Raw genomic sequence first — 112,934 nt, 5'->3', positions numbered from 1 at the left:
CCCTGTAAGCTGCCACAGGGCCCTCCCTTAATTGGGGAGTACCTTGCTGCCGCAGTCGTCCATGATTAATAAAGAAATAGAAGTGAAGCATCCCACATACATGATTGCAGACCCATTAGAAGCCAAAGGACAAATTTCCTGTTCCCAGCCGGCTGAATTAAGATGCCCCATCGGTCACGGGGGAATCGCGGTGCGGGCATCCACTTCTCACTGGGTGGAATCTTGGGGGAAGTCCCACTGCCCAGAGCAGGGTCCACACCTTGGGGGGTGGCATTAATCTTTCATAGTTTGCACTGTTGTTCTCCCCAGAAGTCACAGCTTAAACCAATTGCAAGCCCAATCATCTGTTGATCCAGTCAGGATTCAGTCTTGCCTACAGCTGCCTTGGTTTCCTTTCGATCACTCAGTTCCCCACTGTTCTACGAGCGGTGAGAGTTTCTGCAGTGCCATCTCATCTCTCATCACTCCATTCCGCCACAGCCCTGCAGTGTGGTGCCTCAAGCCGCAGGCGCCCCAGAGGTTCCCCACTGGTGGGAGGCACCAGCGCATGCTGCTGGGATTGGGGCTGTGCTATCCAGGAGGCCCACTCTTGCCTGCAAGCTGTGACACCTGCTGACTCATCAGCTCCCAAACTGTTGCCACAGGTCTTGAGTAGCAGAAGAAATCCTCAGTGTCCACTGCAGAGAGAATCAGGAAATGCTGTGAAGACAGGCAAAATCAAGCAGTTGTGAGAGGGGGCAGGGGGGCTCCAGCAGAGAAGGGGCCAAAGTCCTTTGTGTCCGGGCTGTTGACCTTGGAGTGAATTTGCAGGAGCAGCAGGTGGGGGCCCTGGGGGTGGCACCTGCTGAAATTGTCTGTCTGCAGCCACGTTGTGTCGTCCTATTCCTGCACGCTGCAGAGCTCCACAGCAGCTCAGGAGGTGCAAGCCTTCAGGAGAGACCTGAAGTCAGGTTCCTGCTGTTTGTGCCTAAGAAACCGCAGGAGGTTTCTTCGGAAGGCAGGGATGAAGCGCACACTTGTGGCCACGGTCACTTTGCGAGGGACGTGCTCCAGGACGTAAATCCTGGCGTTAGGCACGTCTTTGGTGAACTGCCTTGGTCTCATGTCCCTGTGAAAGAGATGCCAGAGTCCTGCTGCCTTTCCCTAGAGGCAAAGAGGATGGTTTTGGGGCCTCAGTCCTACCACCAGCTGCGAGTGGCCTCGGGACCCCATGCATGTGTGCGTGTGACGGTCCTCGGTGGCAGTGCTGCTGCCTCCGGGCTACAGAATCTTTTGCAAGCCCAGCCTTGGTGAGGGTCTGGCCCAGGTTAGTCCCTCTCTCCCTACGGATACGGAGACACTAACTCTACACCGGGAAGAAGAGAACAAACTCTGAACTGTAACTGCCCTAAGACTACTGTAACCACCTACACACCGAGGCTACTGTAACCAACACCAAACTCTGGATCCTAATAACTAATAGCAACACTAATAATGCTAATAACACTCATACTAACTGTAACTAACACCTGTCCTCAGGATGACAAATAGCTATGCCCTATTTGTCCCTTCTACCTAACTGTGACTAAGAGTAACTACACGCTAAGAATTCAATAACCAACGCCACGCTATCGTAATACTGTAATCCGACTAATGCTTATCCTAAATAACCCGTCCTATCCAATTACATATCCTACAGTCCAAGGAGAGCTGTGGCGGAGTGGTGGGAGGTGATCGCGGGCACTGTGTCCGTGCTGCAGGGGAGGTGGAAGGGAGTCTGGGAGGAGGGGCCGCACAGCAACTCTCTGCACCTCCAAGCCTGGTGCCTTGGGCTCGTCTTCCCCTGGCTAGGTGCCAGCACCAGCCTGGTCTTGCTGGGGGGAGGCCGTGCCCTGGCTGGTGGGCAGCGGGGGCCTCCTGCTGGGCTAGCACCTCCTCCTCCTCCTTCTTAGGCTCCAGAGCACGGCCTTGGGGCATCAGACAGGCCGCCCCCTCACAGCATCCACCTCCAGAGTCTCCCCTCCTCCTCCTTCATGGGGTCCACCTGCATGGGCTCTGGGTGCCCATGGTGGCTGCGGTGCTCTGCAGGAGGGCAGCGCGGTTGTCCCAGATGGTTGTGTCCACCTTCATCTTGGTGCACAGTGCTGCCTTCCTCTCCAACCACAGCCACTGTGACTGGCTCACGGTGGCAAGAACTGAGAGCTCAACACGGTACAGCCCCCGGAGTGGGCGGCTCCAGAGGGGGTTGCCTTTGCTTGCAGCAGCAGGTTGTGTGCTGGTGCTGATCTGAGTTACAGGTAGGAGTGGAAAGCTTCTCCCCAAATCCAGGTGTTTTCTGGCAGTGCTGTGCACAGCTGCAGGCCGGTGCTGCGGCAGGAACTGTAGAAAGGAGCTGTGAAAGGAGCATCAGCAAGATGCTGCTGGAGCTCCCGCTGCCCTGGCACCGAGGGAGCTGCTCTCTCCAGACTGAGTCACTCAGAAGTTACAAAATCGATGAATTCTACCTGGGAAATGGAACTCTCTTACATTGAAGTGGACTGCTCTCAGGGGTTATTGGTGTTGTTTCACGTTCTGATACCATTATTATTTATAATAATAGGACTGATTTATAGGAATACTGATTTGTTTAATCCTTTTCAGGGAGCTAATCAGATGGAAAATGAGGACAGTGTTAATTTTTGTTATGCATGCCCTTTGCTACAACTAACCTGACTGTGCAGCTTATACAGACCTTTGGAAAGTCCATAGCGTGTCTCAGATTATTGCTTGCTTGCCTATTCCCAAATCTGCCAGATCACCCATGCCGTGGGAGACACTTAGACCTAACTTAACATCCATACGGGAACTACTGAAGTTGTTTAATGAGACTTGCTAGGTAAGTGATATTATCAAGTCTCAAAGGGCAGAATTGCTGGAACGATGTTGTGGAAACCCTGCAAATAGCTGCCAGGACTCAAGGACAAGGGAGAGAGGGTATCGTAAATCAGTATTGCAAAGGACCACCAGCTCCAGCCGAATAACCTCGAGGAAAGCACAACACTGTGAAGAATGTGAGGGGCAGAGAAGACCAGAATAGCAGAATTAGCCGGAGCTGCCTGTAAGTTCATTAAGGCTCTATCTCGACCTTGCTGTATGCCTACTGGTTGCTTGCATACCGGGAAACAGAACCCAGTTTGGGGAAAGCAATCTGGCCCAAACTGCTGAGGGGAAGGGCGTCTCTTAGAGGATGATGCGTCTCCAGCAGAGCTGAGAAAACGCAGCCACTTTGCTAGGTGGTTTTTCACTCCTCCTGAACCCCACCAAGAGAATGCAAAACACTTTTCAGTAGCACTTGGTAGCCCTGCACTTGGCCAAACTAACAGAAAAATGGCATTTCTATCCCTTGAAATCCCATAGGTCTCCCTTGGCCCTGCGCCCGCCTGGGTCGCCTTTGCCCACCTCGCCCGCTCCTGGGGCTGCGCACGTCTCTCCTTCCTCCCAGCCCCTCAGCCCAGACTGCTGCCTGCTGCTCAGGGCTGGCTCTGCCCAGCCTCATTTCCCAGCCTCTCTAGGTATCTCCCACAGCCGCTGAAAGGCTCTGTGGATGCTTCTCTTTCCTGATCAGCTATTTCGAGTGGAGGGGAATGCAGGAAGGCTGCTGAATGGCCAACATGCCAGGAGACACTGCCCAAAGATGGCATCAGGAAATGCTTTCCTTCCGAGCTGGTTCGGGAGGCATTTGGAAAGGAGACTTCTCCCCCAACTACGGCAAGCAGCCATTCCTTCTCAGGTATGTTTTGCTTCTGCTCAGAACTGCAAGTTTTTTCTTTCCCAAAAGACACTTTCAAGCAACAGCTCCCAGGTTTGGAAACCTCCTTGCTTTGTAGGCTTGCTAGTGCCCCCCCCCCCACCAGGCCTTGTCCTTTTAGCCTTGCAGGGAAATGCACACCGATTTCAAACAAACAAGGAAAACCTGCCAGGGCAGCAGCTGGGCCTCGAGCTGGTGGGCGCTGATGTAAGCAAGATCCCAAGGCAAAAGCCCATCTCTTAACAGCTAAGGACCCTGAAGGGCACACAAGGTCCACCCCAAAACTAGTCTTTAGTTGCCAGTCAGTGGGACCCCTGCAGAGCAGATGAGGCCTCGATGACCAGTGTCCTGTATCCTCTCTGTGGCACATGAGGGTCCCTGGGCAGAGATGTCCTGGTGCTTGGGAGCACATGGGTGAGAGCGGCTAAACCCTGTAGAGCCCGGGGGGAGCAGGCCGGAGCGCCTCATCTGGGGAGTCTGTAAATCACTATCGCTTCCCCTTCCCTAAGGCCTTGCACTGCTGAGCTTTCCGATCTTAATTTCCCAGTGTTTCTTCTGGCCAGCTGTCACGCAGGACCTCAGCTGCTGCCTGCCGTGTTGAAGGGTTCCCATTGCTCGGCAGTCCCCAGAGATCTGCAGTGACTCAGGGGAGGGCGGAGGTGACACCAGTCCCAGGACAGGGAGCCCAGGCCCAGGCTCGCTGCGGGGCCTGGCAGGGGAAGGAACTCTGATTGTGGGGCAGCGTGGGGCAGCAGGAGGCGGACAGCTTCCCCAGGCCAGCGGGGGCTGTGGCAGTCCCTTCTCCTCCATACGTGAATTTGCTCTAGGCCGGGTCACCTTGCACAAGGACTTTGACAGGCTGCTGCTTGGCCTCTCAAGTCCTCCCTAACCTCTGGAGCTCTGTTCAGGCCCGTTGTAACCTACCTGCAAACAGCAGAGCCATCGCCTGCTGCCTCAGCCACTCGGCATCTGCATTTTCAACGGTGACTCCTAAGCATGCAGTACAGATGGCAAACATCAGTACACGGCCCTTGGAAACTCCCATTTCCAGGCCAATGTATGACACTGAGGATCTCCTCTGGGACGTGGACGGGAGGGTTATGAACATCAACACTTTCAGAGCTGTCCAGGCATTTTAGAGAACTCTAAAAAAGGCCTCCGGAAAAAGCCCATTTGCTGTCTGCCCAGTCTCTCACCGCTGGGACACACTTTTCTGTTGTCCTGGCCTAGTCATGGAGGCAGCATGTGGGGAGGCATGAGCAAGCCAGCTCTGACTCCTGCACTCCAGCCACACCAAGTTCCTAAAGGATCCAAAATGCTTCCTCAGCTTGGAGGCTGTTTTAGGGAAGAGGGCACAAGAAACCTCCCTGGCACTCTGAGGGCAGAGACCAAGCCGAGCTCCCAAGCGGTTCTTTTTCACTTGCACAGGCCTGGGAGAACTGTCCCTGGAAGGGGCTGCAGGGGAGGAAACCTCATGGAGAAGGCTTTCAGATGGACCCAGACACAATTAAGATCAGCTGTCTGCTGCTTAGTGCAGGGTCAGGAGTGCTGTTGATCCACCTGCCTTGCTCCCAGCTGCCCTGTGCTCGCACTTGTGTAACCCAAAGGATTATTTCACCCACAAGTTACTCTAAAAAAAGACATTGAACTCTGATGAGATCAGGGGAGGCTGGTTTCAAAGCACAGATCTAACTCTGCTCTCTTTCGCAGCCCGAGGTGGAGATGTGATGGAGAGAACAGAACGTTGCTCCTGACATACCTGATTCGACCAAGGACTCTGTGAGCTGACTGCCGAGAGTGGAGGAAACTCTCAACACTTCCATTCTAGCCGAGGAAACGCTGGGTTCACTTCAGCTGCTCACATACGAAGGTGCTCAGGAGCATTTTCTGGTGTTAGTACCTCCTGAACTACTTGAAAGGGATCTCCAGCATTGCTGAGATCCAGTGGGAGAGCTGTGTCCTTCTGGAGGGCAGCTTCCAAACCCAGAAGGACACCACAAGGACTCGCTCACATGTCCTGAAAAGGAGATCTCCGAAAGGGAGAGTCCATTCATTCCCCAGACCCTCAAATCACATTTCCCAGCACCCTGGGATGAGAACAGGCCGTGGGCACCTCGGCCCTCTGCAGACACCTCCATGGGAGGACCTCAGGGTGGGTGTCTGAATTTGCAGCTGAACCTCCAGCTGACAGCAAGTACAAGAGCAGAAAGGGAGAGGGAGGACCACGGGAGAGTTGCCTGAGTCCAGCCTGCCACAGTGTTTCTGTGGGCACTTTCCTCACATTCCCTGAGCATCTCTCAGCCGCCTGGAGCTGTCCCCACTGGAAGCTCTTTCTTTGTCCCCACATCTGTCCCCTGTCAGTGCTCCCTGACCCCATGCCACCCACGGGGCATTTGGCTCTGCCCTAAAGACTCCTTCTGGCCAAAGGGCCCAGCCCAGGGGCATCTCTGTGTGTGCAAGACCTAAGGAGCAGGCGAGACTAAGTGTGATGAGACCAGTGAGGGCTGCAAAGGAGATATTGCTGCTGCTGGCAGGTGAAAAGGTGGCTGAAGGAGCTTTCTGGGGTCCTTGTAGACCTATTGGTCCCTCACAGAAACAGTGCAGAACTCTCCTCCAGTCACCTAAGCCTAAACCATCCCTTTCAGTTTGCACCCTGCCAAAGATATAAAACAAAATCAGAGCCTCAGGAGAGTGCCTTCCCTTTCAGGCAAGCCTGCCATGCATGTTAGAAACCAGGAGAGTGATCCGTAAAAAGCCTTCCAGGCACGGGATGGGCTGGGTTCAGAAGACCCCTCCAGGAATCTCAGTGGTGTTGTCCAGGAGCCAGAGACTTACCGTGTCAAAGGCTGTGAAGATTTTCCCACAGTGAGCTCTCCTCTGGCCTCTCACTCCACACCGCCTTTCACTTCTCATCTCATGTCCACAGTCAGTGCCTAGAGCCTGGAGCCCTGCTGCTCTTGGCAGAGGAGCTGCTCCTGGACACCGCTGTCTCTCAGTAATGCTTCCAGGTTGCCATGGGCTCCCTCTGTCCCAGGAGCCTGGCCCCGCTCAGGAGCAGGGGGCAGCTGAAGACATGAATTTCTCTGTGCCTTGTGCTCCATTCTCTTGGGAAATCGTCCCTGAAGTAGACTGAAATAATCACCGATGGTCCCTCTCTAAGCCCTGAAGGAAGACTGATTCCAGCATTACAATTTATTTCATCAGAGAATGGTTATCTGCAAGGGATGGAAATCTCCCACTCGGGAAGCCCCTGTTCCGTCTCGTAACTAGGCAGGACACCTGGAAAGGGGCAGGAAGGGAGCTCGTTTAGCCATGGTTCAGGTATTGGTTCTGATGAGTCTTTCTGGGCATCGCATGTCTGTTTAGAAGCCCCTGAGCTGCAGTGGGACTCAGATCCCTCCCATGACCTCCACAGGCACAGAGAAGGTGGGATTCCCCTTGCCCGAGCAGAAGTGTGCACAACAGAGATGTTTGCCTGTGAACTCCTTGTCTGAACTGCCGTTACAATCACTGGAGATGGCGGGTGGGAGTCAGTCCCTCACCCACAAACCTCTGGTGTTAATTAAAGAGACAGAGTTAAAGAGACAGCTAAGAGTTAAGGAGACAGTTGATGTTTGCTGTGATGGAGGAACTATGAGACTCACATCCTTCTGGAGCATGAGGTGGGGGCCGGGTGGGGAATTTCCTTGGCCATGACACTAGATGTCTAACACTGCTGGAGCCCCACTCACTACAAAGCTGAGACACAAGCCGATCCCTACAGTGCAAAATCCTGATGTGATTCAGTGCAGACTCTTGATTTAATGACGTAAAATAGGCTGGCAGGTCCACACCAGATGCCTGGGTTGTCCAGCAACACTGTGTATTTCTCGCAGATACAGCGTGGCACCTACAGGAAAATCATGCCCCTTTGGCACGTGTGCTGGGCAAGTGCCCCAGGGCATCTTGGGTTTCCAAATTGTGCCCAAATAAATGAATCCTACCTCTGCCTTCAGGCACAGTCAGTATCGTCCACGTCCAAGTGTGCTGTGTAAATGGGAGGCACATCACACCGGGGTCTCCACTCCAGTCTCGGCACTCTCACACCCTTCTAGCTCTCCTGTCCCTGAGCCTCTTCTCACCTGCCCAGATGATATGAACAGGGACTGGGCTAATGATCTCCACAAAGTGGCTGGATCACGGGCTTTCCAGGGCCTGGGAATTGCTCAGTAGCACCTTGTGCTTCCTGGAGATCAGTTCACCTCTGACACAGGCCCCACGATGCTGCAGAGTCAGCTAAGGAAGCAAACCCATTCCTGAACAGCCCAGCTGTGTTTCTCCCTGGCCTCGGGCACTGCAGGGTTTGCTCTCTTAGTGGGAACATCCTTTCACCATAACATTGCCACCTGCTTTGTATGCCAGCATGTCCCTGCTCTGAAGTGAGACCATCACGCACACTGTGTCCTTGGCCCTTGATAACAGGTTTCACCGTCACCAATCTGACTGAAACATTGCTAGAATGACTAAGGTGTGGTGAGATCACCCGCATGACTGAAAGGAACCAATTGTAGGGTAGCAGGTCTTCAGGAGAGAACAAGGGAGAAGATGAGGAAGGGGGATGTCCTTTGTGCGAAGGGGCAGCTCAGATGTGTGGAGCTCTTCCATGGGAGAGGCAAGTGTTTGGGTAAGCACCAGAGTCAGGGTGACATTGTGATGGGAGCTAGACCACCTAATCAGGGTGACGAAGTCAATGTAATGTGAGCAAATCTGTGGATCACAGGCCCCATTGATCTTGTGGGACAGGGAGGGGGATGGACTTCAATCTCACAGACATTCCCTGGAAAGTTGAACAGCAGAATGGAGGCAGGCTGGGAGGGTTCTGGAGGGCACCAGGGACAGCTTCTTTGCACAGTTGCACAGTGGGCCGGTACTCGTACTTCCCTCTGTCTGCAATTCCAACAGGGAGGAACTGATCAAGGATGGGACAGTCAGTGCCATGCTTTCCTAGAGTGACCATGAAAAAGCAGAGTTCTATGTCCTGAACAGAATGAGGAAGGATAGCTGCAGAGCTCAGACCCTGGACTTCAGAGAAGCAGACTTGGGCCTGCTCAGAGGACTGGTGGGGGGTCAGGAGCTCAGGAAAACCAGCAGGTCTGTAAGGACAGCACCTGCCAAGCACAAGAATGGGCCATAGCGATACTCAGTAAAACTACTAGAAATCTTGGGAGACTGGCTTCGCTATGCTGGGAAATCAGGACTGAGCTCCAGGCAAAAAGGCCACACGTAAGAATTGGAAGGAGGGAGAGGCTAAAAAAAAGTAGAAATCAGAAAAATTGTCCAGCAAAGCAGGGATGGTCTTAGGGAAGCCAAAGCTCTGCTAGGATTGGACTTTGAAGGTGCGTCAATGGCATGAAGAAGAGCTGCTACCTCTTCAGTTACAGCAAAAGAGGGAAAAGGAAAATGTGGGCTCACTGCTGGTTTGGGCAGGGAATCTAGTAACAGAAGATGCAGGTAGGTCTGAGGAGCTCTGTGCCTTCTTGGCCCCACTCTCCACCAACAAGGTCTCCTGGGCTGTTTTGCCTGGAGTCAGGACTTCAGAGGGAAAAAACAGCCACAGGTGGAAGAGGGTTCAGTGAGCTATTATTGGGAAGAACTCAACCCCTGCAAGTCTCTGGAGCTGGATGGGCTGCATCAGAGGACACTGAGAGGGCTGGCCAATATCGTAACAAGGCCAGTCGCTATCCTCTTTGGAAGGCTGTGGAGATCAAGGGAGGTCCCAATGACTAGAAGAAGGAATATACTGTGCCCATCTTCCAAAAAGACCACGAGGACAACTTGGGGAGCTGCAGGCCCTTCAGTCTCATTTTGGTGAAGAGTGTTTCGTGGAGTGAGTCCTCTTGCATCACATTCCTGGGCATGTGAAGGAGGAGGAGGAGGAAGAGGTAATGGATTTACTGAAGATAAATCATTCCTGAGCAGCCTGGTTGCTTTCATGAGAAAAGCTCTGTACTTGTGGAGGAGAGGAGAGGAGAGGAGAGGAGAGGAGAAGAGAGGAGAGGAGAGGAGAGGAGAGGAGAGGAGAGGAGAGGAGAGGAGAGGAGAGGAGTGGATGTTATTTGCTGTGATTTAACTAGGTGTCTGATGGTATCTCACACTATTTTCTTGCATACAAGTAAGGCATTACACTCCACTGCTCCACTGGGTAGGCAGCCGGATGGGTAAAAAGCTGGTTGGATGGTCAAGCTCAGAGGGCTTTTGTGAATGGGTTTGGCTTTACCTGGAGGCCAGTGACGAGTGAAGTATGCAAGTGTCCATACTGGGACTTGTCCTGTTTAACAACTTCGTCAGTGACCTCGAGGACACAACTCTCATCACGTTTGCAGATGGCACCTAATCAGGAAAACGGTCATAAGCTTGAGGGCTGCCATCCAGATGGACCTCAGCAGGGGAGAGGAATGGGCTGCCAGGAACGTTGTGTTGACTGTGGAATGGAAGCTATGGCCATGCACAACATCATCATTTGATGTCATTCATTCTGAAAGAGACATGGATGCACGTTGAAACCAGGTCCAAGAATCCTTTCCCAGGATGCATTTCTCTGTGTGTCTGATCAGATGATCAACACTCAGGCAGTTCTGGTCCTCCCCCACCCCCAACACGCACACGTGAGTCAGTGAAGCCTATGAGATTAAAGAAGTGAAAAGGTGCCTGTGTGCATCCTTCTCCAGGGGACGTGGTGCTACCAGACAGAGCCGACAGGCCCAGGGAAGGAGCTGCCAACTTCTCCAGAGCACGTGTTCCTGCAAGGTCCAGGAGAGACCTTTGCCCGTACCCTGGCTCTCCAGCTGCAGGCTAGACAAACCCAGAGAGCGTTTTTTGTTTGTTTTACCTAAAAGGATGGACAAGACATTTCCTTGATTTTGAGTCCCTTAAGGAATATTGTGTTTTAAACCAACATGACTAAGAGTCTGTGTGTCTTTTTGGTGGAGGCTCAGTCCTTCCATTTGACCAGTAATAACAACGCACTTTACTGGAACGCTAGTACCAAATTTCACCTTTGTGGTTACTTCTCCCTCCCTACCCCCCCAAAAACAATTCTGCACTCTCTTCTCTCCCACTCCTCACTTCAAGCAGACAAGGCTGTTTATAAAGACCCCGCCGTTTGAATGAAAGGGACACAGACACTTGCCTGTTGCAGTTAAGGAATGTCTCCTCCTGTCTAGCAGCCATTGGATGAGACAATTCATCTTCAGAACCCTGAAGTGATTTCTCACCACTACACAATGAATCTGCTTTTAAAATGTGATTAATACAGGCTGAAAGACAAGAGATGTTTGTTAACTTCCCTGAACAGTCCATGTGCTTCATTTGCACCTAATTAGAGCTGGAATGCATTCACTGCATTTTGTGATTTAATTGGAACAGGCTATATTCTTAAGTCTTCCTCCTACCACATAGCACAGCAGACTGTACAAGTCTCTCCTGAATATCCTAACTTGGCTAAGGTCTTTCTCCAGTAGTAAAGATATCTATTCGCCCAATTGAAAAAAAATATATAAAATAAAGATGACGATCCAGAATGCATTCTGTAGTTCCTAGACACATAAAGAATATATATACACACACATACAGAGATACATATGATAAATATATATATATATATAAAATCTGTGATAGGTACAAATATATAGCCATATATATGTGTGTGTGTGTGTGTGTGTATACTGATTATACATATGCATTTCCTGACAGAGCACTTGTGCAGAACAACAGACAACGGCAGGAACAGCGTCTTCATAGCTCTGTGCTGTGTGTAGTTCATTTCCACAAGCTGATAAGTGTTTCTTTCTATGTGCAACAGCAGCCTCTTTCTTTCAGGATCCAGAAAGTCCCAGAGAAGCCAGCCAAAGCCCTACTTGCATGAACTCAGTGATGGGTCTATGCAGTGGACTCCTGGCACCCTCCTAGATCCACAGCAGCAGGAGCCCAGAACAAGCCCCTCTGCCCAGCACAGCCTGGGGGTGGCTCAGGCCTCCCTGGAGAGCCCCAGCCCAGCAGTGAGCAGCCCTGCAAGGCCACCACATTTCTGGCCTGTCGTCTTCAGGGACAGGAGTGTCCTCCCCAGCCATTTCACAGCCCCGTGGCTGCTGCTCAGCTGCTCGGGCTGCAGTGGCCTCACAGCTGCTCTGCTGATGCGGTTCATGCTGCTGGCCTCTCCAGTGCTCGGGCAGAAGTGACCTCGCAGCCCACACCGAGGCCATGAACCTGCTCCTGGCCCAGCAGCAGCAGAGACACAACAAGAACATCCATGAACCAGGAGGCTGCTGGTGGCACAGAACCTCCAGAGCAGGAAGTGACCTCACTATCGGCAGCATGGCCGTGTCCCCTCTTTTGGCCTATCAGGCACTCAGGCAGCCGTGACCTCACAACCTGCATCCAAGCATTAGGCCTGTTCCTGTCCACTCAGCAGCAGAGACTGAGGTGACATCACAAGGACCTCCCTGAACAGGATCCTCCTTCTGGCCTATCAGCTCCAGAGAAAACTGTGACCTCCAATGAGAACCAGAGCCTGAGAGGTGTTGGCCTATCAGGTGCGCAGGCAGCAGTGACGTTGCAAGCACAAACTCCAGTCACATCCCTGGCCTGGTCTGGCTTCTCCTCACAGAGAAGTGACCATGTCATTGACCCCCAGGGATGTGGGGAAGGTTTTTTCCCGGGATTTCCTTGCTTCTGCACTGGCTTCTCAGAGCTGGGGGAGGGCCCAGGAGGCAGCAGGGCCTTGGCCCCAGCCACGTGTCAGCACCTTCCCCTCGTGAGCCGTGGGGCCGGTCCTTCCTCCTGCCAGACCTTTGACCAGTCAACTGCTCTCCAAGAGGGTGACAAGAGCCTGAGGTCTCCTTGACCATCCTGAGGACATGCTCCTCAGGGACTCCCCAAAGCACTGCTGGCCCCCAAGCATCGGGCCTAGGAAGTGTGTGCAGGGGCAGTGTCACAGCCACAGCCGTTGCAGTGCCATGAGGATCCTGCCAGGCCTGTTCTTCCAGCACTTCCTCAAACAACAGGCTTGGGAGGACCAGGAAGGGCCACGTCCCACGTATGCCTCAGACAACAGGCTTGGGAGGTCCAGGAAGGGCCACGTCCCACGTATGCCTCAGACAACAGGCTTGGGAGGTCCAGGAAGGGCCACGTCCCACATACGCCCATCCAGGTGGCTGAGGGAGCACCCTAGGGACTTGGTTTCCTTCAACACAAGGACATTCCGGGTGCAGCAGTTGGGCTGGCATTCGCTGGTGCCTTCCCCATGACTTCTGGAGTCGAGACTGCTCCCCAGTGCTGAGGAGCTAAAAAGGAAAATTTGGTGCACAGAGAAAAGTAGGGAAATACTGCAGGTCTCACTGAGGCCAGATGTTACAGGATCTGCTTCTGAGGGTGTTTCAGTGGTGGCTGTGGTGTCACTCGGGTCCCTTGTGAGCCACGCATTGGAGGCATCTTGTAGCCTTCAGCCACCCAGGATTTTAAGGTCTCAGATGGAAATCTTTCTTTCAACACCCAGAAACTCCCCCTTGTCTGCAAGGGATCTCTCAAATCCTGCTACCTTCCATCTCTGAAGGGGTGTCAGGAGAAGACTCTCCTTCCCCCAGGTTCTGCCGATCATGGAAGAAATGGCTTTACCAGAGAGGGAGTAAATCCACCCCTATTTGCAGATGTTTACTGGAGGGACTCCTGGCCTGAATCCCCCCTCTTTTGATTCTTTTTACTTTCTTCCTTCACCTCTCCCACAGAGATTTATCTTACTGTGTGGGATGTGCCATGAGCCCATGGCATGAGCAGAGGGAGCCACGTCCACCCCCATGGCTCAGGGCTGGGATCCGTGGCAGCTCGGGAGGGTCCCTGTCACTTGGTTTCTCCAGGCCTTTGCTGTGAGGCCTCGTGCACACGTTTGCTTTCTCAGTGCTCTCCCCCGGCTGCCCAGATTATCACCGTGGCATTTCCCTGCACTCAGCGCTTTCTCCACAGTCTCGATCTATTTATTACACAAAGGGAAAACATGGAGTTCAGGGTAGACTGAGGTGGGACCACAGGAAGTATCACTGCAGAGCAGAGAAAGCATCAAGTAGCTCATAGTCACCCTCAGGACGTTCAGTCCTAACCCCCCATGAGCAAGCCTGGACCCACCTGGCTCCAGCCACTTGGCAACGGGCAAAAATGCCGTTTTCATCGTTGTGTTTGCAGCACCTGGGCGCTCTGTTGGCCACACCGCTCTCTCCAGCATGGGCAGTCTGACAGTTCTGCTCTTCCTTTATTTTGCCCCTCTTTTTTTGTCAGAGCTGCCAGGATTTTTTGTGTGTCCCGCTGCACTTGCCCTGCTGCCTGCACTCTTGCTAGCACAACCCGGTGTAACAGTGGTTGTCTTTGCTACAGGAGCACCCTGCTGACTGCTGGTCACCTTCATATCCACCACAACCTTCCCCAGATCCTCCTTCTTGTCCTTCCTGAAGACGGATGCAATGTTTGGTGGAGGAGTGCGAAGGGCCGGGGACCAGGCAGTGGCTGCAGGGCTGTGCCAGCTCTTACTGTACTGCTGGTCCTTGCAGTGTGGGGAGAAGAGACGGGAGATGGGGCAGCATGGGGGTGGCAGCGGGGCAGGGGACAGTGGAGACTGCGGCGAGAGGTCGGGGCTGGTGTTTCTGCAGCGCGGTGGCTGTCACATCCATCCAACATGCCAAAGTCCTGCACTGAGCCCAGGCAGGATCAGGCCATTTCCCTGGTGCCTCCCCCAGCACCTGGTCCCTGCCCAGCCAGGCCATGTTCCACGTTAGGGATAGCACACCGTCATCCTCCGGGGTCTGGCTGGGAGGAAGGCCAGCCAGGGCTGCTTGTTCCTCTCTTCTGCACCCAACACGTCTTGGTTCCCCTCCACGAGATCCACCAACGTGTGTCCTCATCTTTCCCACTCACACAGCTGAGCTGATGTTGGTGCTTTCCTCTCCCAGGCCCTCTCCAGCCCAGCCCAGCCTCTCCCCGCCTCTCCTCACCTCCTCGGCCCTCTCCCCAGCCCACCCAGCAGAGCAGCCCAGGCTGGGGGTGGACCCACAGCAGTGGTCCCCGCAGGGGGCTGCAGAGCAGGAGGTGGGTGCAGCAGCTCCGGTGGGTGGGTGGGGGGTGTCAGCTGCCCCATCAGCCTCTGGGCTGGGACAGGACCTGGTGGCACAAGCAGACAGAGGACAGTGACACTCTGTAGCCCTTCTTCTTGTGTCCAGAGGATGCCCTACCCGCAGGCTACCTGCAGCCCACCGTGCCAGCCCCTCTCTCCAGGACAGCATAAGAGCCCCCACCCTGGGGCTCCTCTGGCAGCTCCTGCTGCCCCAGGGACACAGCAGCCTCTCGTTGCACGACATGCAGGGAAACAGATTTCTCTTTCTGACTTATTCCTCCTTTCCAGCACACAACAGCTCCTTTCCTCTTCTCCGGAGACATCCCTGCTCCCCAAAGAGCCCTTTCCTGGCGGGTGCATTGGTACTGGCCTGCCTGGCCATTCCTACACCCACCCCCATCCTCCCCATGAGGCCCTGAGCTGCTCTGCCAGTGCTGCTCTGCAGAGCAAGTGGCTGTGGGGCAGCAGGGCCACAGGTTGCCTCCACTCTGGCCATGGTGGTCATGATGGGAAGCAGACCCAGCCGGATAGGCATCATTGCACCATACAGCCCCTACCAAGGAGTCTGTGGCCGTGGATGATGCTCTGAGCAATCACAGGGCATTTCAAATGGCTCAGGCTGTGTTCAGGTGTGTGGTTTAATGTAACACACGAATTTCATTGAAGGTGACAAGAACCACTCTCCAGGCTCTCTTCCCTGTTCCTGCAGGGTCCACACTGCCCCTCATCAGACTGCAGAGCTCCCACTAGCCTTGGGTTTACCCTTTACCTTTGGATGACTGCCCCAGATTTTGTGAAGCTCCATTCACTGCTCACCCCAAGGCACATGGTGCCCCTGGAGATGCCCTGTGCTCTCCTGGGGGCTGCATGCTCTCTTCGGGAAGCACAGGCCTCTGTCTCCCAACCTGTCATACTGGAGATAGTAGGGCCTGACCATTCATCACCTCCAGGAGCACTGAGCACCCGCAAATGAGAGCTGACTCTGGTCCTCATTCTTAGCACATCGCCGATAAGCTCATCACCTTGAGATAAGTTCATCAGCCTGGATGGCCCTGGAAAAGCAACAAGTCCTTTCAAGGTGAAAGGCCTTGAGCACATTTTAGACTGCAGCTTTGGAAGGAGAGCACAACCTTCAAGCACTGCACTGAGGAAATCTTGTTTTATTTGAGTGAAGCCAAGTCTGACACAGTGGCGGGCACATTTAAAGCAGGTATTTCAGTCAGACAGACTGAGTTCATGCAACTGGAGAAGGGAGATGAATTCAAACACTTCTGCACAAACATGATTATCACAGAGAGATCATCCAAAGCACAGGAGCTGTTTCAGAGAAATTAGAAGCCAACTGTGAAGAGGGGTGGGCAGCTTACTTCTTCTGAACTAGGACCAGCTGAATCAGTTTGTTCAGTGCATCTCTGAGCTCCTTGTTCCTCATGCTGTAGATGACTGGGTTGAGCATTGGAGGCACCACTGAGTACAGAACAGCCAGCACTAGATCCAGAGATGGGGAGAAGACAGAGGAGGGCTTCAGATAGGCAAATATGCCAGTGCTGATGTACAGGGAGACCACAGCCAGGTGTGGGAGGCACATGGAAAGGGCTTTGTGTCGACCCTGCTCAGAGGGGATCCTCAGCACAGCCCTGAAGATCTGCACGTAGGACAGTACAATGAAAATGAAACATCCAAAGATTAAGCTGGCAGTAACCACAATAAGCCCAACTTCCCTGAGGTATGATTCTGAGCAGGAAAGCTTGAGGATCTGGGGGATTTCACAGAAGAACTGGTCCACTGTGTTGCCTTTGCAGAGAGGTATTGAAAAAACATTTCTAGTGTGCAGGAGAGCATTGATAAATCCACTGGCCCAGGCAGCTGCTGCCATTCTGACACAAGCTCTGCTGTCCATGATGGTCCAGTAGTGCAGGGGTCTGCAGACAGCAACAAAGCGGTCATAGGCCATGATTGTAAGAAGAGAACACTCCACTTCAACTGAAAATACAAACAAGAAGACCTGAGCTGCACATCCAGAGTAAGACATGGCCCTGGTGTTCCAGAGGGAATTGGCCATAGATTTGGGGACAGTGGTGGAGATGGAGCTGATGTCAACGAGGGAGAGATTGAGGAGGAAGAAGTACATGGGAGTGTGCAAGTGGTGGTCGCAGGCTATGGCTGTGATGATGAGGCTGTTGCCCAGGAGGGCAGCCAGGTAGATGCCCAGGAAGAGGGAGAAGTGCAAGAGCTGCAGCTCCCACGTGTCTGTAAATGGTAGTAGGAGGAACTCATTCAGGAAGCTACTGTTGGACATCTGCTCTGCCGTGGTTCAGGGGACTGTCCAAGGGGGAAAAGACATTGATAAGTTAGAACAGGCTTCTCTGAGCAAAACCTGCTCCACTCCTCAGAGAACCCCCCCATACTCTCTCTCCCCTTTGCCTTCATTCACTGCCCTTTCCTGATCACCGGTTCATGCTGAGCATACAGTGCCAGGACCTCTGTCCATAGGCTCCACAGGAGTCAGCTCTGCTCTGGTCAGAGGTGCAAATGGAGGTGTCAGACTGGTTTGTGTGTTTGGTGGGGATACTTGGGAATGGGCACCATGAGCTGAGTGACGAGGACTATGTACGGTGACTCAGTGGGAATATTCTCTTTTTTCCTTTGTGAGAGACAAATACTGCACTCATGGCAGTTGATTCTGAGAAAGAAGATCCTTGTGGGGGATTCATCTCTCCAGACCTTGCCCTCTGCAGCAGGGGTGTCTGTATCTGGATCAGTCACACCAGCTCTCACTCTGCCAAGGGGGAGCAACAGTGCAGTGAAGGCAGAAGCTGACCAAACACTTTCCAGATGTCTCCGTCACAGTGGGATGGACCCTGTCCTCATGTCAGTTGATCATCGTCACTCCTTCTCCAGGCACTCTAGTGGCAGTGGGAAGTGACTTGCTCTGAGGTATACACCCTGCAGCAGATTACATCCACCTGTTTTGAGGAAAGACCGTGAGCATTTAAACACTAATTTTCTCCAGTAAATGGGCTGCAGTGGAGGGGTCTGTTTCTGTATTTCCTGAGTTTTCAGATGTCTCCATCAAACCATGGGAACATTTTTTGATGCAGTAGAAATCTTTGGCATTACAGGTGTTCTCAGCATGACTATTTGCATATCCCGAGGGGAAGAAAGGGCTCATGTTGACATTGTACAAAGTTACGGGATCTAGTCTATCCAGGACTCTTGCCCCTCACTGCCCTGTGTTCACATCTCTCTCAGGTGAAGGACAGTCACACTCAAATTACTCTGTGAAAGAAACAAGATGGAGTTGAGAGTGGAGGAGTTCAGTTTCAAAGTGAAGATTTCCAAGTTCCTCCCTCTCAGCCCACATATGGAGAGAGTGCTCTTCAGAGCATTTGATGAGGTTTCTGACTCACATGAAGGGCACAAGGACTCTCAGCTCTCCCTCATATGTTACAGGAGAGCTGTGGTCTTCTGGAGGGCAGCTTGCAGCCTGGCAGGACACCCCAGAGAGACAGTCAAGAGTGCTAACGATGGGGCTTCTCCTTACAGGAGAGTCAGATCATTCCCCCACCAGACGAGATGTCTTGCTGCCTAGAAAGGTAGAAGGGGACTTTGACACATGCCCCTGCTATGAAACTGCTATGAAGACAGCTCCACACAGGACCCATAGGGTCAATGCCCTAAGTGCAGCTGAACTCCCTCCTGCAGCCCGTAGAGCATGAGAGCAAGAACCAGAGCAGAACAGAGGGGTAGAGAAGCAAGGAATACCGTTACCCTCCTACCAAAGGGAAAGCAGTGAGAGACAGACAAGCAGTCTGGAAAGCCTTCCCCTCACCCAGCTGAGCACATGACCTCCCAGATGGCAACATCACAGGACAGTTGCTCCCACTCCTCTGTTGCATAGTGGGAAATAGGCACATCACAGGAGAAGTGCACCTCTCCTCTGCTGGAGCTCAGGCTGCTGAGGAGGGTGCTCATTCCCTGCACCCCTGGCCCTGAGGGCAGAGGCTCTGCTGGTGGGAGAGAAGATACAGGGGGCTTATGTAGAGGAAGATGTCTGCATTGCAGGGGATGACAGGGAGGTCTCCAAATTCCTCTCCCCCCACCCCAACACACACATTTCTGCTTCTTGTTTCCTCTTATTCACTGATCATATCTTAACTGCTTGGAGCTTTTCCTCCTGGGAGCTGTTTTTTTCTCTCCAAGGTCTTTTCCCAGCCAGCACTTAGCAAACAGTAGGAAAATGCAAGACCCAGGAAAGCACTTATCATTAAGGTAACCCCTGTCCCTGCCTTGATTGTCCTCTAGAAAAGGCCTTTCAGAAATACCCTGGAGGTCAGCTGGAGCTGTGAGCAGCCCTGACCCACGCAGCACCCTATCAGCAGGAGAATGAACCTGCCCTGCCAGGGGTCACTCCTCCCACTCAGAGCTTCTCCCTGCACTGCTGTTGGGAGTCTCCTGGACAGGCTGAGCGCTGACCCTCAAGGGCAGCAGAGTCACTGTACCGGACACACAGCACTCTGAGGTGCAGGGATATTGCTCTGAATTACATCCCTGGGTGGAGCTGGACGCACTCTCTGGTTTCACATCCCTGCACCAGCCCTGGAAGGAAGTAGCTGTGATGTCCTGTCCCTCTGACCACTTAGCAATGAATGCCTGCTCTAAAGCACCACTTCCTCCAAACAGCAGAAGCTGGGAGAGCTGCCCTGAGAGACCCTTTCAGCTGTGGAAGGTGTCAGCTCCAGAAGAACCCGCTAGGAACCACAGCAGCAAGGTGGCCCTGCAGCCAGAGACTCACCGTGTCAATGGCTGTGAAGATTCCTCCCTGCAGAGACTCTCAGTTGTCTTCCCTTTCCCAACTCTCTGTAGTTTCTGAGTCGCTCATCTCATGCTGGTGCCCGCAGGCAGTGCCCTTAGTCTTGTTGCTCCTTTAAGAGGAGCTGCTCCTGGACAGAGCTATCTCTCTGTAACACCTGCCAGGTTGCCCTGGGACCCATGGTCCCAGGAGCCAGACCCAGCTTAGGAGCAGATCAGCCAAAGATGTGACTTTCCCTGTCTGCTGTGCACCCTCAAGATGTTGCTTGGGCTCCAGGGCTGGCAGTTCCTGAAAGGCCAAGAGGTCACCCCCGAGAAATGACCACTGAAGTAGACTAAAGTAATCACCAATGGTCCCTGTCTAAACCGTGGGGAGAAACTGAGTCCAGCACTGCAGTTTGTCTCATACAAAACCGTTTTCCAAGAGAGGTGGAAACGTCTCTCTCTAGAAGGCCCTGCTCCCATCTGATAAGAAGACAGGACACCAGCACCAGGACAAGAAGGAAGTTCATTTCCTTGTGCTTCAGGGACTGATTTACAGGAGTGAATCAATACATCTAATGCCCATTGAGAAGCCCCAGGGATAGAATGTGATTCAGGTCCCTCCCATGCACTGCACAAACTCACAGGACATGGGATTCCCCATGCACAAGTTGTAGTGTGCACTAAAATGCCTGTCTGCATGGGACAGAGGGCCCTGGACAGGCAGGAGGAAGGAGTTGCCAGGAATCTCATGAAATTCAACAAGGATAAATACCAGGTTCTTGCACCTGGGACAGACCAAGACATTGCAAAGATACAGTTTGGGGACTAGGCTGTCATGGAGCAGCTCTGCTGAAAAGGACCTGGGGGTCCTGGTGGGCAGAAGGCAAAATATGAGACAATCGTGTGCCCAGGTAGCAAGGAAGGCTGAGGGTGTCCTGGGCTGTGTGAACAGCAGCACAGACAGGAGATTGGTGGAAGCGGTGAACCCTCTCTATTACTCACTCCTTTAGAGCAAATGTACACTTCTGCATCCACTTTGGGGCTCCCTGGTACTAGAAAGATGGTGATAAATGGGAGCAAGATTAGCAGAAGGCCCCGAAGGTGGTCTCAGAGCTGGAGCACTAGATCTGTGAATGAGCAGGGCTTGTTCAGCCTGGAGAAGAGATGCCTCTGTAGGGACCTAACGGCAGCCTTCCAGTACCTAGGAGGACGAAGCGAGGCTCTCTGTCATGATTCATGCTGCAAGGACAAGAGACAATACCTTCCCATACAAACATCCCACCCATGTTTATTCGTCCCCATTGGCCCTGGTTTTGCTTGCTTTATACCCTCACTTGGTATTTCTGAGATGATTGCCCTGTTAAGTCCTATTTGGGGCAGGAATTCCATTAAACTAGAACCTCCTTTTATTACTTGTGCTGCCCTGCAATTCTATTTGTTGCTACCTTCTTAGAGGCACCGCAGGTCAGCCTGGGCCCTCTGCACATGCACATTACAAGCTGGTATACCCGAGCTTCATTCTGGAGGACGTTGAGAAACCTGTGTATTCGGCCAACAGAAACCTCATGAAGTCTTACAAGGAGAAGGGTCAAGTCCTGCACCTGGGGCAGGGTAACTCCATGCTTCAGGGCAGGTTGGGACCTTATCAGCTGAGAAGTGCCCCTGAGGGGAAGGGCCTGGGTGTTATGAGAAATGCTACATCAGCCAGTGAGGCACAGTCATTGCGAGTAAGGCCAAGTGACCATGAGCTGCATGAGGAGGAGTGTGGCCACCCACACAAGGGGAGCCATTATTCCCCCACAGCTCAGCCCTGGCTTGATGACACCTGGAGTAGTGTGTCCCTGAATGGGTCTCCCAGGCACTTTTCTTGGTAGTGAGAAGCAGCACAAGCAAGGGAAAGAGTCACAATCTGCAGCTTGGGAGGTTCAAACCAGACATTAACAGGAACCAAAGTCACTCGAAGAGCAGTGCTGTGGTGGAAAAGCTCACCCAGAGAGAGTCTGTGATCAGCCCCTGGCTCTGTGTTTCAAGGAACAGCCAGTGAAAACAGGGAGACATAAGTTATGGGAGGGAGATCCCGAGGTGGGAGCAAGGTGGGGAAGCATCTTGAGTGTCTACTGTCTGCAGGCATCCAGTAGCAGGCGTGGGACAGTGTAGGACAGTGTGGTGGAGACAGTGGAGGGCACTGGCATGCTGAAGAGCCTGAAAGAGCAGAGGTCTTTGTTCTATGGCTGTTGTCTCTGTCACCATGGCCTACCAGGAGACTTCATGACCTCACTGTCCCCTTGCCCACCAGAGGACCCCAGGAGGTGTTGTGTCATGGTCTTGCACTTGAGCTTGCACATCTCCACCTGCACACTGCCCCAAGGAGCAGCCCTGGGCAACTTATAGGGGGAAGGATCTCCCTTCTCAGGAGCTGGGTGTCTGCGATCGGCCATTTTGCTTGATAAAACACGTCAAGGGGAGATTCGGCATCAGAGTCACCTGCACGTTGCCTTCGCCTGCCTGTAATCAGTGCCTCCAACTTTCTGCTCTAATCAGCCCCCAGGGAATCTTTCTTGCTAACGGCCCTCAGTGGGACCCATTAATGCTCTGTGTAACTTTGGGCTCTGCTTCTGACTGACTTGAAAGCTTTGTTCAGTCTCCTCTCAGTAACTGAGGCTGGTGGACTCAGCACCAAATACACCATGGGGCTCATTAAAATGAAAAAACCCTGGGGAACCTCGTCTCTCTCTGGAATTTTCTTCTAGTCTTGTATGGTTAATTGTAGAGGTTTCAGGAAAGGAGACTTTAACAGCATGGAAGTATTTCTACTATAAAAATTTTATTACTATCATTATCATTATTATTTTTTCAAGTTAAAGACTAAATGACAGCAACATTCTCCAGTTGATGCTGATTCACAGTGTCCCTCAATGAAGTCAGGACATGTAGGAAAAGGAGCATCCCAGAGGTCAGACATTGTTCAGACAGTATTCCTCTCCATCTCCCCAACCCTACTATTGCTCTCATCAACCACCTGGGACTGCCATCACTCTTGTTAAAGCCAAACTTTTCCCAGCAAAGTTTTCCAACTCAACTGTGCAGCTCATATGCCCCAATTCCCACCTGCTTTCCTTAAACAACTAGTTGCAGACAGACGTAGAGGTTTGCATTTTGTTTAATTGCAAACAAACAAAGAATAAAGCATGATAGAGTTTCATTAAAAAATACACTCCTCCACACGATGCTAAGTCTGAGCTGCCTCCAGTGAGGTCCACATTCCACAAGGGACAGCCTTACTAGAAACCGTTTGGAGAGATAAGAAATGATAGATATGATCACAATTAAGGACGCGGCTAAAGGGACAGACTAGTGAAAGATGAGCAAGCATAAAGCTCCCTGAAGGGCAAATCAGCAGCTCACTATCAGAATGACCCAAGAGTAAGGGGAGGAGGAAAACTGGAAACAATGGAAAATTACAGCGTCCACCAGTGTGCTGTAAAGGTGATGGTTGAAATTGTCCATTTACTCAAGGGATGTGGAAAACGAAGAGAGAGCCATGCAGCTCCTGGGGGTCCTGGATCATGCTGGGGGCTGTGCTGCTCTTGGAGATCTCTGACTGGGCTGTGCTGCTCTACAAAAGTCTGTGCCAAGACAAGGAGGAGCAGGAAGGTTGGTGGTAGGGACATTCCCAAGCTCCAGCAGCTGCAGAGGTGGGAGCTGGTCACCTCCCAGATTTCTGAATGAGCCAAAATGCAGGTCCTGAGGCACTGCACTGCCTTACAGGCTCTGCACTGGAGCCTGGGCAGCAACACTGCAGTGTGTGGGCATGTCCTGAGAAGCCCAGGGTCAAAAATGTGGGAGATGCAGGGAGCCAGGACTGTACAGTTCCTTGAGAGAACCAGGATGCTTGGGGGGACCATGGACTGTACTCAGGAGAGAAGCACTGCCCTGAGGCAATGCTGAAAAGCCCAACTGAAGAGCAAAAATAGCTTTCTGCAGGCTCAACAAGAAGGAAATCTGGGCAAAATTCATGGGAAATGGGAAATCTCCCCCAGGTTTGCTACCTGGCCTCATCCATGGCTTTGGAGCATAGGATGCACCAGGGTCCTCAAGAAAGCCTTCCGATGGATGTGTGATAAGTATATATTTACTTTTTTTCTGGCTTATGACCACTATTTTAAGGACCCCAGACCCAGCTGAGGACTTCTGAAATGAACGAGCCTGCTTTGATGCCGGTGGAGGAAGGCTGCGTCCTGCTCCATATTGTCCTACCTCCTGCTTCTATGAGGAGAGAGCAACCCACAGCAGAAACACATGATTATGATCCTGTCCTTGGAAAATGCCAAACGCCAAACTAATCCCCCAAACCCTAGATAACTGCAGAGGTCTCCTCTGTGCAGACACTTGTCGGTGCAGAGCTGGGAGTGCTGGTGGATGACAGATTGACCATGAGCCAGCAATGTGTCCTTGTGGCCAAGAAGGCCAATTGTGTCCTGGGGTGCATTAGGAAGAGTGTTGCCAGCAGGTCGAGGGAGGTGATCCTGCCCATCTCCTCAACCCTGGTGAGGCCTCATCTCAAGTACTGTGTCCAGTACTCAAGGGGGCTCAAGCCCACCAGGGAACACCAGCGCTGCCTGACCCCTTTCCTGTTGCAACCTGCAGGCACATGAAGGTCTTCAGAGGATGGGGGGGGGAAATCCAAAAGACGTGCTAGAGTTGGGGGAAAATAAATCTTTCCTGGGCCCAGCAGGGGACCACTGGGTACTCAAGGGGTTGAGTGAGAGTGATGACACTTATGTTATACAACCTTGCTGACAGCATATCTTCATATGACATTTCCTGTGTTGACTGGGTGCTGCATCTGGCACTGAACAAGCTGTGTATGGGGAGCTTTTGGAAAAGACTTCAACAGCCTTCTCCTCCTGCCAGAGGAATGACTGCAGTGTGTGAAGGACCAAGGTTACAGCCAGCTTTGAATCTGAGCCTGCTCAGAGCAGGAATTGGGTCAGACTACCTCCAGAGAACTCTTCCAACACAAATTCCTCCACCATCCTGTGGCTGCACAAGGGCTGCATCAGGTGTGAGATTCAACCTGTTGCCTTCCCAACAGGAAATGCCTGGGCACAGTCTGCACTCCCAGAGGAATGGCTGCTGACAGCGGTGGGTGGTGTCCCTGTCCTTTCCCAGAGGAGGCATACACAGGGCAGTGGTGCCCAGCAGTGCAGCGTGCGTACGGCAACAAACCCTGCAAGTCTGCTTGCCTTGGCCTCTTTGGAACAGCTCATCTGATGGAGCTTAGAGGAGATCTGGAGTTGGAAGATGCTTACTGTCCACTGCTTCTCAGAGAGTGAAAGCACTGCCATTGCTGTCACTTGTCTCTATTGTCTGTGTCTCTGGAGGCATCCCAGGCAGAAGAGGAACTGCCTCAGCAGTCATTCCAAGGCATGGTTTATGGGAAAATGCAGAAGAATGTCAAGAAGACAGGTGATGGAAGGTATCCAGCCTGTTCTGTGGGAAAGGAGCATCAACAAGGCAGGTTGACCCCTAGTTGTGATCATCCAGCTGGGCCTGTGCCAGTGTGGCACTACACCTGGGCTTTGAATCAGAATTCACTGTGAGCTCAGTACGTGTACAGTGCATGTGTATAGGACATAAAAACCCCTTCTAGTGCCCCCCGCAGCGTTCCTCAGCGTGGACTGATGCTGAGAGTTCCTTTGGATTCCCCCACACCTTTATTGACTCGATCAGGAAGCTGCTGGGAAATCCGCATTTAGACACAGAGGTAATAAATGCTCAGTATCGACCACAGTGTGCCTCGTGTTTGTGTTTGTGTCCCTGCTGGGGGTCCAGGCATTGCCTCCATCTTGCTCTTACAATTGGTGCACTTGGCAGGATACACAACCACAATGTTGTGGCTGAGGAGAGCAAAGATAACTGGAAACCTGCTGGAAAGACAGGACAGCTAGGCACAGACAGTGCAGGAGGCCCCTGCAGAGCACTGATGATAACGTCTTGACACAGGTGGTGGAGGAGCCACCGAGGAGGGGTGTCCTGCTGGACCTTGTGCTAACCAACAAAGAAGGACTGGTTGGAGATGTGAAGGCTGGGGTCAAGCTTGTCTGCAGTGACCACGAGATGGTGGAGTTCAGGATTCTACATGGAGGAAGAAAGGCAATAAATAGGGTTGCAACCCTGGACTTCATGCGAGTGGACTTTGGCTTATTCAAGGACCTACCTGGAGGAATCCCATGGGTTAAGGCCCTAGGAGGAAGGGGGTTCGAGGAGAACTGGCTAGTATTCAAGCATCACTTGATGCTTCACTTGATGCATCACTTGAAGCATCACTTCCTCCAAGCTCAAGAGCAGTGCATCCCAAGGAGAAAGAGGTCCAGCAAAGGGGGCAGAAGACCTGCATGGATGGGCAAGGAGCTCCTGACAAATCTCGAACAGAGGAAGAAAATACATACTGCCCCATCCATACAGTGACCCTGGGGGTCCGTACAGCACCCAGAGCACGAACAGCACCCAGGCCATACTGTTGCCCTGGTGGCCTGTGTGGCCCCACTGAGCAAAGGGGAAGGGGCGTGTGTGCTGGGGGGGTGGCTCTGTGCAGCTCTCCCCCTGGGGCAGATCTGTCCTCCCACCCAGGGCCAGGTTCTCCCCACCCCAGAGGGCTCTGGGATTCCCCCAGGTTAAGGATCGCTTGGAGGGCTGGGGATGCCCCAGTGCTGCTCACCTAGGCCAGGTGGGCTGCAGCCTGGTGTCTCTGGCGCAAGGGCAGCTTCAGATGCTGTGGAGAAAGGGAGTGTTAGGGACACATTGGGGTGAACTGGGTTGTCCTGAGAGGCAGGGAAGGCCCTGGGAGCCCTGGGGAATGGGGTCTCCGGGGAAAACACTGTACTACGTGCATGTGCACAGGGCTCCAATGGACATACTGGGCTGCAGTGTGGTCCGCTGAGGCACACTGGGTGCACGGGAGTAGCCTAGCAGAGGAGGGGAGGGGAAGGATCTTGGGCCTGCAGGAGCTGTGGTACCTACCAGAGCCCTCTCCTCTCACACAAGGTCAACCTGCAGCAGGAAAGAGACAATTAGTCTGTGCAGGACACCAGCATGTCCCCAGGTCCCAGCTGTAGACAGGGGGGACCAGACCCCCTCCAGCTCCCCAGGCTAGCTGCACCGCAAGTGCACCCTGTTACTTACTGGCACAGCAACATCTCCATCTACAAGCTGACCAGCATCTCCCACCGCCTAGGCAAGAAGCATGTGTCAGTCTGGACTGGGCTGCGGTGGCTTCCCCATTACACCCTGCCTCAAGGCTCCCCCTGGTCTGACTGGGGGCAGGGATGGGCTTCCTTGTCCCTCTGCCCCTTGCACACCTCTGCCCTACCCAGGCCAAAAACAGGAATAGGGATGGGGGTGAGATTTCTGGACCCAACGGGAGGGGATCTGGCACCTGGAAAACAAGGAAGGTGGCTATCAGGTGGATGGTGTCAAGGAGATGTGATCTGGAGGGACCTAAATGCAGGGTCTGGAGTGGTGGGGGCCTAAGGGGAAGGGATTGAGGCCCCCAGAGCATGGTATTGGGGATGCTGAAGGGACAGAATTGTGGGACATTGTAGGGAGGGCAGTGGGATTCAAACAGAGGGACTTGGAGAGGGCAGGAAGGGTGACAGGGGTGAGCTGAGCACAGAGGATTGGGGGAAGCCAAACCAAGGGCTTTGGGGGACTGGAGGGGTGGGATTTGGTAGCTTAGGTGAAAGAAGGTTCATTTGAAGAGCACAAGGACCCACTGGGGGGAATCAAAGGCAGAGCACTGTGGTGGGGACTGAAAGGAGGTGTCTGGGGGAGACTGAAGGGAGGAGGTTCAGGAGTGTTGGCTGGAGGGAGATCAAAGGCACGTGGTCTTGGGGAGACAGCAAAGAGGGGATGGAGATCTCCAGAATGAAGAGATTTCTGGCCTCCCAGAGAGGGAGTTCTTGCCTCCTCTCCATCAGAAACAAGAGCCATAAGGGTGGTGAAAAATCCCACCTCTGTTCCCCACCCAGGGCTCCCTTGTGGTGTCTGGAGAGGAATCTCCAGGCTCTTTAAGGGCCCCAGACTCCTACCTGGGACCTGGCGTGGCCATCAGGACACTTACCGGAGAGTTCAACACAACGCCTTTGTCTTCCACCTGAAGCGGCCCCACTTGCTGGAGAGACAGGAGAGGGTCAGGGTGCGAGAGGGACCCAGGAGTCTGGGGATGGGTCCACGTCCCACACTGGGCTGGGACCCAGCTGTTTGGGAGGGCACTGTGACTGCCACAACGTCCACCTGGCAGCGGAGAGCCACAGCCCCGGCGGCTATGGTAGCCACAGCGGAGCTGGCAGGGCCCCAGCAAGGATTATCGCCCTCCTCTCAGCTCGGCTCAGCTCACTGCACCCATGTCAGGGGCCTGCAGAGGAGGGACCAAGCTGGAGATGGAGACCCATTGGTGAACCCCGTTTTGAAGGAAATAACACCAAAGAGGTTCCTGGCCTAGTTCCCCACCAGGCCCCTGCAGCAGCTGTGTGTCCCTCTGCCCTCTGCAGGCCCAGGAAAGCCCTGGCCCTGCAGCCACCCCCAGCCTTGAGCTCATCACCGTGGGTTTCGGGCTCACCACTGCATCTGCTGAGTAGCACAGGATGGCAAGAAGCAGGGCCACGCTAACCACTGCGACCTTCATCTTCCTCCCAGGTCTGGAGAATCCTGGATGAGGCTGCAAAGGGTGAGGAGCAAATTTATCCCTCCCAGGACTCCCCGTTGCTGCCTTCCACCCCTGTCCCAAGAGCCCTGGGGCAGCACGAGTCTTGGCAGCGACAACCACCCTGGCAGCCATCCCACCCTTGGCACTGATCCCCCCGCCTCCGGCAACAACACAGCCACCTTCCCTGGCACCAATCCAATATCCTGCATGCGGCAGCCTCATGGAGAAGGACCCAGATGTCCGGGATGGGCAGGGGGCTGTGCCCCTGTGACAGCTGGACCCCCTGCAGTGGCGTTCTCCTGCCCAAACCTGTTCCCTTCCTCACAGCCCCACAAAGTCACATTCCCCCAGTCTCCCAGGGCCCACATCTCCCTCCCTGCTCCTTGTCTCCCAGCACCCCTCACCTCCCAGGACAGTTCTTCCCCCCAGGGCTTCCCCAGAGCTGCCACCAGCCTGAAATCTGGGGTCTCCAAGCAGAGCCATGCCTGGCCCCTTCTCCAGTTCCTTGGGGTAATGGGATGCTGAGACTGAGTCCTTTTCTAGGGGTACTGAGGACGGTGGGAAATGGGGACCCTTGGAGGGAAGGGTACTTAGACACATGGGCAATGTGGACACCACAGTGACTGGGCACTGAAGGTCAGTGGGAGTCCTGGGAGGGGGGGCACTGTAAATGAGGAGCACTGTTGAGTGGTGGGCACTGGGAGAGCAGGGGTTGTTGGGCTTGGAGCAACTGCTGAGGATGGTCTCAGTGCCCAGCACCAACTCACCTCAGCTCCATTGCTCTGGGGACCCAAACTGGTCCCGGGCTCCAGCTGCAGCCTCCCCAGAGCACAGCACAGCAGAGCACAGCACAGCAGAGGAGGAATGAGAGGGGAATAGTCCCTGTCCTGGACCTGCCACTGACCTAGAGACCATGCCCTCCCAGACAGCCAGGTCCTTCTCTGCAGAGCTGACCATGCCCAATGACTCCCAGCACCCTGTCCCCAACTAGGCTCCAGCACCAGCCTCTTCCCTGGATGGTGCTCAACCGGGGCTTTGTCTCTTCTCCACGGAGTGTCCTTTCAATGCCCTGGTCCCCTGCAAAGGCCTCCGCTGTCCCCAAACAGGATGCGGCTCTTCAGAGGGCACGCAGTGAAGCAGGTGCTTCCCGCCTGGACGTGATCCTGTACAATGTGCTCTACATGACCCTGCTTGAGCAGGGGAGTTGGACTAGATGATCTCCAGAGGTCCCTTCCAGCTTCAACCGTTCTGTGATTCAGTGACTTTTAAAGTCTCCTCTCAGCTTTACATCGCTGTGAACGAGGCAACTCTTCATGTTTTACTATCCCAATATTCTACTGAAAAAAAAAAAAAAAATAAAAGCACACATTTTTGGATACTACTGAATTGGCTTTTGCTTCTGTCAATGTATGATGTATATGCTTATGTATCCCTAGTTCACACCAGGGCAGGGCAGACAGGGCCTCCCTGAAGAGCACTTTAATGTCAAGTGAGGACCGAATGCAATCAGTTTGCTTTGGACTTCTCTCAGAAAGAGTCTTGCCCTCTCTTAAGGCAATATTCCTCAATTATGGCCATGCATACACTTCATTAATTATGTTCACAATAACTTCAGAAGACCAATAGTGTCACAGCCTATTTAAGTACAAGCAATAATTCAACACTTTGTAACTCAGCTTTCCAGCAAATAACGCAAAAAGCAGAGGCAGTCAAAATGAAAATTTTCCAGTTGACTGCTTCCTTTCTGGACAATTTCCAAAGCAAATATTTGAGTCAGTGCTGGGTTGCTTGAGTCTTTTCACAAGCAATCCACAGCAGCCCTCCTTGTTATGGTAAGCCTCCCATAAGGACAAGAGCAAACATCCATCCTGCAAGAAGTAATCTTGCAAAATGACATATAATGTTTCATGAAATAAGCCGACTGATTTAAAGCTCTTGTGAGCCATGTCTCAGTGTCTTTCCTTTATCTCTTTTCATCTGGATAAAACTAGACAGAGTCTCTCTGAAGTCATGATGGAGTCTGTATCATGAGGGGAACTAAAATCAGTATGACAGCTCAGATCCCTGAAACTGGGGAAAATCTCCCACTAGGTTCAAAACCTAAACCATTTTTTAACCACCAGCCTTTGGTTCCAGTCTTGGATGTCATCAAAAGAAATTATTCGCACGCAGATGGAGCAAGCCCAGAGTATTTTACTCTCAGACAGGTGACACAGGCTGCTGGCTGTTTTTAGGAGGGAGTAAGAAATGGGAACCAGCATGATATATTGAATTACAGTGACACTTAGTAAACAGAGGAGGAGTTTACAGAGGAACGTGCAGTCTCAAGGAGGCATTCATGGCTCTGCTGTGGCAATTTTGATCTCAGGCCACCTTCCTGCAGGACAACTAGGCACCTGAGACAGTGCAGGAGCATTTTAACAGCCGCAGCCAGCACCTTCCCTGTGGAGCAATTAAGCTGGAAAGGACGATCGGGAAGAAAATCTTGGCTGGACGCAGGGGGCGGCTCTCACCCCACAAGCCATGGGGGTTGGAGGGGGCAGGGGGCTCCGCCTGGCAGATGCTCCCTGTGGCAGCTGTCTCTTTGGGACCAGCAGCCTCTGCCCTCTTGTCCATCAGGACAACAAGTTGGCTGGGAGGAGAAGCGAATGGCAGTGGAGAGAGAGAAAAATCTGAGCTGATTTGTCAACGTGCCTCAGTGGTTACCTTTCAGAAGACACGAGAGGTGATCCTTGTCCTGACCTGGAAGTGGTCAAAGCTTTTGCTAAGCTGTTTAGGGTGCTCTCTGTATCCTTCCCATCTCCTTCTAGTGTGGGGTATGGGACAGCATTTGGCAAATGTAAAGGGCCCGAGCTTGCATGGAGGGTGAGGAAGGCTGTAGAGTTTCATGGTAGTTCGTTATCCTAACACCCTAACAGCACAAAATGAGCAATATTAGTGTTTGAAGAACATGCTTTATGGCTCTACTATGTTTTAGGTTCGTGCCTTAGCACAGCCTGGGTGCACTACCTGTAAATAGCCATGAAGTCATCGTGTCCTCTGGCTAGGCTATGTGTCCCCATTTATCTGACAGCTTGATGTCTTCTCTGTTTGTAACTCAGTTTCAGATCCTTGTTTCCTGCTTGATCCATTTAGTAACCGAAAAGAGACGTGCGCTGAAGACGGTTCCTCCCTCACAGGCTGGTCGGTGGCCCATTTCCCTGCAGCAGGCCAGCTAGCAGCTCCTGCTGCCCCATGGGCTGTGGTGCTGCTGCTGCCGCCTGGGTTCACTCGCAGGAGTTTCTGCCTGGTCAGGGTGTGCTCATGGCACACTTTCTAGTTCTCAAAGGCAATTGAGAAGCACCTGCTTTCCTAGTCTTTTTTTTTTAAATAATAATAATATTCCTTCAGAATCAATGAACTTGACAAAAATTAAACTCCTGCTTTGAGGTATGTGGTTCAAATAACGAATATGACAAATTAAAAAAAAAGGAAAGGCCAGCGATGAAGGAGGTGGGACCTAATACAAGCAGTGGAAGAATATAGAGGTGCTAGGAGACTCTCCATTGGTAGTGTACGAGCTAAGTCTGGCACACAACAGAAGGAAATGTCACCTGTGGGAGGAAGAACTCCATAAAATGCCTTTGCTCAGAGCCCACAGTTCATTTGTTGGGCAGTGACAAACTCAGTCCATTCATTAGTCCCCACATTCGCGTAGGTTAGAAATGGATCCCTCAAGACTGCTGTGTAGAAGAAGCCACAAACCACCCCCACAGAAGGAGGGAGTTTGGAGGGGAACCACCAAACGAGGGGAGCGCAGGGCCATTGCTCCACATGCTCCAGTGGCTCAGGGTGTTCAAAGAATGGTGCACGGGGAGAGGATGGAGGCATTTGGCTGTAGAAGTTAAATGAAAAGAGTTCTCACAAGCATGAGGGGAACTAAAATCAGTATGACAGCTCAGATCCCTGAAACTGGGGAAAGTCTCCCACTAGGTTCAAAGCCTAAACCAGTTTTTCACCACCAGCCTTTGGTTCCAGTCTTGGGTCATCAAAAAGAAATTATTTGCACGCACTCACAGATGGAGCAAGCCCAGAGTATTTGACTCTCAGACAGGTGACACAGGCCTCAGTATTACCATGTCCTACAGGATCATCCCTCCCGGGTTGCTATTTTAGTTGTTTCATGCACTTTCACCTCTTCTTTTCCAAGAAGAACTACATGAAGAAGAGGTCACTTTTGAGTGTACGTAACATTATGTATTTGCTTCTCCATTTCCAAAGCAAGGCCGTTATTCTTTGCTGCGGAGGGGAGCCGCCATTGTGAGGAAAAGCATTTCTCACACAGCTTTTCAGTCAGCCGGGGCCGGGGACTATCCTCTCCTCTCCTTTCCTGTGTGCTGAACATAGGACTGTGGCTGAGGTAGTTTATGCAAGCGAGGAAAAAGTATTTGGCCACCTGCAAGTGACTGGAGACAGTCGGCACTTTTCTGTTCTCACAAGGGCCCAGGCGCCAGCAGCAACGTGACACAAAACGCCAGCGTAGTGCTGGCAGTGTAACAGCTGGAGGTTAAAGGTCTCAAAGCAGGGAAAACAATTAGCATTCTTTAACTCTGTCACTTCTGCTGCATGTATGAAAACTGCAGAGGTACTGAAGAGGCCTGATACGGGAGCAAACATCTGCATCACTCCCGAAGGAGTCCGCAGTGGCTTGGACAGGAGCCCAGTCTCCCCCTGCAAGGCTGGAGAGGAATCGAGGCATACCGGCTCCCTTTCCATTTTAAGCACAGCACCCCAGATGGGTAAAGGATCGCAGCGTCTGGGCTACCTTGAGCCATGGGACGCAGCCCCAGTGGGGAGGAAGACCAGCGGGATGTCTCACAAGGGCTGCTGGCTCAGGATAGGATGGGAATGAGGGCTCAGATACCTGATTCCCTCCTCTGCCCTGGCTAGGAGAGTGGGACTGTAGATAAAAACCTCCTGTTCCCCGGGCCATCTAGGCCTTCCCCACTTTGAGGGGCAAGATGAAACAGTGTCCCAGCTCCTATGATCCCCCTACCCCACACAGGCCCCATACCCCAGGGAGCGTAGGCCTTTCTAGGTGATGGAAGGAACCCAGGCATCCAGGCAGCTCTACCTCTCCAGCCCACACCCACCTCCGGGTCAGGCCCATGGGCCCTCTCCAGAGGCGGCCAGCTCCCTGAATAAAGTCCTTGTGCCCGGAGCCCTGGGCACACACGGCTTATCAGAGACACTCCATGGGCACAATTACTTCCGAGTGGCTGCCCGGGGACAAGCACCTGCTTCACTGCGTGCCCTCTGAAGAGCCGCATCCTGCTTGGGGACAGTGGAGGCCTTTGCAGGGGACCAGGGCATTGAAAGGACACTCCGTGGGGAAGAGACAGAGTCCTGGTTGAGCACCATCCAGGGAAGAGGCTGGTGCTGGAGCCTAGTTGGAGACAGGGTGCTGGGAGTCATTGGGCATGGTCAGCTCTGCAGAGAAGGACCTGGCTGTCTGGGAGGGCATGGTCTCTAGTCAGTGGCAGGTCCAGGACAGGGACTATTCCCCTCTCATTCCTCCTCTGCTGTGCTGTGCTCTGCTGTGCTGTGCTCTGGGGAGGCTGCAGCTGGAGCCCTGGACCAGTTTGGGTCCCCAGAGCAATGGAGCTGAGGTGAGTTGGAGCTGGGCACTGAGACCATCCTCAGCAGTTGCTCCAAGCCCAACAACCCCTGCTCTCCCAGTGCCCACCACTCAACAGTGCTCCTCATTTCCAGAGCCTCCTCCCCAGGACTCCCACTGACCTTCAGTGCCCAGTCACTATGGTGTCCCCATCGCCCATGTGCCTAAGCACCCTTCCCTCCAAGGGTCCCCATTTCCCACTGTCCTCAGTGCCCCTAGAAAAGGACTCAGTCTCAGCACCCCATTACCCCAAAGATCTGGAGAAGGGGCCAGGCATGGCTCTGCTTGGAGACCCCAGATTTCAGGCTGGTGGCAGCTCTGGGGAGGCCCTAGGGGGAAGAACTGTCCTGGGAGGTGAGGGGTGCTGGGAGACAAGGAGCAGGGAGGGAGATGTGGGCCCTGGGAGACTGGGGGAATGTGACTTTGTGGGGCTGTGAGGAAGGGAACAGGTTTGGGCAGTAGAACGCCACTGCAGGGGGTTCAGCTGTCACAGGGGCACAGCCCCCTGCCCATCCCGAACACCTGGGTCCTTCTCCACAAAGCTGCCACATGCAGGATATTGGATTGGTGCCAGGGAAGGTGGCTGTGTTGTTGCCGGAGGCAGGGGGGGGGTCAGTGCCAAGGGTGGGATGGCTGCCAGGGTGGTTGTCGCTGCCAAGACTCGTGCTGCCCCAGGGCTCTTGGGACGGGGGTGGAAGGCAGCAACGGGGAGTCCTGGGAAGTATAAATTTGCTCCTCACCCTTTGCAGCCTCATCCAGGATTCTCCAGACCTGGGAGGAAGATGAAGGTCGCAGTGGTTAGCGTGGCCCTGCTTCTTGCCATCCTGTGCTACTCAGCAGATGCACTGGTGAGCCCCAAAGCCACGGTGATGAGCTCAAGGCTGGGGGTGGCTGCAGGGCCAGGGCTTTCCTGGGCCTGCGGAGGGCAGAGGGATACACAGCTGCTGCAGGGGCCTGGTGGGGAACTAGGCCAGGAACCTCTTTGGTGTTATTGCCTTCAAAATGGGGTTCACCAATGGGTCTCCATCTCCAGCTTGGTCCCTCCTCTGCAGTCCCCTGACATGAGTGCAATGAGCTGAGCCGAGCTGAGAGGAGGGGGATAATCCTTGCTGGGGCCCTGCCAGCTCTGCTGTGGCTACCATAGCCGCCGGGGCGTGGCTCTCCGCTGCCAGGTGGACGTTGTGGCAGTCACAGTGCCCTCCCAAACAGCTGGGTCCCAGCCCAGTGTGGGACGTGGACCCATCCCCAGACTCCTGGGTCCCTCTCGCACCCTGACCCTCTCCTGTCTCTCCAGCAAGTGGGGCCGCTTCAGGTGGAAGACAAAGGCGTTGTGTTGAACTCTCCGGTAAGTGTCCTGATGGCCACGCCAGGTCCCAGGTAGGAGTCTGGGGCCCTTAAAGAGCCTGGAGATTCCCCTCCAGACACCACAGGGGAGCCCTGGGTGGGGAACAGAGGTGGGATTTTTCACCACCCTTATGGCTCTTGTTTCTGATGGAGAGGAGGCAAGAACTCCCTCTCTGGGAGGCCAGAAATCTCTTCATTCTGGAGATCTCCATCCCCTCTTTGCTGTCTCCCCAAGACCACGTGCCCTTGATCTCCCTCCAGCCAACACTCCTGAACCTCCTCCCTTCAGTCTCCCCCAGACACCTCCTTTCAGTCCCCACCACAGTGCTCTGCCTTTGATTCCCCCCAGTGGGTCCTTGTGCTCTTCAAATGAACCTTCTTTCACCTAGGCTACCAAATCCCACCCCTCCAGTCCCCCAAAGCCCTTGGTTTGGCTTCCCCCAATCCTCTGTGCTCAGCTCACCCCTGTCACCCTTCTTGCCCTCTCCAAGTCCCTCTGTTTGAATCCCACTGCCCTCCCTACAATGTCCCACAATCCTGTCCCTTCAGCATCCCCAATACCATGCTCTGGGGGCCTCAATCCCTTCCCCTTAGGCCCCCACCATTCCAGACCCTGCATTTAGGTCCCTCCATATCACATCTTCTTGCCACCATCCACCTGATAGCCACCTTCCTTGTTTTGCAGGTGCGAGATCCCCTCCCTTTGGGCCCCCAAATCCAACCCCCCATCCCTATTCCAGTTTTTGGCCTGGGTAGGACACAGGTGTACAAGGAGCAGAGGGACAAGCAAGCCCATCCCTGCCCCCAGTCAGACCAGGGGGAGCCTTGAGGCAGGGTGTAATAGGGAAGCCACCGCAGCCCAGTCCAGACTGACACACGCTTCTTCTTGCCTAGGCAGTGGGAGATGCTGGTCAGCTTGTAGATGGAGATGTTGCTGTGCCAGTAAGTAACAGGGTGCACTTGCGGTGCAGCTAGCCTGGGGAGCTGGAGGGGGTCTGGTCCCCCCTGTCTACAGCTGGGACCTGGGGACATGCTGGTGTCCTGCACAGACTAATTGTCTCTTTCCTGCTGCAGGTTGACCTTGTGCGAGAGGAGAGGGCTCTGGTAGGTACCACAGCTCCTGCAGGCCCAAGATCCTTCCCCTCCCCTCCTCTGCTAGGCTACTCCCGTGCACCCAGTGTGCCTCAGCAGACCACACTGCAGCCCAGTGTGGCCGTTGGAGCCCTGTGCACATGCACATAGAACAGTGTTTTCCCCAGAGACCCCATTCCCCAGGGCTCCCAGTGCCTTCCCTGACTCCCAGGACAACCCAGTTCACCCCAATGTGTTCCTAACACTCCCTTTCTCCACAGCATCTGAAGCTGCCCTTGCACCAGAGACACCAGGCTGCAGCCCACCTGGCCTAGGTGAGCAGCACTGGGGCATCCCCAGCCCACCAAGGGATCCTTGACCTGAGGGGATCCCAGAGCCCTCTGGGGTGTGGAGAACCTGGGCCTGGGTGGGAGGACAGATCTGCCCCAGGGGACAGCTGCACAGAGCCACCTCCCCACACACCACCTACCCCTTTGCTCAATGGGGCCACACAGGCCACCAGGGCAACAGTATGGCCTGGGTGCTGTTCGTGCTCTGGGTGCTGTACGGACCCCCAGGGTCACTGTATGGATGGGGCAGGGCTCCGTGGTCTATACAGACCTCCAGGACTGCCACGTAGACCAGCAGCAGCCTCTCTGGGTTTTCAATAGACCAAGGAGATCCCAGCCCTGCCCTGGGGCCACTGGGGGCTCCAACCCCCTTCTCCTTCTCCCAAGCATTTCAGAGGGACCTGGTGGGGAGATGACCTCTCCCTTCTCCCAGCAGAATTTGGATTAACATCATGTTCCCTGTCCTTGAAGTCTGGCATTGTGGATGACCCCCTGCCCTGTCCCCCTCCAGCGGCATGAGGAGATGGTCATCCCTGGATGCCTCACATGATCCTCGGGAGGCTGGGGCCATTTTCCCCCAATGATCAATAAATGCAGTCAACAAAACTAGCCTCTGTGTGTGTTGGGGGGGGGGTGGGGAAGGGTATTTATGAGGGCAAGTGCCTCCAGGTCCCTTCTCCTCAGACAGTGACTGCACACCTGGGCTCTGCCTGGCAGCATCTCCTGGACTGGCAGCTCCCTACCAGGGCTTTGGAGAGGCAGAAGGCAGTAGGCTATTGTGGGGCCTTGGTGAGTGCCCTGTTCCAAAGGGCTCAGTCTGGGGCTGGGGCAGTAGGTTGAGGAGGCCAGGCAGCTCGGGCACTGGGGTGCTGTGCCCAGCTCAGGGAGTGAGGGTGGTTTCCTGCCCCAGAGACTCAGGACCCCTGGGTTCATGGGTGCTTTTGGAGCCCCACACTGGGGCCAGGCAGCTGCTCTCCCTGAGCCCTTGCCCGGACGGGTGTGCACACACTGGGGTGCCTGTGCACAACCACAGAATCACAAAATGGTTACGGTTGCAAGGGACCTCTGGAGATCATCCAGTCCAAGCCCCCCTCCTCAACCAGGGTCACCTAGACCATGTTAGACAGTATCACATCCATGCAGGTTGTGAATATCTCCAGAGAGGGAGACTCCCCAACCTCTCTGGGCGACCTCTTCCAGGTCTCTGTCACTCCTCCAGGAAAGAAATTCCTCCCCACATTCACAAGGCATTTCCAGTGCTTCAGTTTGTGCCCGTTGCCTCTTCTCCTGTCACTTGGCACCACTGAAAAGAGTTCATCCCCATCCCCTTGACACCCTCCCTTCAGGTACTTGTACACATTGGTCAGATCCCCCCTCAGTCTTCTCTTCACCAGGTTGAAGAGGCCCAGCTCTGGCAGCCGTTAATCCTAGGGCAGATGCTCCAGTCCTCTGATCATCTATGTAACCCTGCGCTGGACTCTCTCCAGTAGTTCCATGTCTCTCTTGTACTGGGGAGCCCAGAACTGGACACAGTACTTGAGATGAGGCCTCACCAGGGCTGAGCAGAGGGGCAGGATCACCTCCCTCGACCTGCTGGCAACACTCTTCCTAATTTACCCCAGGAGGCCATTGGCTTTCTTGGCCACAAGGGCACATTGCTGGCTCATGGTCAACTTGTCATCCACCAGCACTCCCATGTCCTTCTCTGCAGAGTTGCTCTCCAGAAGGTCAGCCCCCACCTTGTACTGGTGCATGGGATTATTCCTCCCCAGGTGCAGGACCCTGCACTTGCCCTTGTTCAACCTCAGCAGGTTCCTCTCTGCCCAGCTCTCCAGCCTGTCCAGGTCTCTCTGAATGGCAGCACTGCCCTCAGGTGTGTCAGCCACTCCTCCCAGCTTGGTGTCATCAGCAAACTTGCTGAGGAGGCACTCCATCCCCTCATCCAGGTCACTGATGAATGAGTTGAACAACGCTTGCCTCAGTACTGAACCTGGGGAACTGATGAATTCATGCTCACTACTCCTAACCTCCTCCTTCTCTTCCACATCCTTGGAGATGATATCCCAAATGAGCTATTCCATCACCTTTCCAGGGATGGAGGTGAGGCTGACTGGCCTATAGTCCTCCTTCTTGCCCTTTTTGATGACTGGAGTGACATTGGCTTTCCTCCAGTCAGGCACCTCTCCAGTTCTCCACGGCCTTTCAAAGGTGATGGAGAGCGGCCACACAATAACATCCATCAGCCCCCTCAGTACTTGTCATTGTATCCCATCAGGTCCCATTGATCTGTGGATGTCAAGTCCGCCTAAATGATCTCCAATCCAATCCTCCTCAACCAAGGGAAAGTCTCATCTCCAGGCTCCAAGATTCTTGAGGGCTGCCCTCAGCAGCAAAGACGGAAGCAAAGAAGGCATTCAGTAACTCTGCCTCCTCTGTAGCCTTTGTCTCCAGCCCCCTCCCCACCCCCCCAATTCAGGAGTTGGTCCACATTTTCCCCAGTCCTCCTTTGCTAACGATGTATTTGAAGAAGCTCTTCTTGTTGTCCTTCTCATCCCTTGCCTGACTTATTTCCAAATGGCCTTGGCCTTCCTTGCACATCCCTGCACACTCTGAGAACATGCCTATATTCCTGCCAAATGGCCTGTCCCCTTTTCCATATTCTGTGTATTTTCTTCCTCCGTTCGAGATTTGTCAGGAGCTCCTTGCCCATCCACACAGGTCTCCTGCCCCCTTTGCTGGACTTCCTTCTCCTTGGGATGCACCGCTCTTGAGCTTGGAGGAAGTGATGCTTGAATACCAGCCAGCTCTCTTGGACTCCTCTTCCTTCTAAGACCCTAACCCATGGGATTCCTCCAAGTAGGTCCTTGAATAAGCCAAAGTCCATGCTCCTGAAGTCCAGGGTTGCAACCCTACTTATTGCCTTTCTTCCTCCATGTAGAATCCTGAACTCCACCATCTCGTGGTCACTGCAGACAAGGCTGACCCCAGCCTTCATATCTCCAACCAGTCCTTCTTTGTTGGTTAGCACAAGGTCCAGTAGGGCACCCCTCCTCGGTGGCTCCTCCACCACCTGTGTCAAGACGTTATCATCAGTGCTCTGCAGGGGCCTCCTGCACTGTCTGTGCCTCCTTGTCCTGTCTTTCCAGCAAGTTTCCAGTTATCTTTGCTCTCCTCAGCCACAACACTGCGGTTGTGTATCCTGCTACCTGCGCCAATTGTAAGAGCAAGATGGAGGCAATGCCTGGACCCCCAATAGGGACACAAACACAAACACAAGGCGCACTGTGGTCGATACTGAGCATTTATTACCTCTGTGTCTAAATGCAGATTTCCCAGCAGCTTCCTGATTGAGTCAATAAAGGTGTGGGGGAATCCAAGGAGACTCTCAGCATCAGTCCATGCTGAGGAACACTGCGGGGGGCACTAGAAGGGGTTTTTATGTCCTATACAAATGCACTGTACCCGTACTGAGCTCACCGCTAACTCTGATTCAAAGCCCAGGTGTAGTGTCACACTGGCACAGGCCCAGCTGGATGATCACAACTAGGGGTCAACCTGCCTTGTTGATGCTCCTTTCCCACAGAACAGGCTGGATACCTTCCATCACCTATCTTCTTGACATTCTTCGGCATTTTCCCATACACGATGCCTCGGAAAGACTGCTGAGGCAGTTCCTCTTCTGCCTGGGATGCCTCCAGAGACACAGACAGCAGTGGCAAGTGACAGCAATGGCAGTGCTTTCACTCTCTGAGAAGCAGCGGAAGCTCAGCATCTTCCAGCTCAGGGTCTCTTCTAAGCTCCATCAGATGAGCTGTCCCAAAGAGGGCAAAGCAAGCAGGCTTGCAGGGTTTGTTGCCATACTTGTGTCGCACTGCTGGGCACTGCTGGCCTGTGCCTGCCTCCTGTGGGAAAGGACAGGGATGCCGCCCACCACTCTCAGCAGCCATTCCTCTGGGAGTGGAGACTGTGCCCATGTATTTCCTGTTGGGAAGGCAACAGGCTGAATCTCACCACTGATGCAGCCCTTGTGCAGCCACAGGATGGTGGAGGAATTTGTGTTGGAAGAGTTCTCTGGAGGTAGTCTGACCCAATTCCAGCTCCGAGCAGGCTCAGATTCAAAGCTATCTGTAACCTTGGTCCTTCACACACTGCAGTCATTCCTCTGGCAGAAGGAGAAGGCTGTTGAAGTCTTTTCCAAAAGCTCCCCATACATAGCTTGTTCAGTGCCAGATGCAGCACCCAGTCAACGCAGGAAATGGCATATGAAGATATGCCGTCAGCATGGTTGCACAACATAAGTGTCATCACTCTCACTCAACCCCTTGAGTACCCAGTGGTCCCCTGCTGGGCCCAGGAAAGATTTATTTCCCCCCAACTCTAGCACTTCTTTTGGATTTTTTTCCCCCATCCTCTGAAGACCTTCATGTTCCTGCAGGTTGCAAGAGGAAAGGGGTCAGGCAGTGCTGGTGTTCCCTGGTGGGCTTGAGCCCCCTTGAGTACTGGACACAGTACTCGAGAGGAGGCCTCACTAGGGTTGAGGAGAGGAGGAAGGATCACCTTGCTCAACCTGCTGGCAACACTCTTCCTAATGCACCCCAGGAGACCATTGGCCTTCTTGGCCACAAGGACACATTGCTGGCTCATGGTCAATCTGTCATCCACCAGCACTCCCAGCCCTGCACCGACAAGTGTCTGCACAGAGGAGACCTCTGCAGTTATCTAGGGTTTTGGGGATTAGTTTGGGGTTTGGCATTTTCCAAGGACAGGATCAAAATCGTGTGTTTCTGCTGTGTGTTGCTCTCCTCGTAGAAGCAGGAGGTAGGACAATATGGAGCAGAACGCAGCCTTCCTCTGCCGGCATCAAAGCAGGCTCGTTCATTTCAGAAGTCCTCAGCTGGGTCTGGGGTCCTTAAAATAGTGGTCATAAGCCAGAAAACAGTAAACATGTCCTTACCACACATCCATCGGAAGGCTTTCTTGAGGACTCTGGTGCATGCTATGCTCCAAAGCCATGGATGAGGCCAAGTAGCAAACCTGGGGGAGTTTTCCCATTTCCCATGAATTTTGTCCAGCTTTCCTTCTGGCTGAGCCTGCGGAAAGCTATTTTCACTCTTCAGTTGGGCTTTTCAGCATTGCCTCAGGGCAGTGCTTCTCCCCTGAGTACAGTCCATGGTCCCCCCAAGCATCCTGGTTCTCTCAAGGAACTGTACAGTCCTGGCTCTCTGCATCTCCCACATTTTTGACCCTGGACTTCTCAGGACATGCCCACATGCTGCAGTGTTGCTGCCCAGGCTCCAGTGCAGAGCCTGTAAGGCAGTGCAGCGCATCAGGACCTGCATTTTGGCTCATTCAGAAATCTGGGAGGTGACCAGCTCCCACCTCTGCAGCTGCTGGAGCTTGGGAATGTCCCTACCACCAACCTTCCTGCTCCTCCTTGTCTTGGCACAGACTTTTGTAGAGCAGCACAGCCCAGTCAGAGATCTCCAAGAGCAGCACAGCCCCCAACATGATCCAGGACCCCCAGGAGCTGCATGGCTCTCTCTTCGTTTTCCACATCCCTTGAGTAAATGGACAATTTCAACCATCACCTTTACAGCACACTGGTGGACGCTGTAATTTTCCATTGTTTCCAGTTTTCCTCCTCCCCTTACTCTTGGGTCATTCTGATAGTGAGCTGCTGATTTGCCCTTCAGGGAGCTTTATGCTTGCTCATCTTTCACTAGTCTGTCCCTTTAGCCGCGTCCTTAATTGTGATCATATCTATCATTTCTTATCTCTCCAAACGGTTTCTAGTAAGGCTGTCCCTTGTGGAATGTGGACCTCACTGGAGGCAGCTCAGACTTAGCATCGTGTGGAGGAGTGTATTTTTTAATGAAACTCTATCATGCTTTATTCTTTGTTTGTTTGCAATTAAACAAAATGCAAACCTCTACGTCTGTCTGCAACTAGTTGTTTAAGGAAAGCAGGTGGGAATTGGGGCATATGAGCTGCACAGTTGAGTTGGAAAACTTTGCTGGGAAAAGTTTGGCTTTAACAAGAGTGATGGCAGTCCCAGGTGGTTGATGAGAGCAATAGTAGGGTTGGGGAGATGGAGAGGAATACTGTCTGAACAATGTCTGACCTCTGGGATGCTCCTTTTCCTACATGTCCTGACTTCATTGAGGGACACTGTGAATCAGCATCAACTGGAGAATGTTGCTGTCATTTAGTCTTTAACTTGAAAAAATAATAATGATAATGATAGTAATAAAATTTTTATAGTAGAAATACTTCCATGCTGTTAAAGTCTCCTTTCCTGAAACCTCTACAATTAACCATACAAGACTAGAAGAAAATTCCAGAGAGACACGAGTTTCCCCAGGGTTTTTTGCATTTTAATGAGCCCCATGGTGTATTTGGTGCTGAGTCCACCAGCCTCAGCTACTGAGAGGAGACTGAACAAAGCTTTCAAGTCAGTCAGAAGCAGAGCCCAAAGTTACACAGAGCATTAATGGGTCCCACTGAGGGCCGTTAGCAAGAAAGATTCCCTGGGGGCTGATTAGAGCAGAAAGTTGGAGGCACTGATTACAGGCAGGCGAAGGCAACGTGCAGGTGACTCTGATGCCGAATCTCCCCTTGACGTGTTTTATCAAGCAAAATGGCCGATCGCAGACACCCAGCTCCTGAGAAGGGAGATCCTTCCCCCTATAAGTTGCCCAGGGCTGCTCCTTGGGGCAGTGTGCAGGTGGAGATGTGCAAGCTCAAGTGCAAGACCATGACACAACACCTCCTGGGGTCCTCTGGTGGGCAAGGGGACAGTGAGGTCATGAAGTCTCCTGGTAGGCCATGGTGACAGAGACAACAGCCATAGAACAAAGACCTCTGCTCTTTCAGGCTCTTCAGCATGCCAGTGCCCTCCACTGTCTCCACCACACTGTCCTACACTGTCCCACGCCTGCTACTGGATGCCTGCAGACAGTAGACACTCAAGATGCTTCCCCACCTTGCTCCCACCTCGGGATCTCCCTCCCATAACTTATGTCTCCCTGTTTTCACTGGCTGTTCCTTGAAACACAGAGCCAGGGGCTGATCACAGACTCTCTCTGGGTGAGCTTTTCCACCACAGCACTGCTCTTCGAGTGACTTTGGTTCCTGTTAATGTCTGGTTTGAACCTCCCAAGCTGCAGATTGTGACTCTTTCCCTTGCTTGTGCTGCTTCTCACTACCAAGAAAAGTGCCTGGGAGACCCATTCAGGGACACACTACTCCAGGTGTCATCAAGCCAGGGCTGAGCTGTGGGGGAATAATGGCTCCCCTTGTGTGGGTGGCCACACTCCTCCTCATGCAGCTCATGGTCACTTGGCCTTACTCGCAATGACTGTGCCTCACTGGCTGATGTAGCATTTCTCATAACACCCAGGCCCTTCCCCTCAGGGGCACTTCTCAGCTGATAAGGTCCCAACCTGCCCTGAAGCATGGAGTTACCCTGCCCCAGGTGCAGGACTTGACCCTTCTCCTTGTAAGACTTCATGAGGTTTCTGTTGGCCGAATACACAGGTTTCTCAACGTCCTCCAGAATGAAGCTCGGGTATACCAGCTTGTAATGTGCATGTGCAGAGGGCCCAGGCTGACCTGCGGTGCCTCTAAGAAGGTAGCAACAAATAGAATTGCAGGGCAGCACAAGTAATAAAAGGAGGTTCTAGTTTAATGGAATTCCTGCCCCAAATAGGACTTAACAGGGCAATCATCTCAGAAATACCAAGTGAGGGTATAAAGCAAGCAAAACCAGGGCCAATGGGGACGAATAAACATGGGTGGGATGTTTGTATGGGAAGGTATTGTCTCTTGTCCTTGCAGCATGAATCATGACAGAGAGCCTCGCTTCGTCCTCCTAGGTACTGGAAGGCTGCCGTTAGGTCCCTACAGAGGCATCTCTTCTCCAGGCTGAACAAGCCCTGCTCATTCACAGATCTAGTGCTCCAGCTCTGAGACCACCTTCGGGGCCTTCTGCTAATCTTGCTCCCATTTATCACCATCTTTCTAGTACCAGGGAGCCCCAAAGTGGATGCAGAAGTGTACATTTGCTCTAAAGGAGTGAGTAATAGAGAGGGTTCACCGCTTCCACCAATCTCCTGTCTGTGCTGCTGTTCACACAGCCCAGGACACCCTCAGCCTTCCTTGCTACCTGGGCACACGATTGTCTCATATTTTGCCTTCTGCCCACCAGGACCCCCAGGTCCTTTTCAGCAGAGCTGCTCCATGACAGCCTAGTCCCCAAACTGTATCTTTGCAATGTCTTGGTCTGTCCCAGGTGCAAGAACCTGGTATTTATCCTTGTTGAATTTCATGAGATTCCTGGCAACTCCTTCCTCCTGCCTGTCCAGGGCCCTCTGTCCCATGCAGACAGGCATTTTAGTGCACACTACAACTTGTGCATGGGGAATCCCATGTCCTGTGAGTTTGTGCAGTGCATGGGAGGGACCTGAATCACATTCTATCCCTGGGGCTTCTCAATGGGCATTAGATGTATTGATTCACTCCTGTAAATCAGTCCCTGAAGCACAAGGAAATGAACTTCCTTCTTGTCCTGGTGCTGGTGTCCTGTCTTCTTATCAGATGGGAGCAGGGCCTTCTAGAGAGAGACGTTTCCACCTCTCTTGGAAAACGGTTTTGTATGAGACAAACTGCAGTGCTGGACTCAGTTTCTCCCCACGGTTTAGACAGGGACCATTGGTGATTACTTTAGTCTACTTCAGTGGTCATTTCTCGGGGGTGACCTCTTGGCCTTTCAGGAACTGCCAGCCCTGGAGCCCAAGCAACATCTTGAGGGTGCACAGCAGACAGGGAAAGTCACATCTTTGGCTGATCTGCTCCTAAGCTGGGTCTGGCTCCTGGGACCATGGGTCCCAGGGCAACCTGGCAGGTGTTACAGAGAGATAGCTCTGTCCAGGAGCAGCTCCTCTTAAAGGAGCAACAAGACTAAGGGCACTGCCTGCGGGCACCAGCATGAGATGAGCGACTCAGAAACTACAGAGAGTTGGGAAAGGGAAGACAACTGAGAGTCTCTGCAGGGAGGAATCTTCACAGCCATTGACACGGTGAGTTCTGGCTGCAGGGCCACCTTGCTGCTGTGGTTCCTAGCGGGTTCTTCTGGAGCTGACACCTTCCACAGCTGAAAGGGTCTCTCAGGGCAGCTCTCCCAGCTTCTGCTGTTTGGAGGAAGTGGTGCTTTAGAGCAGGCATTCATTGCTAAGTGGTCAGAGGGACAGGACATCACAGCTACTTCCTTCCAGGGCTGGTGCAGGGATGTGAAACCAGAGAGTGCGTCCAGCTCCACCCAGGGATGTAATTCAGAGCAATATCCCTGCACCTCAGAGTGCTGTGTGTCCGGTACAGTGACTCTGCTGCCCTTGAGGGTCAGCGCTCAGCCTGTCCAGGAGACTCCCAACAGCAGTGCAGGGAGAAGCTCTGAGTGGGAGGAGTGACCCCTGGCAGGGCAGGTTCATTCTCCTGCTGATAGGGTGCTGCGTGGGTCAGGGCTGCTCACAGCTCCAGCTGACCTCCAGGGTATTTCTGAAAGGCCTTTTCTAGAGGACAATCAAGGCAGGGACAGGGGTTACCTTAATGATAAGTGCTTTCCTGGGTCTTGCATTTTCCTACTGTTTGCTAAGTGCTGGCTGGGAAAAGACCTTGGAGAGAAAAAAACAGCTCCCAGGAGGAAAAGCTCCAAGCAGTTAAGATATGATCAGTGAATAAGAGGAAACAAGAAGCAGAAATGTGTGTGTTGGGGTGGGGGGAGAGGAATTTGGAGACCTCCCTGTCATCCCCTGCAATGCAGACATCTTCCTCTACATAAGCCCCCTGTATCTTCTCTCCCACCAGCAGAGCCTCTGCCCTCAGGGCCAGGGGTGCAGGGAATGAGCACCCTCCTCAGCAGCCTGAGCTCCAGCAGAGGAGAGGTGCACTTCTCCTGTGATGTGCCTATTTCCCACTATGCAACAGAGGAGTGGGAGCAACTGTCCTGTGATGTTGCCATCTGGGAGGTCATGTGCTCAGCTGGGTGAGGGGAAGGCTTTCCAGACTGCTTGTCTGTCTCTCACTGCTTTCCCTTTGGTAGGAGGGTAACGGTATTCCTTGCTTCTCTACCCCTCTGTTCTGCTCTGGTTCTTGCTCTCATGCTCTACGGGCTGCAGGAGGGAGTTCAGCTGCACTTAGGGCATTGACCCTATGGGTCCTGTGTGGAGCTGTCTTCATAGCAGTTTCATAGCAGGGGCATGTGTCAAAGTCCCCTTCTACCTTTCTAGGCAGCAAGACATCTCGTCTGGTGGGGGAATGATCTGACTCTCCTGTAAGGAGAAGCCCCATTGTTAGCACTCTTGACTGTCTCTCTGGGGTGTCCTGCCAGGCTGCAAGCTGCCCTCCAGAAGACCACAGCTCTCCTGTAACATATGAGGGAGAGCTGAGAGTCCTTGTGCCCTTCATGTGAGTCAGAAACCTCATCAAATGCTCTGAAGAGCACTCTCTCCATATGTGGGCTGAGAGGGAGGAACTTGGAAATCTTCACTTTGAAACTGAACTCCTCCACTCTCAACTCCATCTTGTTTCTTTCACAGAGTAATTTGAGTGTGACTGTCCTTCACCTGAGAGAGATGTGAACACAGGGCAGTGAGGGGCAAGAGTCCTGGATAGACTAGATCCCGTAACTTTGTACAATGTCAACATGAGCCCTTTCTTCCCCTCGGGATATGCAAATAGTCATGCTGAGAACACCTGTAATGCCAAAGATTTCTACTGCATCAAAAAATGTTCCCATGGTTTGATGGAGACATCTGAAAACTCAGGAAATACAGAAACAGACCCCTCCACTGCAGCCCATTTACTGGAGAAAATTAGTGTTTAAATGCTCACGGTCTTTCCTCAAAACAGGTGGATGTAATCTGCTGCAGGGTGTATACCTCAGAGCAAGTCACTTCCCACTGCCACTAGAGTGCCTGGAGAAGGAGTGACGATGATCAACTGACATGAGGACAGGGTCCATCCCACTGTGACGGAGACATCTGGAAAGTGTTTGGTCAGCTTCTGCCTTCACTGCACTGTTGCTCCCCCTTGGCAGAGTGAGAGCTGGTGTGACTGATCCAGATACAGACACCCCTGCTGCAGAGGGCAAGGTCTGGAGAGATGAATCCCCCACAAGGATCTTCTTTCTCAGAATCAACTGCCATGAGTGCAGTATTTGTCTCTCACAAAGGAAAAAAGAGAATATTCCCACTGAGTCACCGTACATAGTCCTCGTCACTCAGCTCATGGTGCCCATTCCCAAGTATCCCCACCAAACACACAAACCAGTCTGACACCTCCATTTGCACCTCTGACCAGAGCAGAGCTGACTCCTGTGGAGCCTATGGACAGAGGTCCTGGCACTGTATGCTCAGCATGAACCGGTGATCAGGAAAGGGCAGTGAATGAAGGCAAAGGGGAGAGAGAGTATGGGGGGGTTCTCTGAGGAGTGGAGCAGGTTTTGCTCAGAGAAGCCTGTTCTAACTTATCAATGTCTTTTCCCCCTTGGACAGTCCCCTGAACCACGGCAGAGCAGATGTCCAACAGTAGCTTCCTGAATGAGTTCCTCCTACTACCATTTACAGACACGTGGGAGCTGCAGCTCTTGCACTTCTCCCTCTTCCTGGGCATCTACCTGGCTGCCCTCCTGGGCAACAGCCTCATCATCACAGCCATAGCCTGCGACCACCACTTGCACACTCCCATGTACTTCTTCCTCCTCAATCTCTCCCTCGTTGACATCAGCTCCATCTCCACCACTGTCCCCAAATCTATGGCCAATTCCCTCTGGAACATCAGGGCCATTTCTTACTCTGGATGTGCAGCTCAGGTCTTCTTGTTTGTATTTTCAGTTGAAGTGGAGTGTTCTCTTCTTACAATCATGGCCTATGACCGCTTTGTTGCTGTCTGCAGACCCCTGCACTACTGGACCATCATGGACAGCAGAGCTTGTGTCAGAATGGCAGCAGCTGCCTGGGCCAGTGGATTTATCAATGCTCTCCTGCACACTAGAAATGTTTTTTCAATACCTCTCTGCAAAGGCAACACAGTGGACCAGTTCTTCTGTGAAATCCCCCAGATCCTCAAGCTTTCCTGCTCAGAATCATACCTCAGGGAAGTTGGGCTTATTGTGGTTACTGCCAGCTTAATCTTTGGATGTTTCATTTTCATTGTGCTGTCCTACGTGCAGATCTTCACTGCTGTGCTGAGGATCCCCTCTGAGCAGGGTCGACACAAAGCCCTTTCCATGTGCCTCCCACACCTGGCTGTGGTCTCCCTGTACATCAGCACTGGCATATTTGCCTATCTGAAGCCCTCCTCTGTCTTCTCTCCATCTCTGGATCTAGTGCTGGCTGTTCTGTACTCAGTGGTGCCTCCAATGCTCAACCCAGTCATCTACAGCATGAGGAACAAGGAGCTCAGAGATGCACTGAACAAACTGATTCAGCTGGTCCTAGTTCAGAAGAAGTAAGCTGCCCACCCCTCTTCACAGTTGGCTTCTAATTTCTCTGAAACAGCTCCTGTGCTTTGGATGATCTCTCTGTGATAATCATGTTTGTGCAGAAGTGTTTGAATTCATCTCCCTTCTCCAGTTGCATGAACTCTGTCTGGCTGAAATACCTGCTTTAAATGTGCCCGCCACTGTGTCAGACTTGGCTTCACTCAAATAAAACAAGATTTCCTCAGTGCAGTGCTTGAAGGTTGTGCTCTCCTTCCAAAGCTGCAGTCTAAAATGTGCTCAAGGCCTTTCACCTTGAAAGGACTTGTTGCTTTTCCAGGGCCATCCAGGCTGATGAACTTATCTCAAGGTGATGAGCTTATCGGCGATGTGTTAAGAATGAGGACCAGAGTCAGCTCTCATTTGCGGGTGCTCAGTGCTCCTGGAGGTGATGAATGGTCAGGCCCTACTATCTCCAGTATGACAGGTTGGGAGGCAGAGGCCTGTGCTTCCCGAAGAGAGCATGCAGCCCCCAGGAGAGCACAGGGCATCTCCAGGGGCACCATGTGCCTTGGGGTGAGCAGTGAATGGAGCTTCACAAAATCTGGGGCAGTCATCCAAAGGTGAAGGGTAAAACCAAGGCTAGTGGGAGCTCTGCAGTCTGATGAGGGGCAGTGTGGACCCTGCAGGAACAGGGAAGAGAGCCTGGAGAGTGGTTCTTGTCACCTTCAATGAAATTCGTGTGTTACATTAAACCACACACCTGAACACAGCCTGAGCCATTTGAAATGGCCTGTGATTGCTCAGAGCATCATCCACGGCCACAGACTCCTTGGTAGGGGCTGTATGGTGCAGTGATACCTATCCGGCTGGGTCTGCTTCCCATCATGACCACCATGGCCAGAGTGGAGGCAACCTGTGGCCCTGCTGCCCCACAGCCACTTGCTCTGCAGAGCAGCACTGGCAGAGCAGCTCAGGGCCTCATGGGGAGGATGGGGGAGGGTCTAGGAATGGCCAGGCAGGCCAGTACCAATGCACCCCTCTGGGAAAGGGCTCTTTGGGGAGCAGGGATGTCTCCGGAGAAGAGGAAAGGAGCTGTTGTGTGCTGGAAAGGAGGAATAAGTCAGAAAGAGAAATCTGTTTCTCTGCATGTCATCCAACGAGAGGCTGCTGTGTCCCTGGGGCAGCAGGAGCTATCAGAGGAGCCCCAGGGCGGGGGCTCTTGTGCTGTCCTGGAGAGAGGGGCTGGCACAGTGGGCTGCAGCTAGCCTGGGGGTAGGGCATCCTCTGGACACAAGAAGAAGGGCTACAGAGTGTCATTGTCCTCTGCCTGCTTGTGCCACTAGGTCGAGTCCCAGCCCGGAGGCTGATGGGGCAGCTGACACACACCCCTCACCCACCGGAGCTGCTGCACCCACCTCCTGCTCTGCAGTCCCCTGCGGGGACCATTGCTGTGGGTCCACCCTCAGCCTGGGCTGCTCTTCTGGGTGGGCTGGGGAGAGGGCCGAGGAGGTGAGGAGAGGCGGGGAGAGGCTGGGCTGGGCTGGAGAGGGCCTGGGAGAGGAAAGCACCGACGTCAGCTCAGCTGTGTGTGTGGGAAAGATGAGGACACATGTCGAGGGGGTTTGTGGTACAGAGCCAGATCTCGTGGAGGGGAACCAAGACGTGTTGGGCGCAGAAGAGAGGATGGCCAGTCTGCACCCTTGGTTGCATGAGCTGACCAGGGAGGTGCCCCTGGGCCTGCGTCACACGCTGGCCTCTCGCATCGGCCATTTCCAGCTCTGCCCACGCACCCCAGGTTTCTGGGCACATTTGACTGCGTGGCCAGCTCCGTCCTGCTGTGCTCGTGCCTGTATCGAGAGGAACAAGCAGCCCTGGCTGGCCTTTCTCCCAGCCAGACCCCGGAGGATGACGGTGTGCTACCCTCAACGTGGGACATGGCCGGGGCTGGGCAGGGGCCAGGTGCTGGGGGAGGCTGCCAAAGCAGGGGGCTGTGGGTGGATGGGTCAACGAGGGCTGTCATGGGGACCATGCCGGGGGGATTCTCCCCACCCCTGAAGGCCCCACTGCCCTGTGTGGTGCCTGCCTAGCAGGGCCGTGGGGCCACGTGTGGGTGCAGGGATGAGGCGCAGGTGGAAGCACGATGCTCCTCACCGCTCCCCTGCGAAAGAGAAGCTCCCAGGAGAGCTCTCCAGCCCTGCCCCACGAGCTCTTGTCCCTGCCCCAGCCGTGCCAGAGCAGAGGCCGAGGACCAAGGGATCCTTCAGGCAAAGCTGCAGACTCCAGGCTGTTCTCAGTAGGATGCAGACCGTGGTTTTCATCTCCTTGTAAGACTCTGTAGCACCCAGGAGATGGCTCTGCATCCCACGGACAGCAGGTCGTGCCCTTCTTCTAGCTTCCTTTTCTTTTTTTTTGTAACACAGCCACACCGCCCTTTTTTTGATGAAAAAAATGTGTTTCCCTTCTGCCATCCTATTTAGGAGGAACAGTTATTATACACGTGTCAGGTAGTGTAAGCATGCCCTCCAGCTGGGTACCGAAGACAAACAATGCCACAGTCTGTAATGCCCCATTTTAGGCAGTAAAAGCATTTCAACACTTCTATTTGTATCTCTGTGCCTTTTTCTTAATGAGGAAAATAAAGAATGAATAGACTTGATGCTGTTCTGTTCTTTTTTACTCTTAGGCAGGAAATGTCTTCTGCTGTTTGGCATCCCTGTGTTACAGCATCTGGACCTTTAGGTGAAGCACTGGGGAGTTGTTAAAAGTATGGACAGACATGCTGCATGGTTGGACGCTCATCTGTCACAGAAGAGCATCATCTCCGTTTGGGTTATGTGATGGTGGCCTCTGTGGTCACCCACCAGTAATGTCTAGTCAGTGCCCACACCTACTGCTAGCACTTTCCCCCTGGAGACCAAAACTGCCTCAGTGTTGATCATCTGACAAATGCTCAGAGAAATGCATCCTGGGAAAGGATGTTTGCCGCTTTGTTCACGTGGTAGAGGCTTGTATTTTTAAGTGCTTGAGGTACTACCTGCAGGGAATGGGATGTGACCTTCCTGAGCAAGGAACCTGGTCCAAAGGAGCCTCTGGAAATGAGAGAGCAGGCTGTGAGCTGGGGAGCTCTTCAGACAGGTCTAAGGTTGTCACCGCTTCTAAAATGAACTTTGGAATGACGGCTCACAACCAGGCTCCTCTGACAGTGCCTGCCCTCAGCTTTCCTGCCTGTGCTGTCCTCTCGTGCTGCAGACTGTCTTGGACGCCAGCGTCGGGGAAGCCCAACTATTGTTTATATTCCGCATCTCCATGCACGTTGGGATGCTGTTGGAGCCACACTGAAAGCTGCACTTACGACACTGTTGCAGAATGCTCCAGCATATGCACCGATTTTGAAGCATGCACCACCAGATGTAGGCCATGCAAATCTCCCCAAAGAGCTGTTCCTATCAGGAGTTCTCCTTTTTCAGCTGCCTGTTTAGTTATGTGTCCCGGAAGCACCTCAATGTTTTGTTTTCTCAAGCGAATGGATACTGTTGTCGGGAGGGCGCCCGACCTGAATCTTCCAGAGTTTGCTGCAGCAGAGAACAGCACTGAAAACATTTGTCCACACTGTTTTCTGAATCAGGAGATTCATTCCGACACGCAGAGGCTTATTAGGCAGATGTGTAATTTTGCCTGGGAGAATAACTCAGGTAATTTCAAGACAGTTATTTATATCCTGAGTCAAGTGCATGAAACGTTTGCAATGTGCAAGGCAATCAAGATGTGTGTACCAACAGCAGACTTTCTGACACTCTGCCATTGCCAAAGATTCATATTAAGATGTGTGTAAGAAAAGACAGTTAATATCTCAATACCCCACTCTGCTCAGGATCTAGAACTCTGCTTTTTCGTGGTCACTGTAGGAAAGCATGACACTGACTGTCCCATCCTTGATCAGTTCCTCCCTGTTTGGAATTGCAGACAGAGGGAAGTATGAGTACTGCCCCGCTGTGCAACTGTGCAAAGAAGCTGTCCCTGGTGCCCCCCAGAAACCTCCCAGCCTGCTTCCATCCTGCTGTTCACCTTTCCAGAGAATGTCTGTGAGATTGAAGTCCATCCTCCTCCCTGCCTCACAAGATCACTTGGGCCTGTGATCCACAGATTTGCTCACGTTGCATCGACTTCTTCACCCTGATTAGGTGGTCTAGCTCCCATCACAATGTCACCCTGACTCTGGTGCTTACCCAAACACTTGTCTCTCCCATGGAAGAGCTCCACACATGTGAACTGCCCCTTCACACAAAGGACATCCCCCTTCCTCATCTCCTCCCTTGTTCTCTCCTGAAGACCTGCTACCCTACAATTGGTTCCTTTCAGTCATGCGGGTGATTCACCACACCTTAGTCATTCTAGCAATGTTTCAGTCAGATTGGTGACGGTGAAACCTGTTATCACGGGCCAAGGACACAGTGTGCGTGATGGTCCCACTTCAGAGCAGGGACATGCTGGCATACAAAGCAGGTGGCAATGTTATGGTGAAAGGATGTTCCCACCAAGAGAGCAAACCCTGCAGTGCCTGAGGCCAGGGAGAAACACAGCTGGGCTGTGCAGGAATGGGTTTGCTGCCTGAGCTGACTCTGCAGCATCGTGGGGCCTGTGTCAGAGGTGAACTGATCTCCAGGAAGCACAAGGTGCAACTGAGCAATTCCCAGGCCCTGGAAAGCCTTTGATCCAGCCACTTTGTGGAGATCATTAGCCCAGTCCCTGTTCATATCATCTGGGTGGGTGAGAAGAGGCTCAGGGACAGGAGAGCTAGAAGGGTGTGAGAGTGCCAAGACTGGAGTGGAGACCCCGGTGTGATGTGCCTCCCATTTACACAGCACGCTTGGACGTGGACGATACTGACTGTGCCTAAAGGCAGAGGTAGGATTCATTTGTTTGGGCACAGGTAGGAAGCCCAAGATGCCCTGGGGCACTTGCCCAGCACACGTGCCCAAGGGGCATGGTTTTCCTGTAGGTGCCACGCTGTATCTGCGAGAAATACACAGTGGTGCTGGACAACTCAGGCATCCGGTATGGACCTGCCAGCCTATTTTACATCATTAAATCAAGAGTCTGCACTGAATCACATCAGGATTTTGCACTGCAGGGATCAGTTTGTGTCTCAGCTTCGCAGTGAGTGGGGCTCCAGCAGTGTTAGACATCTAGTGTCATGGCCAAGGAAATTCCCCACCCGGCCCCCACCTCATGCTCCAGAAGGATGTGATTCTTGTAGTTGCTCCATCAGAGCAAACAGCTACTTCAACTGTCTCCTTAACTCTTAGCTGTCTCTTTAACTCTGTCTCTTTAATTAACCCCAGAGGTTTGTGTGTGAGGGACTGACTCCCACCCGCCATCTCCAGTGATTGTAACGGCAGTTCAGACAAGGAGTTCATAGGCAAACATCTCTGTTGTGCACACTTCTGCTTGGGCAAGGGGAATCCCACCTTCTCTGTGCCTGTGGAGGTCATGGGAGGGATCTGAGTCCCACTGCAGCTCAGGGGCTTCTAAACAGACATGCGATGCCCAGAAAGACTCATCAGAACCAATACCTGAACCATGGCTAAACGAGCTCCCTTCCTGCCCCTTTCTAGGTGTCCTGCCTAGTTAAGAGATGGAACAGGGGCTTCTGGAGTGGGAGATTTCCATCTCTTGCAGATAACCATTCTCTGATGAAATAAATTGTGATGCTGGAATCATTCTTCCTTCTTAGGCTTAGAGAGGGACCATCGGTGGTTATTTCAGTCTACTTCAGGGACGATTTCCCAAGAGAATGGAGCACAAGGCACAGAGAAATTCCTGTCTTCAGCTGCCCCCTGCTCCTGAGCGGGGCCGGGCTCCTGGGACAGAGGGAGCCCATGGCAACCTGGAAGCATTACTGAGAGACAGTGGTGTCCAGGAGCAGCTCCTCTGCCAAGAGCAGCAGGGCTCTAGGCTCTAGGCACTGACTGTGGACAGGAGATGAGAAGTGAAAGGCGGTGTGGAGTGGGAGGCAAGAGGAGAGCTCACTGTGGGAGAAATCTTCACAGCCTTTGACATGGTAAGTCTCTGGCTGCAGGACAACACCACTGAGATTCCTGGAGGGGTCTTCTGAACGCAGCCCATCCCGTGCCTGGAAGGCTTTTTACGGATCACTCTCCTGGTTTCTAACATGCATGGCAGGCTTGCCTGAAAGGGAAGGCACTCTCCTGAGGCTCTGATTTTGTTTTGTATCTTTGGCAGGATGCAAACTGAAAGGGACGGTTTAGGCTTAGGTGACTGGAAGAGAGTTCTGCACTGTTCCTGTGAGGGACCGATAGGTCTACAAGGACCCCAGAAAGCTCCTTCAGCCACCTTTTCACCTGCCAGCAGCAGCAATATCTCCTTTGCAGCCCTCACCAGTCTCATCATGCTTAGTCTCACCTGCTCCTTAGGTCTTGCACACACAGAGATGCCCCTGGGCTGGGCCCTTTGGCCAGAAGGATTCTGTAGGGCAGAGCCAAATGCCCTGTGGGTGGCATGGGGTCAGGGAGCACTGACAGGGGACAGACGTGGGGATAAAGAAAGAGCTCCCAGTGGGGACAGCTCCAGGCGGCTGAGAGATGCTCAGGGAACGTGAGGAAAGTGCCCACAGAAACACTGTGGCAGGCTGGACTCAGGCAACTCTCCCGTGGTCCTCCCTCTCCCTTTCTGCTCTTGTACTTGCTGTCAGCTGGAGGTTCAGCTACAAATTCAGACACCCACCCTGAGGTCCTCCCATGGAGGTGTCTGCAGAGGGCTGAGGTGCCCACGGCCTGTTCTCATCCCAGGGTGCTGGGAAATGTGATTTGAGGGTCTGGGGAATGAATGGACTCTCTCTTTCGGAGATTCCGTTCTCAGGACATGTGAGCGAGTCCTTATGGTGTGCTGCTGGGTTTGGAAGCTGCCCTCCAGAAGGACACAGCTCTCCCATTGGATCTTAGCAATGCTGGAGATCCCTTTCAAGTAGTTCAGGAGGTACTAACACCAGAAAATGCTCCTGAGCACCTTCGTATGTGTGCAGCTGAAGTGAACCCAGCGTTTCCTCGGCTAGAATGGAAGTGTTGAGAGTTTCCTCCACTCTCAGCATTCAGCTCACAGAATCCTTGGTCTGATCATGTATGCCAGGAGGAAAACCCCGTTCTCTCCATCACATCTCCACCTCAGGCTGCAAAAGAGAGCAGTTAGATCTGTGCTTTGAAACCAGCCTCCCCTGATCTCATCAGAGTTCAATGTCTTTTTTTAGAGTAACTTGTGGGTGAAATCATCCTTCGGGTAACGCAAGTGCAAGCACAGGGCAGCTGGGAGCAAGGCAGGTGGACTCAACAGCACTCCTGACCCTGCACTAAGCAGCAGAGAGCCCGTTTTCCTCTCTCGTCTTCTAATGTTCATCCTTGCAGCAAGAAAAAACATCTATCCCTAAAAAGACCACTCACCAGATGTGATGGAAGAATCTAAAAATCTGCAAACAAATAACTGTAAAAAAACTGCTAAACCTCTCTGCTGTAGCATAAATTCTATAGAACCGTGTGTGAGGATATTAACAGATCTTTTTCTTTACAGGTGGACACTCAGACATCAGTTGTGAAAATCAGAGATATCACAAACCAGCCCCATCTACTGCCTGGTGCGAAGCAGGACAGGCCTGTGCTCCTCCCAGCACACTCAGCTGGAGCTGAAGCTGAGGAGCTGAACGAAGGTCTTCCTGAGAAGGAGAAAAGAAATTTGTCTATACTGTTGGTAGGATGGGTGAGGGGGTAGTACTTCTATGAACAAATGAAAGTTTTGTTTCTCAGGACAATCAGTGGTCACTGTCTTTTCCCCTTGGACAGTTGCCCCATGCTCCAAACCAGCAAATGTCCAACAGCAGCTCCTTTGATGAGTTCCTCCTCCTGGCATTTGCAGACACACAGGAGCTGCAGCTCTTGTACTTCTCCCTCTTCCTGGGCATCTACCTGGCTGCTCTCCTGGGCAACGGCCTCGTCATCACAGCTGTAGTTGGTGACCACCATCTCCACACTCCCATGTATTTCTTCCTCCTCAATCTCTCATTCCTCGACCTTGGCTCCATCTCCACCACTGTCCCCAAATCCATGGCCAATTCCCTCTGGAGCACCAGGGCCATTTCCTACTCAGGATGTGCTGCACAGGTCTTCCTGGTTTTCTTCTTGCTTTCAGCAGAACTTTCTCTCCTCACTGTCATGGCCTGTTTTGTTGCCATCTGCAGATCCCTGCACTATGGCACAATCATGGGCAGCAGAGCTTGTGCCAGAATGGCAGCATTGCCTGGGCCAGTGGCTTTATCTATTCTCTCCTGCACACTGGAAATACATTTTCACTACCGCTCTGCCAAGGCAATGCTGTGGACCAGTTCTTCTGTGAAATCCCCCAGATCCTCAAGCTCTCCTGCGCAGACTCCTACCTCAGGGAAGCTGGGCTTATTGTGGTTAGTCTTTGTTTAGTCTTTGGGTGTTTCATTTTCATTGTGCTGTCCTACGTGCAGATCTTCAGGGCTGTGCTGGGATCCCCTCTGAGCAGGGCCGGCACAAAGCCTTTTCCATGTGCCTCCCTCACCTGGCCGTGGTCTCCCTGTTTGTCAGCACTACAGCATTTGCCTACCTGAAGCCCCTTCCATCTCCTCCCCATCTCTGGATCTGGTGCTGGCTGTTCTGTACTCAGTTGTGCCTCCAACACTCAACTCGCTCCTCTACAGCATGAGGAACAAGGAGCTCCAGGAGGCAGTGAGGAAACTATTCCAGCTGGTACAAACTCAGTAGCAATGAGCTGCCCATGTCTCCTCACAAGGTATTCCCAGTTTATCTCAGGAAACTTTGTGCTCTGGGAGTTCTGTCTGTGATAGTCCTATTTGTGCACAAATATCTGAATTCATTCCACTTCTGCTGGAGCACAAATCCCATCTCTCTGACCCAGAAGCCTTCTGCAAATCTGCCTATCTCTGTGTCGGAGTTGATCTCCCAAGTAGCAATTCTGTAATAAAAGGGGATCTCTGTGCCTGAAGGCTGGGCTCTTCCTCCCAAGTTGGAGCCAAGAATGTGCTCAGGGAATTGCACCCAAAAGGATCCTGTTGTTGTTCTTGGGTTTTCTGTGGATAACGGGGCATGAACTCTTTTGAGTGACACGTGAGGGAAAGAGGGCTGTATTCATCTGTCACTTGTGGGTGCCCAGTGTCCCTCGAGAGGATGAGTGGTCAAAGAGGTCTCTTTTGGGGACTGTGCCACATATTGGAGGGCTGATCAAAGATGCCCATTTTTCTGAAGGGGGTTTGGAGCCACCCAGAGAGCACAGGACATCTCCAGGGACAGTGTGTGCCTGGGATGTACAGTAAGTAGAGACTCTCACAAACAAGTGCAGTCAACCAAAGGAAAGCATCAAATCAGGGCTCTTCATTCTCAGGAGAGGGAGTGGGCTGGGTCTAATGACACCCCCGAACATGCCCTGAGCAGTGTGAAATTCTGCCCCCACAGATAAAGAAGAACTTCTCTACTGCAGGATTGGCAGAGCTCTGGAACAGGTTGCCCAGAGAGGTCGTGGAGTCTCTGTCTCTGGAGATATTCAATATCTGCCTCAACATGATCCTGTCTAACATGCAACAGGTGACTCTGCTTTAGCAGGGAGGTTGGACTAGATGATCTCAGAGGTCCCTTCCAACTGCAGCCATTCTGTGCTTCTGCGTGATTCTGTGAAATGCCCTGTCACTTCTCTGTCCATCCCAACATAACAGATTGAGGGAGGGGGGGAGGAGTTGTCAGGAGCAATGATACTGGTCCAGCTGGCTCTGGTATGACCAGCAAGGCCAGTGTGCAGTTACCGTGCAGACCCACGGAAAAGGCAGCTGCCTTGGACACCCCCAGGCATATCCTTGCAGGCTGCCATGCTGAGCATGCAGTCAGCCTGCTGGCAGGCAGAAACCTACTGGACTTTGCCAGCACTTCTCACTGGCTTCTCAGCAGCTCCAGGCAGTCAGGCAGAGGCTTTCAAGGCCAGCGTCATGGCTCAGCTGTGCACCTTTGTGAGGATGTGTGCCCAGGAGCCTTGTACATCAGGCAGTCAAGGCCTTCGGCAGGAGCAAGCTGGGCTCTGGTTGCACTGCACTGCTGCATGCAGCAGCTTCTGGACCACTTGTGGACAGGAGGACCCACAGGGTGAAGGTCGTTGTGCTGGAACAAGATAATATTAGCCTTTCTGCTAATATTCTGGAGAAACATATTTCAGCAAGAACTGTCTGTGAAAAAATAGAGGAAGTCGGATTTCCTCCAGAAAAAGACTGTACTTGCACACTGTTTCCACAACGAAGGCAGCCCATAAATCCTCTAGAAAAAGAAGAAGAAAACCAGGAAGAAAACAAAGGCAGAGCAAAGTACAAGGGAATCTGAATACACAAAAGTACTCTTTAAGGAACTGGAAGCCTCCGCAAGAGAGCCAAGTCACAACATGCAAACCCTGTCACGTTCCTTTTTCAAGAAAACATAGTAAGCCCACACCTTTTCATGGTTAGAAAAGCCTGAGAGCTTCCACTTTTAGTCCCTTCTAGTTTGGAATGCTTGTACTTCAGCATAAGCCAAAAAAGGGCATATTACACAAGTCAGACCAAGCTCATTGTTAGAGATTTCCTTGAGGTTATCAACATTTAACCAGTATCATTCAGTTAAACTGCATCACAAAATTCTGGGCATCCTGCAGTCATTTGGAGCTGTTCCCTATGCCTTCCCTTCCCCTTCCCTTTCCCCTTCCCCTTCCCCTTCCCCTTCCCCTCCCCCTTTTCCTTCCCCTTCCCCTCCCCCTTTTCCTTTCCTTTCTGTCCCTTTCACAGAAGCACAGAATCGGTTAGCTTGGAAGGGACCTCTGCAGATCATCTAGTCCAACGCCCCTGCTCAAGCAGGCTCAACTAGAACACGTTAGACAGGGTTGCATCCAGGTGGCCTTTGAATATCTCCAGAGAAGGAGACTCCATGACCTCTCTGGGCAACCTCTTCCAGTGCTCTGTCACTCTCACAGTGCAGAAATTCCTCCTCACGTTCAGGCGCAACTTCCTGTGGTTCAGTTTTTGCCCTTTGCCTCTAGTGCTTTCGCATGGGACAGCTGAAAAGCCTTTGTCCCCATCCCCTTGACACCCTCCCTTCAGATACTTACACACATTGATAAGATCCCCCCTCAGTCTTCCCTTCTCCAGGCTAAACAGGCCCAGCTCTTGCAGTTGGTCCTCGTAGGGCAGGTGCTGCAGCCCCCTGATCATCCTTGTAGCCCTACGCTGGACTCTCTGCAGTAGCTCCATGTCTCTCTTGTACTGGGGAGCCCACAACTGGATGCAGGACTTGAGATGTGGCCTCAGCAGGGCTGAGTAGGGGGGCAGGATCACCTCCGCCGACCTGCTGGCAGCACTCTTCCTAATGCACCCAAGGACACCGTTGGCCTTCCTGGCCACAAGGGCACATTGCTGGCTCAGAGTCAATTTGTCATCCACCAGCACTCCCAGGTCCTACTCTGCAGAGCTGCTCTCCAGCAGGTCAGCCCCCAGCTTGTACTGGTGCCTAGGGTTATTTCTCCCTAGGTGCAGGACTCTGCACTTGCCCTTCTTGAACCTCATGAGCGCTCTCTGAGTGGCAGCACAGCCCTCAGGTGTATCAGCCACTCCTCCCAGCTTGGTATCGCCAGCAAACCTGCTGAGGAGGCACTGTGTCCCTTTGTCCAGGTCATTTCCTTTCCTTTTGCTTCCTAAAGAAACAAGGAAGTTTCTTTGCTAAGCTGCAATGCTCTGCTGACCTTCCAGCTTGTAAAGCATAGGAAAAAAACAGTGCTGAGGGAGGCAGAAGGCATTTGTGGAGGCCTTAAAGTGCTGGAAGCGCCTGCAGAAAAGTGCTGTGGTGTCAGTGCTCCAGGGGAGGCTGGGCCCCAGCACAGGGAGTTGCTCAGCTCTGCTTAGTGCCTCTTCCGAGGAAGGTGCAAGTCGGAGGAAGCTTGCTAGGCCACAGAGTGTCCTCGTACTGTCCTGATCTTAATTGTGTCTGGGTCCATCTGAAAGCCTTCTCCGTGAGGTTTCCTCCCCTGCAGCCCCTTCCAGGGAGAGTTCTCCCAGGCCTGTGCAAGTGAAAAAGAACCGCTTGGGAGCTCGGCTTGGTCTCTGCCCTCAGAGTGCCAGGGAGGTTTCTTGTGCCCTCTTCCCTAAAACAGCCTCCAAGCTGAGGAAGCATTTTGGATCCCTCGGGAACTTGGTGTGGCTGGAGTGCAGGAGTCAGAGCTGGCTTGCTCATGCCTCCCCACATGCTGCCTCCATGACTAGGCCAGGACAACAGAAAAGTGTGTCCCAGCGGTGAGAGACTGGGCAGACAGCAAATGGGCTTTTTCCGGAGGCCTTTTTTAGAGTTCTCTAAAATGCCTGGACAGCTCTGAAAGTGTTGATGTTCATAACCCTCCCGTCCACGTCCCAGAGGAGATCCTCAGTGTCATACATTGGCCTGGAAATCAGAGTTTCCAAGGGCCGTGTACTGATGTTTGCCATCTGTACTGCATGCTTAGGAGTCGCCGTTGAAAATGCAGATGCCGAGTGGCTGAGGCAGCAGGCGATGGCTCTGCTGTTTGCAGGTAGGTTACAACGGGCCTGAACAGAGCTCCAGAGGTTAGGGAGGACTTGAGAGGCCAAGCAGCAGCCTGACAAAGTCCTTGTGCAAGGTGACCCGGCCTAGAGCAAATTCACGTATGGAGGAGAAGGGACTGCCACAGCCCCCGCTGGCCTGGGGAAGCTGTCCGCCTCCTGCTGCCCCCACGCTGCCCCACAATCAGAGTTCCTTCCCCTGCCAGGCCCCGCAGTGAGCCTGGGCCTGGGCTCCCTGTCCTGGGACTGGTGTCACCTCCGCCCTCCCCTGAGTCACTGCAGATCTCTGGGGACTGCCGAGCAATGGGAACCCTTCAACACGGCAGGCAGTAGCTGAGGTCCTGTGTGACAACCGGCCAGAAGAAACACTGGGAAATTAAGATCGGAAAGCTCAGCAGTGCAAGGCCTTAGGGAAGGGGAAGCGATAGTGATTTACAGACTCCCCAGATGAGGAGCTCCGGCCTGCTCCCCCCAGGCTCTACAGGGTTTAGCCGCTCTCACCCATGTGCTCCCAAGCACCAGGACATCTCTGCCCAGGGACCCTCATGTGCCACAGAGAGGATACAGGACACTGGTCATCGAGGCCTCATCTGCTCTGCAGGGGTCCCACTGACTGGCAACTAAAGACTAGTTTTGGGGTGGACCTTGTGTGCCCTTCAGGGTCCTTAGCTGTTAAGAGATGGGCTTTTGCCTTGGGATCTTGCTAACATCAGCGCCCACCAGCTCGAGGCCCAGCTGCTGCCCTGGCAGGTTTTCCTTGTTTGTTTGAAATCGGTGTGCATTTCCCTGCAAGGCTAAAAGGACAAGGCCTGGCGGGGAGGGGGGGGGCACTAGCAAGCCTACAAAGCAAGGAGGTTTCCAAACCTGGGAGCTGTTGCTTGAAAGTGTCTTTTGGGAAAGGAAAGACTTGCAATTCTGAGCAGAAGCAAAACATACCTGAGAAGGAATGGCTGCTTGCCGTAGTTGGGGGAGAAGTCTCCTTTCCAAATGCCTCCTGAACCAGCTTGGAAGGAAAGCATTTCCTGATCTCATCTTTGGGCAGTGTCTCCTGGCATGTTGGCCATTCAGCAGCCTTCCTGCATTCCCCTCCACTCCAAATAGCTGATCAGGAAAGAGAAGCATCCACAGAGCCTTTCAGCGGCTGTGGGAGATACCTAGAGAGGCTGAGAAATGAGGCTGGGCAGAGCCAGCCCTGAGCAGCAGGCAGCAGTCTGGGCTGAGGGGCTGGGAGGAAGGAGAGACATGTGTAGCCCCAGGAGCGGGCGAGGTGGGCAAAGGCCACCCAGGCGGGCGCAGGGCCAAGGGAGACCTATGGGATTTCAAGGGATAGAAATGCCATTTTTCTGTTAGTTTGGCCAAGTGCAGGGCTACCAAGTGCTACTGAAAAGTATTTTGCATTCTCTTGATGGGGTTCAGGAGGAGTGAAAAATCACCTTGCAAGGTGGCTGTGTTTTCTCAGCTCTGCTGGAGACGCATCATCCTCTAAGAGATGCCCTTCCCCTCAGCAGTTTGGGCCAGATTGCTTTCCCAAAACTGGGTTCTGTTTCCCGGTATGCAAGCAACCAGTAGGCACAGAGCAAGGTCGAGATAGAGCCTTAATGAACTTACAGGCAGCTCCGGCTAATTCTGCTATTCTGGTCTTCTCTGCCCCTCACATTCTTCACAGTGTTGTGCTTTCCTCGAGGTTATTCGTCTGGAGCTGGTGGTCCTTTGCAATACTGATTTACGATACCCTCTCTCCCTTGTCCTTGAGTCCTGGCAGCTATTTGCAGGGTTTCCACAACATTGTTCCAGCAATTCTGCCCTTTGAGACTTGATAATATAACTTATCTAGCAAGTCTCATTAAACAACTTCAGTAGTTCCCGTATGGATGTTAAGTTAGGTCTAAGTGTCTCCCACGGCATGGGTGGTCTGGCAGATTTGGGAATAGGCAAGCAAGCAATAATCTGAGACACGTTATGGACTTTCCAAAGGTCTGTATAAGCTGCACAGACAGGTTAGTTGTAACAAAGGGCATGCATAACAAAAATTAACACTGTCCTCATTTTCCATCTTATTAGCTTTCTGACAAGGATTAAACAAATCAGTATTCCTATAAATCAGTCCTATTATTATAAATAATAATGGTATCAGAACGTGAAATAACACCAATAACCCCTGAGAGCAGTCCACTTCAATGTAAGAGAGTTCCATTTCCCAGGTACAATTCATCGATTTTGTAACTTCTGAGTGACTCAGTCTGGAGAGAGCAGCTCCCTCGGTGCCAGGGCAGCGGGAGCTCCAGCGGCATCTTGCTGATGCTCCTTTCACAGCTCCTTTCTACAGTTCCTGCCGCAGCACCGGCCTGCAGCTGTGCACAGCACTGCCAGAAAACACCTGGATTTGGGGAGAAGCTTTCCACTCCTACCTGTAACTCAGATCAGCACCAGCACACAACCTGCTGCTGCAAGCAAAGGCAACCCCCTCTGGAGCCTCCCACTCTGGGGGCTGTACTGTATTGAGCTCTCGGTTCTTGCCACCGTGAGCCAGTCACAGTGGCTGTGGTTGGAGAGGAAGGCAGCACTGTGCACCAAGATGAAGGTGGACACAACCATCTGGGACAACCACGCTGCCCTCCTGCAGAGCACCGCAGCCACCATGGGCACCCAGAGCCCATGCAGGTGGATCCCATGAAGCAGGAGGAGAGGAGACTGTGGAGGTGGATGCTGTGAAGGGGCAGCCTGCCTAATACCCCAAGGCTGTGCTCTGGAGCCTAAGAAGGAGGAGGAGGTGCTAGCCCAGCAGGAGGCCCCCGCTGCCCACCAGCCAGGGCATGGCCTCCCCCCCAGCAAGACCAGGCTGGTGCTGGCACCTAGCCAGGGGAAGATGAGCCCAAGGCACCGGGCTTGGAGGTGGAGAGAGTTGCTGTGCGGCCCCTCCTCCCAGACTCCCTTCCACCTCCCCTGCAGCATGGACACAGTGCCCGGGATCACCTCCCACCACTCCGCCACAGCTCTCCTTGGACTGTAGGATACGTAATTGGATAGGACGGGTTATTTAGGATAAGCATTAGTTGGATTATAGTATTAAGATAGCGTGGCATTGGTTATTGAATTATTAGCGTGTAGTTTCTCTTAGTCACAGTTCGGTAGAAGGGTCAAATAGGGCATAGCTATTTGTCTTCCTGAGGACAAGTGTTAGTTACAGTTAGTATGAGTATTATTAGCATTATTAGTGTTGCTATTAGTTATTAGGATCCAGAGTTTATTGTTGGTTACAGTAGCCTCGGTGTGTAGGTGGTTACAGTAGTCTTAGGGCAGTTACAGTTCAGAGTTTGTTCTCTTCTTCCGGTGTAGAGTTAGTGTTTCTGTATCCATAGGGAGAGAGGGACTAACCTGGGCCAGACCCTCACCAAGGCTGGGCTTGCGAAAGATCCTGTAGCCCGGAGGCAGCAGCACTGCCACCGAGGACCGTCACACGCACACATGCATGGGGTCCCGAGGCCACTCGCAGCTGGTGGTAGGACTGAGACCCCAAAACCATCCTCTTTGCCTCTAGGGAAAGGCTGCAGGACTCTGGCATCTCTTTCACAGGGACATGAGATCAAGGCAGTTCACCAAAGACGTGCCTAACGCCAGGATTTACGTCCTGGAGCACGTCCCACACGAAGTGACTGTGGCCACAAGTGTGCGCTTCATCCCTGCCTTCCTAAGAAACCTCCTGCGGTTTCTTAGGCACAAACAGCAGGAACCTGACTTCAGGTCTCTCCTGAAGGCTTGCACCTCCTGAGCTGCTGTGGAGCTCTGCAGCGTGCAGGAATAGGATGACACAACGTGGCTGCAGACAGACAATTTCAGCAGGTGCCACCCCCAGGGCCCCCACCTGCTGCTCCTGCAAATTCACTCCAAGGTCAACAGCACAGACACAAAGGACTTTGGCCCCTTCTCTGCTGGAGCCCCCCTGTCCCCTCTCACAACTGGTTGATTTTTGCCTGTCTTCACAGCATTTCCTGATTCTCTCTGCAGTGGACACTGAGGATTTCTTCTGCTACTCAAGACCTGTGGCAACAGTTTGGGAGCTGATGAGTCAGCAGGTGTTACAGCTTGCAGGCAAGAGTGGGCCTCCTGGATAGCACAGCCCCGATCCCAGCAGCATGCGCTGGTGCCTCCCACCAGTGGGGAACCTCTGGGGCGCCTGCGGCTTGAGGCACCACACTGCAGGGCTGTGACGGAATGGAGTGATGAGAGATGAGATGGCACTGCAGAAACTCTCACCGCTCGTAGAACAGTGGGGAACTGAGTGATCGAAAGGAAACCAAGGCAGTTGTAGGCAATACTGAATCCTGACTGGATCAACAGATGATTGGGCTTGCAATTGGTTTAAGCTGTGACTTCTGGGGAGAACAACAGTGTGAATTATGAAGATTAATGCCACCCCCCAAGGTGTGGACCCTGCTCTGGGCAGTGGGACTTCCCCCAAGATTCTACCCAGTGAGAAGTGGATGCCTGCACCGCAATTCCCCTGTGACCGATGGGGCATCTTAATTCAGCCGGCTGGGAACAGGAAATTTGTCCTTTGGTTTCTAATGGGTCTGCAGTCATGTATGTGGGATGCTTCACTTATATTTCTTTATTAATCATGGACGACTGCGGCAGCAAGGTACTCCCCAATTAAGGGAGGGCCCTGTGGCAGCTTACAGGGAGTTTATACAGTTTCCCTTTAACCAGAGAATGTTACTTTAAAAAAAAAAAAAAAAAAAAAAAAAGAACACCTACCATTTCATTAGTCAGGGACACGAGTACACAATACTCTTACCAACTTCCCTATTTTGGTGGCTGTAAACTATGTCTTTATTTTAAAATGTTCTCTCTGCCAAGGACCTAACATCTATGTCGTCTTAAGAAACAACTGCCGCAGGACATGAGTTCCACCAAGGACATGCATTTTGCTCTACTAACTCATCGCAAAGGTACAACCCTAGACATCCCCTTGTGCATAAAACCTGCAGAGAGAACAGAAGTTGCATTGTGCCTACCACCCCCAATCCTGTGGGGCTGCAGCAAGGAGAAACTCCAACAGGAGAACCAAACTGGCAAAGAGCTGGGCAGAGACGGGCCTGAAATGGCCTGATGCATTACCTGAACCCAGAAAATGAATACTACTTGGGAACTACTATAGAACTATAGGAATTAACCAACCTCCCAGAGCTTTACCTTCTCTGGAGCGCTTTGTGCCTTATTTATCATATTCCTCACTTGATGGAAGCCTAAATGCTAAGCTCTTCAGAATACTCAGACTGTTTTGTTTTTTGGTTTTTGTTTTGAGTATTGACCTTAGTAATTGTGTAGGTGTTGGTTCAGTTTGACTCAGGTTGTGCAAACATTGTTGTGGGAAAGGAGAGAACGAGGCAGAATACAAGCAGGGGGCCGAAGAATGATGCTGAGCATATTAAAGGAAGAAGGAAAGGAAGAAGTGCTTGGACTAGCAGTGTCAGAATTTAATTCCTGGAGAAGAATCCTCCCTTTGCAGTGCTGGCCGCTTCAGCAGGTACCTGGAGCTACAGACCTCTGGCTTTGCTTGGTTCAGGTGGGGAAAATGTGGGGCTGTCTTCAGCCACAAATCTCCCAGGCGGCCTTTTCCAGTGAACCAGCACTCCTAAAGGAAGGGGGGGAAAAAAAGGCACAGTGAGAGCTGAGAAGAGCATGTGACCTCCAGAGCCATGACTTCTGCCTGGGAAGGCAACTAAGGCCTCTCTCAGCAGCTTGTTCCATCCATCAGCCAATGAGCCATGCTGCCAAAACCCCTCAGCGAGCAGAAGGAGAGGCAAGGCCAATTCAGACTCAGCACACGTTGACCCTGGCCTCCCAGAGCTGCCTTAAGGAGCAGGGAAAGATTCCACTTCACCACCACTCTGCCAAGCAGAGATGCTGCAAAGGAGCAGCTGCAGGGCATACTGCTTCCTCACGTACCAGTCCAGCCCCGCTTGGCAGAGAGAGATCACAGCTGTCTCTACCTTCCTCTTGAGCAGGGCTAAGAGCACCTACCAGCTCACACAGGACTTTGAGCACATGCCCCTGAAGCTCTCGGGGGGCTCTCTCTGGGGGTACCTGCCACAGTACAGTGCGGACCACCTTCTGCTACAGCAGGCTCAACTTCTGCCCAGGAAGCAACTCAAAGGCACAGGTGAGCAACTTACAGTGCTCATCTCCAGCCAAGTCTTCTCCAGCAGGTTGCCATGGTCTTCACAGGCTTGGAGGCCCTGGTTGAGGCACAGCAGGCTCTGCTCTTCATTCCCCAGCATCAGGAAAATGTAGGCTTTCAGGTGGTAGACTCTGGGGTAGAAGACGGGGCTTGTGGAGCACCGAGAGAAAACCTCTTCGGCAAGCTGCCGAGAAAACAACAGAGAGGTACATCAGGACAAGTCAGAGAGCCCAGCGATGGCTTGGCACAGAGAAGGGCACCAAATCCCCAAAGAGAAAAACCAGCCACAAAGAAAGGAGGAGTGCACAGCTAGCAAGGCTGAGGTACCACACAGATCTCTCCTGAGCAGTAACACCTCTATGGAGCAGGCATTTCAGCAGGGCTCACTAGCTCATGGCTGAGCAAGGCTCTTCTCCTCTCCCGTTTGGGCCAAGCAGTCCCACACGGGAATTCTCACACGCCCAGGAAGACTGCCTTCACCCGACTGCCTTCTCGTCCCCCTCTTGCTGACACCTCTGTTACAGGAGTCTTTAGCCATGCTGCTCCCTAAGGTGCTACCCTCTGGCACTACCCTGACTCCATCCTGTCGTGGCTGCTTCTACCTGCACAGGTCAACCCACTGCTGCTAGCAACACAGCTTTCCCCGGAGGGCCCTTGCAGCATGCCCCTCCCCTTCCTCCGCATCCCTCACCCTTAGAGCCCTGCGGCAGCTCTCACGGGCCCTCCACGAGCCCTGCTCCATGTCCTTTTTCAGCACCAGGCTATGGCACTCCAGGAGCCGGCTGCACGCTTGGCTGGCCACAAGGCAGGCACCAGTGCTCTTCAGCAGCCTCTTGGCCTTTTCAAAGGGCTTCTGGAAGTTGTCCCACTGCCCAAGCCTTGCAAACCTACATTGTCCAGAGGAAAAAAGGAAACACACACAAACACACACTCAGGCACATTTTGTAGAGATGAGCAAGTAACCAAGAGGTCTCCTAGGCCATAGGCTCCAGCCCCAACCTGGCTTCCAGAGGCAATGCATCCTCTAGGACAAGGAAGCTACTGGGGGTGTACTGGGGGGCTGGGGGGCTGAGCTGCAGCGTGTTGTAGCTGCTCCTGATAAGCATCACTGAGAGCACTGTATTGTAATCAGGCATCAGTAGCTCAATTCCTTCTCTCCCACGTGAACTTGGAGTTCTCGTCTCCCTGCTACATCACAGCTGAGCAGGAATCTACTGCTGTCCCTCCCAAAAGGGTCCTCTCTGCTCCCCTTCCCTCCAGTTTGCTTGATCTGTTTATAAACGTGTGCGCATGCATGTCTGTTTGTGAGCCAGCGCCACTCAGCACTCCCCCACAGTGATGAGCGAGACCACAGGGAAACTGCAAGGACTGGAACCCAGTCCCTTGCAGGCACCCAGGAGACACAAGCCATGCTAGGCAGGAGACTGGGACAATGGCTGCCTTCTCCCACAAACACAGCGGTGCTCCAGGCCCTCGTGCCCTCTCCGAGCCAAGCTCTTGCACTTAGGCAGCATTCAGCCTGCATCGCTTTCCTGCGCTGAGAGAGAGCCACACCAGTCCGTCCCCAACATTCAAGGGGAAAAGGAAGGCTGTGGCTGAATGCTGCCAAGGCATCCTTCCCTGGCAGGGCTCCACAGCAGCACAACCTGGGCCTCCTTGCCACCTTGCTCATCCTGCGTGGCCCCCTGGCCCCTTTCACCACCATGCTCCAGAAGCAGCCGCCTTGGTGGACATGGGATGGGGGCATGTGATGAACGCAGAGCTCCCCCTTTCCCGGCCACAACCACTGCCTGGGCCTCTCCCCACTCAAAGCAAGTCTCCAACTTACCAAAGAGCCAGGGACGAATACAGTCCAAGCAGGATGCTGCTCTGTGCCTGGAGAAGGCAGTTGGCTTCGTTCTGCTCCACGAACCTCCTGCACTCTTCAAAGGACTTATACTGCCACCCTGCAATACAAATGTCTCTCAGAGAAGCAGCGAAGCAGCACCTCCCTCCCTGGCCTCACCGTGCCTCAGGCATTCAGAGCAGCAGAAAGCTCCAGCACAGCTGGCAAAGTTCTTGGCAGGCAAAGCACTCACAGAGCAACAAACCTCACAGGAAGCAGGCAAGGGCTGCACTTCTATCCTAGCTCCTCAGGGCTGCTCAAGTGCACGAAACTGCCCTTGAACGCAAGGGCAGAGAACATCAGGAAGGAAACAAGAGAACTCCCAACTCCCCTGACACCACGCCTTGCCCTTGAGAAATCTGCAGCTTTCTAGCACTGCACAAAGGCACACTGCCACTGAGCAGCAATGACAGCGACGCCACAGCACAGGCTCTTAGGTGCCTCCTGCTCAGGCACATGCCAGCGCTGCTAGCCCTGCTTCCTGGGGAGCCAGAGCAGAGTGAGGCGGAGAAGAGCTTTCAGAAGGGGCAATCTCAAAACACAGCTAGGAAAGAGCATAACTAAAAGCACTGTCAAATTACTCTTGGCTCCCATGTTAGAAACGCAAAAGGGAAAAAAATTAACGAGGATGCAGGCGAAGAGAGAAACGCGCACAGCGGAAAGCTCTGTGGAGGAAATATAATGATTGCTGGAGGCTCTGGGGTCATTGTTCTAACAGGAGAAAAACTGCTTTGGCCAGCACAACTGTTTCCGTGTTTCCAGAGGACAGGGAGACCTGGCAGAACTCTTGTATTGTCTACTCTAGTCTCTAGAAGTCTTGTACTGACGGTGCACTTCTGCTTGTGCTGGGAGGGCTCTGCCTGTTTACACCTTGCACAAAGCCCCCAGCTCTGGCCCACAGCTCCAGGGGTGCAGCCTTGCCTGCCCAGCAAACAGGTTCTCGGGGGCCCTCCTCACTGAGCACTTACCAGCATCAAGCAAGAGGTCTAAGCAGCAGCAGAAGAAGCATGCCTGCCCAACGATCTCATCTGCTCCAGACACCTGCTCCTCTAGCCTGCGCAGCACTGCCTCACATTCCGGGTACCTGGGGAGGAACACAACGTGCCTCCAGGGAGCCTCTCCACGGGCTGGGAGCCCAGGCAGCACCTCCAGACACTTCCCACTCCCCTTCCCAGCACCTCTCTCTCCCTCGTTTTCCCTTCTTTGCTCTTCCTCCCAACTCCGTCCCACTTTCTCCAGCAGGCCTGTTCTCACCCAAAGGTCCCTGACCCCTGACACTGCGCAACCCCCACTCTCTCCAGCACCCTGATTACCTCATCTGGAGAAAGAGTGCCGTGAAGAGGGTCCTGAGAACCACGCAGCCCAGGTCAGGCTTCTGCAGCTCCATGCAGAGCCTCTCAGCACGATAGCCTGGGAAGAGAACAAGCAGACTTGCACCGTCTCTCTCGGCAGAGATGCCTTCTTGCAGGCGGCGGGGGCAGTACCTACCTATGTCGACGGACAGAGGCAGATTTCCCAGGCTGAGGGTCAGATGGGACAGGGTCTGGGCAAAGCTGGCCGTGTTTAATACCCCTCCTCCAAAGAGCTGCACCTCAGCGCTAAGCTGCATGGCCGCCCGCCCGTATTGCAGCCACTCTTCCCGGCAGCCCAGGTTCTGGCAGCACAGCGCGTATTCCAGGTAGGACAAGAGGACCTAGAAGGGTCCAAACACGACAATGCACACAACTCTGTCTCTCCAGGGCAATTCCCTGGCCTGGAGGGGACAGGCCACAACCCAGCTGCCAGCTTCTCGCTTCTCTTCCACTCTCACAGCGTGCACCCATACGACCAACTCTTCTTCCTAATGCCACTGCTAACTGCAGCCGTGCCAAGACAGGGGCCCCCGGCCTTGCACACCAGCATTATCAGGAGCTACGAGGAAACTACAGAATACACACAGTGGTGCTGCCTTACATCCAGAACCACCTCCATGCTCACAATTAGGACACAAATCCAACACGAGGGGCTACCAAAAGCAACAGCAACCCACACCCTCTGGAAGTTCATCCAGAAAAGGGCAGGCACACGCACATCTTTGGGCTCTTCTTGCCGGGGGCAGGCCCTGCTGGTACTCTTGCCAGGCCAGGGAAAAGGAGCCGTGTCAGGGACGGGTCTGCTGCTGCAGAGAGAAGGCACTCACGTGACTCGCATCCTCGGACTCCTCGGCCGTGTTCACCTTCATGAGTGCTGCCAGGCGGGAGAGCCTCCGACTGCCGGCGGCGCTCTCCAGGCTGAAGAGCTGCCGCAGTAAGGACAGGCAGTGGCTTTGCCGGAACAGCCAGGGGAGCCTCTGCCTCCTGCCACACAAGGGAAACTGCTGGGCCACAGCCACTAGGCACACTGTGCCGAGTCCCACGGGGCGGGGGAAGCAGGGGGATGGAGGAGACGGCTGCACCTCCTTGCAGAAGGGCAGCTGACGCAGGCACGGCTGCAGCGATACAAGCGGCAGAACCAAGGAGTACCAACAGGAAACGTGACTGCTAAAGATGGTGTCTTGGCGCTAATGCCTAGGCAGGCCAAGCAAAGCTGGCCTCCGGGAGGAAAAGGGGCCTTGCACGGGAGGCCTGCGCCTGGCTACAGCCTCTGAGCTTCCCCCCTCACACAGCTCACCTCCGCTTACGCCGACAGGCCCACCTCCTGCTCCTACCAGCACACTCCCTTCCCCTCCCCACACTCTGCTCCCCACTAACACCTCCCTGCTCTCACCAACACCATCTCCCATGCCAACACCCCAGTAGCTGCCCAATACAACCCACAGCTGCTCCACCCATTAGCCTCCAGCTCCCTCAGCAGCTTTCCCTCTGCCTAGAAGAGCCTTTGCTTTCCCTTCTGCTTCTTACCCTGCCTCCTGAGGAACGGAGGAGTCTCTGTTCTTCTTGCGAGAGGCATACTCTGACTTTTCCAGCACAAGCTGCAAGGCGGTGCCAGTGGAGGTCGTGGGGAATTTCCTCTTCAGAAGGCTCAATGCCTTCCTGATCATTGTCTTCGCCAGCTCCGTTTGTCCCATATGGTAGCAGACCTACACAGCAAAAGGGCTTTCAAGGCTGTCCCGTTTGGCACAAAAGCTCACCCCCAGTCCATCAAGCAGCCCCAGGCACAGCTGGGAATCCTGAGCCTCCCAGCTACTGGGAACGCTAAGAACAAGGATACTGGGAAGGCTCCCAAAGGGCTCCGATTCAGCACATAACCAATTGCATGTCTCTGGCGGAATCAAGCCAAGGACCTCAGCTGGTTTGGGCCAGGGGGCAAAGGGGCCCCAGGAAAGCAGGCTGAGAACAGTTACAGTGAGGTGGGCCAGGGAGAGCCTGCCCCACCCCACCCTACCCCACAGGAAAGCATTCAACTCCACCCACCGGGGGAGCCCACCAAAACCACCCTGTCACCTTACCTCTCCTTTGAGGCTCAGCAAAGTGGCTTCTTCAAAGCAAGCAAGCGCGTTTCCCTTCTTAGCCACCAAGGTCCTCAGCACTTCTGCTTTCTGCAGGTTCCGGAAGGCCTTTGAACAAGCACACAGAGAGCAGCTGAGCATCGCTGCCAAGCCTGTCCTCAGCCCCAGCACTCCCAGGTGCCTCCAGCATCTTGCTGAGGAGGCCTGCATCTGCCCCTGGTGATGCCCACCCAAGGACAGTCACGCTGCCTCTCACACCACGCACACAAGCACTCCTTTGCACCACCTCCTGGGAGGTGCACCTTGCACCAAGGGGCTGCTCCACAGCCCTGTCTCCCTTGCCACAGGAGAGGCAAACAGGAGGCAAACACTGGGTCTACCTCCCACCAATTCATCCCTGAGTCCCCACAAAGGCAGGCCCCCAGGCAGGCCCTATTGCAGTGGGGAAATGGGCTTGCCCAGGGCAAGGCACTTGAGAGGACTCCACGGGCAGTGGGCTCTGGCAAGCACGGCAACTCACCAGGTAGTTGTCGGAGACGTGCAAGTAGGCAGCCGCACCCTCCAGCAGATAATAAAAGGCTCTGGCTTCATTGCCCACTGCCATGTAGTGCTGAGCCAAGGGCACAAGCACCAAGTCCACAATGGCCTTGCAGCTGCAGGAACACTCCACACCCTGCGTCCACTGGGTCTTGCTGGGCACCTTGGGCATCCATTCGGTCTTAGCCAGAAACCGCTTTGCTGCTCTGGAGACAAGATCACGGAGAAAGAAGACACCAAAGCACACACCAGCGTCACCAACACCGCTCCTTCAGCGTACGTTAAAGACAGGTTCTAGCACAGCACGAGGCCACACGCACGAAGGCACCGCACGGGAGCTGTGGGTTGCACAGCCTTCCCAGGCGTGCTGAGGGAGCTCGCTCAGTCCTTCTTTCTACCCCACACAACAGTTACCTGCAGCCAGAGTTCCCTGGGCCCTCCCAGCTTACAACTGACACCACTGACTCCGGAGCAGGCTGCAGCCCCCCATCATTGCTATGACTTCCCCCTGTGCTCCTTCCTCCCTTCCGCTCTCGCCTTCTCTCCTCCCTCAAGACCTTTGGCTCTCCCTGCATGGCAAGCAAAGCCAGGACAACTCACTCACACAGCACGCTTTGGCAAGATTTGTTCCCTGACACTGTGGGCACATTGACCAGTAAATGCTGGGCACTCTGAGGAGCCCTGGGGCCTCAGGCAGGGCAGAACCGGCATGAGAAGCAACAGCTCCCCTTTTCAGCAATGGCAAGCCATTCCGTTGGCCACAGTTGTAACAAAGCAGCAGGAGCACTGGTCCTTTTGGCGCCTTTGCTGCCCTGGCTCTGGAGGAGCACTGCTCTTTTAGGCAGGCAGGGAGACCAGCTGGCATTTCTGTCCCCTTCCACAAGCCACCCTGCCTCCAGGGGCTGCTTTGCCCCTGCACAGCTTGCAACACTGCTCTCTAACAGCTAGAAAGCCAGGGCTGCTCCCCTCCAAATCACCATCAGCACTGGGATCCCAATGGCTTCCCCAAAGATACGCATCCCCATGGCCATCTCAACCCAGCTGCCTCTCACAGGCCTGATCTCGCCAATGCTAGACTCACAACGGGCAGCCCAAGCGGGGAACTCCGCTTATCTCCTCTGCACACCCTCACCCCACTGCCCCCAAAAATCATCTTCAAAATCTTGGCTCCTCACCGAAAAATCTCCTCCAAGAAGCTCTTCTCTTTCGGTACACCACTTGAAGCATCTGCAAAGAAAGCATGGCATTAAACACCTCCTCACTGCACATGCCGTAGAGCTGCTTCTTGCCATTCTGTAGCACCAAGGGAGGAAGAGCAGAGCCAAAGGCACTGGCGGCAGCTCCCTCTCCAGCTCCTTCCCTGACATCTGCCTTCACTGTGGGGCTCAACTCCAGATTTAACCTAGCGTCACCAAGTGTACTAGACACACTAGCTAATACACCTCAGCCTGCTGAGCCACGCGTGCACTTCTGCCGGGGGATGGGCTGCCCTCCCGTAATTCCGGGAAAATGCAGGTGGACACGCAAGGGGAGAAAGGCGCTACGCTGTGGACACATCATCGCTCTCATTGTGGAGCTGTGCTCAGTGGAGAAATGAACTAGTCCTACAACATTATCCGCCTTGCACTGGAAGCATCCCCACGCTTGCGTGAAACAAGTGTGCAGTAGGAGTGGGCAGGACCCAGGCTCCAGAGCAGGGCACACAGCATACCCGTAGAGGCGGGGAGCTCGTCCAACTTCATCTCCTCGCTGGTCGCCAGGGAGGCCTCCCAGTTGCGCCAGGAGCAGTCGCTGCCATGCTCTTCACAGCTCTCGGCCTCCTGCATGCTGCCGATGGCCAAGCGGTGGAAGGCAACAAAGTCGCCTCCCCCGCAGCACTGGCACTTGTGCGCGTGCCTCTCCAGGAAGGCCGTACACTTGTGGTGCAGGGCCACCCTCTGTCCCTTTGGCCACAGCTCATATGCAGCCTCCTGCAGCAGCGGGGCGCAAAAGGCCAGCACGCCAGACTCCAGCCTCGCCCTCTGCTTGCTCTCCTCCACGGATGACTTCTGGGCATCTGAAAGGCAACGGGGCTTCCCATCAGCCAGAGCTGGGGCCGGAGCTGGGGCCAGAGCTCACGCAAGCCATAGCTGCACCATGAAAGACAGGCCTTGGCGTGGGCCCTTGGCAGGAAACCAGCGCTCCTGCACTCAGAGCCTCCGGGCCAGACAGCAAAAGGGCCCACCTTGCCTTCCTCACACTAGCACGGCCAGCGCAACAGGCTGCTGGCCTGCTCTCCCTGCCAACAGGCTGTGCAGCTGCGCTCAGGCGGCAGCTGGGGATGCTGCCAGCAGCAGAAGCAAGACACAGCCAGCTCTTTCTGCCCACTCTGCAAGACACTCCCAGCCTCCTACGCTCCCCCGGCGCTAGGGGACAATAAAGATCAATGCACACTAAATCCCTCATCTGCACACAGCGGGAGGCGGGGTCAGCAGGTCTGGGCTTTCGTACTCCCTCTCCTACGTGGGCTATGAGCCGTGCTTGCAGGCAGGGCAGCAGAGGGACTCGCAACACCTCACTGCAATATTGCCCTCCAGCACAAAGCACAAAGCACAGGCTCCTCGGAAACGGACTTGTCAGAGCTTTTAACAACCCATCCCTAACTCCCCGGGGTGCCATGAGCATTACACACCTCCTCCGGGCAGGGAGCATTCTCTGGGGAGCCCCACCAGGGACACAGACAGCGGCAGCAGCAGCCTGCAGTGCTCCCAGGCTCCCCTTACCACCTCTTACCGCTCTCCTCCTCCAGAGAGGCGCCTGACCCCTCGGTGGGAACACTGCTCTCTTCTGCCCCCTTGGCAGCATTCAGCCACTTGAGGATGTTGCATCTCACCAGGGCATTCAGCGCCTTGTTCAGCTTGGCCCTGCTCCACCCGGGAAGGATGTGGAACAGCAGCTCCGTGCTAAACAGCGGCCCTAGGATGGCTGCACACTTCAGAACCATCTGCTCCGAGGGCTTCATGCTGTCCAGCTCAGCCAGCGCAATCCCTGCCAAAAGCAAGCCACACGTCTCTCCCTTGCCCACTCCCCACCATCACAGCCTGCATTAGCTGCAACACTTGAGTGGGTAGATTCTTCCCTAGGGACCCAGCCCCTTGGACAACTGCAACCCAGGGCACATGTCTTCAAGATGCCTCTGCTCCTGCTTGACCCCCAGGAAGCAAGGATGCGGGAAAGCAGAGATGCTCAGACGAACGCTCCCCCACCACGGATGAGCAGGGCAGCATCCAGCACATGCATATGTCCGGGGATGCAGCTTGCCACCTCTGCGCTCTATTTATGTCCACAGGGCACACAGACAGAGAGCTTTTCCTGCACCGCTGAGGCTAGCTCAGAGCTCCCCACAACCCCGCATTTCCCTTGGTCACACAAGACTTTCCCCTTCTTGGACAAAGCAGCTCCTTCAAGAAGAACACTTGGACACGGGGGACATTTCTGCCACCCGCATTCGGCCAGGGCTCGGCTCGAGGGCAGCCATGCTAATTCACAGCTTCCCATCCAGCACTCCCTAGAAATGGGGCGATTTCTGGGCCAGCCCAGAAAACAACAGGCAGAGAGATTTGCAAGACGGATTTGGTTGGGCTTCAGTGCCTTGAGGCCCCCACAAGCAGAAGAAATTACAAACAGAACAATGAGGTGCAAAGCCTAGTTCAAAGCTCAATCGGAGCCATGACAAATATCCCCTGGAAATGCATTTTCTCTTGCTGAGAACAGTCTGCTCCCAATACCTTCCTTTCTCCGCCCCCTGCCCACCCCATCCCACTCAGAGCAGACAACATGCATGTTTCTCTGCGGACAATCCCATGGCACCAAAGCAACCTGCCCAGCTTAGTCCCAGAGGGGAGAGGCTCAACTCTGCAGCACACCGAGGTCCACACTCTCCAGCTCATGCCCTGGCATAGGCACCCAGCACTGCTGCCAGGTGCCGCAGCGCGGCTCAGCCCTTCACCTTTCAACGTAGGGGGAAGTACAGTGTTCTGCAGGGTCACATCCGGTCTCATGGTGCACACCCTGCGGTCCTTCCCCGCGCTGGAGCTCCGTGCTGCTGCAGTGGTTGAAGCCTCCGTCACAGAAGCTGAGCGGCACAAGGGAGCAGGGGAAAGCGATTAGCAAAGGGAGACAATTCATGTCATGACTTCCTGCTTGCAAACACTCCAAAATCCACCTCAGCGGGAACAAGGCCTGCCTCAGGTGGGCTGATGCACTTGGCCTGCACCAAACATGTTCGCTAAGATGAGCAAAGCACTTCCCTTGCATACCTTTGTTTCATAGCCCTTCCCTAACATTAGCAGTTGCCAGGCAGTTTCCCCAAACACTCCCAAATCAAAGGCTCCAGACCTCCTGACTGGGGAGGCAACGCCTCAAGGCAGAAGGCAGCAGTGTTGCTGTCATCCCAGAGGCAGGCACCTTGCCAGTGCAAATGCAAAATCGGGGGTCACTCAGGGCTGCTGCCAGAGCCATGGCAAGCTGGTTGGCATTCATCCCTAGGTCGTGTTACCACTGCCGCCTTCACTTAGTAGCACCTTTGGGGGCTTTCACACTTTGGCATTCAAGTTCCCAAGGCCTGTGCCTCGCCTCTGCTGGGTTTGATGTCAGACTTCTTGGCAAGTGACCTTCTTTGCCTTTTGCCCAGGGAAATACACGCACATTCCAATGCCTCTTAAATAACACGCCTACATCGGCTAGAGAGCAGAGTTCTCCAGGGCATCCCAAGAATTTGGGCAGCGACTCAAAGGGCCAGAGAAGGGATTTTCCACAGGTCAGACAGCAGCACCTCCAACGTCCCCATGAAAATCCACCCGCGTGGGGCATGCTACAGGCAGAAGCAGCATGCCCCGCTTTGTGCCTAACCGGGGTCTTGTGTTTAATCTCTCGCTCTCTTTAGCCAGAGCATGCCCAAAGCCAGCCTGCGGTCAGGCTGCTCTGCGCCTGCCTGCCCTCGCCCCGCACACTGAGCTTCGTAAGCAGCTGTGCTCAGGGACAGAAATTGCTCTTTCCCACCCCTTCAGGCAGGCTTCAAACTACGCTTTGGCCTATCAGGCAGAGGAGAAGGATGGCAGGGGCTCACAAAAGCCAGAGTCCTCAGACCACCTGCTGATGAAGAAGTTTCTTCTAACCAACAAACACGGTGTGCGGCAGGAACATAAAGTGCACCAATGCCATATACCCATATAGAGAAGAGCCTGACCCCAGCAGGAGCTCTCCTTGAAGCAGCAGACCAGGCATTGTGGACTCCAGGCATCCATTTGCCTTCCCTTGCCCTCAAGTGTTTTCGCTAACACACTCAACTCTTCAGGCCCTCTGTCTGGTCCTCTAAATGCCTCCCACCCAACATCCCTCAGCTCCCTCCAACCTCAACCCTTCAGCATTCACCCCTAGCAGGCCTTACAGCACCTGGCACCATGTGTCACTGACAGACTCAATCCAGCCCTGTGGCTGTGCACAAGGAACATTCCAGCCACAGGACTCAGCACACTGGCCCAGAAGAAGCACCTGTGTTCCTATGAGTTCACGACAAGACCAGCACTCATCTGAGTGCAGGCAGCAGCTCTGCTCCTCCTTTGAAATTGGCTGCCATGGCACCCTTGCTTGTCCTCTCAAAGACACCAGAACTCCCCTGCCTCGGCTTGGGCTGTCCCAGCAGCAAGGCCTGTACAAACCCACACCTGATCCACACCATGCTCTGTATGGCTGCAAGAGCTGACAGTGCCAAGTTCACAGGGGAAGCCTCGGGCAAGAATGCGCTGGGGAAAATGCACCACAGCAACTAGGCAGTCGGCCGCAAAGGTGCTTACTGAAGAGGCTCTCCCACTTGTCCTCTCGTTTCTCATCCTTCCCCAGTGGGTGGAACAAGAGCATGTCGTGGCCAAGAAGGTAGCGCAGCAGTTCCTCACAGTAATAGGGGATGCCGTAGCTTCTTTGCGTCAGCAACCTGCAAAGGAGCACATCCAGCACTCACTGACACAGGCAAAGGCAGGCGCACACGCACACGTTTCAGGTGGGTGCTGAGCCACTCAGGCAGAGCACAGAAACCAACGTCTTCACCACAGCTCCACCTCACTTCTGAAAGGGCCACGACTCCCACGGGCTTTGGCGCCTGAGTCACCGGAAGATACAGCCTTTGCTGGAATCCTCGGGAAAAGCAGTGCAGATAGAGCCCCAAGCAAGCCTTGTCCTTCGTGTCCCCAACAGCCCAGATGCTCTACGGCACCAGTGAGAACCTTTGCCCCGGTGAATCACCCCGCAAAGCCTCACCATGCAGACTAATGCCTTAGCCACCCCTGAGCCATGCCAGCGTGCAGGACCACTTCCTTCCTGCCTTCCAGTGCAACACAGAAGGCTGGACACCTCCCATGCTCTGTGCCAAGGCAGCTGCCCACTCGCTGCTCACGACTGCCAGTATGTCCCACTGGCTAGAGGCACTGGCCCTCCTAGAAGCTCTGCACTGCCTTTTCTAGGGCTTCATTCCCTTTGGCTCTCTGCACAGCTTCAAGCCCTCAGCAAGAGCTCACAGGCCCTGCCTGTGACTTACGTCTCTAGATCCTGGGGCAGGCTGACAACTCCAAGCGCCTGGCAGGCTTTCTGCACTACAGCAGAAGGCTTCAGCTCTCCCAGACGAACACAACTGGTTTTCTGCAACTTCAGGATGTCTACGGCAGCTTGGCAAAGCCTCTGTCTTCTGCAGTGACTGGCAGTGAAGCTCATCACCATGAAGATCGAGACATCCCTGAGCACACTCCACATAAGACTCCAGGAGGGAGAGTCGATGCAGTGGGCGTTGTCGATGACAAATACAACGCCATCTTCTTCAACAGTCTGAAACAAACAGCTTGCTCTGGGGGAGTTCTGATGGGTTCTCAAGTAGCTTCCATAGCAGCAACTTTGGCCTCTTTCTCTCCCTCTCCAGACAGAGAGGGAGAGAGAGAGACGGAGAGAACGCTCTGAAGCCTCTTTCCTCTCCCCAGCTACTTAGCCATTCAGAATCTTACTGACTTGCACTTTCTCTGAGACTTTAAGGCCTCTTGTGCAAAGTAGGACAGAAGAACCTTGTTGCTCTTCCCGAGCACGTGCCCACCAACTTTATGGGAGGAAAGGTATCGGGGGTATGGGCAGGGGTGCTTGGGCTCTGAAGGGTAAGGACTCAGGTACGTCGTCCTCCCGCCAGCTCCCACCACTCTCCTCCTGAAGCCTCCGCCTGTGGCATTGGTGTCTTCCTCTGAGCCCCGAGGGAGAGAAGAGCTCACCTTCTGGAGCACTTTCTTCAAAACCAACTCCAGCTCCATTTGCCTTTGAGAGCCACTCATCTGGGAAACTGCCGTCGAGAGGGGAAACTGCCCAGAAAAGCACAGTCATAGAGAAACAGCCTTCCAGGGCTTGCAGCACACCTACCCACCACACAACACCAACCCAGCAAAATGCCTCTCCTGGCCTCACCATCAGCCCTCTCCCCAACACAGCTGCAAGGAGACAACACAGTGCAGATACCCCCGGGAGCTGAGAACAGAAGCCCTCTGCTTGTTCGCTTGTGATGGCAGCCCCGGGAGGCAGCAGACCACACACACAGCACTCAGCTCAACACAAGGTCATCAGCCCCATCTCCAAGCTGCTCTTCAGTGCCTTTTGCCCACCGTGCTCCGGAACAGAAGCCTGCGCTATATGCCCCTGCTCTTCCCTCCAGGGAGCCAAACGACTCCCCACCAGAGCCTCCAAACTACAAAAGCTCGCAAGCAGCCCTTTGCCAGGGCCAGAGAGGGCCTCGCTCTCACCTTAACGAGGAAGACGTCGTTGAGGAGGCAGTAGCTGCTCTCTGCCATCAGCCCTTGGAGCTTTGCCTGCAGCACAAGCTGTCTGGCGCTGCACGATTGACATGCCTGCAGGCCCAGGGCCATGGCCAGCACCATACGGAGGGCAGAGTAGACCTGCTTCAGGTTTAGTTTTGTCAGTTCCACGGCCACCACCCTGCCACGCAAAAGCAAAAGGGACCGAGATTCAGAGAGCAACGCAAAGAGCTGCAGACTTCCAAGGCAAAACTGTCAGAGAAGAGGCACGTCATCCGGGGCTGTCTGCAAGGGAGCTCTGGACACACAGCCCCAGACGGACTCTTCTCCCGCACACCTCCAAGTGCTTCACAGAGGGCCAAGCTTTTCCCGCGTCTTACAAGGAAAAGCCACAGAGGGGCAATTGCTGCCAAGCCCCTGGCAGAGCCACCGCCACACCCGGTGTCTCCACAGCTCTCAGCACCTCCCCCTGCACAGCAACTTGCCAGCTGAAGAAGCAAGGGCTGAGCAAGTTGGGCCTTTGTGTTTGAATGCCACAGCTTTGCCATCTGCCTCCTATACTACAGGAAGCCATGGCTACCGCAGTGGCCTTTGGGGATAAAAGCCCAAGGGCAAGCAGCCTTTCTCTGGCAGCTCCACCACACCACTCCGCCTCCCCCAGCATCTTTCTTCTCTTTACTCTCCAGCTGCATGAAAAGCATGCAGCTTGGGCTCTTGCCAGCCCTTGCAGCCTGGCCTAAGTTTGCAAGAGCAACAGCCCTGGCTCCACAAGCCACTTCCAGCTCCCGTGAGACGTAGTAGGAGAGCGTGCAGCTGCTCCATACCAGCGGCTCCAGGAGGCTTTTCAGGGATGCTGCAGGCCAATGGCCAGCAGCACTAGCAGAGGGGCTCAAGGATGCCATGAACATCCTTGTTCCTTGTGGATGGGCAAGGGAAGTGTCCCACAGGTAGTGCTCCAAAACACTCACCTGTGGCCAGCAGCCTGGCCTAAAGATGCCAGCTCAGTGAGTAAATGGCTCTTTCCAGAGCCAAGCACTCCCTCAAACGCTAGGATGCTGCTTTCGCGACAAGTCCTGTAGGCTTTCAAGGCACTTTCAAAGAGGGCAATCTCCTTCTCGCGACCTGTGAAGGCAGACAAAAAGCAAGCTGCTGTAGCGAGCTCAAAAGCCAACAACCTTGGGCAGCCTTCCCTCTTGCTGCCACTGCACCTTCCCTCCACCGCACCTGCGAGCCTGCCTGCACCCAGGGCTCCTTCCCACCCTAAGAGCTACAATTCTGCAGCTAGGCCTGCCTTAGGGCACTCACAGCCCCACCTTCCTGCTGGAGCCTGGGAGCAACTGTATACTTGCACTGAGCCTGGCAGCAACTGCATTCCTGAAAGCTTCTGACACGCTAACGGTGCAGGAAGGCAGGAAGCACTAGGCGTCTCACTCTGATTCCCACCTCCACTGCTGGCCCAACTCCAACCTTACGAACGAGCTATGAGCCCAAACCTGATGGCCACTGCAGGCAACACCATCCCTTGCAAAAGCATCTCCATTCCCAGGCTGGTACTAGCAGCTACCAAGGGCAAGAAATGGCCATACACAAGAGCAAGGCATTCACCTACCGAGCAAGGGGCCGTACTCTGACCTCTCCTCCATAAGATCCAGGCCAAACATACTAGCAGGGGGAGAGAAAAACAAAAGTCAGTGAAGGAGGCAGAAGCTGGAGGACAGAGAGTCATGCGTGCAGCTGAGGACACACTCTTGCCTACCCGCTCTTCTTTTGAGCATAATGGCAGCCTGCCCACGCTCCCACCACCAAAGTTCACGCTCATTCAGGAGAGAGTGCAAACACCAAACAAGCACAGGGAAAACTCCCAGCACATGGAGCACAAGGGCTTCTGACCACACTGGCACAGCACACGCTATCAACGTGCAAGCAACAGAGGCCAAAACATCATCCAAAGAGAACCTACAAGCCTGGCCCAGAGGAACAGCTCCAGTTTCACCAGCAAGCGAGCAGGAAGACAGGCCCGGCCACCCACACTTTCCCAGGGGACCAGCACGGACCCAAGTGCTTTCCAAGAGCTTCCTGCTCAGAAGCAGCCAAGATAATACCCCCTGGGTGGGTCACAATTGCCACTGCATTGCCACTTGCGTGCCAGCAAGCAAGCACAGGGCAGAAAGCAGAGTTGCAAGCCCTCTGGGCAGGACTCCTGAGAGCCCTCTCCACCCCTACGCCATCACTCCCACTCTCCCAACAGCAACAGGCACCAAGGTGAACAGGCAAAAAGCACGGCCGTGCTCTGGCTTTCCCTCTTCCCAGCCACAGCGCTGGGAGGCCTGGGGAGGGCAGCAGCTTGGCCTCTTTCTGCACAGCTCCTCTTTTTGCCCAAAGCTGCACCCTGTGTGCCTCCACGCCCCCAGGCAGCCTGCTCAAAGAGCACACTCACAGCTTCTGCGACATCCCCAGGTACTGATAGACAGTGCCAGGATCGCCAACCCCCTTCATCTGGGCCTTCGGCAGCTCCTTGAAGTAAGACCGGGGCAGCCGGGACGCTGCGTATGTCGCCGCATCGCAGGACACCAGCCCCGGGTAGTGCTCCATCAGCCGGGCAGCCAGGTTCACCTTCTGGCCCATGACTGCCACAGAGAGAGAGCACGCGTTGACGTCCTCAGGAGAGCAACCCGCACCACCCTGCCAGGCTGCCGGCTGCATCCCCTGCAGCACAGGCCAGCACAAAACCCTGCTGAGCACGAGCGAGAGCAACAAGGAGGCTCACAGCCCGTCCCCCGTCGTACGGCGGGACCCGCTCCGCCTCCGCCGGTCCCAACGCGCCGCCGCAGGCCAAGCCCTCGTCCTGGCCCGGCGCCCAGGGCCCACAGCTTCTTCCCCGACACTCTGCCTCTTCCCGTCAGAGACGCGGCCCGGGCACCCGCTCCGCAGACGGACACCTCGTACCTGTGTACTCGTGCCTGACGCGGTGGCCGACGACTCCGCAGAACGCCGTCCCGCTGGTGACCCCCACGGACACTGCCCTGAGGCACAGGCAGAGCAGCAGGGATCAGCAGCGCCCGTGCGCAGTCCTGCCTGCCCACCGCCGCCCCTTCCCCACGTCCCCGCGCTCTGCCGTCTGCCCCGGCAGCACAGGCCTCGGGGACCGGCAGAGCCCGGCAGCGGACATGCCAGCTTGAGCGGGCTGCGCGTGCAGAGCAGCCAGGCGCTCTGGCACCTCTCTGCACCCCCCGCCCCAGGCCGTCCCAGGCAGCATGCCTCCCCACTCACTCGATTTTCCCCAGCCTCCCGGAGCAGGCGGTGGAGATTTTAATCGCGCTTTCCAAGGCGCAAACGCTCTCGCAGGGCAGCTTTCCTCCAGGGAGGCCAAACACACACAGCAGCGTGCAGCCCTGCCGAGGACAGAGGCAGCACACCTTGCCGCAACGCCTGCACCAAACCCTTCCCGCCCTGAGACTCCAGCCTCCGCCGACCGCAGCAGAGCTTCAGGGCAGCCCCAGGACACAGGGTACCGCTCCCAACGCCGAGGCAGAGCTGCTTCTCCTCTCCCCACCGTGCGAGAGACAGAGCCGCTTCCCTCCTCTCCACCACCACCCTCGCCCTCGTGCGCGGGGGCACTGCTCCTCCACGCTCACCTTATCAAACATGGAGATTTTGTTGATTTCGCCCTTGTGAGGACGGAGGATCTCCGAAATCAGCACACTGCTGTCCTGGATAGCCTTGCAGATTTGCGTTAGGTTGACCTTGGCAGCAAACTGCAGCTTCACAAAGAGGCAGGTGACCGGCCGCAGCTCGGATAGGCACGCCAGGGGCTGTCTGTCGTCAATCTGGAAGACAGCAGCGGGCCACCTCCACCAGCCAGCTCGCCCTGGGCGTTTCCTGCCTGCAGCAGATACCAAGGCAGAGCGCACAGAGCGGCAGCAGCGGGCGCTCTCAGAGGAATGCAGAAAGCCTCCTCGCAGTGCAAAGCAGGCGTCAGCCTGCGCGAGGCAGATACGCAACGGTGCAATGCGGCACTGGGCATGGATAGACACAAGGGGCCACCCTCAGCAACGCTGTCACCGCTCTGGAGGCATCCCTCTCTTACCCCGGGGCCATGGCCAGAACAACACCAGTGGAAAATGCAGAGGGCAATCCACCCCGCCCTCACCCCCGGCGCTCTCTGCAGGAGCGCACAGTCGGCAGGTTTCTGGCCCCTGCAGCACTCCTTTCCCAGGTTTTTGCATACGGGGGCATTTTCTTTGCCTTACCTGCTGTCTAGAGAACCGCCGCTCTGCAACACACATCTCCTTCTCCCCTCCCTCTCCCCCAAAAGGCACCTCCCAGCACTCGTGGCCATACCTTGCGCAGGACACTGGCTGGGATGTACTTCCTCAGCACCTTCCCCTGAGCACGATGAGGGGCCAAGGTAACCGCAGGCCTCAGGACGCCTACGCAAGGAAAATACACGCGGTCACTGGCAGCAGGGCGCTACGAGCCTGGCTACGGGGGCCTCGCAAAGCAGGGGCTGGCACTGCAGCTCGGGAAGCAAGATCCTCCGCCCTTTGCCCGTGTGTTCCTCTGGCAGGTGCTCAGCCACAGCAGTCCCCTGGAAGCAGCAGGAAGCAGCCAGTGCCTCTGCTGCAGCGCAGCTGTGCCCCAAGCACAACCACTAACTAACTGCAAGGGGGAGAGGGCAGAGGCCAGGCCCCAGCGGCCCCTCCGCAAGCCAGTCCCCATCTTTCTGGGCAGGCACAGAACAAGGCAAAGCCGGGGCACTCACCTGGCATTTCAGGAGAACGGCAGTTCAGCTGGGCTCGTGTGAACTTGGAGAAAAGGTCTTCGCGCTCCGACACAGACATCCGCTGCACGCCTGTAACCTGGAGGCACACGCAGCAGAAGCACTGCCATCGGCCTCCCCAGGAGTCCCAGGGCACGCATCCTACCCTCCCTCCATCCCGCCCTCGCTTCCCAGAGAAGAGGAGGAGATCCCCGTGTAGCAAAGCCACCTTGCTGGATTTGCACCGGGACAAACGCTGGCATCAGCAGCACACGAGCTGTGCAGCCAGCAGCCACGCACCCCCGACGTCTACAGAACACCGCCATGACCCCAGCAGGGCCAAACCCTGACACTCCCTCCTGACCCCACCGCAGACCCAGCAAGCACAATCCACAGCTAACCCTTGGCTGGAAGGGCAACAGCTACAGCTCTCCACCTCCGCTTTACAGCTACAACCCCCACAACACCCATCTCCTCAGCCTTCGCACACCTTCCTCCCTCACCCCCAGCTCCAGCTGCCCCAAACAGCTCTAGAGGCCGTCTCACCCACCTTCACAGCTCCTTGGCCTTTCACTCTCTTGCTCTTCACCTGGCTCTGGTTACAGAGCTCCCAGCAGCTGGCTGACAGGATAATATCACTTGCACTTGCAAGGTTTTGCGCCTGCCAGACCTCACCCACGGCCTTGCCAAGGATCAGGAAGTGCTGCTCCTTGCGGTCTCCCACAGTCAGCAGCGACATGTGCCCTGCAGAGATCCCTGGGGAGAGACAAGCACGACTGAGGCGCAGAGCACTTGCACCTCTGCAGCCTCCCGCAGTGGCAACTCTCCACAGGCTCCGTTTCAAGCTCAACCCTGGAGACAGGCTCCTGCTCTCAGCTGCTTCAGCTGGAGGCACCCATCCTTCATTACGGAGTCCAGCTGGAGTGTCGATGGGGAGGGGGTACAAAGCGGGGCCTGCCAACAGAGGGGCCTGAAACGGGTGCCTAGAAAGAGGCACGTGAAGCTGACACTGACAAAGTCTTCACAGCCACAGCACCCCAGAGGCCCAGCACACCAGCACCTTTGCTGGCCATCTGCTCAGGGTGCGTGCAGGCAGCTTGTAAGCGGCTGCCTGAGAGCACACAACAGCCTTCCAGGCAGAAGGTTTCCCTGGCCCCACGAGGGATCACCACCTCTCCCCCAGGCGGAAAAGCACCCTGTGGCCCTGCACAGGGCCATGGAGCCACACACGGCACGGCTAGTCCAGCACACCCCATACCTATCTTCAGTCGGAGCTTCAGACCCACGTCTGTATCACGGACGCTGTACTTCTCCTGGATTTGCCGGCAGCACTGCAGCACCAGGCTGATGGTGTCTCTCAGCTGTGTTTCCCTCACTCTCCACAGCACCAGTACAGCATCCCCTGCAGAAAGCAGGGGAACGGGGGAAGGCTCTCGTGAGACCTGACGCTCCCTGAGCTGCACCCCCCTGCACGGACAGCAGGAACCGGCAGGCGTGCTGAGGAAGAGGCACTCGTCGGAAGGCCTCCTCCTCAACTACAGCTCTCTGGGCACAGGGATGCCTTCCCCTCCCCCAGGCCAGCTACAACAGCAGCCACAGAGGATGAAGGTGCACAGTGTGGCTACAGGAACATGGGCACCCCCGCAGCCGGTCCTACTCAGGGCAGAGATGAGAGGCCTCTCTCATCCCCTCCTTCCTACCATGCTGCCTCAACCCCCAAGCTCCCAGGCTGCCTCCCCAACACCTCCACACCAGCCCTGTCCCACTGCAGCTTCCCGCTTGGGGCCCGCGATGGCAGCTCCCCAGGAGCACCTGCGTGCCAACAGAGCCTCCCCTCTGGGCTTTGCCAGCTCACAGCTCACTCTGTCCTCTCCCCTGGCACGCCTCTGCAGTGGCAGCAGAGATAAGTTTCAATTAGAAAGACATACCTGCAAACTTCAAGATGTCTCCTCCAAAGCCCAGCAGCTCTGCAGGCGAAAGAAAGCAAGAGAAGAGTCACCTCTGCACCTTCTCCAAGCAAGCCACAGAAGCAGCCACTCTGCTGCCCGAGCAGCACAAGGGCAGTGCTGCCTGGTGGAGCACCATTCAGGAAAGCACAGCTCCAGCCCCGCCTCTACACTGCTCACAGGCACCACAGCACTGGTGCCTACGGTACTGGGCACTGCCCAAAGGAGCTAGTGAAGATAACACACCCGTTTCTCAGCACCAGTGTCCCCCATCACAAGAGCCCAGCTGCTCTCGGTGGCCCTCAGCGCCCACAGAAACCCCCAGCACGCGCAAGGAGGCTGCCTAGCGCACCTCTCTGCTCTCCCAAAGAGCAGCCTCATGGCACCGTCCCAGACAGTCCTGCAGAATGGCACTTACCCTCCACAATGTCGCCCATGTAGTCATTGAGCGTTTGCGTTAGCTCGTCCGCACCCCGCTCGAGGCTGACGCTCTGGCTAAACTTCTCTGTCAGAGCAGTGAAACCTCAAAGAGGCACAAACAGGCACAGAGGAATCAGCAGGTGCCTACATGGCCGCCAGCTTCACGCTCCCACCTCAGAGAGCGTGTGCATACATCGTGCCCTGACCTGGCTTGTGACAACAAGCCTGCACCACCCAAGAGAAACCACCACTCTCGCATTGGCCACTGCTCCTGGCAGCGTGCCTTCTCCCACACCACACAGCCTGGAGCAGGGGCCCCTGGCCCACGCGCTCTTGCAGCCCGTGGAGGAGTGCCTAGCACTGGGTACCTCTGCTGAGCCCAACTAGCCAAATCCCGGCCTCTTCCAGGCCTCCCCTCTTTTGGAGCCCCTTGTTCCTCCTGACGTCAGCCACCTCTGAGCTCTACTTCCCCCAAAGTGGAAGATGGCAGCAGCAAAGAGGCCTCCTCTGATGCATTCTCCACCAGAGGTGGCACCGGGGCTCCCAAAGGCCCAGAAAGTCCCAATGCCTCGTGTCTCTGACTTCTTCTCAACCCCCGCCCTTCACAAGCCTTGGACCCACCTGAGACATCCGCAAAGAGCAGTACTCCATGAAAATTCTGAACGCAACGGGCTTCGTGCCTCAAGTCCTCAGATAAAATGAGGTCGGGGACGTAAGCAGCTACTTCCCCGAGTTCTGAGCAGTGCTTGGACCTTCTCACCCAGGCACAAGACATCGTCAGCGCCCTTGGGGTACACGGGGTACCTCAGGAGAAGACGACCGTGCCCAACCGGGAGCAGGCTAGCACAGCACCGCGCAGGGTTGCGCAATAACCCGGGGCCTTGGGAGGGGCTGCTGGCCCCCTGCCACCAAGGGGCAGGTCACAATCAGCCGGCAGTGACATCGGCCACACGTCACCGATTGCCTCTGTGCTGTCATCAGACAAGTGAGCCAGCTAACAGGGACAGCTTCTGCACGTCATCGCTCCCCTAGCAACTGCAGCACGCAGCGGGGCACGTCCTAGGTTGCTCTGTTGTAAAGAGCAAGTGGGTCTTTTCCAGAAGGTGGGGGACAGAGCAAACCTCCAGCCACAGGGCTCCTGGCAGAGGCCAGGAGGAGATGGACAGGGCTGCACCAGCAGCACAGCGGACGGGCACATCAGAGAGGGGGAGAAAAAGCTGAAAGACGTGGCAGGAGGCAGCTCCAGCCCCCTGTTCTGCGGGAGAGAGCTGTGTAAATTCCACGCCGCAGGGACACCCCCTCACGCTGGGCACCCCAGCTCACAGGCAGCCCAAGGCTCACTGCTCCCTACGGGAAGGTGAGCTGGGGCTGAGGCTGACACCCTCGCAGGCGGTGCCCTTGCCCACAGAGCGCAGTCCCGCAGAGGCTGAACACGGCATGCACAGCTGGGTGCTGGCCTCTAGCCAGGCAAATTACAGCTGGCGGCTCCGACTTGCTTGTTTTCTGCTCTGTTTTTCCTGGTTTCTCTTTTGTAAATAAACTTAAGGGTAGGTAAGACAAAAACAGCAGAATACCCCAGAAGTGACCGTAGGTTCATTAAGGCTTATTAACCTATTAAATTTCACATCACTAAATAAAGAATGAGATGGAAATGACATGATAATGATGTTACTGCCTCTTCTTCGCTTCCTATGCTAATTAACAAGATTGTGAAAGCGCAAGCGCAGAGCGATAACCTGAGGTAATGAAACTGTAACCAATAGAAAGATTTGTATAAAAATCTTTTTTCACTCCCTGAAAAGTGTGTATAAATGAAGAATGAGAGGGGGAGAAGGTGTGCTAGCTTTGTGGATTTACCACCTAGCCCCCATCTCTGTGCAGAAATGAAATAAACAAATATCTCAACCCTGTGTGTCTATTGGTTGCTTGCACACCGGGTACCAGAACCCAGATTTTGGGACAACAGGGCTTCTGCTTCCAGCCCTCTTCCCACACACATCACTTGACAAGCTGATGCCCCTTAGTTCGTTGGAATCCCAGGTATGGCAACAGGACCTTTTCATGTGAAATTCCCTGAGCACATTCTTGGCTCCAGTTGGGAAGAAGAGCCCAGCCTTCAGGCACAGTAGTAAGGAGATCCCCTTTTATTACAGAGACGCTACCTGGGAGGCCAGCTCTGACATGGTGATAGGCAGATTTACAGAAGGCCTCTGGGTCACACAGAGGGGATTTGTGCTTCTGGAGAAGCGTCATCAATTCAAATATTTGTGCACAAACATGACTATCACAGACAGAACTCCCAAAGCACAAGAGCTGCTTGAGAAAAACAGGAAATCATTTGTGAGGAGAGATGGGTAGCTCATTGCTGCTGAACTAGTACCAGCCGAATAAGTTTCCTCAGTGCCTTCTGGAGCTCCCTGTTCCTCATGCTATAAGTGAGGGGGGTCATGTTTTGAGGCACCAATGAGTGCTGAACAGTCAAGATGGAGGAGAGAAACAGCGCTCAACAGCAGGTAGGACTGAGTACCAAATATACCTTGGGGCTCAATAAAATGCAAAAATCCTGATGATCCTCATCTCTCCCTATAATTTTCTTCAAGTCTTGCATGGTTAACTGAGTAAGTTTCAGGAGCGTAGCTGAAAGATGGAGATTTCAATAATATACAAGATCTTTATGCTTTTAAAGTTTTTTTTTATGATTATCATTCTTCAGCTTCCCAATTCTGTGTTTGATCTAGAGTGTCTCCTACTGAAGTCAGGGCATGTAGGAAAAGCAGTATGCCAGAGGTCAGGCACTGAATGGGCAAGCTTCCTCTCCATCTCCCCAAACCTGCCATTGCTCTCATCAGCTACCTGAGTCTTACATCACTTGTCTTAAAAGCTAACCTTCTTCCACGGAAAGCAGCAGCTGAATACAACTCATATGCCTCAATTCCCACCTGCTTTCCTTAGACAACTAGCCACATATAGACACAGATTTTTTTTTCATTTAATTGCAAAAATATAATAAAATAAAGCACAATACAATTTCATTAAAAAATAATCAACAGTATGCTAAGTCCAAGCTGCCTCTGAAGAGGTAAAAGTTACACAAGGGACAGAGCCCTACTAGAAACATTTTGGATAGATGAGAATGGTAGATAGAGACACAATGCCAAAATACAGGTCCTGAGGCATTGCACAGCCTTACGGGCTCTGCATGGAGCCTGGGCAGCAGCACTGCAGCGTGGGGGCATGTCCTGAGAAGCCCAGGGTCAAAAAAGTGGGAGATGCAGGGAGCCGCGACTGTACAGCCCCCCTGAAGGAGCCAGGATGCTGGGGGGGATCCGGGGTGCCAGGGACTGCATGCAGGGGAGAAGCATTGCCCTGAGGTGATACTGAAAAGCCCACGGACCTACTGAGGTCCAACATGAGAAATACCTTTCCACAGGCTCAGTCAGAAGGAAACCTGGCCAACATTCATGGGAAATGGGAAAATGTCCCCTGGTTTGCTGCCCAGGGTCCTGAAGAAAGCCCTTCAGAGGACGTGTGTTAAGGACATGTTTGCTCTTGTCTGGCCTATCATCTCTCTCTTAAGTGCCTCAGACCCGGAAACCTTGCTGAGGACTTCTAAAACCGAAGAGCCTGCTTTGGTTCCTAATGGAGGAAGACGATATCCTACCCCATATTATCCCGCATTCTACTTCTACAAAAAGAGCGACCCACAGCAGAAACACATGCCTTTGATCTTGTCCTTGAAAAAGGCCAGACCCCAAACCAATCCCCAAGGCCCAGGGAACTGCACAGGTCTCCCCAGTGCAGACACCTGTCAGTGCAGGGCCACAGAAGTGACCTCTCCAGTGCCCCATCTGAGAGATTCCAGAGCCTTTGGAATCATTTGGAGTCGTTCCTGAAGGATGTATTGGAAATTTTTGGAACATGACTGGCATGAGGAGCAGGGACTGATCCAGAGGACATGAGGGGAAATGTCTCAGCTCTCTCCCTGGCTATGCCATCTACATGGCAGTGACCTATTGAGCCCCCCCAAATGACACAAGCAGGGGTCACAATGGGATATGCCAAATCACAGGGAGGTCTCCCCAGTGACACAGCCGTGTCCTTACTTCCCACATGAGCACTGCTCATGTGCTCCCCACTGCTGTCCGTTGGAGCTGATCCAGGGTTAAGGAGGGGGAAGAAGATGTACATTGGGCCTCTTGTTGACAGTCAGAGGAGCAAGGATGTATTGGAGAGGATTTTGGGGTGATGAGACAGGAAGGGCGACCTTTTTCTCCAGCTGGGCAGATGAGCCAAGGGCAAGGGGGCAAGCAAGGTGGAGGACCCAGCCCATCAGCCGAGACCATTTTTCCTTCTTCCCAATGCTCCTGTGATTCTCCACAAAGGATAAGGGCATCAGGAACTGCTGCCCCAGGTTTTGCTCAGAGATGGTTAACTGCAAAAATGGCTCTTGCTCCTGAGTTGTGGGAGTAGCTGGACAGGGTGTGGATGCCACAAGAGCCTTGCCTGAGGGTCTGATCTGTCTTAGGGGACAAGGCGGCAGCCAGGATTCCTGGGTCCTGTGGCTGGAGATGCCCTGAGCCCCAGGGCTCCTGTGGGGCCAGCTCCCTCCTCTTGTGGAGGGTGGGGAGCAATCCATGGCCAGGTTTCCCTGGGAGTGGGTCTGCCTTTGGGATCTGGCTCTGGCCAGTGTGGTGGCGGTGGCGTGTCCTGCAGCCCCTGTGCAGCTCTCAAAGCATAGGCCGAAGGTAGTCCTCTCTTGGGGTAGTAACTCGTATCCAAAGGGTGTTTTGCTGTGCTGTGAGCATTGTGAGGCCAGGAGGGGAGTCAGGGAGGCTGTTAAGGAGCTGTTTGAGCTACAGAGGAGGCAGGGGGAGCTGCAGGCAGCAATACCTGTGTAACCAGGGTGTGAGCAGGGAGGTCACAGCTCTCTTCCAGAGCTATGACAGAAAATAACTAGTATCAAATCAGTTCTTTGGCAGTAGCTGCCAGGCCAGCTGGGGGCACGTGGCTCCACTCTTGATGATGAGGTCACTTCTGCTTGAGTACCTGATAGGCCAGCTGAAGGAACAAGGCTTGGCTGGTGATGGTGAGGTCACTTGTGACTGCTGAACTGATTGGATCACAGCAGAGTTGTGCCTGGAGAGGGGACTGTGAGGTGACTTGCAGCTGAGTGGCTGATGGGGCACCAGCAGGTCCATGGCTGGGCCATGTGCTTTGGAGCTCACTTGTGCCAGAGCAGCTGAGAGGTCAGCATTTGTCTCATGGAGGGGGAAGTTATCGTGAGGTTCCTGCTGTCTCAGAGGGTTATTGACCAGTGATAGAGACATGTCTGTGGTGGTAACTGGGAGGTCATCTCCTTCTGGGTCCCTGAGAGCCCAGCAGCAGGCAGACAGTCATGGATGTTGACTGGGCGGTCTCTTTTATCCAAGTACCTAATGTGGCAACAGTGCCAAATGGCTGGGGAAGTTATCTTGAGGAAACTGATGACTCAGAAGCCCTGAGGCCAGCAGCAGGGACCTGCTGGGGGTCTGCGCTTGTGAGGGCATGTGAGGTAAAAGAACGAGATGAGAGCTGGCGTGGTGAGCCCCTGGGAGAGCACTTGCCCTCTGCTTCCTGGAGGTGGGAAGTGGGCAGGCGCAGGGCTGTGCCTGGCTGTTCAGGGGCATCACCTGCTGCAAGGCCTTGGAGGGTTGGAAGGGAATGGAGGGCAGGAGAGTTGGACTCTGTGTGTTTTGGGACTCCTGGTGTGCTTCCTGCCTGCTGCCATGTCTAGTCCTGTCCCTTGTGCGACCCTGCTGCAGAGGGTGGCCACCCTTGTTGGCCACCCTCTGTGAGCATGATAAGCCCCACAGCCAGGAGGGTATCGGCAGTTCCTGACAGCACAGCTGCAGGACCAAGCACTTGGGCCACAGCCAGCACCCGCATGACACAAAAAGCACAGCTAGGAGAAGGGAACAACCCTGCACTTCTATTGCATGAGTGCAGAGACAGCTGACAAATGGCAGCTCCTGATGGAGCCTCAAGCCTTCAACCTCTCACACTACATTTTTTTTGTGAAAGCCAGCACATGCCAAGAACGTGGAAGAGATGGAAGTGCCTGAGCTCCTGCTACCAAGGTGCCCCAGGACGGAGAGACACTGAGCTGCAGAGCACAGCTGGTGTCTTGGTGCTGCAAGAGCAGCAGTCCCTAGACTGAGATGGCCCAGAGGAGCCTTGGGAATGGGCCGTACTCAGTGCTACAGAGGAAGAAGACTCCTGCCTCCCAGAGACTGCTGTCAGTCTGTTCTGGGGGAAAATTCCTTTCATCCCTGCCCCTGCCCAGCTGGCAGACAGCTGTCCTCTGTGCATGTGAACAAACTGTGACTCCCAGCTAGCTCTGGAAGGGGGCTCAAGCCCACCAGGGAACACCAGCGCTGCCTGACCCCTTTCCTCTTGCAACCTGCAGGAACATGAAGGTCTTCAGAGAATGGGATAAAACAACAACAAAAATCCAATAGACATGTTAGAGCTGGGGGGAAATAAATCTTTCCTGGGCCCAGCAGGGGACCACTGAGTGCTCAATGGATTGAGTGAGAGTGATGACACTTACGTTGTACAACCATGCTGACAGCATATCTTCATATGCCATTTCCTGTGTTGACTGGGTGCTGCATCTGGCACTGAACAAGCTGTGTATGGGGAGCTTTTGGAAAAGACTTCAACAGCCTTCTCCTCCTGCCGGAGGAATGACTGCAGTGTGTGAAGGACCAAGGTTACAGCCAGCTTTGAATCTGAGCCTGCTCGGAGCAGGAATTGGGTCATACGACCTCCAGAGAACTCTTCCAACACAAATTCCTCCAGCATCCTGTGGCTGCACAAGGGCTTCATCAGTGGTGAGATTCAGCCTGTTGCCTTCCCAACAGGAAATGCCTGGGCACAGTCTCCACTGCCAGAGGAATGGCTGCTGAGAGTGGTGGGCGGTGTCCCTGTCCTTTCCCACACGAGGCATGCACAGGGCAGTGGTGCCCAGCAGTGCAACGTGAGTATGGCAACAAACCCTGCAAGCCTGCTTGCCTTGGCCTCTTTGGGACAGCTCATCTGATGGAGCTTAGAAGAGACCCTGAGCTGGAAGAAGCTTACTGTCCACTGCTTCTCAGAGAGTGAAAGCACTGCCATTGCTGTCACTTGTCTCTGTTGTCTGTGTCTCTGGAGGCATCCCAGGCAGAAGAGGAACTGCATCAGCAGTCTTTCCGAGGCATGGTGTATGGGAAAATGCAGAAGAATGTCAAGAAGACAGGTGATGGAAGGTATCTAGCTGGTACTGTGGGAAAGGAGCATCAACAAGGCAGGTTGACCCCTAGTCGTGATCATCCAGCTGGGCCTGTGCCAGCGTGGCACTACACCTGGACTTTGAATCAGAATTCACTGTGAGCTCAGTACGTGTACAGTGCATGTGTATAGGACATAAAAACCCCTTCTAGTGCCCCCCGCAGCGTTCCTCAGCGTGGACCGATGCTGAGAGTCCCCTGGGATTCCCCCACACCTTTATTGACTCAATCAGGAAGCTGCTGGGAAATCCGCATTTAGACACAGAGGTAATAAATGCTCAGTATCGACCACAGTGTGCCTCGTGTTTGTGTTTGTGTCCCTGCTGGGGGTCCAGGCATTGCCTCCATCTTGCTCTTACAATTGACACAGTTGGCAGGATACACAACCACAATGTTGTGGCTGAGGAGAGCAAAGATAACTGGAAACCTGCTGGAAAGACAGGACAGCTAGGCACAGACAGTGCAGGAGGCCCCTGCAGAGCACTGATGATAACGTCTTGACACAGGTGGTGGAGGATCCACCGAGGAGGGGTGTCCTGCTGGACCTTGTGCTAACTAACAAAGAAGGACTGGTTGGAGATGTGAAGGTTGGGGTCAGCCTTGTCTGCAGTGACCACGAGATGGTGGAGTTCAGGATTCTACATGGAGGAAGGAAGGCAATAAGCAGGATTGCACCCCTGGTCTTCAGGAGAGTGGACTTTGGGCTCTTCAGAGACCTACTTGGAGGAATCCCATGGGTTAAGGCCCTAGGAGGAAGGGGTTTCCAGAAGAACTGGCTGGTATTCAAGCATCACTTCCTCCAAGCTCAAGAGTGGTGCATCCCAAGGAGAAAGAGGTCCAGCAAAGGGGGCAGGAGACCTGCATGGATGGGCAAGGAGCTCCTGGCAGAAGTCCGACAGAAGAAGAAATTACAGAAAAAATGGAAAAGGAGACAGGCCATTTGGCAGGAATATAGGCATGTTCTCAGAGTGTGCAGGGATGTGCAAGGAAGCCCTCAAGAATCTGGGAGCCTGGAGATGAGACTTTCCCTTGGTTCAGGAGGGTTGGATTAGAGATCATTTAGGCGGACTTAACATCCACAGATCCATGGAGCCTGATGGGATACAATGACAAGTACTGAGGGGGCTGATGGATATTATTGCGTGGCCGCTCTCCATCACCTTTGAAAGGCCGTGGAGAACTGGAGAGGTGCCTGAGGACTGGAAGAAAGCCCGTGTCATTCCAGTCATCAAAAAGGACAAGAAGGAGGACCCAGTCAACTATAGGCCAGTCGGCCTCAGCTCCATCCCTGGAAAGGTGATGGAATAGCTCATTTGGGATATCATCTCCAAGCATGTGGAAGAGGAGAAGGAGGTTAGGAGTAGTGAGCATGAATTCATGAGTTCCCCAGGTTCAGTACTGCGGCAAGTGTTGTTCAACTCATTCATCAGTCACCTGGATGAGGGGACAGAGTGCCTCCTCAGCAAGTTTGCTGATGATACCAAGCTGGGAGGAGTGGCTGAGACACCTGAGGACTGTGCTGCCATTCAGAGAGACCTGGAGAGGCTGGAGAGTTGGGCGGAGGGGAACCTCCTAAGGTTCAACAAGGGCAAGTGCAGATTCCTGCACCTAGGGGGAAATAATCCCATGCACCAGTACAAGGTGGGGGGCTGACCTTCTGGAGAGCAGCTGTGCAGAGAAGGACCTGAGAGTGCTGGTGGATGACAAGTTGACCATGAGCCAGCAATGTGCCCTTGTGGCCAGGAAGGCCAATGGTCTCCTGGGGTAAATTAGGAAGAGTGTTGCCAGCAGGTCGAGGGAGGTGATCCTGCCCCTTTATTCAGCCCTGCTGAGGCCTCATCTCAAGTACTGTGTCCAGTTCTGGTCTCCTCAGTACAAGAGAGACGTGGAGCTACTGGAGAGAGTCCAGCGCAGGGTTAGATAGATGATCAGAGGACTGGAGCATCTGCCCTCTGAGGAACTGCTGCCAGAGCTGGGCCTCTTCAACCTGGGGAAGAGAAGACTGAGGGGGGACCTTACCAATGTGTACAAGTACATGAAGGGAGGGTGTCAAGGGGACGGGGCAGAACTCTTTTCAATGATTCCAAGTGACAGGAGAAGAGGCAAAGCACACAAACTGAAGCACTGGAAATTCCTTGTGAATGTGGGGAGGAATTTCTTTCCTGGAAGAGTGACAGAGCCCTGGAAGAGGTCGCCCAGAGAGGTTGGGGAGTCCCCCTCTCTGGAGATATTCACAACCTGCCTGTATGTTACGCTGTCTATCATGGTCTAGGTGACCCTGGTTGAGGAGGGGGCTTGGACTGGATGATCTCCAGAGGTCCCTTGCAACATTGACCATTTTGGGATTCTGTGGTTGTGCACAGGCACCCCAGTGTGTGCACACCCGTCAGGGCAGGGGCTCAGGGAGAGCAGCTGCCTGGCCCCCGTGTGGGGCTCCAAAAGCACCCATGAACCCAGGGGTCCTGAGTCTCTGGGGCAGGAAACCACCCTCACTCCCTGAGCTGGGCACAGCACCCCAGTGCCCGAGCTGCCTGGCCTCCTCAACCTACTGCCCCAGCCCCAGACTGAGCCCTTTGGGACAGGGCACTCACCAAGGCCCCACAATAGCCTACTGCCTTCTGCCTCTCCAAAGCCCTGGTAGGGAGCTGCAAGTCCAGGAGATGCTGCCAGGCAGAGCCCAGTTGTGCAGTCACTGTCTGAGGAGAAGGGACCTGGAGGCACCTGCCCTCATAAATACCCTTCCCCACCCCCCCCCCCCCCACACACAGAGGCTAGTTTTGTTGACTGCATTTATTGATCATTGGGGGAAAATGGTCCCGGTCTCCTGAGGATCATGTGAGGCATCCAGGAATGACCATCTCCTCATGCTGCTGGAGGGGGACAGGGCAGAGGGTCATCCACAATGCCAGACTTCAAGGACAGGGAACATGATGTTAATCCAAATTCTGCTGGGAGAAGGGAGAGGTCATCTCCCCACCAGGTCCCTCTGAAATGCTTGGGAGAAGGAGAAGGGGGTTGGAGCCCCCAGTGGCCCCAGGGCTGAGCTGGGATCTCCTTGGTCTATTGAAAACCTAGAGCTGCTGCTGGTCCACGTGGCAGTCCTGGAGGTCTGTATAGACCACAGAGCCCTGCCCCATCCATACCTTGACCCTGGGGGTCCGTACAGCACCGAGAGCACTAACAGCACCCAGGCCATCCTGTTGCCCTGCTGGCCTGTGTGGCCCCACTGAGCAAAGGGGAAGGGGCGTGTGTGTGTGGGGGGTGGCTCTGTGCAGCTCTCCCCTGGGGCAGATCTGTCCTCCCACCCAGGGCCAGGTTCTCCCCACCCCAGAGGGCTCTGGGATTCCCCCAGGTCATGGATCCCTTGGAGGGCTGGGGATGCCCCAGTGCTGCTCACCTAGGCCAAGTGGGCTGCAGCTTGGTGTCTCTGGTGCAAGGGCAGCTTCAGATGCTGTGGAGAAAGGGAGTGTTAGGGACACATTGGGGTGAACTGGGTTGTCCTGAGAGACAGGGAAGGCCCTGGGAGCCCTGGGGAATGGGGTCTCCGGGGAAAACACTGTACTACGTGCATGTGCACAGGGCTCCAATGGCCACACTGGGCTGCAGTGTGGTCCGCTGAGGCACACTGGGTGCACGGGAGTAGCCTAGCAGAGGAGGGGAGGGGAAGGATCTTGGGCCTGCAGGAGCTGTGATACCTACCAGAGCCCTCTCCTCTCGCACAAGGTCAACCTGCAGCAGGAAAGAGACAATTAGTCTGTGCAGGACACCAGCATGTCCCCAGGTCCCAGCTGTAGACAGGGGGGACCAGACCCCCTCCAGTTCCCCAGGCTAGCTGCACCGCAAGTGCACCCTGTTACTTACTGGCACAGCAACATCTCCATCTACAAGCTGACCAGCATCTCCCACCTCCTAGGCAAGAAGAAGCATGTGTCAGTCTGGACTGGGCTGCGGTGGCTTCCCCATTACTCCCTGCCCCAAGGCTCCCCCTGGTCAATTGGGGGCAGGGATGGGCTTCCTTGTCCCTCTGCCCCTTGCACACCTGTGCCCTACCCAGGCCAAAAACAGGAATAGGGATGGGGGTGAGATTTCTGGACCCAACGGGAGGGGATCTGGCACCTGGAAAACAAGGAAGGTGGCTATCAGGTGGATGGTGTCAAGGAGATGTGATCTGGAGGGACCTAAATGCAGGGTCTGGAGTGGTGGGGGCCTAAGGGGAAGGGATTGAGGCCCCCAGAGCATGGTATTGGGGATGCTGAAGGGACAGGATTGTGGGACATTGTAGGGAGGGCAGTGGGATTCAAACAGAGGGACTTGGAGAGGGCAGGAAGGGTGACGGGGGTGAGCTGAGCACAGAGGATTGGGGGAAGCCAAACCAAGGGCTTTGGGGGACTGGAGGGGTGGGATTTGGTAGCCTAGGTGAAAGAAGGTTCATTTGAAGAGCACAAGGACCCACTGGGGGGAATCAAAGGCAGAGCACTGTGGTGGGGACTGAAAGGAGGTATCTGGGGGAGACTGAAGGCAGGAGGTTTGGGAGTGTTGGCTGGAGGGAGATCAAAGGCACGTGGTCTTGGGGAGACAGCAAAGAGGGGATGGAGATCTCCAGAATGAAGAGATTTCTGGCCTCCCAGAGAGGGAGTTCTTGCCTCCTCTCCATCAGAAACAAGAGCCATAAGGGTGGTGAAAAATCCCACCTCTGTTCCCCACCCAGGGCTCCCCTGTGGTATCTGGAGGGGAATCTCCAGGCTCTTTAAGGGCCCCAGACTCCTACCTGGTACCTGGGGTGGCCATCAGGACACTTACCGGAGAGTTCAACACAACGCCTTTGTCTTCCACCTGAAGCGGCCCCACTTGCTGGAGAGACAGGAGAGGGTCAGGGTGCAAGAGGGACCCAGGAGTCTGGGAGGGCACTGTGACTGCCACAGCATCCACCTGGCAGCGGAGAGCCATGGCCCCGGAGGCTATAATAGCCACAGCGGAGCTGGCAGGGCCCCAGCAAGGATTTTCCCCCTCCTCTCAGCTCGGCTCAGCTCATTGCACTCATGTCAGGGGGCTGCAGAGGAGGGACCAAGCTGGAGATGGAGACCCATTGGTGAACCCCATTTTGAAGGAAATAGCACCAAAGAAGTTTCTGGCCTAGTTCCCCACCAGGCCCCTGCAGCAGCTGTGTGTCCCTCTGCCCTCCGCAGGCCCAGGAAAGCCCTGGCCCTGCAGCCACCCCCAGCCTTGAGCTCATCACCGTGGCTTTGGGGCTCACCACTGCATCTGCTGAGTAGCACAGGATGGCAAGAAGCAGGGCCACGCTAACCACTGCGACCTTCATCTTCCTCCCAGGTCTGGAGAATCCTGGATGAGGCTGCAAAGGGTGAGGAGCAAATTTATACTTCCCAGGACTCCCCGTTGCTGCCTTCCACCCCTGTCCCAAGAGCCCTGGGGCAGCATGGGTCTTGGCAGCGACAACCACCCTGGCAGCCATCCCACCCTTGGCACTGATCCCCCTGCCTCCGGCAACAACACAGCCACCTTCCCTGGCACCAATCCAATATCCTGCATGCGGCAGCCTCATGGAGAAGGACCCAGGTGTCCGGGATGGGCAGGGGACTGTGCCCCTGTGACAGCTGGACCCCCTGCAGTGGCATTCTCCTGCCCAAACCTGTTCCCTTCCTCACAGCCCCACAAAGTCACATTCCCCCAGTCTCCCAGGGCCCACATCTCCCTCCCTGCTCCTTGTCTCCCAGCACCCCTCACCTCCCAGGACAGTTCTTCCCCCCAGGGCTTCCCCAGAGCTGTCGCCAGCCTGAAATCTGGGGTCTCCAAGCAGAGCCACGCCTGGCCCCCTCTCCAGATCTTTGGGGTAATGGGGTGCTGAGACTGAGTCCTTTTCTAGGGGTACTGAGGACGGTGGGAAATGGGGAGCCTTTGAGGGAAGGGTACTTAGACACATGGGCAATGTGGACACCACAGTGACTGGGCACTGAAGGTCAGTGGGAGTCCTGGGGAGGAGGCTCTGGAAATGAGGAGCACTGGTGAGTGGTGGGCACTGGGAGAGCAGGGGTTGTTGGGCTTGGAGCAACTGCTGAGGATGGTCTCAGTGCCCAGCTCCAACTCACCTCAGCTCCATTGCACTGGGGCCCCAAACTGGTCCCAGGCTCCAGCTGCAGCCTCCTCAGAGCACAGCACAGCACAGCAGAGCAGAGCAGAGGAGGAATCAGAGGGGAATAGTCCCTGTCCTGGACCTGCCACTGACTAGAGACCATGCCCTCCCGGACAGCCAGGTCCTTCTCTGAAGAGCTGGCCATTCCCAATGACTCCCAGCACCCTGTCTCCAACTAGGCTCCAGCACCAGCCTCTTCCCTGGATGGTGCTCAACCAGGACTCTGTCTCTTCCCCACGGAGTGTCCTTTCAATGCCCTGGTCCCCTGCAAAGGCCTCCGCTGTCCCCAAGCAGGATGCGGCTCTTCAGAGGGCACGCAGTGAAGCAGAAGATTGTCCCCGGGCAGCCACTCAGAGATAATTGTGCCCATGGAGTGTCTCTGATAAGCCGTGTGTGCCCAGGACTCCGGGCACAAGGACTCTATTCAGGGAGCCGGCCGCCTCTGGAGAGGGCCCATGGGCCTGACCCGGGGGTGGGTGTGGGCTGGAGGGGTAGAGCTGCCCCGATGCCTGGGTTACTTCCATCACCTAGAAAGGCCTACGCTCCCTGGGATATGGGGCCTGTGTGGGGTAGGGGGATCATAGGAGCTGGGACACTGTTTCATCTTGCCCCTCAAAGTGGGGAAGGCCTAGATGGCCCGGGGAACAGGAGGTTTTTATCTACAGTCCCACTCTCCTAGCCAGGGCAGAGGAGGGAATCAGGTATCTGAGCCCTCATTCCCATCCTATCCTGAGCCAGCAGCCCTTGTGAGACATCCCGCTGGGCTTCCTCCCCACTGGGGCTGCGTCCCATGGCTCAAGGCAGCCCAGACGCTGCGATCCTTTACCCATCTGGGGTGCTGTGCTTAAAATGGAAAGGGAGCCGGTATGCCTCGATTCCTCTCCAGCCTTGCAGGGGGAGGCTGGGCTCCTGTCCGAACCACTGAGGACTCCTTCAGGAGTGATGCAGATGTTTGCTCCTGTAACAGGCCTCTTCAGTACCTCTGCGGTTTTCCTACGTGCAGCAGAAGTGACAGAGTTAAAGAATGCTAATTGTTTTCCCTGCTTTGAGACCTTTAATCTCCAGCTGTTACACTGCCAGCACTACGCTGGCGTTTTGTGTCACGTTGCTGCTGGCGCCTGTGCCCTTGGGAGAACAGAAAAGTGCCGACTGTCTCCAGTCACTTGCAGATGGCCAAATGCTTTTTCCTCGCTTGCATAAACTACCTCAGCCACAGTCCTGTGTTCAGCACACAGGAAGGGAGAGGAGAGGATAGTCCCCGGCCCCGGCTGACTGAAAAGTTGGGTGAGAAATGCTTTTCCTCACAACAGCAGCTCCCCTCCGCAGCAAAGAATAACGGCCTTGCTTTGGAAATGGAGAAGCAAATACGTAATGTTACGTACACTCAAAAGTGACCTCTTCTTCATGTAGCTCTCCTTGGAAAAGAAGAGGTGAAAGCGCATGAAACAACTAAAATAGCAACCTGGGAGGGATGATCCTGTAGGACATGGTAATGCTGAGGCCTGTGTCACCTGTCTGAGAGTAAAATACTCTGGGCTTGCTCCATCTGTGAGTGCGTGCGAATAATTTCTTTTGATGACACCCAAGACTGGAACCAAAGGCTGGTGGTGAAAAACTGGTTTAGGCTTTGAACCTAGTGGGAGACTTTCCCCAGTTTCAGGGATCTGAGCTGTCATACTGATTTTAGTTCCCCTCATGCTTGTGAGAACTCTTTCCATTTAACTTCTACAGCCAAATGCCTCCGTCCTCTCCCCGTGCACCATTCTTCGGACACCCTGCGCCACTGGAGCATGTGGAGCAATGGCCCTGCACTCCCCTCGTTTGGTGGTTCCCCTCCAAACTCCCTCCTTCCGTGGGGGTGGTTTGTGGCTTCTTCTACACAAAAGTGTACAAACAGTCTTGGGGGATCCATTTCTAACTTACGCGAATGTGGGAACTAATGAATGGACTGAGTTTGTCACTGCCCAACAAATGAACTGTGGGCTCTGAGCGAAGGCATTTTATGGAGTTCTTCCTCCCACAGGTGACATTTCCTTCTGTTGCGTGCCAGACTTAGCTCGTACACTACTAATGGAGCGTCTCCTAGCACCTCTATATTCTTCCACTGCTTGTATTAGGTCCCACCTCCTTCATCGCTGGCCTTTCCTTTTTTTTTAATTTGTCATATTCGTTATTTGAACCACATACCTCAAAGCAGGAGTTTAATTTTTGTCAAGTTCATTGATTCTGAAGGAATATTATTATTATTTAAAAAAAAAAAGACTAGGAAAGCAGGTGCTTCTCAATTGCCTTTGAGAACTAGAAAGTGTGCCATGAGCACACCCTGACCAGGCAGAATCTCCTGCAAGTGAGCCCAGGCGGCAGCAGCAGCACCACAGCCCATGGGGCAGCAGGAGCTGCTAGCTGGCCTGCTGCAGGGAAATGGGCCACCGACCAGCCTGTGAGGGAGGAACCGTCTTCAGTGCACGTCTCTTTTCGGTTACTAAATGGATCAAGCAGGAAACAAGGATCTGAAACTGAGTTACAAACAGAGAAGACATCAAGCTGTCAGATAAATGGGGACACATAGCCTAGCCAGAGGACACGATGACTTCATGGCTATTTACAGGTAGTGCACCCAGGCTGTGCTAAGGCACGAACCTAAAACATAGTAGAGCCATAAAGCATGTTCTTCAAACACTAATATTGCTCATTTTGTGCTGTTAGGGTGTTAGGATAACGAACTACCATGAAACTCTACAGCCTTCCTCACCCTCCATGCAAGCTCGGGCCCTTTACATTTGCCAAATGCTGTCCCATACCCCACACTAGAAGGAGATGGGAAGGATACTGAGAGCACCCTAAACAGCTTAGCAAAAGCTTTGACCACTTCCAGGTCAGGACAAGGATCACCTCTTGTGCCTTCTGAAAGGTAACCACTGAGGCACGTTGACAAATCAGCTCAGATTTCTCTCTCTCCACTGCCATTAGCTTCTCCTCCCAGCCAACTTGTTGTCCTGATGGACAAGAGGGCAGAGGCTGCTGGTCCCAAAGAGACAGCTGTCACGGGGAGCATCTGCCAGCCAGAGCCCCCTGCCCCCTCCAACCCCCATGGCTTGTGGGGTGAGAGCTGCCCTCTGCGTCCAGCCAAGATTTTCTTCCCGATCGTCCTTTCCAGCTTAATTGTTCCACAGGGAAGGTGCTGGCTACGGCTGGTAAAATGCTCCTGCACTGTCTCAGGTGCCTAGTTGTCCTGCAGGAAGGTGGCCTGAGATCAAAATTGCCACAGCAGAGCCATGAATGCCTCCTTGAGACTGCACGTTCCTCTGTAAACTCCTCCTCTGTTTACTAAGTGTCACTGTAATTCAATATATCATGCTGGTTCTCATTTCTTACTCCCTCCTAAAAACAGCCAGCAGCCTGTGTCACCTGTCTAAGAGTAAAATACTCTGGGCTTGCTCCATCTGTGAGTGCATGCAAATAATTTCTTTTGATGACATCCAAGACTGGAACCAAAGGCTGGTGGTTAAAAACTGGTTTAGGTTTTGAACCTAGTGGGAGATTTTCCCCAGTTTCAGGGATCTGAGCTGTCATACTGATTTTAGTTCCCCTCATGATACAGACTCCATCATGACTTCAGAGAGACTCTGTCTAGTTTTATCCAGATGAAAAGAGATAAAGGAAAGACACTGAGACATGGCTCACAAGAGCTTTAAATCAATTGGCTTATTTCATGAAACATTATATGTCATTTTGCAAGATTACTTCTTGCAGGATGGATGTTTGCTCTTGTCCTTATGGGAGGCTTACCATAACAAGGAGGGCTGCTGTGGATTGCTTGTGAAAAGACTCAAGCAACCCAGCACTGACTCAAATATTTGCTTTGGAAATTGTCCAGAAAGGAAGCAGTCGACTGGAAAATTTTCATTTTGACTGCCTCTGCTTTTTGCGTTATTTGCTGGAAAGCTGAGTTACAAAGTGTTGAATTATTGCTTGTACTTAAATAGGCTGTGACACTATTTGTCTTCTGAAGTTATTGTGAACATAATTAATGAAGTGTATGCATGGCCATAATTGAGGAATATTTGCTTAAGACAGGTCAAGACTCTTTTTGAGAGAAGTCCAAAGCAAACTGATTGCATTCGGTCCTCACTTGACATTAAAGTGCTCTTCAGGGAGGCCCTGTCTGCCCTGCTCTGATGTGAACTAGAGATACATAAGCATATACATCATACATCTACAGAAGCAAAAGCCAATTCAGTAGTATCCAAAAATGCGTATTTCTTTTTCTTTTTCTTTCTTTTTCTTTTTTTTCTTTTTTTTTCTTTCTTTTTTTTTTTTTTTTTTTTGCAGTAGAATATTGGGATAGTAAAACATGAAGAGTTGCCTCGTTCACAACGATGCAAAGCTGAGAGGAGACTTTAAAAGTCACCGAGCCACAGAACGATTGAGGTTGGAAGGGACCTCTGGAGATCATCTAGTCCAGCTCCCCTGCTCAAGCAGGGTCATGTAGAGCACATTGTACAGGATCATGTCCAGGCGGGTTTGGAATATTTCCAGAGAAGGAGACTCAACAACCTCTCTGGGCAACTTCTTCTAGTGCTCTGAAGCACTGGAACCTCAAGGCATAGCTACTGCTGCTTGTGTTGCCTCCTTGAACCCTCACTAGCAAGGGTCAAGAGCACTAAACGGAGGGTTACGCCAGATCTGAAGGTTGCCCATTTTTCTTGCAGAGTCATTTCCCTGAAAAAGAGACCTTATTCCCTCACATACTTCCCAAATAAATTTTAGTGTGGTTGCTCTCTGCAAGCCTTGACCTGCGGTGAGATGTCTCAGAGCTGACAGGCAGTGCATACCAGGAGCTAGACCATTGGAAACCGAGCCATCCGGGCGGTTCTACCCCTCCAGCCCACACCCACCTCCGGGTCAGGCCCATGGGCCCTCTCCAGAGGCGGCCGGCTCCCTGAATAGAGTCCTTGTGCCCAGAGCCCTGGGCACACACGGCTTATCAGAGACACTCCATGGGCACAATTATCTCTGAGTGGCTGCCCGGGGACAATCTTCTGCTTCACTGCGTGCCCTCTGAAGAGCTGCATCCTGCTTGGGGACAGCGGAGGCCTTTGCAGGGGACCAGGGCATTGAAAGGACACTCCGTGGGGAAGAGACAGAGTCCTGGCTGAGCACCATCCAGGGAAGAGGCTGGTGCTGGAGCCTAGTTGGAGACAGGGTGCTGGGAGTCATTGGGCATGGCCAGCTCTTCAGAGAAGGACCTGGCTGTCTGGGAGGGCATGGTCTCTAGTCAGTGGCAGGTCCAGGACAGGGACTATTCCCCTCTGATTCCTCCTCTGCTCTGCTGTGCTGTGCTGTGCTGTGCTCTGAGGAGGCTGCAGCTGGAGCCTGGGACCAGTTTGGGGCCCCAGTGCAATGGAGCTGAGGTGAGTTGGAGCTGGGCACTGAGACCATCCTCAGCAGTTGCTCCAAGCCCAACAACCCCTGCTCTCCCAGTGCCCACCACTCACCAGTGCTCCTCATTTCCAGAGCCTCCTCCCCAGGACTCCCACTGACCTTCAGTGCCCAGTCACTGTGGTGTCCACATTGCCCATGTGTCTAAGTACCCTTCCCTCAAAGGCTCCCCATTTCCCACCGTCCTCAGTACCCCTAGAAAAGGACTCAGTCTCAGCACCCCATTACCCCAAAGATCTGGAGAGGGGGCCAGGCATGGCTCTGCTTGGAGACCCCAGATTTCAGGCTGGCGACAGCTCTGGGGAAGCCCTGGGGGGAAGAACTGTCCTGGGAGGTGAGGGGTGCTGGGAGACAAGGAGCAGGGAGGGAGATGTGGGCCCTGGGAGACTGGGGGAATGTGACTTTGTGGGGCTGTGAGGAAGGGAACAGGTTTGGGCAGGAGAATGCCACTGCAGGGGGTCCAGCTGTCACAGGGGCACAGTCCCCTGCCCATCCCGGACACCTGGGTCCTTCTCCACAAAGCTGTCGCATGCAGGATATTGGATTGGTGCCAGGGAAGGTGGCTGTGTTGTTGCCGGAGGCAGGGGGATCAGTGCCAAGGGTGGGATGGCTGCCAGGGTGGTTGTAGCTGCCAAGACCCATGCTGCCCCAGGGCTCTTGGGACAGGGGTGGAAGGCAGCAACGGGGAGTCCTGGGAAGTATAAATTTGCTCCTCACCCTTTGCAGCCTCATCCAGGATTCTCCAGACCTGGGAGGAAGATGAAGGTCACAGTGGTTAGTGTGGCCCTGCTTCTTGCCATCCTGTGCTACTCAGCAGATGCAGTGGTGAGCCCCAAAGCCACGGTGATGAGCTCAAGGCTGGGGGTGGCTGCAGGGCCAGGGCTTTCCTGGGCCTGCAGAGGGCAGAGGGACACACAGCTGCTGCAGGGGCCTGGTGGGGAACTAGGCCAGAAACTTCTTTGGTGCTATTTCCTTCAAAATGGGGTTCACCAATGGGTCTCCATCTCCAGCTTGGTCCCTCCTCTGCAGCCCCCTGACATGAGTGCAATGAGCTGAGCCGAGATGAGAGGAGGGGGAAAATCCTTGCTGGGGCTCTGCCAGCTCCGCTGTGGCTATTATAGCCTCCGGGGCCGTGGCTCTCCGCTGCCAGGTGGACGTTGTGGCAGTCACAGTGCCCCCCCAAACAGCTGGGTCCCAGCCCAGTGTGGGACGTGGACCCATCCCCAGACTCCTGGGTCCTTCTCACACCCTGACCCTCTCCTGTCTCTCCAGCAAGTGGGGCCGCTTCAGGTGGAAGACAAAGGTGTTGTGTTGAACTCTCCGGTAAGTGTCCTGATGGCCACGTCAGGTCCCAGGTAGGAGTCTGGGGCTCTTAAAGAGCCTGGAGATTCCTCTCCAGACACCACAAGGGAGCCCTGGGTGGGGAACAGAGGTGGGATTTTTCACCACCCTTATGGCTCTTGTTTCTGATGGAGAGGAGGCAAGAACTCCCTCTCTGGGAGGCCAGAAATCTCTTAATTCTGGAGATCTCTATCCCCTCTTTGCTGTCTCCCCAAGACCACGTGCCCTTGATCTCCCTCCAGCCAACATTCCTGAACCTCCTGCCTTCAGTCTCCCCCAGACACCTCCTTTCAGTCCCCACCACAGTCCTCTGCCTTTGATTCCCCCCAGTGGGTCCTTGTACTGTTCAAATGAACCTTCTTTCACCTAGGCTACCAACTCCCACCCCTCCAGTCCCCCAAAGCCCTTGGTTTGGCTTCCCCCAATCCTCTGTGCTCAGCTCACCCCCGTCACCCTTCTTGCCCTCTCCAAGTCCCTTCCGTTTGCATCCCAGAGCCCTCCCTACAATGTCCCACAATCCTGTCCCTTCACAATCCCCAATACCATGCTCTGGGGTCCTCAATCCCTTCCCCTTAAGCCCTCACCATTCCAGACCCTGCATTTAGGTCACTCCATATCACATCTCCTTGACACCATCCACCTGATAGCCACCTTCCTTGTTTTGCAGGTGCCAGATCCCCTCCCTTTGGGCCCCCAAATGCAACCCCCCATCCCTATTCCTGTTTTTGGCCTGGGTAGGACACAGGTATACAAGGAGCAGAGGGACAAGTAAGCCCATCCCTGCCCCCAGTCAGACCAGGGGGAGCCTTGAGGCAGGGTGTAATGGGGAAGCCACCGCAGCCCAGTCCAGACTGACACATGCTTCTTCTTGCCTAGGCAGTGGGAGATGCTGGTCAGCTTGTAGATGGAGATGTTGCTGTGCCAGTAAGTAACAGGGTGCACTTGCGGTGCAGCTAGCCCGGGGAACTGGAGGGGGTCTGGTCCCCCCTGTCTACAGCTGGGACCTGGGGACATGCTGGTGTCCTGCACAGACTAATTGTCTCTTTCCTGCTGCAGGTAGACCTCGTGCGAGAGGAGAGGGCTCTGGTAGGTATCACAGCTCCTGCAGGCCCAAGATCCTACCCCTCCCCTCCTCTACTAGGCTACTCCCGTGCACCCAGTGTGCCTCAGCAGACCACACTGCAGCCCAGTGTGGCCATTGGAACCCTGTGCACATGCACGTGGTACAGTGTTTTCCCCGGAGACCCCATTCCCCAGGGCTCCCAGGTCTTTCCCCTGCCTCCCAGGTCAACCCAGTTCACCCCAATGTGTCCCTAACACTCCCTTTCTCCACAGCATCTGAAGCTGCCCTTGCACCAGAGACACCAAGCTGCAGCCCACTTGGCCTAGGTGAGCAGCACTGGGGCATCCCCAGCCCTCCAAGGGATCCTTGACCTGAGGGGATCCCAGAGCCCTCTGGGGTGGGGAGAACCTGGCCCTGGGTGGGAGGACAGATCTGCCCCAGGGGAGAGCTGCACAGAGCCACCTCCCCACACACCACCTACCCCTTTGCTCAGTGGGGCCACACAGGCCAGCAGGGCAACAGTATGGCCTGGGTGCTATTCATGCTCTGGGTGCTGTACAGACCCCCAGGGTCACTGTATGGATGGGGCAGGGCTCCGTGGTCTATACAGACCTCCAGGACTGCCACGTAGACCAGCAGCAGCCTCTCTGGGTTTTCAATAGACCAAGGAGATCCCAGCCCTGCCCTGGGGCCACTGGGGGCTCCAACCCCCTTCTCCTTCTCCCAAGCATTTCAGAGGGACCTGGTGGGGAGATGACCTCTCCCTTCTCCCAGCAGAATTTGGATTAACATCATGTTCCCTGTCCTTGAAGTCTGGTATTGTGGATGACCCCCTGCCCTGTCCCCCTCCAGCAGCATGAGGAGATGATCATCCCTGGATGCCTCACGTGATCCTCAGGAGACCGGGACCATTTTCCCCCAATGATCAATAAATGCAGTCAACAAAACTAGCCTCTGTGTGTGTGGGGGGGTGGGGAAGGGTATTTATGAGGGCAGGTGCCTCCAGGTCCCTTCTCCTCAGACAGTGACTGCACAACGGGGCTCTGCCTGGCAGCATCTCCTAGACTTGCAGCCCCCTACCAGGGCTTTGGAGAGGCAGAAGACAGTAGGCTATTGTGGGGCCTTGGTGAGTGCCCTGCCCCAAAGGGCTCAGTCTGGGGCTGGGGCAGTAGGTCGAGGAGGCCAGGCAGCTCGGGCACTGGGGTGCTGTGCCCAGCTCAGGGAGTGAGGGTGGGTTCCTGCCCCAGAGACTCAGGACTCCTGGGTTCATGGGTGCTTTTGGAGCCCCACATTGGGGCCAGGCAGCTGCTCTCCCTGAGCCCCTGCCCGGATGGGTGTGCACACACTGGGGTGCCTGTGCACAACCACAGAATCACAAAATGGTCGTGGTTGCAAGGGACTTCTGGAGATCATCCAGTCCAAGCCCCCTCCTCAACCAGGGTCACCTAGACCATGTTAGACAGCATCACATCCAGGCAGGTTGTGAATATCTCCAGAGAGGGAGACTCCCCAACCTCTCTGGGCGACCTCTTCTTGGGCTCTGTCACTCTTCCAGGAAAGAAATTCCTTCCCACATTCACAAGGAATTTCCAGTGCTTCAGTTTGTGCGCTTTGCCTCTTCTCCTGTCACTTGGCTTCATTGAAAAGAGTTCCGCCCCATCCCCTTGACACCCTCCCTTCACGTACTTGTACACATTGATCAGATCGCCCCTCAGTCTTTTCTTCGGCAGGCTGAAGAGGCCCAGCTCTGGCTGCCATTCATCATAGGGCAGGTGCTCCAGCCCTCTGATCATCTATGTAACCCTGCGCTGGACTCTCTCCAGTAGCTCCACATCTCTCTTGTACTGAGGAGCCCAGAACTGGACACAGTACTTGAGATGAGGCCTCAGCAGGGCTGAATAAAGGGGCACGATCACCTCGCTCGACCTGCTGCAACACTCTTCCTAATTTACCCCAGGAGACCATTGGATTTCTTGGCCACAAGGGCACATTGCTGGCTCATGGTCAAATCGTCATCCACGAGCACTCCAAGGTCCTTCTCTGCACAGCTGCTCTCCAGAAGGTCAGCCCCCAGCTTGTACTGGGGCCTAGGGTTATTTCTCTCTAGGTGCAGGAATCTGCACTTGCCCTTGTTGAACCTCAGGAGGTTCCTCTCTGCCCAACTCTCCAGCCTCTCCAGGTCTCTCTGAATGGCAGCACAGCCCTCAGGTGTGTCAGCCACTCCTCCCAGCTTGGTATCATCAGCAAACTTGCTGAGGAAGCACTCTGTCCCCTCATCCAGGTGACTGATGAATGAGTTGAACAACGCTTGCCGCAGTACTGAACCTGGGGAACTCATGAATTCATGCTCACTACTCCTAACCTCCTTCTCCTCTTCCACATGCTTGGAGATGATATCCCAAATGAGCTATTCCATCACCTTTCCAGGAATAGAGCTGAGGCCGACTGGCCTATAGTTGACTGGGTCCTCCTTCTTGTCCTTTTTGATGACTGGAATGACACAGGCTTTCTTCCAGTCCTCAGGCACCTCTCCAGTTCTCCACGGCCTTTCAAAGGTGATGGAGAGCGGCCACGCAATAATATCCATCAGCCCCCTCAGTACTTGTCATTGTATCCCATCAGGCTCCATGGATCTGTGGATGTTAAGTCCGCCTAAATGATCTCTAATCCAATCCTCCTGAACCAAGGGAAAGTCTCATCTCCAGGCTCCCAGATTCTTGAGGGCTT

General features: G+C 54.3%; 3 protein-coding genes and 1 long non-coding RNA gene across 4 annotated transcripts; 2 read left to right on the top strand and 2 right to left on the bottom strand.

Moving 5' to 3' along the window:
* Nucleotides 1–16,263: 16,263 nt before the first annotated feature.
* LOC134154498 (olfactory receptor 14A16-like) lies at nucleotides 16,264–17,199 on the bottom strand. The gene has a single exon (XM_062601170.1). The coding sequence runs from the start codon at nucleotides 17,197–17,199 to the stop codon at nucleotides 16,264–16,266; it is 936 nt and encodes a 311-aa protein (XP_062457154.1).
* An 18,158-nt stretch (nucleotides 17,200–35,357) lies between these two features.
* LOC134154609 (uncharacterized) lies at nucleotides 35,358–36,807 on the top strand. The gene is made up of 4 exons (XR_009961366.1): nucleotides 35,358–35,405; nucleotides 36,299–36,346; nucleotides 36,479–36,508; nucleotides 36,757–36,807. It is a non-coding gene; the product is annotated as an uncharacterized LOC134154609 (long non-coding RNA).
* An 11,935-nt stretch (nucleotides 36,808–48,742) lies between these two features.
* On the top strand, nucleotides 48,743–49,333 carry LOC134154497 (olfactory receptor 14A16-like). Its single transcript, XM_062601169.1, has one exon. It carries the CDS (start codon nucleotides 48,743–48,745, stop codon nucleotides 49,331–49,333), a length of 591 nt encoding a protein of 196 aa, XP_062457153.1.
* An 18,068-nt stretch (nucleotides 49,334–67,401) lies between these two features.
* On the bottom strand, nucleotides 67,402–89,678 carry LOC134154496 (adenylate cyclase type 10-like). The gene is made up of 32 exons (XM_062601168.1): nucleotides 89,525–89,678; nucleotides 88,902–89,006; nucleotides 88,466–88,504; nucleotides 87,796–87,939; nucleotides 87,088–87,293; nucleotides 86,541–86,637; nucleotides 86,120–86,208; nucleotides 85,414–85,605; nucleotides 85,049–85,170; nucleotides 84,725–84,801; nucleotides 84,216–84,405; nucleotides 83,388–83,440; nucleotides 82,747–82,900; nucleotides 81,767–81,959; nucleotides 81,245–81,331; nucleotides 80,533–80,816; nucleotides 79,796–79,932; nucleotides 77,950–78,075; nucleotides 76,734–76,988; nucleotides 75,673–76,017; nucleotides 75,137–75,188; nucleotides 73,945–74,167; nucleotides 73,425–73,532; nucleotides 72,877–73,055; nucleotides 72,177–72,333; nucleotides 71,486–71,690; nucleotides 71,311–71,407; nucleotides 70,966–71,081; nucleotides 69,941–70,058; nucleotides 68,804–68,999; nucleotides 68,108–68,296; nucleotides 67,402–67,566 (listed from the first exon to the last, which is right to left on the bottom strand). The coding sequence occupies exons 1-32, from the start codon at nucleotides 89,676–89,678 to the stop codon at nucleotides 67,402–67,404; spliced, it is 4,854 nt and encodes a 1,617-aa protein (XP_062457152.1).
* Between the last annotated feature and the right edge of the window lie 23,256 nt (nucleotides 89,679–112,934).

The sequence above is a fragment of the Rhea pennata genome, unplaced genomic scaffold (assembly GCF_028389875.1).
Source record: "Rhea pennata isolate bPtePen1 unplaced genomic scaffold, bPtePen1.pri scaffold_32, whole genome shotgun sequence".
In the NCBI taxonomy this organism is placed as follows: domain Eukaryota; kingdom Metazoa; phylum Chordata; class Aves; order Rheiformes; family Rheidae; genus Rhea; species Rhea pennata.
Note: the sequence above shows the minus strand (reverse complement) of the source record. Positions and strands in the feature narration are given on the sequence as shown.

Excerpts from the sequence above, each read along its gene's own strand:
- LOC134154496 (XM_062601168.1), bottom strand. The coding sequence starts at position 89,678 with ATGTCTTGTGCCTGGGTGAGAAGGTCCAAGCACTGCTCAGAACTCGGG. Across the intron at positions 84,802-85,048 it reads GGGAGGCTGGGGAAAATCGA|GGCAGTGTCCGTGGGGGTCA; the intron begins GTGAGTGGGGAG and ends CCTGTGCCTCAG. Across the intron at positions 69,000-69,940 it reads TATTCGTCCCTGGCTCTTTG|GTTTGCAAGGCTTGGGCAGT; the intron begins GTAAGTTGGAGA and ends TGGACAATGTAG.
- LOC134154498 (XM_062601170.1), bottom strand. The coding sequence starts at position 17,199 with ATGTCCAACAGTAGCTTCCTGAATGAGTTCCTCCTACTACCATTTACA.
- LOC134154497 (XM_062601169.1), top strand. The coding sequence starts at position 48,743 with ATGGCCTATGACCGCTTTGTTGCTGTCTGCAGACCCCTGCACTACTGG.